This window comes from Magnolia sinica, chromosome 5, assembly GCF_029962835.1.
Source record: "Magnolia sinica isolate HGM2019 chromosome 5, MsV1, whole genome shotgun sequence".
NCBI classification, from domain to species: domain Eukaryota; kingdom Viridiplantae; phylum Streptophyta; class Magnoliopsida; order Magnoliales; family Magnoliaceae; genus Magnolia; species Magnolia sinica.
Window position 1 is genome coordinate 52,611,124 of NC_080577.1, and position 144,179 is coordinate 52,755,302.

At 39.5% G+C, this 144,179-nt stretch overlaps 1 protein-coding gene across 2 annotated transcripts; it reads left to right on the plus strand.

Annotated features, from left to right (window-relative positions):
* The first annotated feature begins 24,039 nt into the window (after window positions 1-24,039).
* On the plus strand, window positions 24,040-99,951 carry LOC131246043 (uncharacterized). 2 transcript variants are annotated; one of them, XM_058245912.1, is made up of 15 exons: window positions 24,040-24,205; window positions 25,311-25,979; window positions 26,080-26,392; window positions 27,263-27,409; window positions 27,974-28,062; window positions 28,148-28,240; window positions 28,426-28,552; window positions 29,212-29,276; window positions 29,365-29,539; window positions 32,664-32,858; window positions 32,959-33,006; window positions 33,656-33,802; window positions 53,669-53,751; window positions 99,331-99,446; window positions 99,552-99,951. In XM_058245912.1, exons 2-15 carry the CDS (start codon window positions 25,387-25,389, stop codon window positions 99,632-99,634), a joined length of 2,274 nt encoding a protein of 757 aa, XP_058101895.1. In that variant the 5' UTR covers window positions 24,040-24,205; window positions 25,311-25,386; the 3' UTR covers window positions 99,635-99,951. The 2 variants fall into 2 exon arrangements, with proteins under 2 accessions (XP_058101895.1, XP_058101897.1); XM_058245914.1 differs by having other exon boundaries at window positions 24,090-24,247.
* The last annotated feature ends 44,228 nt before the right edge of the window (window positions 99,952-144,179 follow it).

The window sequence follows — 144,179 nt, forward strand, 5'->3', positions numbered from 1 at the left end:
AGAGATTTTATTTGTGGCCTATGCAAATTAAAAAAGGTAGAAAAGATATGTGGCGCATGTCAGATTGGCAAACAAATTAGGATTAGTCACAAAAAATTGAACTCCTTAGCCACAGCTAAACCTCTTAAACTACTCCATATGGATTTCGTTGGACCAACGGATCGGAGAGTAGAGGTGGAAAAGTATTTTTTGATTATCGTTGATGATTTTACCAGATATACATAGATAGCTTTCTTAAGAAAGAAATCAGAGACTCTCGATGAAGTTAAAAGAATTCTAAAATGAATTCAGATTGAAAAAGAAGTACATGTGATCAAAATTAGAAGTGATCATAGTACTGAGTTTGAACATAGTAATTTTGAGAAGTTTTGTACAGACCATGGTATATCACATGAGTTCTCTGCTCCTAAAACACCTCAACAAAATGGGGTTATTAAAAAAAGAACAAAGTGCTATAGGAGATGGCCAATGTTATGCTAAATAGCATGAACTGACCAAAAAAACTTATGGGTTGAAGCTATTAATACTACATGCTACATTATAAATCGTGTGTATGTTAAAAAATTAAAAGATAAAACAACCTATGAGTTATGGTTCAATAAGAAGCCAATAGTTAAATACTTTCAAATTTTTGGAAGTAAATATTTCATTTTACGTGACCGAAAAAATTTGGAAAAGTTCGAAGCCAAGAGTGATGAGGGAATATTCTTAGGTTATGCTCTAAATAGTCGAGCATGTCGTGTTCTTAATAAAAGAACAGGAGTGATCCAGGAATCCATTAATGTTGTAATTGACGATCACCTAATCACACCCTGTAACGCCCCAAAGTTTTCAATACTTGAGTATTGAAAGTTCTCGAGTGTTACCATAGGATATAACCTATTATATACATGGATATAGTACCAATCTATCTAACCTAACCTTACATCGCATTCCAAACGCAAATTAGACCCTTAAGAATGATCTCCATCCATAAGACCAAACCATCTGACCGTTGAATTTAAGACAAGACCATATATCAAGTAATTTGATGTGTGCACGTTCCTCTAAATGATTTGGTGAATCTAACCCTTGAGAATGGTTGTCATCTATAAACCAAGTTATTCGACCGTTAATCACATGGATTAGTACATATACATTCCCTTGAACTAAATCAATGTATGATCTGTCGTCCATAAGGATTTGGACATAAGATCTTTAATAAGAATCACTTAGAAACATGGCCACAACCACGTAGGACCACTAGATTTCCCAGAACTCTTAGAACAACAAAATTTACAAAAATGCCATTAACCCAGGCCTTGAATTCTAGATCATTTGGTTCCCACGATCCTTTTGGCATGAAACTTTATATCAGGCCCATATATCATAAATGGACCATACATGACAAAGGAAGGCCATTGGATCAGCATAATCAGTGGCCAAAATAGACATTCATATAGTATGGCCCATCTGATCTTTAGATATACTTCAATTTTGGGCCCAACCCCCCTTACATCGGATGGGAAAGCGGATGGATAATCTAGACCGTACATTCGAAGCGGAACGGCCGCCGACCAAGACCCGACTGAATCCCGTCGAAAACTGACCAGGAAGCATCCCCAACCATCCACAGCGTCCAACTGACGATAAGAATGGGATTCGATGGCCCATGCCGAATCCGGATCGGTGACCTCTTCCCCTGGGTTTGATCTTCATAAGAAACCCAATGGAAGGCCCGGATTTAGCAAAGGCTCTAGATTGTAGGCCCCACTAAGGTTGTTGCAACCTGCATTACGTAGGGAGCGTGTGTCCGAGGAACCTAGACGATCCGGCACCATGTACAATCAAACCTGGGATCAAGAAGTTGATCCAGGCCGTTCAAACATAAGAGAGAGGGATTCCGCACATTTCCATGTAGTCGTATTGTTCAGACGGAACAACCTTTCACCCCGAATTCAAATCAACCGCAAGTTGTTTTCGCACTTTCGTAGCGCAGAGTTTGCACGAAATGGCTCTGCGAGAGAGCTTGCTGGAACGCTCTGGAAAGGACGCGGCACCCTATAAATAGGGTGTTGTCCAACGGTAGAAAGAAGAAAAGAGAAGAGAAAGGAAAGGGAAGAAAAAGAAAGAAAGAAAGAAAAGAGAGAGAGAAAGAGAGAGCGAGAGAGAGAAAGAGAGAAAGTTAGTGTGCCAAGTCAACTCGCCGAGTCAGCTTCTGAGTTGTTACTCGACGGGAGAGCAGGTTCTAGGATTTCTCAAGGCCTGTGACCTTATTGACATATATCAAATAACTGAAGGTGAGGGTTTTATCCTTTAAGCTTATATTAATTTAAGTTAATATATTTATCTTGCCCTTTTATGCCTTCATGCTATTTTATCATACATTTTACGTACTTTGTCTTAATTGAGTTGGTGCATTTTATCTTGCCTTTACACTTGTCCTTTACTTGCCTTTTATCTGTTCTTAGATTTTCATTACTTTCCCTCCGTTTTGATTTTAAATTGTTATCCTCAATTATTGGCCATTTTGTGGTTTTTTACATGATATCCATTGTAAGGAGCTTTCCTGGATTCATGGGAGGCTATGGATACAAGCCTTGCTCTTACCTTACCATGTTTATTGAGTTGGCCCTGCCACTCTCCTCATCAAAGAATCAGTCGTTACCGCTCTTCTATTTATTGAGTTGCTGTAACCACTCTCCTCATATTCGAGTTGACCTTCGTCACTCGCCTCTTATTCGAGCTAGTTATTACCACTCGCCCCCTTTTATCTTAAGGGCTCGGCAGGTGTCTTGATATTCTTAACCGTCCATGGATAAAGGAATTTTCTCTTGGTGCAAGTACTATATTGGGAATCCCTCCTCTAGCGATCGAATAAATATCGTGGACGTAATGGATTTTTGGTAGCGGCCCTGGGGTGACACGTAATTCCATGTTTCTCGGGTGAGGGTGCAACAGCTATGTGAGTAAATTATTCTATATACATGACATATCAGTTTGGGAAATTGGATGTCGCTTAGTCACTCCTTTTCCAGTCTTTTGGGGGTTACATGCCGCTTAGTCGCTCCAATCTGATTTTTCTTGGGGAACTGGATGTCACTTAGTCACTCCTTTCCAGTCTTTTGGGGGTTGGTTGTTGCTTTAGTCGTTACAATCTAGATTATGATATTCACCTAGGCATGTGTGGTGTTCGTTTTGGGATAACCGCTTAAAATCATGTTAAACGTGGGACACACTAGCGAATCTCCGTAGTATGGGATGCGGGGGGAGTCAAATAACTATAATCACATTCCCCATTGTAGCGATTGCTAAGAGTGATACACCGCATATATTCTACTAGGCATGTATCTCATATAAATTGCTTGTGCATTGATACCTCTTGTAGAGAGGAGTGCATGACGTATCAGAACATTTATCTTGTTTTATGAATCTCTTGAATTACTGTTAATCTTAAAGGATAACCATCACTATGAGTAGGGCGTTGACCCTCTCCCAACCGTACAGTTGATACAGGTGACGCACAGATTAAAGACTTTGTGAACATTCTCCCTAAGGAAGATTATGTTGAAAGTACGAGAAGACAACTTATGATTTAGTTTTATACTTTCGCTGCGAACTTGATAAATGTAATAAGCTTCCAATGAGAATGCATTTGATTATTCTTTTTACTCTGATGAAATATAATTAATACAGTTGATTTTATTCTTATGAATGTTACCTTCATAAATGTATCTAGATGTGATCCAGATGAAAAAATAAGGTGCGATATTCAAATGCATCCAAGTTTATACTTTATTAACACATGGTTTTCTCGGGCACGAGTATGAACTCTAACCGTGAAAATTCAAGATGTTATACACCCTCACTAAGTCAAAATGATGATGAAGTCAACATTGTCAATAAACCTGACTCTTCATCTAATTCACATAATGCTGAATTAAGATCTGTCAAAGACCATCCAAGGGATCAGATATTAGGCAACCCTCGTACTAGTGTTCAGATAAGAAAATATTTAAAGAATATCTGTAATTATGTTTGCTTCACTTCTCAAATTGAACCGTCTAATGTAAAAGAAACACTTGCCGATGAAAATTGGATTTTGGCCATGCAAGAAGAGTTAAATCAATTTATAAGAAATGATGTCTAGTATTTGGTTCTTAAACCATCTGATAAACATATAATTGGAACCAAATCAATTTTTAAGAACAAATCTGATGAAATAGGAAAAATCATTAGAAACAAGGCACGACCGGTTGTACAAGGCTACACTTAGATAGAAGGAATTGACTATGATGAAACCTTCACACCAGTTGTGCACCTTAAATCCATTAGATTATTTATTTCTATTGCTTGTTATAAAGAATCCAAAATATATCAAATGGATGTTAAAAGTTCATTTTTAAATGGTGATTTACATGAAGCAGTATATGTTGAACAACCTACGAGTTTTGAAAACCTTAAGTTTTCAGATCATGTATATCGTCTTAAAAAGACACTTTATGGTTTAAAACAAGCTCCCAAGGCATGGTATGAAAAATTGACTAAGTTCTTACTCAATCACAACTTTATCATGGAAAGCGTTAATAAAACATTATTTGTCAAAAAATATAATGAACATATATTGATTGTACAGATTTATGTTGATGATATTATTTATGAATCTACATGCACTAACTTGTCCATTGAGTTTGCAAATCTGATGAAATCCAAGTTTGAAATAAGTATGGTTGGAGAATTGAATTACTTTCTTAGATTACAAGTAAAACAACAGGAAGATGGTATTTTCATTTGTCAAACCAAATATACTTTAAATTTGGTAAAGAAATTTGGATTCAAAAATGGTAAAAAGTTTGATACTCATATGAGTATAACTCTCAAACTCTCTAAGGATGAAATAGGTAAAAGTATAGACTCATGTTTATATCGAAGCATGATTGATAGTCTTTTATATTTAACTGCTAGTAAACCAAATATTGCTTTTAGCGTTGGAACCTGTGTTAGATATCAGTCTGATCCGAAGGAATCACATCTAATGGGTGTTAAATGCATAATCAGATATGTCGCAAGTACTGTTAGTTTCGGTCTATGGTATTCACATGATATAACTATACAACTTATCGGATATACCGATGCAGACTGGGCAGGAAACATCGACAATAAAAAATCTACCAATGGTGGATGTTTCTATATAGAGAATTATTTAGTTTCCTGGCTTAGCAAGAAACAGAATTCTGTATCACTATCTACAGCTGAAGCTGAATACATCGCAACTAGTAATGCTAGTACCTAGCTGGTCTAGATGAAAAAAATGTTAGTTGATTATGGGATTGCGCAAGATACAATGATATTATACTATGATAATTCTAACACAATCAACATTTCAAAGAATCCTATTCAACATTGTCGTACGAAACATAATGACATTCGATATCATTATATTCAAGAATTAATTGAGGACAAAAGCATTTCATTAGAATATATCCAGACTGAAAAGTAACTTGATGACATTATGACCAAAACGCTTGATAGGAATAGATATTCCAAATTAAAACATGATATTGGTATGTGTACTGCTAATTAATTAAATCATGTTGTTTATGCATTTTTTATTGTTTGTATATCTATAATTTTTTAAAAGTGCAAAACATTTAAAATAATAAAAATCATATTTTTTTTAGCTGCTCAACGGGTCAAGCACATCCTCAACGAGTCGAGGACCATACTCAATCGGTCGAGGATTGCGGGTTTCCTCATTAAAAGAGGAAAAAACACCTTTTTCACCCCATTTCTCTCTTCTTCCTCAACTAGTTGTGCCTCTACTCGTCGAAACCATCTTAATTTCTTCCTTATAAGTGGTTTATTTCACATTTTTTTCTAGATTTGGGTTCATATTTGCTAGTTAATCTTTCATTTGTGATTTATTTTGAGTTTCACACCCTTTCTATAGTGGGTTTTGTGCAAAAAAAATTGATCCTTGCCAAACCCATCTTTTATTTGTAATAATCTCTAATGCAATCTCTAAATGGAGCATCGCACTAAGAGGAAAGCTACTCATGGCTCTTCCTCCAAGTCAACTCCAGTTAGGGTGAGAACCCTAAGATCTCCTAAAGAAGATTCAGAGCATGTTAAGGATCTTCGCAATCGGAAAATTATCATAGAAAGGATGGTGAATGTAGATCACATTACTCCATTCTAGCTCCTACCTATCCTCGCTACAGTTGGTTGGGAAAACATTCTTAATTGGGGCGAAACGGTATACCACTCCATAGCACAAGGGATGTATGCTTCAATCGGTGAACTGTCCTTAGATAATCTAACATTCTCGATTAATTTTAAAGAAGGGACATTCCCTACTAATAGGCATCTTATTTCAGGGCTGATGGACATTAGTGTTAATGATGAAGGAATACCCATGTCTACCCTTGCTGAAAGAATGTATAAATCTGAACGTCGAGAAATCATCCACAAACTATGTTGGTTTAATGCTGAATGGAGTTCAAAAAATGCCCTCCATGCCAACAAGATGTTGCCCAAATACAGAGTACTTCATCGGATTTTCACATCTAATGTCTATCCTAAGTTCGGGAATAAGTCTGAACTTACTCCCTTCATGTCTCGTGTTCTACATGCTATTGTGTTCGGCATTCCTATCTGTCTTCTCTCATTGATATACTACTTGATTATTCAATTTCGTATCCATCCTGACCATGGGTCTGTTCCTTTTGCTTATCTCGTGACTAGCCTTACTATTCATCGTAATGTTGTCATTCCTCCTATTGAGGTTCTTGAGGCAGTCCTTCCATTTGATAACACGAATATTCATAAGATGAACCTAGACTACCTTAAAAGGTCAAGCTATATGTCCTAGAGGGGGGGGGGGGGGTGAATAGGACAATGCCAAATTAAAAATTAATAGCGAAATTAAACAATAAGATAGCCAAATGAATTGTAAATAATTAAAGGAAGCAACAATCTCAAAATTCTAGTATTGAGAGGTTGATACAAATATTGTTATAAAGACAACCTTACACCATAAAAACTAAGGATTTATGGCAGGACAACCTTACTAGAACGATTTGTGCATCAAAAACTCAAACTGAAGAAGAATAAAAAAGAAAAAACAAGAAAGAAAATCTAAGTTATTACAACATTCCCCACAATGCTGAAATGTAAAGATTACAACATTCACATCCACAAATACATCCCACAATCTTAAACCAAAAAGAAAAAAGAAAAGAAACCACAATGCACAAAGAATTATATTGGTTCACCTGTGTGTACACCAACTGTTAAATAATAGCCACACGGCTACTCCACTCCTAATATCCTCACACAGTGGATATTAGCGTTCACTATAAAAATAGGTTTTTCTAGGTTCAACTAAAACCTTCACAATTGTGTCTTTCAAGTGGGCTTACATAATTCAAAAAACCCCACACTCTGAGTTTTTTGGATCACCTCAGATAACCAAAACTAAGAGATTTTTCTGGCTTAATATCAAAGAAACCAAAACAAAGGAAATTACAAAACTGTAAAATACCCAGATATTCTACTTTTGTTATAGCCCGGAAGAACCAAGTCGGAGTAAAAGTTCGAATATAAAAGTTCAATGTCCACACTCACTTATGAAATGGTTCTAAGTTCTAAATTGATTTTAAATTAAATCAAGTTAGGTTAGCTCTATTTGATTTTGATTCCAAGAAGTGGGAATACTTTAATCCCTCTTTCAGATCAGATTGAAATACAAAATACAAAATCAAATAGAACAAAGCTAATAAAAGAGAATATTAAATATGCACAATATAGCTTAAGAAGTTTACAAACTTATCTCTCAGAGTATCGTATTGATTTAGCTTGAATTGAATGAAAAACTCTGAAACTCATCGTCTATTTAGAAGTGAAGAAAACGCGTTCATGACTGATCCTGTGGATACTAAGACTGGTCGTAGGACCAACTGATTTTTGAAATTTTGAGTGCGATTGGATAAAGTCATTCTATGACTAGTCATAGGACCTCCACGACTGGTCGTGGGACATCCACGACTGGTCGTGTGGGACCAGAAATAGTTGTTGGACTTTGAGTCATAGCTACAGGACTGGTCGTGAACGAGTCGTGCACTGTTCACACGACCGGTCGAGCAGTCTCTACGACTGGTCGTGGCTTAACAAAAAATTTTAAAATTTTGCAACAAACTTAGGACTGGTCGTGGAATTTCTTAGACTGGTCGAGCCAATGCTAAGACTAGTCGAACAGAGTCTAAGACTATTCTAAAAACAGACCATTCACTTATAAAAAGATCTAATTGAATTATGTATTCAAAATGACCTACCCTAAGGTTCTAAGGTCATTCATACCTTGAACATGATGTATGAACATTGAACCTTCTTTTCTTCAGATGATAAACGTTCTTTGAAGTTCGCGAAGCTTGAGATCTTGTCAAAAGATAAAGCTTGAACTTGAGACTCTTGAAGCTTGAGAACGACTAACAATAAAGCTCGAGTATCTTGAACTTTCAAAGTCTAGGAACGTTGTCTTAACTTGTACGAAGCTTTGAAATTCTTGAATTCTTCTTGAAAGCTTTTACATTCACAATTGATGTTATACATGAATATGAACAAGTACACTTGCCCTTAAAGTTCTTGTACAAATAACCCTTGTTCTTGAGAGATGCACAGACTTCATTATGAGCTGGATAAGACATAGATTCCAAGAGAGATTTTGGCACTATAAACTGAGAGGTTTTGGCACTCCGAAATTTGACAATCATAGGAGCTAGAAAACCATAGCACTTACAATCTCCCCCTTTGTCAAATTTGTGACAAAACACACTCCACAGTAACATAACCAATATACGCACAAAGAATTATGCACTAGTTATTAAAAGAAACCAGTTACAGCCTGGTCACCAGTTATCAAAAGAAACCAATTACAGCCTGGTTAAAGAATCATGCACCAGTTATCATTAACTTGCATCAACAATACTCCCCCTTACTTAACTCCTCCCTCATTCACAAAGAAAAATATATCCACAATCCATATATAATCCACATGCCAATATATCAGTATATACCACAATCACCATATATTAAGCAAGCCAAAATTCTCCCCCTTTTTGTCACAATATGACAAATGAAGGAATTAAAAAGTAGAAATGGAAGTAGATAAAGAACGAAGAATAAGAAAAGTATTGAGGAATAAATGATACCACAAGATAGATAAAATATCAAATCCATAAGCAAGTCATGCGCAACCATAATTAACCAAAGTTAATCAAGTACAACTCAGGCAAAACAAGTCCAAGTACTATCTCAAAAAAATTAAAGGAAGCAATGGATATAAATAGTCTAATTGATTCAAGACGAGCTACTGGGGCAAAGGTTTCATCATAATCGATGCCTTCAATTTGAGTGTACCCTTATACAACCAATCTAGCCTTGTTTCGAATTATATTACCTAGTTCATCAGACATATTTTTGAAAATCCACTTAGTTCTGATAATATGTTTATCTTTTGGCCTAGGAACTAAGTACCAAACATCATTTCTTACAAATTGATTAAGCTCTTCTTGCATCGCAACTATCCAGTTTTCGTCAGTAAGTGCTTCTTTTACGTTAACCGGTTCTATCTAGGATGTAAAACACACGTAATTACACATATCTTCAAGTTGTCTATGAGTGCGTACACTAGTGAGATGGTTTTCAAGAATTTGATTAGTTAGATGGTCTTTAACAGTTCTCAGTTCAGAATTGTTTTGACTTGATGTAGAGTCTGATTTATCAATTAGAAGTACTTCATCATTATCTGAACTTGAGACAGATGTATTCAAGTGATCGTCAATAACCACATTAATAGACTCTTGAATCACACTGGTCCTCTTATTAAGAATCCGATATGCTCGACTATTCAGAGCATACCCTAGAAATATCCTTTCATCACTTTTGGTATCGAACTTACCCAAATTTTCTCGGTCACACAAAATATAGCACTTGCTGCCAAAAACTCGAAAGTATTTGGCAGTAGGCTTCTTATCAAACTACATTTCATAAGTCGTTTTACCGTTTTATTTTCTTATATAAATACGGTTAATTATATAGCGTGTAGTATTTATGGCTTCGGCCCAAAGATTTTTAAGGAGCTTCATACTTTTTAACATTACATTAGCCATTTATTGAAGCACTCTATTTTTTCTTTCTACTATACCATTTTGTTGTGATGTTTTAGGTTTAGAGAATTCATATGATATTCCCTGATCACTACAAAAATTCTCAAAACCGCTATTCTCAAATTATGATCTATGATCGCTACGGATCTTACAAACTTGAGTTTCTTTTTCAGTTTGGATACGTCTAAATACCCGTTTGATTTCATCGAGAGTTTCTGATTTGTCTCTTAAGAAGACTACCTAAGTATATCTGGTAAAGTTATCAACGATTACCAGAATATACTTTTTACCACCTCGACTCTCGATTCTAGTTGGTCCAATAAGATCCATATGGAGGAGTTCAAGTGGTTTAGATGTGGCATTGGAGTCCACTTTTTTGTGAGAGCTCCTAGTTTGCTTGCCAATCTAGCATTCGCCTCATATTTTATCTATTTTGTGTATTTTGGGTAAGCCTCTTACTAACTCTTTTTTGCTCAATCTATATAAGTTGCGGTAGTGTACATGTCCAAGGCGTTTATGCCATAATTCGGTCTCATTGGTATGGACTATGTAACATAATAAATTAGATGAGCTAGAGTCACTTACAATATAGCAGTTTTCAGAAGTTCTGCGACCAGTTAATATTACAAAACTGTTTTTATTTAAAATTTCACACCCTATGATAAAAAATTTTACGCTATGATTTTTATCGCATATTTGAGAAATGCTTAATAAGTTATGTTTTAAACCTTCTACATATAAAACATTCTCAAATAAAGGGAGGTTAGAAAGTTGAACCGTACCTTGGCCAATAATCTTGCAGTTACTACCATCACCAAATGTGAGTGATCCATCAGTCATGTCTTTAAGAGTGGTGAACAGACCTTTGTCACTAGTCATGTGCCTGGTGCATCCACTGTCTAGGTACCACTTTGAATGGCTTGATGCTTTAAAAGTCATGTGGGCAACCAAGCAAGTAACCTTAAGAACCCATTTCATAACTGTTTTGGGTCTAGGATTATAGTTGGTCTTTTCATGATTGTAGTTGTTATAAGACCGACCCATTGAGTTAGATTTTAAAAGCTCCTCAAGTAAATTAACTATTTTCTCAGCTAAAGGATTACGATTCTGATTTTTATAGTTGATATGGTTGCTTTTAGGTTTTAAAGATTGAAAAGTTTTAGCATTTTTAGAATAATTTTGATTTGAACTTTTCCCTTTTGAGTTTGAAGACTCTCCTTTCACAAACTTAGGAGGAGTATTCTTATGTTTAGGAGTACTTTTGTTGTAGCTCAAACCGGATCGATCGCCTCATTTTCTGGATCCGTATAATAGTTTTTCTAACTTAGGATCACCTTGGGCATACCTCCATGTATCATTTAAACTCAAAAGAGAAGAGACTTCAAGTTTTAGTTTTTCATTTTCAGATTTAAGATTTTCAATAAGGGAGGTTTTGAAATTAAATCGCACTTAGATTTTTCAAAAGAATCTGAAATGTGGGATTTTTCTAAAACAAGAGTATTAAAATTTTCTTTAAGTTTCAAAAACTTTTCTTTCCAAAGTTTTAGTTTTACCGCAATCTTACAACTTTCCTTGTATAGGGCATTGTAAGCATCTTCAAGATCTTCTTCATTTTCATGATCACTATTCAAATTTTCTTCACTAGTTGAATCATCATGATCTGAGAAAGTGAACTTGGCTAGAGTCATAAGGGCTTTGACTTCATTACTCGACTCAGTTTCAGAATCTTCTGATTCAGAAGAGGCTTCAGTGTCAGAAGATTCATCCCAAGTAGCCAACATACCTTTCTTTTTAGTTTATCCTTTTTAGGACACTTGTTTGTTAAATGCCTATATTCATGACAGTTGTAACATTGGCTATCTTTTAATGATTTTCAAGTTTTAGATTTAGATCTTTTCTTATCATTAGATTTTTGAAAATCAACCCTCTTTTTTACTTTTAAAAATTTTGTAAAACTTTTTAGCTAAAAGGGCCATATCATCTTCAGAATTACTACAATTTTCATGAGAAAAACATTTAGAGGATTTAATGGTAATGGATTTACCTTTAGGAGCTTTAAAGTTTAACTTATAGGTTTGTAAAGAACCAACTAATTCTTCTACCCTCATATTATCCGTATCACGAAGTTCCTGAATCGCGGTCACCTTTTAATTGAACCATTCAGGTAATGAACGTAGTATCTTTGCACCGACTTTACTTTCTAGGATTTTATCACCGAGACCCCACATAGAGTTAAGAATGTCATTTAATCTGGTATAAAAGTCCATGAATGTTTCACTTTCCTCCATACGTATTTCCTCAAATTTGGTTGTGAGGATTTGGACTTTAGATTTCTTGATAATTGTTGTTCCCTCGTGTGTCATTTCTAAAATATCCCAGGCTTGCTTTGCAGTATCACAGGATATAATTTTTTAAATTCATCCTATGATAGTGCGCAAGTTATGACGTTTAAAGCCTTTGCATTGGCACTACTTTCATTTTTCTGAAGAGTGGTCCAAGAAAAATAAGGTGTGACTTTCATTGACCATCGATACCATTTACTTCAGTAGTAGGAGGGGTCCATTCAGTCACTGTGGCTTGCCACACACTCTCATCCATAGATTTTAAGAAAATCCTCATTCTGGCTTTCCAATAGGCATAATTGGAGCCATCAAATGGTGGAGGCCTAGTGACTGAAAGACTATCAAAATTTGACATCTTAAATAGCTCAGATCGATTAGCTCAATAAATAAATCCAAATAGAATAATTAATTAGGATCTGATACCACTTAAAAAGGCCGAGCTATATGTCCTAGAGGGGGGTGAATAGGACAATACCAAATTAAAAATTAATAGCGGAATTAAACAATAAGATAGCTAAATGAATTACAAATAATCAAACGAAGCAACAACCTCAAAATTCTAGTATTGAGAGGTTGATACAAATGTTGTTCTAAGGACAACCTTACATTATAAAAATCAAGGGTTTATGGCAAGACAACCTTACAAGAATGATTTGTGCATCAAAAACTAAAACTGAAAAGGAATAAAAAGGAAATAGGAAGAAAGAAAATCTAAGATATTACAACTTCCCCACAATACTGAAATATAAAAATTACAACATTCACATCCACAAATACATCCCACAATTTTGAACTAAAAAGAAAAAAGAAAGGAAACCACAATACACAAAGAATTATAATGGTTCACCTGTGCGTACACCAACTGTTAAACAACAGCACACAGCTACTCCACTCCTAATATCCTCACACAGTAGATATTAGCGTTCACTATGAAAATAGGTTTTTCTAGGTTCACGTAAAACCTTCACAATTGTGTCTTTCAAGTGGACTTACACAATTCAAAAAACCCCACACTCTGAGTTTTTTGGATCACCTTAGATAACCAAAACTGAGAGATTTTTCTGGCTTAATCTCAAAGAAACCAAAATAAAGGAAATTACAAAACTGTAAAATACCTAGATATTCTACTTTTATTGCAGCCCGGAAGAACCAAGTTGGAATAGAAGTTCGAATATAAAAGTTCAATATCCACGCTCACTTATGAAATGGTTCTAGGTTCTAAATTGATTTTAAATTAAATCAAGTTGGGCTAGCTCTATTTGATTTTGATTCCAAGAAGTAGGAATACTTCAATCCCTCTTTCAGATCAGATTAGAATACAAAATATAAAATCAAATATAACAAAGTTAATAAAAGAGAATATTAAATATGCACAATATAGCTTAAGAAGTTTACAAACTTATCTCTCAGAGTGTCGTATTGATTTAGCTTGAATTGAATGAAAAACTCTAAAATTCGTCGTTTATTTATAAGTGAAGAAATCACGTTCATGACTGGTCCTATGGACACTACGACTGGTCATAGGACCAATTGATTTTTAAAATTTTGAGCGCGATCGGATAAAGTTGTTCCACGACTGGTCGTAAGACCTTCACGACTAGTCGTGAGACCTCCACGACTGGTCGTGTGGGACCAGAAACAGTTGCTGGACTTTGAGTCATAGCTGCAGGACTGGTCGTGAATGAGTCGTGCACTGTTCACATGACCGGTCGAGCAGTTTCCAGGACTGGTCGTAGCTTAACAAAAAATTCTAAAAATTTACAACAAACTTAGGACTAGTCGTGGAATTTCTTAGATTGGTCGAGCCAATGCTAGGACTAGTCGAACAGAATCTAGGACTAGTCTAGAAATATACCATTTACTTATAAAAAGATATAATTGAATTATGTATTCAAAATGACCTACCCTAAGGTCAATCTAAGGTCATTCATACCTTGAACATGATGTATGAACATTGAACCTTCTTTTCTTCAGATGATAGACGTTCTTTGAAGTTCGCGAAGCTTAAGATCTTGTCAAATGATAAAGCTTGAACTTGAGATTCTTGAAGCTTGAGAATGACTAACAATAAAGCTTGAGTATCTTGAACTTTCAAAGTCTAGGAACGTTGTCTTGACTTGTACGAAGCTTTAAAATTTTTGAATTCTTCTTGAAAGCTTTTAAATTCACAATTGATGTTGTACATGAATATGAACAAGTACACTTGCCCTTGAAGTTCTTGTACAAATGACCCTTGTTCTTAAGAGATGCACAAACTTCATTATGAGCTGGATAAGACAGATTCCAAGAGAGATTTTGGCACTACAAACTGAGAGGTTTTGGCACTCCAAAATTTGATAATCATAGGAGCTAGAAAACCATAGCACTTACACTACCTACCTGGCCAGAGAGATGAGGATGAAGAAGTAGAAGAAGAGGACGCACCTTTACTTGAAGACACGTCCATGGATGACATTTTTGCTGAACTTGAATCAGATGATGCAGCTGATCCATACTATTAGCCTTCTTAAGTTGATGATCGGCTTAACTCTTTAGAAGAGAAAGTTGTTGAGCTGAAGGTATCACAAGATACTCTAGCTAAAAGTCACGAAGCTTCCATGAAATACACGCGAAAATATTTTCATTGCATTACCAAAGGACTTCACCAGATTGATCCTTCAATACCTTCTCCATCTTCCTCTAGGTCCGATTAGTTTGGTTTCTATGCATTTTTTATTTGATTTGGGCTGTATAATTATGTGTGCTTAGGTTTTTAACTGTTGAACTATGCTCTCTTTATACTCCTTACAAACTTTGGTAACTCCTTTCCTGGACTTAATTATAATGTTTTGGTTCAGTTATGCATTTTCTAGTTCTTATTCTGATTGTTCAGTTATATTATGTTCACATGGTTACTCTTTCCTTTGTCAATTTGTGACAAAAAGGGGGAGAGAATACTAGAATGATTCTGATGATGAATGAATGATGCTATTATGCAATTGATTTGATTGATTAGAATAATGAATGGATGGAAAATGTCAATATCTATTAGAGTTGTGCATTGGAAGTATATGTTATAATACAGGTGTAGTACAAAGTAGAGAGAAGCTCACATTGAGGGGGAGTAGCAGTAAATTCAGCAACATGGATTTCAAGATATTTTTGTAATTGTTAAACTAAGTGTTTTGTCATGAATTTGACAAAGGAGGAGATTGTAAGTGTTATATTGTATAAAGCACACCTTTGTTTGTCAAATTTCATTTAGACAGAATAACTTGTGTTGTAGTCTGTCTAATGTAGATTAAGATGGAAAGTTCAAGTCATGAAGTCAGTCAAGCTCAAGCTTAAACCTTACTGAAGTATAAGTCATGAAGTTGGAAAATTCAAGCTTAAGTACAAATCATGAAGTTGGAAAGTTCAAGCTAAAATGAGTTCAAGTTATACTACACTTTAAATAAAAGATTAAGCTCCACTTTCAATACACTTCAAGTAGATGATCTACTATGTTCCGTTGAAGATTCAAAAAGAAGAACAAGCTTTAAACTTCAATATCCAGTCTTCTCAGGTATAACAGACCCTAGAAAGACCTTAGACCTAGGTGCTTTCAAAAGACAAACTTATATGAATTTTTATACTTTGGTTAGGCTTTAGTTCAACTAGTCTAGGCTTTAGTTCGACTAGTCTAAGTTATGGCTTGACTGGTCTAAGAAAATCTTTGACTAGTCCAAGTTTAAAATCCAAAAAATGAATATTTCTATTGCTTTCTCAACCAGTCGAAGTGGGACCTTCGACCAGTCGAGGGTTGCTCGACTCGAAGTCCAGCAACCAAAATCTGGCACCCTTGACCAGTTAAAGCCCATACTCGACCAGTCGAACAGGGCCCTCGACCAGTTGAGCAGGGCCTTCGACTAGTTGAAGAATGGTTTTATCCGATCGCGCCCAAAATTTGAATTTTGTTAGATCTTAGACGAGTCGAAGGTGACCTTAGACGAGTCGAAGTAACAACTTTTCAGCCTATAAATAAAGGCCTTCTCTCAATCTAAAATTACTCATCCAAGCTAGTAAAAGCCTTTTCCAAGAGAGAGAGAGAGAGATAGAGAGAGAGAGAGAGAAGTCTTCACTATCTTCAAGTTATTGCACGGTATTTTAATATTTTGTTTAAATAGCATTTTGTTTCATTCCTTGATTTCCTTTTCATGAATCATATTTTTTAAAGAGAGTAATCACTCTTCTTTGAGATCTTGAGGAATTCAAACAAGTAGCATTTGATTTGAATTAATTTAAAATCAATATAGAACTTAGAACCCTTTTTTGTGTTACTGGATATTGAACATTTTACTTCAAGAGAAGCGGTTCTACAGGCTACATCAAGAGATATGTCTTCAAAGGGAAGATAAGTACATTTCTATTCTTTGTTTTTAGTTTCTTTGAGATAGCCAAAAAATCTCATGCGTTGGTTTTGACTGAGATAGCGAGAAAATCTCACTGTGGGGTTTTTGTTTGTGATAAGCCCTTTAAAATCACAACTGCATTAGGTTTTAAGGTGATCCTGTGAAAACCTTGTCTATAGTGAAAGCAAATATCATGTGGGTTGTGATTATTAGGAGTGGAGTAGGTGTGGCTGTTTGAGAACAGTTGGTGTATACACCAAACCATTATAATTCTTGGTGTTTGTGGTGAATGTTTACTTTTTGCATATACGAAGAATGATTGTAATTTTATATATGCGAATGTGGTGAATGCTTTTGATAGATAGCTCTATTGGATCTTACTTTGGTTTGAGATCTTGATCCTTACGACTGTTTGTGAAATAAGGTTGTCCTGCCTAAACTTTATTTTGGGTGTAGGTTGTCATACGAACTAAGTTTGAATCAAAAATTTAATACTAGTGAGAGTTGATTTCCTAATTTATTTATTATTTCAGTAAGTTCATTTTTATTTGGCATAGTTCTATTCACCCCCCCTCTAGGACGGTTAAGCTCACCCTTTTCATAATTTAATTAAAAAATCGTACAAAGCAAGTCCATGTGAGTACGACATCGGTCTTACCGAGTTATTACTACATCGCAACCCTGCATATGGGGTGACAAGTGAACAAGTTTTTGGCATCGTTGGCGGGGACATCAGTTGCATTTTTCTGAAATTTATTAGTGTTGGAATTAGATAAGGATTAGATCTAACTTTTTTTAAAAAGTTTTTAGATTAGACTTTTTTCTAAATTCTTTCTTCAATACTAGCTTGTTTTTTTGTTTTTTATTTTTTTTTAATATATAAATCTAACATAACATCTTCAATTCAGTAATATGTTTCCATCTCTTATATTTTTTAAATTTTTCTGTAATTTTCTTTTTATGCTTTTATAGTTTCTAGTTTGAATTTATCGAATTAGAGTGTTTCATGCCCAAGTGAGTCCGTTATAAGACTCTATGCCTTTAAAGTGAAGGAGGATTAGTCAAAGGTTTGTCTATCCATTACCGTATTAGACACACCTTAAGATGAATTCAATAGAAGAAGAGGTCTCATACGAACCAAACCAAATCAAACCTATCTTACAATTACTTTATGCTCCTTGGTATTATCTATCATTTACATTTTTTAGTGTAATCCGCAATAGTAATCAAGTAATTGTTAACCTTAGAATTATCTATCATTTACATTCCTTACTGTAATATGTAGCAGTAACCAAGTAGCTGTTAACCTTAGTTGTAATCCGAGTCTACTCTTATACGTTGGTTTCAGTTCAAGTATTAAGGAAAGTTATCCAATTCAAGAAGGTGCTCTACAGTTGATCTCTGCGACCGACTGTAAGAATTTCTTATTTATTTATATATTTATTTATTTATATTGAAAAGGCCTTTTCACATGGAAGGAAGAGGTGTAACCCATTTTCAGAGGACGAACCCTACCCTATGATAATCGCCTGATCGTTTTAAACAACACCATGCAAGTGGCTGAATAGGCTGATCTTATTCGATCTCTGTCATATATGGTCGATCTCCGACATATCCGCCTATCTTGGTGCTTGGGGTCATAGTTATTCGGTTTGAATTGAGCTGCACATTAAATTCTGGCATGCCCGCACAAAACACGTGACCGAAAAGACAACAAGAGATGAATGGACCTATTTTTCTTTGTTGAATCTAGATCATCCATTTTTTACAATGTTGATGATTAGATGGTTGTGTTCATCCCAATTATTGCCAATTCTTGCGAAAGCCAATTAGAGCGGGTTGCATGTGATTTGGATGGATTTGCGTGGTTGTAACATCTCAAAAAAATTCGTACAAAGACCCGAGTACCACCTCAGGTAGAAGCCGCTAAGGATCAAATTATGTAGAAATTAGACGTAAATTAATTAAGTACTAAACTGAATTAATTAGTAGATTAGCTTGAACCACTTTCTATATGAACTGCAAGACCCAAATCTAGTAGAATCGCTAACTCTACATCAACTAAAAACCTAGGAGAAATCTCAAAACCCAGTTGCTCTCGAGAGCACACTGAAACTCCGTATCAGACCTGGACCGCGCATCGAAAGTCCGATTACCGCGAAACTATACGATTATGACCGCCTTGCTAGGCTCGACAACCATCTTGAGAATCAAGTCCAAATAGTATCTAGAAACGCACAACTTGAGCTTGGAGCGAAGTGTGTGAGAAACGTGAATATCTTTAGAAAATAGACTCAAACTTTAGTGAATTGGGCCGTTCGCTTCCAGGCCAAATCTAAGGTTTTAGACCGTCAGATTTTGACCCAACTACACCCCCGGATTAGGAAAATTTCTCTACACATGTCAGTGTACTTGTGGCCCTGATTGAGTGACGATAGCCGTTGAATTGAAACTGGTCCTCCAAGGTCGATCCACAAATCCGATCGGACCGAAATCTTAACCTGACATAGATCCATTGTCTGGGAACTTTCTCCAGACCGTATGCAAGGTATGGACCTCCAGATGAGCTCTGTTGGCCCGAAATAGACGACTTTTGGCTATAACCTAAGTATACCATGGCCCTGGGGCCATTGATATTAGTTCTGGGCCTATATGAGGGCCTTAACCCACTCATCTCTCATTCCATACGAATTTTCTAAACCCTAGGAGAGAGAAGAGAGAAAAGAAGAGAAAAGTGTGAGGAGAAGAGTGAAAGTCAGGGAGATCGAGGCGGTGTTTCTCTCGTGCGACTACCGCACTAGATCGCCTCTTTGCTACGCTACTCAATTCCTTTTGACTGTGATTTGGTTAAGGATTCCTAACCCTAATCTCGTTTTGGAAGTCCAAATAGAGGAATTGACGAAATAGCTAACCTATTTCGTGATTTAGGTAGCCGTTGTACCGTAGACAAAGATGTAGTGTTCGAACTGAATTCGATACGAGTTTACCGATGGAAGGTGTGGACTATAAACGTTTAGGTTATGGTTTTTAAGGCTTTTAATGTCAGTAATGATTTATGTCTGACTTGATTGCTGCCATATGATCTTAGTTATGATGTATTCGATAGATTATATATGTGTATGAACTATGTGTTTATATAATGCATTTCATGTGTTTGTTGAAATGTTTGAATGAATATGAAATTATGATTTGTGCTTGCTATGACTATTAACTGAAAATACATGTTTGTTGTAAGTATGACAACTCCCTTGTGAAAGGATTTGCCATAATATATGTTATAACTAACTTAGTCATGTATGTAGTAAAGTGTAGTCTAATTGTTTGACAAAATATTTGAATGAGAAATTGTTTGACAAATTGTATTTAATAAGGGTATTGAGATATGATTCTCAACTACCTTACGAATATCTATAGTTCCCTTCATGTAATCTATATTGTTATTACGTGATTTTTGTAGAAGATGCATATGTATATTAACATGTTCTATGTGTTTGATAAAATGCTCAAATGATTATTGTACTTGTATTTATTGTTAAATTGCTGTTATGATTTTCACATGTGAATATCAACTGCTTTTGAGTATGATTGAGACTACTACATAATCCAGGCAATCAATAACACTTTCCGATCTAGTGGCCGAATTAGTTTTGCCACAAAGGATACGTTCGATGAATCCGAGTCGTACGGTGATTATCGACAGTTGTTAGGTCATGAAGAGTGCGTATGCGCTCCATGTCGATTAATTTAACGTGCGCTTGTACCAATCGGACTTGTCAAGTAATCCGATTGGCTTAATGTGTGTTTACCATGTATGGACGCTACTGCTTGAATCTAAGGTACCACTTACCAATACAAAACCAGTTTAACTTTGGTACCAAAATCCGCTAAGACTCATGAGCTGGGCATGGTGGTGTATGGGATACCATGGACGAGCTGTCGGCCTACGTTGGGGTGACGAGCCTCCCCATAGTGACCAGTGAACAATATAAACTCGTGAGCCGAATATGGTGGTGTATGGGACACCGTATTCGAGCTGTCGGCCTACGCTAAGGTGACGAGCCTTTCTATAGTGACCTCGAGTATAAACTAAGGCCTACGCTGAGGTGACGAACCTCTTCGTAGTGACCTAAACTTGCCTATCCACTGCTTTCAAATCAGGGGTGATGTTGCCCTATAACTTGCTTATCGTATGTGATTAACTTGGATTGACGACCCTAGATGGATTATCGTTTGGGTAAATGATATAAAGAGAGGTACCTTAGCTTCCCGAATATGCTGTATGAATAAGTCTAATTAAGAACTCGGCTAACACATGCATGCACCACACTGCATGTGCTTTGGAGATGAAGACACAGTGGGAGTAGCATGTATAACTATGAGATGATGTCGCTGAAGGAGTGTAGGTGAGGGCATGCATCATTACCATATATCATCCTTGCATTAACCAGAGTAGTTAGGGAATGTTTGTTGTATTGCTTTATCATTACTGCTTGACTGAATTGATAACATGCTAACCTTTACTTTATAGTACCACTGAGTTAATCACTTACTCCCACTCTAGAACTGTTTTAAAACACCAACCAGACTCTGTTTTAGTTTCAGATTAGGGCGAAACTTACGAAGCGGAGCCTGACTTTTATGATGATGAGGAGGAGTTCTCCTACATGTAACTCTCTGGCGGGTCTAGATCTGGAGTTGTGTCAACAGGGTCACAGGGATACGGATTAGATGCCATTACATTGTATTATTTTGTAAGTTTTGAAACTATACATGTAATTATTTAACCTGGTGACATTTTCATACTCTTGGGACTTACAACCACTTATATGCTTTATATAGTTATCACAGTTTTCCGCTTGCGTAATCCAATTGTCTCAAGAGTATGATATGTTGTTTTAGTGTAATCCCATTCATGTTTAATGCACTAATACGGACAACATTTAATCATCATTATCTATGTTGCATAAGTGATGCATTGGAACTCGGGAGCTGAGTTTCTGCTCGACCCCCGATTTTTAGGGCGTTACAGTGGTGTATTTGGAGATTTTGGGGATATACAAAGAGGATTCTACAGTAATACAGTTGTAGTTCATCGAGCGATGCCACGTCATCCACTAAGCGGTCAAGTGAAGAGTGATCATGCATAAGCGATAATAGGATAGATGAAAGGTTTAAAAGCAAAGATGGTTAAGACATGTTAAATGGTTACATCAATCGTCAGAACGTATTAAGCATTTAAATGGTCAAATTGAGGATTTCAGAAAAGCAAATTGTCTCATACCAACCCAATCAAATCAAATCTATCTTTTAATTATCTGTCATTTATATTCCTTAGTGTAATCTCTTTACTTTTCTGCCAGTCAATTACATTCCATAATGTAATTCTTTACTTTAGCCTACTATTTACATTCCTTATGGTAATTCATAGCATTAATCAAGTATTTGTTAACTTTACCTGTAATTTGGATCTACTCTCATATGCTAGGTTCAGTTCGAGCATCAATCATAGTTTTCCATTCAGGAAGGTGTTTTGCGGTTATTATTCGTAACCGGCTGTAAGAATTCATTTCTTATTCCTTTATTTGTATTGAAAAGTCCCTTCATATAAAGCACATATATAACCTATCGTCAGAGGACGAACTCTACTCTTTGAGTATCGCCTAATCCTTTGAACAAACTGTGTGATTGACTGAACATGCGATCGTTCTTATTCAATCTCGGTCACATACTACGTGTTTGTCTATCTTGGCACTTGAGGTCATAGTTGTTCAAACCGAATTAGGCCGCACATTCAATTCCCCCTTCCCTGGGCGCACTTATCACGTGATAGAAATTGCAAATGGAACATCAATAGGTAAATGATAAAATGGATGCCGATTTCATGGAGTCTGGTATGCCTGCAACTGCAAGCTCCGTGGCCCACCGTGATGGTATGTGTTATATCTACTTTGTCTATCGGTTTGGCCAGCTCATTTTAGGACAAGCATGTGAGCCCAAGCATGAGCAGATCCACTAGCTCAAGTGGACCACACCATGAGAAACAATTGTGATTAACCACCACAATTAGAAACTTATTGGGACCGTAAAAGTTTTGGATTATTCACATTTTGTCTTCATCCAGCTTGGAGTCACGTTACGATAGGTAGCGTATAAACATCACAATAAGCTTTAAGATGGTTTCAACCGTGGGCATCTTTATTCCCATTATATTGTTTTGTGCGGTGTGGTACAATTCATGTTTAGGCTTATGTCCTAAAATTAGCCGACAAAATGGATGGCCCAAGAGATTATAATACGGTGGGCCCGACGGAGCTTGTGGCCGAGTCCGCTTTGGATATTCCCAAGCGGAAAAAGTTGTTACCTTCGGGGCACTGATTCAGTCTGTTGGGATCTGACCAGTTCGGTCTGGTCTTAACTGCGGAGCCTACCTTGATGTATGTATTTTATATCTATGCCGTTCATCTATTTTGCTAGATTTTTATATGTCATGGTAAAAAAAAACTGTAGCAAATCCAAATCTAAATTAGACCACACAAGAAGAAACAGTAGTGATTAACCATTAAAAACTTCTTGTAAACTATAAAGGTTTTGGATCAAGCTGATATTTGTATTTTCCCTTCGTCCTAATGTTTTTTACCTTCTGCAGAGGTTCGAAGGAAAATAAACATAGCGGTTGGCCTTGCTAAGTTTTTAATGGTAGGAGTTCATCACCACTGTTTTCCATGGTGTGGCCCACCTGAGATTTGTACCTCTGTGCCTTAAAATGAACAGGAAAAACGGAAGGACAGTTTGGACGTACAGCACGTACATCAAGGTGGGTCCCATGGGCATGACGTGACGGAACTCGGCCAGGTCTGGACCTGACTGAATCTGCGCCCGTGGTTTAACACCCTTGACGGGACGGTCTAGACCGGTTTGGACTGGAACCGTCCGCTTTCGGGCCTGATAATCTCGGTCAGCACTAAAGCTGGTCAACGTCCAGACCGGTTTTTGACTGATCTGCAAATAGACGGTTGAGAAAACAGCAATAGTGTGGAAAAAACCGATCTCCGAATATTCGAAATTGTGAGAGTAAACTCTCTCCCTACTAGGGGCCGGTCGGTTCAACGGTCTGGATCTGGACCCCATTTGGTACAAATGGCCGCATCTGTATGGTGCATTCACGTCCTGACGCACGAGGACCCTGCGATTCCTTGCATGAGAATATTCCCCCTTTCATCTTCTGCTCTTCGCGCCTCCCTCCCTCTCTCTCTCTCTCGAACCCTAAAGACAGACAAGAAACTCATCCATTCACCTTGACTCGATTGAGAATCGGAACCCTAACTCAGAAAAGCGTCAGAGAAACTCAGTAATCTCCATCTCTTTTCCTCCTACTCTGATCTTTGCTTGGGTATGATATGCTTTTAATCTGTTTGTAGATATGCGCAGATGAATTGAATAATCTCCGCTTCATCTGTTCTTATTTTCGTTTTATAACCTTTTCCGTCGAAATGGTTGCAGTTCTGTCATTTGCGAAAACTCTGGGAATATCAATCTCTAGAGAGAAAAAAAAATGCTCTAGGAATTATCACTTCTTTCTTTCAATTTCTTTTACTCTGCTGTGAAAGAAACGGAGTTGCTCTTGCTTCCCAGCTTGGATAATTATTCAAACCGTTGATCTGATGGGCACTGCCATGGATCAACTGTGCCCCAAATTTATCTCCAATCGAACAATTGTAACCCTTCGATCAGTGGCCTTTAATAGACGGCCTGAAATAGCCACTGTCGACAATATAATACTGAGAATTCATATAATTGATCTTGGCCTCATGTGAAATCCTTGTAGTTACTCCTTAAATTTGCCCTTTCTTTTTTCATGCTGAAACGCACCTTAGAAGATCCTAACAATTGTATGGATCGAGCTGACTTCATTGTTCTTCATATAAAAAAATTGCATACTTGGCTCAGTGGATGAGATCTGGACCATTCATTGGGATTTCTATATGTTGAGTGTGGGCCATCTCTTATTGTTTGCCTTTCTGCATTCATTTGTAGGCCATGATCAGATGACTAATATCACCCATTCTGAGCGATCTTTTTGAGCTATTGTTCCCAAAGTCAGCCCACTTGATCTCATCCCGGTGCACAACATGTATGGGTTTGGTTTAAGGACACAGTATTCCTTGTCCATGAACCAAAAAAATAATTTCCAAAAAAAATCACTGGTTAATCAGTTGAAATTTTCATTTTTCACCAAGAAATCACAAGAGTTCAGTTCTGGATATGATTGACGGAAGTCACAGAATATAATTTGTAAAGCTGACCCATAATAGCTGGGACAAGGCTATGATGATGATGCAAACCAGAACCATTGATTCTGTCATTCTGGCAAGCTGTGGAAAATGCGTGCGTATTTCCTCTTCTTTTTCATGCCACATTTCTGTTTTTCATGCAGTTGCTGTCGTTCTTAACAGATATCAGCTTAATTCAGTGAGTGCTTCAAAGATATGACCATAGTCTTCCTTTTTGGAAACGGAGAGGATTTTAATAATGGCTTCGAGAGCGATCATGAGAAGGAAGAAGTTCTTCTTGGAACACCTGAACATAACCACTCACTCCATTCAGAGTATTTCCAGTCTTGGGCACGGGCGGTCTACTCATGATCCAGACTCGTGGGTCCCAAATGGGGTTGCTGATCATCCTTCCCCAGATAACAATGGTGGTAGCCACAGGGATACAGTTTTGAGAGCTAACGATGGACTGTTGAGGCTGTCGGCAATTGGGTTTCTGAAGCATAGTTCTTGTGAAAGTTCTATTGTGGGGCGTCGATATGCAAAATCGGAGATTGTTTTCCCATTGGGAATTAGGTGGATATCACAGACTGTACATACCGCATCCACAGCCCCTGCAAATCAACCCGAAATGGGTGGGGATGAGACCAGTGTAGAAAATACTAAGCAGAAAAAAGAGGCTTCACCGGAGGAATGTGATGAGGCAGTTGAGGATCTGAGTACAGCGAAAGCAAAAGCAAAAGCGAAACAGATGCAAGAATCTCAGAAGGATATACCGTCTGTTGTAAAAAAGTTCTGGTCTATGCTTCTCGGGGTCAGACCAGCTTTGAGAGTTGTTGCTTCTATGAGCAGGTCATGGTTATTCTTTTTGACATGTTATTCGTTTGGAATTCAAATCCATCCAGGTTTTATGTGCAGTCCTTTACTTGGCATTTTCTCTTATTTATTTCAGGGAGGATTGGGCGATGAAGTTCCGTCACTGGAAGGATGAATTTATATCAGCTCTTCAACACTACTGGCTGGGTACAAAACTACTCTGGGCTGATGTTAGGATTTGCTTGAGATTGCTGTTGAAACTTGCTGGTGGAAAGAGTTTGTCAAGGAGGGAGCGGCAGCAATTGACGCGCACCACAGCTGATATTTTCAGGCTTGTTCCGGTCGCAGTTTTTATCATTGTTCCGTTCATGGAGTTCTTGCTGCCAGTGTTCCTGAAATTATTTCCCAACATGTTGCCATCCACATTCCAGGACAAGATGAAAGAACAGGTACTGATTACTGTTGTTTTTGTTGTGACCCGACTACTTATTCGACTTGAACTCCTTAAACAACAAAAATGCATTCCTGATCTAACATTTCTCTCTGGTTTATTGACAACGATTTATTGTCAATGGTTTCCTATTAAACTATGGCATGCTCCAGTGGTACCAGTACCACTGTAAGCCAGGTGATGCATGCACGTAATCCTACCCGTCCATAAGATGTGTCAGATCATGTTGCCCCCAGGTACTAGAAATCAGGCCGATCAGTGAATAAGGTGGGTCACACACGGGAAACAAGGTAGGAGGGAATGTACACCCTTGATTTGCATAGGGGCCCACCATTTTTCGTATATGCAATCCAGGGCATTCAGTCCCTTCATCTGGCCCCTGACAAAAGGTTAGGCAAAAAATCAGGCTATTTTGTTACTCAGGTAGGTGCAGATGCAAATCAACGGTGGGTGTTTCCTCCCATCTCTTCCTCCCATCTCGTTCCCTTTTCTGTGGCTCTCCTGAGTGTTGGATCGGTCTGTTTTTTCAGACCTTGAGTAACTTGAGCTGATGCATCTGATGGACGGGTTGGATTGCTTGGACACATCACGTGGGCTCCACATCTGCCTGGTACCACCTAAAGCTTAGGGTGCTTGCGTTACCAGTGGAGTGCACCTCAAGAAAGAATAGCTAAAATTATATCTATTGACTAAAACTGTGTTATTGCAAGAAGAATAAGGTGCGCCGTTTCACAGGCCCTCATTCCTATGCATGTCCACTTACATGTTTTTTATCATCTGCCCATCTGTCTTTTAGATATATCATAAGTGTGTATGTCCTCAATGAGGACGTTGGGTCTTACTTTAACTTTTGATGCTCAACCTGTAGGAAGCATTAAAAAGGCGGCTTAATGCAAGAATCGAGTATGCAAAGTTTTTACAGGACACTGTCAAAGAAATGGCAAAGGAAGTTCAAATATCACGCAGTGGAGAAATTAAAAAGACTGCAGAAGATCTCGATGAATTTTTAAACAAGGTATATATTGTTGATGTTATTGTTTTGTCATTTCTGTTACTTTATGGGATCTAGATACCAATTCAAAATTCATCTCATCATCATCTAGGCCTTATCCCAATTAATTGGAGTTGGCTACACTACATGAATCCTTTTCTGTTGTTCCACTCTATCAAGGATCAATTCAAAATCCATCTGAAGTGTAATAATTTAGGGCATGTTTGGGTGCATGGAGTTCATGCGGAAGTGGAAATTGTTCTCCACTGTCACGACAGTTGGGCTGTTTGGACACATGGATTCCACACAGTAATCATTACTGTTATCCATGGTTCGAATTCTCTGGCACAAAAAACAAGGTGATTGTTTTCTAATGAATTTGAGGATTCTACTTGCTATCCAAGCATGCACCCATTTTTGGAACCTTATTTTCGACATTGACCATGGAAATTATTATTGGGTATCATTACGTTATCCATGGAATCCAAATGGAATCCATGAATTGAAACACAGCTGTAGTCTCCTTGTTTTAGACTTTTAGCAACAGCAACACCATAGGACCTATGATGTTGGGATGCTTTTTTTCAGGTCAGGACTGGTGCCCGTGTTTCAAATGATGAAATTTTGGGCTTTGCAAAGTTGTTCAATGATGAGTTGACTCTGGACAACATCAGCAGGTCTCCACTTTCATTTTTCAATGATTATTTTCTTTGTTTTTCCTGATTCTACTGCATACATTCATTGTAATATCTGTTGTTACAGGCCTAGGTTAGTAAATATGTGCAAATATATGGGAATCAGCCCATATGGGACAGATGCATACTTACGATATATGCTTCGGAAAAGACTTGCACAGTAAGAATTTACGAGTATCCAGGAGAATGTGTTTTAATCTTTTAACTTCTATTAGTTCTGCCCTTTTATAAATGCTAATTTCTTCCTTATGCTTATTGTTGTTACTTATTTTTCATTTCCCATTCAGGTTAGGAATTGAATCCTAGTAATCATCCTGAAGTGAAAATTTGCATTTTTTTAATCAGGATAAAAAATGATGACAAAATGATCCAGGCTGAGGGTGTAGAGTCACTTTCAGAAACTGAACTTCGGCAAGCGTGTAGGGACCGAGGCAAATTGGGATTACTTTCGATTGAGGAAATGCGCCAGCAGGTTTATTTTGACTTTAACTTCGTTTCAAGTCAAGCTCAGCTTCGAATGATTGCTTCAATTAATATGCTTGATATTATAGCTACCTAGAAAAGATGCAGCGAGAAAGGTGTTTGTTTGGCCATGATCCTCACCTTTAATGTTTTATGATATGCAGCTGTGACACTTGCAAAATGTGGCTAATACCTGTACTTATTTTCTATATTTTACTTTGCTTGTTGCTCATGCTAATTTGAATTAGTATTGGTTTTACCATATCTGACTTCTGAAAAATTTGGACAAAAAGGAAAAAAAACTAAAAGGTGAAAAAGATAATAAAAGGAAAGGTAGGCATAAGCGTTTTATGTATTTAAATTTCTACAATTGGTAAAGGGGCACTATTGGGAGAAGACATGGCACCTGAGTGTTTTAAAATGAGAGGTGTTTCTATATGTGGAGGGAAGGATGACTGGAGATGGCTTGTGAGAACACTCTAAGACCTTTCTATGTAACAATTCACCCTCGTACTTCATTTATTTCATTCAGATATTGTCACAGATCAGGCCATAAGATCTTTCTATAGAATAAAAAAAAGGCTGCTCAAGGAATCTTTGACGTCTATCCTTGTTAGAAGTTTCAAAAGTCCGCATCTACTCAATTTAAATGGGAATTTCTGTTGGCAGCTTCGTGACTGGTTGGATTTATCTCTCAACCATTCTGTGCCATCTTCTCTTCTGATTCTTTCCAGGTAATGAAGTGTCATCAGTTATATATATGCTTCAAAATGTTGGCTTCTTTGCAGACTTCTTTGTGTTGATATGACGTGCTTTTGTCAGAGCCTTCACTGTTTCTGGAAAGACGAGGCCTGAAGAGGCTGTTCAAGCTACACTATCCTCTCTGCCAGATGAAGTTGTGGATACTGTTGGTGTAACTGCTTTGCCATCTGAAGATTCCGTTTCTGAGAGGAGGAGGAAATTGGAGTTCCTTGAAATGCAAGAGGAACTTATCAAGGTATGAGATAGAACCTGCCCTTGATGCCTCTTGCAAATTTATAGCCGTTTTACCTTTTTGTGGACCTTGGGATCCATATCCTTGAGTGCATTTTGCCTACGCGTAGAATCAACTATCTTATAAATGGTGTAATCTAACCTTTGTGCTGAGCACCAATTTAGACATCTGGTGTGCTGCATTCAGATTCAACAGGCAGCTCAAAGGTCCATGATCCAAACCATTCACGTAGTGGATCCTACTGGATTGACCGATGCAGAAAAATTCTCAGTGATCACCATCATAACTTTTTGATCTTTGGTATACAAATGGACAGTAGACAGGAATATTGACAACAATAAGCATTGAATTTGAAAAGGTCTATCAATCAGACGGGTAGAATCATCCAACACAATAACCATTGAATGCAGTCCACACTCAGTGATCTGAACATGGTGGGAGTGGGACCCACTTAGTGAACAGTCTAGATCATTGTCATGTTATCATGGTGGGATGCACTGTTATTAGGTTTGATATTCCCTTTATTAATAGATGTTTTGCCTCATCTGCTTCCTTGTATTTTTAGTATATTTGTTATAATCTAATCCAATGTCTTAAATTTTCTCTTTGGACAGGCTGTTTCAAGCATCACTTTCCTTGCACATATTTTTAGGATAGTGGATTATTATGACACACACTTTTGGTAGTCAATACGTTCGTTACACTCGATTTATTGCATTAACACAACTCACTCTCAATTGTCAATATGTTCATCACGCTCGTTTGTAATGAATTACCACAAAAACCAATTCGGAGAAGTGACATGATGAGAAATGGTATCTCATTATCTGATTATGTTAACGAATTCATGCATCTTTTTAATCTTTAAAAAAATCCACAGCCTCCGGTGGCCTTAAGCGCTCAGGTGTGGGTTGACCTGGCAACAAGGTCTTAAAAATAGTGTAATGACCTTGTGGCAGCCAATGGGCATTGCCATTATGCAATGGTCATGAAAATTATGAAAAGGAAAGAGAGGAAAATGGAATGTCAGGCTCGGGAGAAAATAACGGCTGATTTTACCTAGTCGGTGTTATATACCATAACGCAATGCTGTTATATTTTTAGAAAAATGGCCTGTGTTTATAACAGCCATTATTATGTTATTTAAAAGGCTATTATTGATAAAATAACAACTGTTGTTTCCAGAATAAGGATCCTTCGGTTGAGGAAACTATCCGTAAAGTGAAACTTTATGTTATGGATTTGGCTCCCTATTTAAAGACTGTTAATTCTCTCGATCTGTGCTCCTTTTTTCAGCTGTAGTCTTTTTGGGCCTGTATTCTTTTCTCACATGGTGAGCTTTTTAATAAATTATTGTTCTCTCTCTCTCTCTCTCTCTCTCTCTCTCTCTCTCAAAAACAAAAAAAAAAAAGAAAAAAAAAAGAAAAAAGAAAAAAAGAGAGGATAAAAAAGTTAGATAACAGCTTTTATCTAACAGCTGTTTTTGCTACATGACCCAATAAAGAAGACCCTTACCTTTTCATCCTTGTTTTGCTCAGTGTTCGAAATATCTGTATCACGTTATGTATCGGACCTTTGGGATACAGATACGTATCGGTTATCGCTAGGGATGTACATCGAGTTGAACCAAGTCGAGCTGGCCTCAGCTCGATTCGGCTCGAACAGTGGCTGACCTCAGCTTGAACTCGGCTTGGTTCGGTCCTCGAGCCTGACTGGCCAACTCGGCTCAGGTCGGTCAGCAGCTCGGGCCAGCTCGGGCCGAGTTCGAGCCAAGATCGAGCCGAGTTCGCCATTGAGGCATTTCCACAGACACCTTAACTGCAACTTCAAAATCCCACTGTTTTACAAACAGAGGCAATGGTTTTACAGGTATTTTCTCAAACAACTTCTAAATAACAAAAAAAAAAAAGAGGTATTTGTTTCATGTACATACCTTCCTTGCCACCAGCCACATTTCGTTGAGTCATTTTATCAAACAGTTGGTGAGCAACATCAATGGCAAAGTAACCGAGTCACTGAACTAGTTCGATTCGAGCTGGATTCGATCCGAGTCGAGTCGAGCTGGGGCTTGCTCGAACTCGGCTCAAACTCATTTTCAAGCTCAAAAAAATCAGCTCGACTTGGCTCGAACTCAACTTTGAACCGAGTCGAATCGAGCTTTTTTGAGTCGAGTCGAGCGAGCTAACCGAGCTAGTTCGGTTCGTGTACACCCCTAGTTATCGCATGGGATATATCGGTTGTATCGCATAATGTATTGTTGTTGTTGGAAACATGGGGAAACAATGGGAAATTGGTCGATTTTTTCAATGAAACTTCAGTTTTTGTTAAAAAAACACGTCAACACACACTTATACATCAAAACATTACAAAAAATATGTGCACATAATAGGTTTTCTTTGTATCGGGTCCTAATCCATGCGTTGTCTAACTGAATTGATGCAAGTATATTCAAAGTTTATGCATATAATTTATAAATATAAGAAAACGTGTGGAAACACAACCAATACATTCAAAAGCAAAAGAAGAATCACTAGATTAGGTTACATACATGTTTGATTTTATGTTTGGACATAAGGATTGCAACCGATTTGTGACCAAGTGGTAAATTTTGATTTTTTCAACTTTCAGCAACTCGGCCCATCTCCTCCAAATCTCAAAATTGAAGCTTCCAATCCATGTATTTGTAACAATTTGACGCTAATTTAACACGATTTACAGAAGAAAAAAAAAGGATAGAAAATCGAAAATGCTCACCGAATCGAACATGTGAGATATATCGCACTACTTGCGAGTTTCGTATCGCACGTGGGATACAAGATATATCGTGGGATATATCGGCCAATATTGTCGATATTTAAAATGCTGGTTCTGCTCTAATGCCTATTGAAAACTATGTGAAGAAAACCATTGTTTTTTTTTTTTTTCTTTCTCTCTTTCACTAGAACCATTTTTTATCAATTCTGAGAAGCTTCATTGTTTCTCATAGATAGTCTCCCATGCACTTCCATTTATGTCTGGTTCGATACATTGATTTTAGTTCAATAGATCAATTGTAGTTTTTGGATGTGTTGTTTGTTTTGGGGGCTTTGTTACATTAGAAATAGTTGTACTAACTTATCTTCTATAGGAAGAGGAAGAGAAAGAGGAAGAAGAGCTAGCTCGGATGAAGGAATCTGGGACTGACCAGGAGGATCTGGCTTTGAAGGAAATGACTATTCCAACTGCAAAAGAATCACAAGAGAAGGCAACAGCAAAAACATTGGAGAAACAAGAGGAGCTTAGTAAACTTAGCCATGCATTGGCTCTTCTAGCTTCAGCATCTGTAAGGATTGAAATGCTTCATTTTCCAGATCTTTTGAAGCCTCTATCATATGTGTTATTCTGAGCCCCTGAAACTTACATTTTGCAACCAACACTTGCAGTCAGTCAGTAGGGAGCGTGAAGAATTTTTGAGCATGGTCAACAAAGAGGTATATCTCACCTAGGGGAAGGCTGGTCATGTAACTTCTTTTGTATCTCTGGGATGTGGATTTTAATTCTGCAGGTCCGATGGGTTAAATGAACAGGAATTACTTTTCACAGAAAAAATAAGAAGAAGAAGAGGAATTACATGATTCTGGGTCCAAGTTTTTGTAGTTTCCTCGGGCCTTCATTTGTACAAGCAGGGGCAATGGTTCTGTGGCCAAATCCTTGATATGATATGCCCCTCCATGGATGGACCATTTGAAGAAGTCTCTTGGGTTGGATGATCCTAAATCCCAACTGTCAGTTGTTGCCCTGTAAATAGGCCCCTAAGAAAACAAATGCAGGAATGGTCCACATTCCCAAGGGATTTAGAAGTGGGAGGCTTTTCAATTTTGAGAAGAGAAGCAAATAAAAACAAAATTTTCTTTGCCACTCTTGTTCGAAGTTGGGTTGTGTTCCTATTTTCAATTCCTAAAATAAACGCTTGATCTCTGTGACTGTATATGTGCCATATATGCAGAATTACCAGTTTTTACAAATGACATTTTCTCCCACTGCCTTCCCTTTTTTCCCCTTACGAAGTCTTAATAGATTCCCTTTCTCCATTTTTGTATTTGGTTCTATATTTTAATTGTGCATTGTTATTCTTTGTAGATAGAACTGTACAACAGCATGGTAGAAAAAGAGGCTACAGATGGGGAAGAAGAAGCAAAGAAGGCATATAGAGCTGCCAGGGAGGAGAGTGACCGTGCAGCTGAAATGGCTATTGGCAACAAGGTTTCTTCAGCACTTGTAGATAGGGTAAGTATCTGTTAAATGCACCCTTCATTGCTTGCCGATTCCACTTCCTGTTCTGCTGGATTCGATGACTTTGACAACTGCTAATGGTTTCACATCTTTTTCATTCACAACTTTCGAGAATGTTGTAGAATGAAATTAGGTTTCATTATTTGATGTGCATATACCACAACTTTGCCATATGTAGGCACACCAATTTAACATCAAGCACATAGATGACCTTGTAATAATTCAGCCTCTTTCCAGGTACTTCAAACTTCTTTTGAAAGCAAACTCATAATCATGACTTCCATTGAGATTTGTCATGATAAATATATATGGTTCACATTATAATCATTGCCTGGATGATGCTTTGAATTTGTCGGTTTGAGGAATCAAGAGCTTTGGAGTTTATATTTTCTGGTTCCTTGGATGATGCTTTCGATGTCCTTCCTCTTCGGTCAGCTCCCTGTCATGATGATGTTCAGACCCCCCAGGGAAATTTGGCTTCCTTCTATCCTTGGGAGAGTTTGGAGGTGTTGGCTGCGTCCATGAAGGGAAAAAGATGGGTGAGGGAGGCCTTATGCCATGTGCCTAGATTGCTGTGGGTTGTGTTTGGGGATAAGGTGGAGGACTATGTAGCCCTCTTTCAGATGGTGGAAGAAAGAGGCATCAGGGTTTCTTCGGGTGGTATTCAGGGTCGCTCTGCTCAGTTTTCCAAGGGGTGTAGGGAACTAGTAAATTTAGGGGTTGTCCCAAGTGGTCAATTGGAAGGGATTCCTAGAAGCGATAGAAAGGGAAGAGGGGTTAGGATTGTTCCCCAATGAATATCTTTAGTTGGAATGTTAGTGGGTTAAGATGTCCCCAGAAATGCATCCAACTTAGGGTGCGTTTGGTAAAACTTAATTTCGTAACTTATTACAGAAAAATGCTATTTTCAATGATTTTGGTAATTCAGACAGTTTGGTAACCAAAAGACATTCAGTGCTTAATTGGAAAAATCACTTAAGATTTAGGGATTTTTTTTCAGCCACCGCAACTTGGCTTAAAACTTATCGTGGAATGCAATAAGTCATTTCCTTTTAAAATTTTGGTTGAATTTTGGCCAAAATATCCTTGTCAACATTTAAAAATGGTAAGATTACCCTTTCAGATATTCAAAATGTTGTACGATTCTCTCACCAAAAATCCCTAATTATCTGGAAGCCAAATCCTTCTCAAATCGCTCCTTTCTTCTGGTTAATCCTTGACTTGAAGGTGAAATTTCAATAATTTTCTTTTCTATTTTTAAGCCTTTTTAGGACCCACCATGATGTTTATTTTCCATCCGTACCGTTCATAAGGTCACACAGACCTGGATGAAGGGAAAACATAAATATCAGGTTGATCTACAACTTCTATAGCCCCCAAAATGTTCAAAAAGGTAGATGTCCAATTCCATTGCTCTGTGGTCCACTTAAATTTTAGATTTGCCTCATTTTTTTTTTTACTCATGCCCTAAAATAATCTCACCAAATTGATGGACGGTGTGGATAAAACACATACATTATGGTGGGGCTCATAGAGCACCGTCCATTAGGTGGATTGAGTGCAGATTGTCTATGTTGAAGGCACACAAAATTCCAGCACCGTGGCTTTTCATTGGTCCATGTCATTTCCGACAACTCAAGCTAACAAGATACGCCGGATTTCTCTCCCATATAGAATGCGTGCTACACAACATGTCTTTTAACGTGTGGAACTTTTCAGAACCCCACAATGATTTATGTTTTAGATCCACACCATCCGTCAATTTTTACAGATCATTCCAGAGCATGAGCCTAAAAATGAGGCACATTCAAACCTCAAGTGGACCACACCAAAGAAAGCAGTGGGGATTGAACAAACCACCGTTGAAGCTTTCCTATGGCCAACCATGAGTCTTATTTTCCATCTGACGTGTTCATAAGATCACACATACCTGGATGAAGTTAAAATACAAATATCAGCTCGATCAGATGACCTTCTATGGCTCCAAGAAGTTTTCAACGGTAGCATCAATCCCTATTGTTTTCACAGGTGTGGTCCACTTTAGCTTTGAATCTGCATTGCTTTTGGTCTAGTATCTTAGAATGATATGAAAAAAATGGATGGACGATGTGATCTAAGAAATACATCATTGTGTGGCCCACGTAAATTTCACATGTCAAGACATTTTGTTGCTTGCTGTGTGGTGCAGGGAATGGATTAGGTGAGATCTGGCCTCACCCAAGATTGTGTATCCCTTACCGTGGGGCCCAACTTGATGTGTATATTCTATATCTACTTTGTCCATCCATTTTTTCCAGATCATTTTAGAGCATGATCCCAAGAATCAAGAAGATCCAATTATCAGGCGGACTATACTCCAAAAACAGTGGTGATTGAACACCATACCATTAAAAATTTCTTAGGGCACACCTTAATGTTTTTGTATATTTTATTTGCCATCCAATCTGTTGATAGTCTGAATGATGGTTAAAAACAATTATTAGCTTGATCCAAAACTTTTGTGGCCCACTAATGGTCAATCACTAGTGTTTCCATGGTATGGTCCACCTGATAATTGGATCTGCTTCGTTTTTTTGGATAATGCCCTAAAATGATCTAGAAAAATGGATGATCAGGGTGGATACTGATTACACACGTCAAGGTGGGCACATTCCAGGTCAAGAGAAGAAAACTGAAAGTGTTGACATATGGAACTTCCATGGCCCCACCGTGATGTATATGTTTTATCCATGACGTCCTTCCATTTTGACAAATAATTTTAGGGCATGAGCCAAAAAATGAGGTAGATTGAAGGCTCAAGTGGTCCACACCATAGGAAGTAGTTGGGATCGAAAGCTTACCATTGAAAACTTCTCGGGGGGCTCAGAAGTTTTACATCAAGCTGATATTTATTTTTTCCCTTCATAAGGTTTATGTGGCCATAAGAACGGGTTGGATGACAAATAATCACCACGGTAGGCCTTAGGAAGTTTTCGACTGGAGGAATTTAATCTCCACTACTTCCTCTGTTGTGGTCCATTCGAGCCTTCAATCTACCTCCTTAGGCTCATGCCATTAAACAATTAGTGTGATCCAAAACTTTCGTGGCCTAGGAAAAGTTTTTAATAGTCAATGACCATTGTTTCCTATGGTGGCCTACACTTATTAAGAGGTGAAAAAAAGTGTTTGATTTTTTAAAGATGGTGGATAATTTTTGTTTATTTCATATATTTATTTAATTCAATGGTACCCAATGTTGTTAAATAGCATATGCGATAGTGTGCGATTGCATATGTTTATGCGCATATGTGATCGCACATTTTTTTTTTATAACATTTTTCAAATTTTTTTTAAAAAAAATCAGAAAATTAGGGATAAATTAAGAAAAAAATGAATAAATTATAATATGCCACTGGCCCTTGAAATACATTTAATTTAAATAAAATAAAACCAATTACATAATGAATTAAATATTAAGTCATCATTCATCAACAATTCTACATTCTACAATATAGTTAACATTTAACAAATATGAAATATCAACATTCAACATTCAACATTCAACACTACATATATCAACAATCAACATCAACATACTTAGTAAACAAAAAGAAGAAGTTATTTATTTATTATTCATCTAATTATATACTATATACATTGATCTAGTTGCCATTGTGGCATATCACTACCAGGTCCACCACCATCATCATCACCATCATCAGTCGAGTCATCTCTTTCTTCCACATACACTTCTTTTTCTGTTTCTTCATCATCTGTATGTACTAATACTTCATCAGCATCTAATGGTGATAATGATCTTCAGCTTGATCATTATCACCATCTCCTTCCATCTCCTCAATATCTTCAATGAGTTAACAACTATTACTCGCCCCCCAGCTCCCCCCATCCTTCGCCTTTGAGTGGTACTACCTTCACCGGGTGTCGATCCGTATGCGACATCTTCAACTTGTGCCCATGTCAGGTCTTTTGCAGCAAATACCGGGTCCTCCGTCTTTGCGAGCAACTCGTTATCTGCATCTAACTCATCTAAGCAGATAGGTTCAAAGAAACCAGGCTTTTCTTTCCTAGTTTGGAATCGTTCTCGCAATTTTTTTATTGTATTGAACGAAAACAAAGTCGTTAAGCTTTTTTTGCTCAAGGTGATTCCTTTTCTTGGTATGAATCTGCATGAAAGAAAACACATTTGGCATTAGCTATTTAGGTAATTAATTTAGCTTAGGCCTTACATTAAAAAAATTGAAGTTTACAATTACTCTACAGTCTAAACTTACCGCCTCGAACATGCTCCAATTGCGATCGCAACATTGGCAGAACATGTAAGTCTAAGAATCCTCATAGCCAGCTTCTTTAGAGCTGGATCCTTCCTGTTTGGGTCCACTCCATAGGCAGCCCACCAGTCAGTTAAGAAAAATAGTTTAAGTAGGTTAGAGACACTTTGTAGAAAAACTATTTGTAAGACACTAAGACTGACATTCATAGTAGTACTTAGTGGGTAATTTCATTGTACGATGCCTTATTATGATATCTCTTGAGAACATCCCCTCACTTTTTGTATAGAAGTCCAACAAATTTGAGATCTTGTCCTGTTCTTCTCTATCTGGAATCATTCTTTCCAAGACATCAATAAATCCAATCATATGTACAGTAAGTGCTTCTGCTGGATCAGCAGAAGCGAATAAATAAGCTAGGTTAAGGATGTAAGCAGCCGAATACAATGGAGATGACATTTGACTGCCCCATCTTCTATCTATAATATCTAAAATTGGCTTGTAATCACGGTCTCTATAGTTAAAATGGTCCATGATCTTATTTTTCGTCCTTTCCATTGCATCATATATGTAGCTCATTGCAGGCTTCTCATCCTCGTCCACCAATCGCAACATAGTGACTAAGGGCTCGGATACTTTTAGCACCTTTACCACTTGTGTCCAAAAACTTTGTGAAAGGATTGTTGAACTTGTTTCCCTTCAGCCTTCTTTGACCGAGGCTCACTTGTAAAATCTGCTGACACTACAAAGCTTCTAAGTTTTGATTTTTTATTTTCATGTAATCTTTGTAGTGTTAAAAAGGCTGTAGCGAAACGGGTGACTGCTGGATGTAGCAAGTTACCCCTAATATGTTTTCTCATTCGACTGATAAGAAGGGCGTGTTTGTATATAAAGACCGTGATTCTTCTAGCCCTTCCAGTCATACTTATAAATAACCTACTTATATCTTCTAACATAAGATTAATACAATGAGCTGCACAAGGGGTCCAAAATAAACGACGCCTTTTCTCCAGCTATTACATACGAGGCTGCGTTGTCTGTAATTACTTGTATAACATATTCCTCACCTATTTCCTCAACTACATTATCTATTAATCTAAACAAGTATTCTCCTGTGTGAATGACCCGATGCATCCACGGACTTCAAGAATATTGTCCTAGCTGTACAATTTACCAAAAAGTTAATGAGAGACCGACTGGATCTATCAGTCCATCCATCGGCCATTAGTGAATACCCATATATTTTTCTACGATTCCTTGTATTTAGTTATGAAGGATCGTGTATATTCAACTTCAGTTTTCAAGCATGTCTCCCTCATTTCATGATATAAAGGAGGTCTAAGCCCAGGTCCAAATTGACATATAGCCTCAACCATTACTTTGAAGCTTCTCGATTTAACGGTATTGAAAGCAATGTCGATTTGGTAAAACCACTTAGCAATATATTAAATAGTGGTTTTCCTATCTTTTTGTTTATACCAGTCCTCTAAAGTTGTTTGAGCCGGCCCTTTGCCTCTAACCCCTTTGGTCGATCACATCCTCGGGGTGTGGTCTACACCATCTATCCATGGGCCCATGCCCTCGGGTTCTTTTTGAGATCGTTGGTTGTACTTATGGTCTAGACCGGCCTGTCGAATTAGGGGGAGTGAGATTAGCTTCATCTACATTAATTACGTTTATATCTTCATTTGCATCTTGTTCTAAATATTCCTCCTGACGTAGGGCACTATCGCATCTCTTTCTTGACTGTTTTTCCATATACTTCATGATCTCTCTTCGGATTTCTGGAGTAATTTTGTCGCATGCTTTTGCATTTGACCCCGGTAAATGTGCAAGGTGTTGCTTGTGCCTCGCAATGTCACCGGAACTCATATACTCACATACTATGTGAGTCTTTTCCGTAACACTACGGTAGTGCCCATATTTCCAACCCAGGTCATTCGACTTGGGTTTCAAAGAGGAAGATTGGGAAGAAGACGTTATGTTGGTGGTGTGTGTATTGATTGCTAGCAGCCTAGTACTAAAAAGTAAACTAAAAAGTAAAAACTAAAGTAAGAGACTAAAGAGATGGGACTTGAGAGAGAGAGAGAGAGAGAGAGAGAGAGAGAGAGAGAGAGAGAGTTGAGTTACACTTGTAGACTTGTAGAAAAGAGAGAGGGGAAAGAGACAGATTTACACAAACAAAATTACAATTACAAATTTAAAAAGAGGTTTCAAATTCTTCAATATCCACTTCTTGTCTAAGTCGTCTTCACTTTTGCCTTGAGTCCTTGACCCTTGACTTGAGTCTTGATATTGATTCTAGAATTATGTAGAATGTAGACTTATAAAGTTGTGTTGTTGTAAGTTGTAAGTTGTAACACTAAGTCACTAACACAACACTAACTTGTAACTTGTAACTTGTAACAAAGTAACAAACAAACTAAAAAAAAATGTTAGAAGTTGTTAGAAAACTTAGAACTTGGATATTATGAAACTTTAAGAGAGAATGAGATAGAAAGAGAGATAGATAATACATTAGAAACTAGAAAGAGAGATAGAAAGAGAGAGTGGTGGGTGTGTTGTGTGAATATTTATAACTTGGAAAAATTAGAAACTAGAAAGAGAGTTCAATTCAATGGATGGAGAGCTTGGTTGTCTTGTAAATTGTAATGTCCATTGAATCTTGATTCTTGAATCCTTGTGGATGTATGTACTTGTCCCTTGATTAAAACTTCAATCTTGATTCTTGAAAGAAATATGGATGGAGGAGTGGAGCTTGAGGCTTGGAATTGTGTAAAGGAGGGTGTAAGAGAGCAAAATAGAGAGAGAGAGAGAGAGAGAGAGAGAGAGAGAGAGAGAGAGTTTGAGCTTTTAAGTGCATGTAGGAGTGCTCAGATTCCTTTTTATAGAGAAAAAAACTAGGATTAAATTTTTTTTTTTTCCAACAGTCAAAAAACGGTTAGATTTTTGACCGTTGGCAACTATGTGATCGCATATGTTGTATGCAATTGCATACATTGAATATGTGATCGCATATCATGGCACATGTGGCATATGCGATCGCATGTGCAGTGATCGCATATGCCACTGTCGCATATGCAATTAGTGCACATATGTGCGCATATGCGAATGTGCGATCGCACATGACAACATTGATGGTACCCATTGCTTAACATTATCAAATGGTAATAATTATTCTATCAAGAAGAGTATATCACATGGTCCATTAATTGAGGGGTCGTGTTTGAGAGATGTATGTGGATGGGGCATAGGTGTGCCAAATTTGGTGGCAAAGCAATAGCATGTTTCGTCTCATATTCTCCAAAAGATAGAAATTGAGACAATAGGGGCAAATATGACAAATTGCTAAATTTTAGACATTTGTGGGCGGTTTTTACTGAACAGGTTTTTTGTGAAAAAATACTTATTTTTATATATTAGGACTTTTTTTAGACAAATTACCAAACGGATTTTTCAGTACTTATAAGTACATAAATTCAGCAGTTTAAGCTTTCAGTAGCTAAAGTAATTTTTAGACCTTATTTTTCAATTTACCAAACGACACCTTAAAGATATATGTAAAAGGTCTAAAGCCAGTATCATTGTTCTCCATGAGTCCAAGCTTTAGTTGGTCGATAGGAGGCTAGTTGAGTCTGTTTATGTTTGTAAGGGAGTGGTCTAGGAGGCTTTAGACTCTGCTGGGATGGGTGGTATTCTTTTGATGTGGAAATCCCACTCTTTGGTGTGAGGAAGAATGTTGGATTGTTTTTTTTTTTTTGGAAGAATTGTCGTCAGTGGCCGATAGATAGTCTTTTCCTTGTTGCCTAGGGGGTGATTTTAACATTATCCACTTCATTCATGAGAAGCTTCATGGGGTTAGGAGTTCTAACAGTATGAGGGGTTTTGCAGATTGGGTCATTAAGCATGAGTTAGTCGAATGGACAACCTCTTGGCTATGTCTCTTTTAGATAGGTTTCTGGTGCCTCCTGGGTGGGTGCAGAAGTTTCCTTTATCCCTATAGATAGGTTTTCCTAAGCCTGTGTCTGACCATTGTCTAATTCTCCCGGATGTTGAGGAGATTAATTGGAGTCCTCAACCCTTTAGGTTTGAGCTAGCTTGGCTTGAAGTTGAAGGGTTTTGGGACCTCATTTATGATTGATGGGCCTCTTTCAAGGTTGTGGGTAGAGTGGGTTTATTTTGTTCAGAAAGCTGAGGCTGCCGAAGGCTAAGATGCGCGCTTGGAAGAGGAATGACTTTGATCGAAGGGAGTAGGGAATGGATGGTTTGCTTAGTGACATCCAAGGATTGGACATTAAGGAGGAAAATGGTTTGCTTTCAGACACAAATAAAATCCTTAAAGATAAGTTATCTTCTTATTATCATTTTAAGTTATTAGAGGAGGAGATAAATTGGTATTAGAGCTCATGGGTTTTTGGGTTGAAGGAGGGAGATAGAGATACCATATTTTTCCATGGGATGACCAACACCCATGCTTGAGCCAATTCTGTCTCCTCTCATGGTGAATGATGCTAAATTAGTGGATAAAACTTCTATATGTGATGCTACTATTAAGTTTTATGTCAATCTTTTTTCGAATGAGGGTTGGGAAATACCTGTTTTGGTTAATTTGGATTTTGATAATCTTTCCCAGAAGCAAGTTCTTAGTCTTGAGGCGCCCATTTCTCTTGAGGACATAAAGGAGGTGGTTTTGTATTTGGGGAGGGATAAAGCCCTAGACCTGATGGTTTCCCTCTGGCTTTCTTCTAGACCTTTTGGGATTTGATTAAATTGGATCTCCTTGCTTTTGCGGAGGTTTTTTTCCCCCCTCAACGCATCTCCTGAAAGAGTTGGGTTGCACACTTGCACTCTCCTGACCCTTATTCTCGAGCTAGATGGTGCGGATTGTCTCAGGAACTTTAGATCCATCGGTTTCCTTGGGAGCCCGTATAAAATTATCGTTGAAGTGTTGAGTAAGAGAATTAGGGTGGTTCTCCAAAAGGTTGTTTGGAGAACGCCTTCATCTCTGGTAGATAGATCATTGATAGTGCTTTGATTGCCAGTGAATGTGGGGACTCGTGCCATAGGTTGGGTAATCAAGGAGTGATGTCTAAACTTGATCTTGAGAAAGCTTATGGTCATGTTAATTGGTCTTTTTTGGATTACATGAAGGGGTGGATGGGCTTTGGGCAGAAGTGGAGACTTTGGCGTTGTTGTGTGCCTTTAGTTCCCTTCTCGGTGTTGATTAACGGGTCTCCGTTTTTTTTAAAAAAGCCTCTCGAGGCCTTAGGCCCCCCTTGCCCTTTCCTCTTTGTGATTGTTGCCGAAGCTCTTAGCAAGATACCAGCGAATGTATAGACTCATGCCGCAGGATGGGTAATCAAGCAGTAATTTGCAAACTTGATCTTGAGAAAGCTTATGATCATGCTAATTAGTCTTTTTTGGATTTCATGATGGGGCGGATGGGCTTTGGGGAGAAGTGGACTCATGTTGTTGTGTCTTACCTACCTTCTCGGTGTTGATTAACGGGTCTTTGTTTAGTTTTATAAAGGCTCTTGAGACCTTAGGTAGGGGGGACCCTCTTTTCCCTTTCCTCTTTGTGATTGTTGCCAAAGCTCATAGCAAGATGCTTTTCAAAGGGCAATTTGTGGGGTTTTTTTTTTTTTTATGAGTTTTGAAGTTCAGAAATTCTCTCAGCCAATTAGCCATCTTCAATTTGCAGATGATACCATTTTGTTTTGTGAGTAGGAGGAATCAATGGTGTCCAATTTGAGGATTTCGATCAAATGGTTTGAGGTGGTTTCGGGTATTAACATCAATCTTTCTAAAAGTGAAATTCTTGGCATTCATACCCCAGTGGAGGTGCTTGCTCAGCTTGCTGAGATTTTGACGTGCCGAATGGGATCCTTTCCCTCCTCTTCTCTTGACCTCCCTCTGTGTGATGTAGGACGGATGGACTTATCTAGAATGATGTGCTGAAGCTAAATAATAGATTAATTAAAGTAATCAAAACACAATAAAACTACTCTATCACAAAGTTAAAAAAATCAAGTAACAAAACATGTTCAAGTTCAAGCCGTAAACAATCTCCCAATGCAGATCTAACAAAATATGAATCGATTAGGACCTATGGAAGGTAGAACTTCCATCTAGCATGGGGATTATTCTTAATTTCAAGGGATTCACTTGGTTTAGGGTTTTGGCTAAACTAGGTTTAGGTTTAAGGTTTTAGATTTTGGGAATCTAGGGTTGTGAGAATTAGTGTTTTGGGAACTAGGGTCTTTGGGAATTAGGTTTTTTTTTTTTTTTTTTGGGAATTAGGGTTTTGGGGTTAATGGTCAAGAGGAAGTGAAAAATGATGGAGACGAAGCAAGAGGGGCCACAGAATAAGGGGGGCTCGTACGGACAGCTATACACGTGTGTCCGTATGGACAATCGTACCGTACAGATATGGACTTGGGGCTGATGATGGTTGGGTTAGGTTGGGTTGAGGTTTGGATGGGTTAGGGTTTGATTGGGTTGAGGTTTGGATGGATTAGGGTTTGATTGAGTTGATTTGAAATAAAAGGAAAAGAAGAGGAAGAATCAAAAGAGAATATGAGAAAGAAGAAAATGAAGAAACTACCTTGAAGAGAAGAATGAGAGAAGAATAAGTTGGAATCATTCCATGGCATCACACCAACTCCAATCATAGGAGGTTTTTGTTGCTCAAAAGCAAAAGAGAGAAATTTCATTCAATGCACAATAATGCGCTAGGGTTCACACGTCCACCCCTTTATAGACTAATTGAGGTGTTTTTAGAAAAAAACATCCTTATTATTCTAAAATATCCAAAATACCCCTTAAATAAACTAAAACATAAAATAACCCACAAAATAAATAACATAACTAAACTAATGTCTTAGGATGTCTAAACTAATGTCCCATGATGTCCATGGCCAAGATGACCCAAATGATCAAGATGGGTCAACGGTCTAAATGATCCAACATGCGAAATCCAACAATCCGATGAAAGCGTCTAGTCAATCCAACGGTCTATGATGCAGGACATGAAATTAAATGACATGCAAGATTTCAAGCTTTAGATCATACTAATTTTAAACACTCACAAAATTCCACGTCCCACATACGATCAAACATTCAACAAGGGGAATCTACGGGGGTTCAAGCCTACACATGTTTAGGGCTGGATCAAATAAAATTATAAACCAAACAATGCCTAAAGGAGTGTAAGATTCAGCCACTCTTGCAAAGGATTATTCTCCAATTCAAGAGATTCACCATGTTCCAATTCGGGGAAAGTCTAAGGTTTGCAAAAGTTGGAAAAACTTCGAATTTGAGATTATCTAGGGTTAGGGTTAGGAATTTAAGGCGAGAGGAGTGAAATAGGGGAGAGAATAACCTGAGACAGTCCACGCGTGTGGACAACAACCCAGCTCAGACGCACGTGCGTGGGTTCCTGTCCGCACGTATGTGGGGCCCACGAAATTGGAAACGGCAAGCTAGGGGTTGGTCGGCCAGATGAGGTCCACCCTCACGCCAAGTTTCACGTAGATCTGCGGTCCGGTGTGTGCGTGGTGCTCCGTCGAAGTTTCGGCCCCCTGGTGGGCTAGAATCTGAAAATCTGCTATAAAAGGAGAATATGGGTGCAAAGAAAAGATAAATCTGAAGATGGGAAGGCTGTGGGAGATGATGGATGTGGGGTGTAAGAGGTGGAGACGATTTGAGATGGTTGTGGCTTCGCACCACGGTAGTTAGCCCTTCGAGGAATGGAGAGTTTCGCACCCAATTAGCTTCTTCAACTCCGAGGAATAGAGAAGAAAAAAGCTCAGAATTTTATTCATAAACTTCAATGAAAAAAAACTTAAATGGGGTTGCCTATTTATAAGAAAACTCTAAACCCCAAAAGCCGCGCCATGTGCACACACTATTACTTAGAGATGAAGTTTACAAAAATAACAACTAATCAATGCAATCAAAACCGTTCATGATGTTTCTAATAACGATAATAACCGAAACTCAAAATCCTAGATCATCTAGGGTAGTAGGCCACAATCATGAGATCCAATGGTGGAATCCCTATGATGATTGGTTCCACTCCAATGCTCCATAGTACAACCCGTAACTATGAGGTCCTCCAAAGATGTCGTTGTCGATCCAAATCGAAAGTGGGGCCCTCCTTGAATATGTGCGTAGGGTGGGGGGCGTGCGCGTGCATGATGTCCCCATCAACTCTCCCCGGCCGCAAAGATTTCGCCATTGGTGAAACAAAACTCCTGAATCGCTCCAAGATGTTAGGATCAAGTCATTGAAGCTCCTCCTCAGTGAGTCACGCACTGTCTGAAGTTGGGCGTGACATCCACTTGACCAGGAACTTTTGAAATCCGTCGTCCGATGTCGATACTATCTGATGGTCTAGAATATCCTCCATCTCCTCTTCAGGTGTGGGAAGGGTAGATATGGGAGGTAGAGGCTGGGAAGATGGGTCGGATAGAGGCCATGAATCAAGGGAAAGGTCTAGGGAATCAGGATGGTTCGGTGCAAGGCTGGACAATGTATCAGTGGTCCCCTGAAATATAACTAGATCTTCCACATTAAATGTGGAACTAATTCCCATGGAAGGTGAAAGATCTACTACATATGCATTGAGGCCGTTTCTTTTATAATTTTGAATGGTCCAGCGTTACACGTGTGTAATTTACGAACGACTCCTTGAGGGTACCGCTTTGGCTTGATGCGGACCATCACAGAGCCCCCTACGTTAAATTCCTTGAATCGTTTATGTTGGTCTGCAGAAATTTTATAATGTTTATTACTAGTATTGATCTTTCGCCTGATTTCTTGATGCAATGAATGAACGTGATGTGCAAAGGACTCTGTAGACTCTGATGACCTATGGGACAGGGACATAGGGACAAGATCAATAGGCTTCCTAGGAACAACATCACACCAAAGTGTGACTTTATATGATCCAAACTGAATAGGAATAAGACAACGGTGCGAGACTGGACTGAAAGTTTTATCAACCCAAGACACTATAGGGTTGAGGATGGGCTTCAAGCTTCAAGCCCAAATGGCTCACAGTGCCAGTTGATGCCATGGTACAACTACCACTATCCACGATCATCTTGCAGCTCTTATCACCACATTTTGCGTGAGTATAGAGGGCCGTGTTGCGGCGCCAATCATCGGTATTCTTTGCTTGTGCAAAGGCACGACGCATAACTGCAAGGATCGTAAACTCTTGTGCTCCTCTTCCTCATCACCAGGGGTTTCTGCTGGCTCATATTCTTCCTCTTCACCGTCACTTTCTGGGTGTACTACTTCTACTTGCCCATTAATAAGGAATACCTTGGTGCCCTTTCTCGTGCCACACTGGTGGGCAAAGTGACCAAACCCCTGACATCTAAAACATCTAGTCACATCACTTTTGCACGAGCTAGACCCGACAACTCCTTTACCCTTATCATCCTTGGGCCCAGATTGAACACTACTAGAAGGCTTGTATTGATATCCAGTGCTAGGCTTAGCCCCAGAAGGGTTGGCCTTAGCGCCAAAATCGCGAGGCTCAAACCGCCTTTCCACAAGTGTTTTGAGGTATTGCTCGACCTCCAACACTACTTGATACATCTGTTCAAGAGTGTCTATGTTTTTGGCGAGCAATTCTCTCCTAATGTTAGAACGGAGGCCTGTCTTAAATCGAGCAAGAGAGTATGAGATCCTCATCAACTTCACACCGGGTCAAGTACTTTTCGAACTTCTCAATGTATTCAGTCACACTCATGAAACCTTGTCGAAGAGACTGCCATTCTTCAACCAACCTCAAGTGATAGAAGAAAGGGATGTACTTTTCCTTAAGAGTTTCTTTCATTTCTCCCCAATGGACTATTGGGGGCTCCTTTGACTTTTCTTTTTTTCGCTCCACAGTAGCCTAAAACTTCTTTGCTTGGCCCACAAGCTTCATCTTGACAAATCGGACTCGACGAGCATCCGACATGTCGTACCTCTCAAAATAGTGGTCCATATCCGCCAACCAATATAGAAAAGCTTTAGGGTCCAAGTGGCCATCAAACGTAGGGGCCTCTACTCTAACTCACTGGATGAGTCGCGCATTTAGGTCATAGTGATCATGATGCCCCTCGCGGGATGGGTGCACGGGTGCGCGCCTATGACCAATTCTTTGGCCACCTGTATTCCTTTGTCTATCATCCTGACCACCTGCCTGAGATTGGGCATCTTCCCCAATGGTGGGGTTTGCCCGGGTGGAGGTCTCTAGTTAGTTAACGCGCACATTAAGCTGTTCAAAGTGTTGGTCAATACATTGTTCCAAGCGCCTACCCAAAGACTCAAACTGTCGGGTTATATTGTTCATTGACTCTTGCAATTGCTCTATGTTTAGCGTAGGGTGCAAGCCAAAAACACGACCAGTACGTGTGGGCATACAACTACTCACTCAACTCAAAGACCCTCTAATACACTATATGCGTCTAAATGGGACTAAATGATCCTATAAGACTCTATATGAGGGAAACTACACAACGCTACTAAAATTCCAGCAACATAACTGCCCAAATAGTTCGTTAACAGAAAATTCGGCCATGAAAATTGGGGATTTTCTGACAACAGAAAATTCAGCAATCCATGTTGTGAATGATGGGTCTTAAGCAGCCCTATATGATGAGACTTAATGCAAAATAGACGTAAATAGACTAAACCCTAAACATGCAATGCATTCCCCTATGAAAACCCTAAGCTCTGACACCAAATTTGATGTAGGACATGAAATTAAATGACATGCAAGATTTCAAGCTTTAGATCATACCAATTTTAAACACTCACAAAATTCCACATCCCACATACGATCAAACATTTAACAAGGGGAATCTACAGGGGTCCAAGCCTACACACGTTTAGGGCTGGATCAAATAAAATTATAAACCAAACAATGCCTAAAAGAGTGTAAGATTCATCCACTCTTGCAAAAGATTATTCTCCAATTCAAGAGATTCACCATGTTCCAATTCGAGGAAAGTCTAAGGTTTGCAAAAGTTGGAAAAACGTTGAATTTAGGATTATCTAGGGTTAGGGTTAGAGATTTAAGGCGAGATGAGTGAAATAGGGGAGAGAGAATAACCTGAGACAGTCCACGCGTGTGGACAACAACCCAGCTCAGACGCACGTGCGTGGGTTCCTGTCCGCACGTATGTGGGGCCCACGAAATTGGAAACGGCAAGCTAGGGGTTGGTCGGCCAGGGGAGGTCCACCCTCACGCCAAGTTTCACGTAGATCCGTGGTCCGGTGTGTGCGTGGTGCTCCGTCGAAGTTTCGGCCCCCTGGTGGGCCAGAATCTGAAAATCTGCTATAAAAGGAGAATATGGGTGCAAAGAAAAGATAAATCTAAAGATGAGAAGGCTGTGGGAGATGATGGATGTGGGATGTAAGAGGTGGGGATGATTTGAGATGGTTATGGCTTCGCACCACGGTAGTTAGCCCTTCGAGGAAGGGAGAGTTTCACACCCAATTAGCTTCTTCAACTCCGAGGAATAGAGAAGAAAAAAACTCAGAATTTTATTCATAAACTTCAATGAAAAAAAACCTACATGGGGTTGCCTATTTATAAGAAAACCCTAAACCCTAAAAGTCGCGCCATTATCACACACTATTACTTAGAGACGAAGTAACAAAAATAACAACTAATCAACGCAATCAAAACCGTTCATGATGTTTCTAATAACGATAATAACCGAAACTTAAAATTCTAGATCATCTAGGGTAGTGGGCCACGATCATGAGATCCAATGGTGGAATCCCTATGATGATTGGGTCCACTCCAATGCTACATAGTATAACCCCTAACTGTGAGGTCTTCCAAAGATGTCGCCGTCGATCTAGATCAAAAGTGGGGCCCACCTCCTCCTTGAATATTTGCATAGGGTGGGGGGCGTGCGCATGCGCATGATGTCCCCATCAGTCTAGATGTGTCCAATAAGCTCCGATATGCAGCCCACCTGCATCTTTTCAGTGTGGGGTCTTCAAAGACGCATAAGCATGCATGTGGGGTCTTCCAACACTACTACGTAGTCTATTCGGGCCCCATATAGTGATGATCCAACCATAAAGATTTTGGAACTGGGGCCAAAGCTCTCCTCCTTTGGTACACTCTGAATGGTGCCTAGATGTCCTCATCACTCTATCTGGAAAAAAGCCTATTGCTCACCTGTGGGACGAGGTGGTGGAGAGAATGGAAAGGAAGCTTAGCCCCTCAAAGAGCAAATTGCTCTCCCTTGGGGGTAGGTGTTTACTTCAATCAAGTTATCCTTCTTGAATCTTCCTCCCTACTATATGTCCCTCGTCCGGTGACCCAAGGTGGTTCTCGAGTGTATTGATAAGCTGAGAGGATTTTCTCTAGCAAGAACTTGTCTCTAAGGGTAAGTTTCATCTGTTGAATTGGAAAGATGTGTGCCATCCGTATGAGGGGGAGTGCTGGGACCGGGTGTTTGGAATCTGTAGCTCTGCTAGGTAATGGGTCTGGCATTTTGGGGCGGATGTTTCTAATTTGTGGAGGAAAATTATAGCGGCTAAGTATGGCTCTACTTCCACATGTTCTGGATAAAAGACTCATCCCTTTATCGTGCTTCCTACCTTTGGAAGGCAGTTGTGCGGGTGGCCCCTAAGGTGTATTTTGGCTATAGTTTTTTTTGTGGGGGAGGGCTCTAGGGTGAGGTTCTAGGATGATATTGGCGTGGTGATTCCACTATTGGGTCGTCTTTTCCTACTTTGGCTAGCCTTTGCCTTGTGGGATTTCGACGTCTCTAGGAGTTGAAGATTCGTTTATCTAACGTTTTGGGAGTTCTGATAGATTCTCAGTTCGGTCCCTATGCTAGGGGTTTACTTGATCTGACCAAGGAGGATATTGTCATCGTACTTCGTTCGTTTGGTCGTATGGGGCTTCTCCTAAAATCTATGCCTTTGTTTGGCTAACGGGGAGAAAAAGGATCCTCATGACAGATTATCTTTAGAAGCGATTATATATTCTTTCAAATGTTTGTCTGATGGCATGACTGCTGAGGAATCCGTTGATCATCTTTTCATTCATTGCTCTCCGGAGTGGTGTGGTCCGATATCCTTCGATCTTCATTTGTCTACCATTTCTTTATGATTTTTTTTTTTTGGGTGTTTGGTTGCATTTTTATCCTTTCTATTTTGTGTTTTTTCTTGTTCGTTGTTCCCTTTTTTTTGTTTTTGTGTTTTGTTTGGCTGTTAGGCCCTAATAATTTTTTAATAGAGATAACAATCACTTTATTAAAAGAACTCGCCAGAAGCGAGCAAAGAATACAACACCCAAAAAATGAAAGGAAGCGAGGGGACCGGCCTCAAAGGCTTACACAAAAGGAACCCAACCCTCTAAGAAAGCTTGAACTTTGGCTCGGCCACCCTCACCGGAACATTTCTAAAACAACATCCATTTCTAGTCCCCCCAAATTGCCCAAAACATGACCATAATGAGTAATCTCTAGGACGGTTTTCCACATTTCCCTACACCGCGCCATGCCAGGCCTAAAGAAGATCTTCCACTGATGCCGGCATCACCCAATTCGTATGAAATAGAGACAAGAAAGAACTCCACACCTTTCCAACAAAAGGAACAATGAATAAAAAGGTGGTCGATTGACTCCCCACTATTCATGCATATGAAACTAGTATTAAGAAGAACCTGGCTCTTCTCTACAAATTATCGATGGTAAGCATCCTTATGCGAGAAACCAACCATACGAAGACCCCAACCCGACGAGGGGCACCATAGAATCAATGATGAAACGAAGGAGGAGGGGTCCCAAAATCAGACCATACAGAGACCTAGCGGAGAACCTTCCGGATGAATTTCCACCCCAAACTATAGCATCTTCCGCTTGGTCATCAACTTTTGCGTGTCTAAGGACCTAGACTCTTGGAGGAGGTCAGCGAGCTCACCGATCTCAAGTTCCAGTAAATCCCTGTGACATGACGGGAGGCCCTAATAACTTTGCTTCATCTTTCAAAAAAATTATAATAATCGAAAGTCCCTACTGTCATAACAGGTCATGATTGTCTCCTAGGAAGACCAAAAGTTCTGACCTCTCAACTACAATCTTGTGCCTTTAATTACCCAAGTAATATGTTAACTATGGAAATAATTTGCTCTATTGACAAAACAAGAAATAATTTCTTGATATTTTTTATTGTGTTGCATAGAAGTTTTTGTACCTGACCTTTGTGTTAGTCATGGACACAAAATGTGTTCCAACCTTCTTTTGGAATATATATGGATTCCAACTTCTAGTAAGTAAAAACCATACTAAGGATGAGATGTAGACCGATCATCGGGTGGACCATACCATCGAGAGCAACTCCAAGACCACACTTCTCAGATGTGCACCATTCCATGACCTGAAAATGGCACTAGAAGCCGAAAAAGACAAATGGAGTGGTCAGCATTCAACACCGTATATAGTGTCCAACTTCTAGAAAGTAAAAACCATACTGAGGATGAGATGTAGACCGATCATCGGGTGGACCATACCATGGAGAGCAACTCCAAGGCCACGCTTCTCAGATGCGCACCTATCTGTGACCTGAAAATGGCACTAGAAGCTGAAAAAGGCAAATAGGGTACACATTCACAGGCAAAGTCTTCTCTTTGGAGGGTAAGGATTGTCCGATCACCAGGGTTTTAAATAGCTACGCTATGTAGCGTGTAGCTTACACTACGTAACATAGCATGGCCTTAACACTTAGTAGCTCATGAAAATAGCTTAAGTCGCATGTAGCCTACACTACATCATAATTTGCACACTCTACACGTTATGTAGACTACGCTACACGCTATGTAGGTCACATGATGTTTCAATGATTTGTTACATTTTTCCATTTCCAATAAAAATTAGTTAACCTTTTTAATGCTGTCAGTAAAATAATCTAAATAACAATATTAAATCAGGTTCATTGCTCTTTCTTTACCTTTATACTTAATCATTTCCCTTTCCTATTACTTTAGGTTGCATTTTATTGCACCAAATATCATGAAATTTTGTTAAATTTCATTATTAATCAGTCTAATCCGGTATAGAATATCATGACATTGGTGCAACCAAGCACCTTGATTAAAAATCCAGAAGTTGTGTGTAGCTTATGCTACATGCTATGTAGCTTACGCCTCACGCTTCAAAGGGGTGAATGCTATGCTACTCGCTATTTGCTATTTAAAACACTGCCGATCACTTTGATTTTTGAGGAATGCACTATTTTGTCATACCACCAGATGAACGTTCTAGTCTGAATCTCATACATGTGCCCTATGTGCAAGGATTTTAGATGTCTGACACAGTTCTGTCCATGATGTACTTGATCTTTTTCCAAGTTCTACTTACATATGAATGTTGTGCTCTATTACATGACCTATCCTTGGACCTTGATATTTTTATGTTGCATATCTAGTATTGCTTTGTGCTTGTAAATTGTGAAATATGTTGTGCACACTTGTAGCCTAATATTTATTGTTATTTTTTTGAAAGGTGTGCTAATATTCATTCTGTGCTTTAAAAAAAAAAAAAAAAAAAAAAATTATAAACTTCAGGTTGATGCTATGCTTCAAAAGCTTGAGAAGGAAATTGATGATGTGGATGCCAAAATCGGCGACCGTTGGCAATTACTTGACAGGTGACAATTGCATATCATCAGCCTATGTATTTTGCCGATAGGATTTTGTTGTGATCTCTTGTGGATTCTCTGTTGAAGTATTGCCTTCGACGCTTTCATCAAGTTTTGCTAACTTGTTCAAAAAATGAAAAATAAAGAAAAGAAAACAATGGAAAGAAAGAAAGAAAATAAAAGAAAAAGAAACGAAAAGAGGAGCATCTAGGTAAAAGGCAGGGTGAAACAAAAGAGTCACTAGTGGTGGAGATTTGGAGAGAAGAAGTCTTATGAGAATTTTAATCCCCTTAGAAGGGGAGTGTGGGCCCAAAAAGAAGTCACAAGGCAGAGTGTGGTTTGGTGAACTGGAAAACGATCAAGAGAGTGAGATGATTTGAGAAGAGTGGGTGAGTTGTGCTCAGAAGCAAGTATTGAAAGGTGGATAAAGAAGGCTTCAGATGATATTTAGGTGGGGGAATTCTCCCCTGGCTAGTATATGTCTGCATTTACATAGCATCATTCCTAGGAATGTCATATCCATAAAAGATTGTTATGAGATTCTTGGAGATGAATTAGCATGGAACATTGTCCTGGGGAACCTTTGGGATCTTCGAAGAAATTATGAGTGTTTTGGAAGCGCCTTAATCCTTCGAGTAAAGTTGGGCCAACTCCAGGTGAGCCGAGTTTTCTTAGAAGTTCCTAAGGTCAGTTTTGCATAGCTTGGGGACTTCCCCTCATACCTGAAAGTTTGGTGCTCCTCGGCTTCTCCATATGTGAAGGCTTTTTGTTGGATAGCAATGGCCAACTCTTGATTCTTCATCATCATAGCCTTGTCACGGGTATTTGGGGTTGGCTTTTCTCATGATTGCTTGGCATAAGTCAAGGACCAGCTGCCTACTTGACATGAACCCTCTACCTCGCACCACGTAGATGGGTACTCTTGATTATCCCACAAATAAAAAATAATAAAAAGATGAACGTAGCTCTCTCCAACATTTGTTGATGTCTTGAGAGGATGAGGAAACAATAGATAGATCACTTCTTCATCGTAGTGTCTCGAGAGAAGATTGGCCTGTTTTCTTCAAGTACAATGTAGATTAGGTCTTTCTCAATTCTATTGCCAAGGTAATTAATGGATGACGTTCAAGGTGTTTCAAACATGAGGGGTCGTTCTTTGGGAACACACTTCCTTTTGCAGTTATGTGGGGCCTTTGGAAGGAACAAGACAGAAATCCATGAAGATAAAGATGGCTCCCGTTGATAAAATATCAGAATCCATCAAGGCGTCTCAATAGCTGATTTTCAAAGATATCAGAAATCGGTGATCCATTTGCGACTGCTAATTTATTCTATATAAAATGCGCACAGTGAGGGGTAAGGATTATCCATGCAATTAGTTCTTGAGAAGTGTAAACTTTGAATTATTTATGGATATGGTCGGGATTTTAGTATTTTACTCAAATATAAGGGCATTTATGTAATTTGCATTTATGTAATTTAGAGTGAATCAATTGTTTGCCTCACAAGGTGTGGTTGAGATTTTGCCCCATTCCCCAATAAACAAGACATGGTGTAGATTTCATCTGCTCAACTTGAACTCCAAACATCAATTACAAGACATTTTAGGAAATGAGTATAACGATCAAGCTTTGTGGGGCCTATTATGTCATTTGTTTTACATCCATTCCGTTCATCAGATGCAGCCCCTCATGTGATGGGTTGGATGTCAAATTATGACTGAAACCTCTAAGTTCATGAGGTGTGGCCTGTATGAGTTTTTGATCAGTCTGAATTTTGAAGAAAATCTTCATCCAGGTGATCTGCACCTGTGATGGGTTGGATGAAATAAAAAAATCAGTGGCCTGTGTTCCATTCCAGTTGTTTCACATCTGTGGCCTGCTTGAGTTTGTTTCGTTCAGATATTTCTCCACAAGGCCTAAACATAGAGGATCTCATGTGATGGACGAAATGGATGTCACATAAACATACAAAAAGCTGGGCCCACATAGCTTAGGTGTTGCACCCCATATAGATACTGCAGAGAGACCTTTACATGACCGCTTCTCCTTCCCCCTCCTGCATGTCTCTCGAAGTGCAAAACACTTTCTCCTTCTCTCCATGTGCATTGCACGTGCAAGTTTTCTAGTTCTTCATAATAGTCCGCTTCTCATGGTGTGTGAAAGTTGAACATCGGTAGGAGTTAGCTTGCTGATCTAGGGGAATCCAACATCGGGAGAGTCCTCAGAAAAATGGTATTGGCAACATTTTTCCCCCTCTTTGGCCTATTTGGGCGAGGAAATTAAGTGAGAATGAAAATCAAAATGTCCTCTTGTTGATTTGGCTAATTTAAGTATTTTTATTTTTATTTGTTGGCTTGATGACTGTGGAGGCAAACTTGAAAAATGCTATATTGTTGGCTTCTAGGACATCATTAGATTGGTGGAGATTCTTTTTCATGTTGAATGGAATTTGGTACTTGGTCACCTTGCTTAACGTATCTCATCACCAAAGAGGCAAAATTTCATAGTGGATGCTTTCACCTTGCTTAAGGTTTCTTGTCACTGAAGAGGCAAAATTTCATGGTGGACGCTCTAACAAATGATGGGTTGTCTTGTCAATCATCTTCTATTGATTCTTCTTATCTGTTGCCTTAGCAGGTTGTGTTCCTTGATTATTATATTTGTGGATGGATTGAGAAAGGAGGAAAAAGAAGAAGAAAAAGAGAAGAAAGGAGAGAGAATGTGAAAAAGAGAATTGGGATTAGGGTTCACCGGTCTCCACCTCTTTTAAGTCTATTAACATAGTTTTTAATATATAGAAGTATGTCATTAATAACAAAACTAAAGCTACCTATTTCATCCTATACGTAGATGGGCCATATAATAACCTACATTCATATTTAATAACTACCCCTCAAGCTGGAGCATATATATCATGAATGCCCAGCTTGATAAAGACATGTTCTAGTTAAGTGCGATGCAGAGCTTTCATAAATATATCTTCTAGTTGATCTTGGGACAAATGACATGCAAATTTCCTTCGCTACAACTTTCTCCTGGATGAAGTGGCAATTAACTTTGATGTGCTTGGTCCTCTCATGATAGACAAGGTTGTTGGTAATATGAGAGGCTGCTTGATCATTACAGCTTCATAGGAACTTCAACTATAAACCAAGTTCACTCATTAATGTTTTTAACCAAATAAGCTCATATATTACATGGGCCATTGCTCTGTATTCCACTCAACGGTTGAATAAACTATAACACTTTGCTTCTTACATTTTCATGTAATAAGATTACCACCTACAAAAGTATAGTAGCCCAATGTAGATTGCTTATTGGATGGAGAACCAGCCCAATCTGCATCAGAATATCCTTGCACTCGAAGATGACCATTCCACTTGTAGATGATACCACGATCAGGAGCTTCCTTTAAATACCTAAAGATGCTAAGCACGACCTCCATACGAAGAACCCGGGGAGCCTGCATAAGCTAACCACGCTGATACGATATGTAATATCAAGTTGGGTCATTATTAGATAAATAAATTTTCCTTATTAGTCGATGAAATCTCCTTGGATCATCAATTAATTCACCCCGATTCATACTAAGTTTTTGATTTGTATTTACAAGTGTTTTGGTAGGCTAGGTTCCTAGAAGACCCGTCTCATCTAGTAAATCTATCACATATTTTTGTTGTGACAAGTTAATGCCCACCTTAGACCTAGTCACCTCAATGTATAAGAAATATCGAAGATGACCCAAATCCTTCATATAGAAATGCTGCTGTAAGAATTTCTTCAACTTGTCAACACTTGTAGTGTCAATGCCCATGAGAATAATGTCGTCTACATATACAACCAACACAATAGTGCTTGTCTCACTTTATTGAACAAAAATAGAATGGTCGACGGCGACCTGGCTAGGTTCCATCTCAAACTTGAACACCACTTTACTAAACTTGTCAAACCAAGCTCTTGAAGATTATTTCAGCCTATAAATTGGTTTCCTGAGATGACATACCTTATCTGAATCTCCTAAGTAATAAAGCTAGGTGGTTGTTTCGTGTAATGTAAGCTTTTTAAACTAGATCTCCATGAAGAAAAGCATTCTTCACATTAAGCTGATATAATTGCCAATTCCAATTTTGTAGAAATGGAAATAACTACTCGTTCCAAGTGAAGCTTTACGATAGGTGAGGTTACGTAGTTGACTCCAAGGGTCTGAGAATAACCTTTGGTGACTAATCGAGCTTTTAAATGATCCACTGAGCCATTGGGGTTGTATTCATTGTATACACTCATCTACACTCAACTGCACACTTTTCAGGAGGTTTATTTAGTTAATGTCCAAGTTTGATTATGATAAAGTGCAACAAATTCTTCTGCATAGCTCGTTTCCACCCACCACGACTTAGAGCCTCCTGAAAAGAATGAGGATGGACAAACGACAGAGAGAAAGCAAATTGTCAAAATGATGGAGATAAGCCATTGCACAAAATGAAGTTGGAAATAAGATGCCACGTACATGAACGAATACCCTTACGAAGAGCAATAGTTACCTTCATTTGGTGGTGGTGTCGGAGCATGAAAATGGAACGATTGCAACATGGATGAGTTGCGCGGCCGCGCAATGAATATATCATGTTGCCAGATTACTAGCTTGGGGGGAGATTGTCCCATAATGGGTAGGAGACCTGTTGTGCGATCATGCAATAACATTCTATTGTGCGAATTCGGTAGTTGACACGTGTGGAGGCGGCCTTTAAATACCCCTTTCCCCTCTCATTTGAAAGAAAAGTCAAAAGAGAGACAAGCCTACAAGCATCCATTTAAAGTCTTCTATTATCAGAAGGATATAGCCTTTAAAGTCTCCTATTATCAGAAGGATATGGCCTTTAAAGTCTCCTTTAAAGTCTCATATTATTAGAAGGATATGACCTTTAAAGTCTCCTATTATCAGAAGGATATGACCTTTAAAGTCTCCTATTATCATAAAGATATGATCACCAATCGTGACCTTTAAAGTCTCCTATTATCAGAAGGATATGACCTTTAAAGTCTCCTATTATCAGAAGGATATGATCACCAATCGTGACCTTTAAAGTCTCCTATTATCAGAAGGATATGACCTTTAAAGTCTCCTATTATCAGAAGGATATGATCACCAATCGTGTGACTCTAAAAAGAGATAATCGCCGATCTTATGGGACGATAATTAGCAATAGTAATGCTGCGGAACGACAATTGTAGCCGAATTATTATTGCGGCCTTTGAAAGGCGTTCAAATAAAATTGTATACATGCCTTGAAAGGCTTCGTTGATTATTTCCTATTATTGGAAAGTGTCGCCGATTATCTTCAATTATTGCCGATTGTTTATTTTCGATTATCAGGGAATATTGTTGATTATCTCCGATTATCTTCGATTATCGCCGATTGGATATTTCCAATTATCAGGGAATATCGCCAATTATCTCTGATTATCACCGATTGGTTATTTCTAATTAGCAGGAATATCATTGATTATCTCCGATTATTGCAGACTAGTTATTTCAATTATCAGGGAATATCGCCGATTATATCCGATTATCACCGATTGGTTATTTCCGATTATAAGGGAATATTGCCGATTATCTCCGATTATCACCAATTGGTTATTTTCGATTATCAAGGAATATCTCTGCTTATCTCCTATTATTGGAAAGTATCGTCGATTATATCCAGTTATTATAGATTGTTTATTTCCAATTATTAGGAAATATCATCTATTGTCTCCGATTATCGGCGATTGGTTGTTTCCGATTATCAGGGAATATTGCCGATTATCTCTGATTGGTTATTTCCGGTTATCAAGGAGTATCACAAATCATCTTCGATTATTGTCGATTGGTTATTTCCGATTATCAGGGAATATCGCCTATTATCTTCGATTATCGCCGATTGACTATTTTTGATTGTCAAGGAATGTCGCCGATTATCTCCGTTTATCGCCGATTGACTATTTCCGATTATCAGGGAATATAGCCGATTATCTCTGATGATCGCAGATTGATTATTTCCGATTATCAGAAAATATCACAGATTATCTTTCGATTATTAGGGAATATCGTAAATTATTTTCGATTGTTAGAAAGTATCGCTGATGATCTCCCCGATTACACCAATTATTTCCAATTATGAATATGCTATTTCGCTGATTTGTCAAATATTATGCAGGGCAGTAGTGTACGCCAGCGGTTTCCAAGCCCGTGAAGGCTAACCAAGCATAAGACCTATGCTATATTGCAAATTCGCCAAATATTATGCAAGGCAACGGTGTGTGCCAACGGAAAGCCATGAAGGCCAACCACGCATAAGACCTATGCTGTATCACTGAATATTATGCGGGCGGTGGTAGTGCCAGCGGCTCAAAGCCCACAAAGGCCAACCACACGCATAAGAGCCATGTGGGTAGTGGAGAGCGCCAATGGCTTCAAAGCCCATGAAGGCCAATCACGCATGAGACCTATGTTGCCTGTATCACCCTTTGGTAGTGCCATGGGAATGGGTGAGAGAAAATGTCCCCTTATGAATGGACTCGGGTCATACATGCGAAGAAAAAGCGGGCCGCAATGTGAGCTTTGTGGTTCATCCATAAATAGGCTAATTGTGCATAAGACCCCCCAGGTTCTTGGCTTGATTTCAGTAGTAATTCATGGGGAATGGTCGACCTCTATATGAGCTCCCCCCTCATTAATGGAATGGCGGCCTTGGATCTGATATCCTTATAGGTCGCCTTGTTAAGCCCTGTGAACTCTAGAGAGTTACTGAGGCAAACCCTGCGGGTAAATCCTATCGAGTTCACCGCCCTAGTAGCTTCAATGGGCCCCTCTGATGGACTGCAGTGCATGGACTCCCCAGGCTGCAGTGGTTCAGCGAACTCATGAGAGTTACAGAGACCAGCTTGCATAAGCCCTACTTGCTCAAACTATTTACAAGCCTAAACTATGGTTGCTCCAACTATTTACGAGCCTAAACTATGGTTGCTCCAAATACTCATGAGCCTAAATTGTGTATGGTGCCTTAGGACTACTAATTGAACTTTAAGGTAGCTTCGCTTACTAAGGAGAATATTACGTAGAGCATGCTAACAAGCAAGGATTATGTTATTGCCATGCCATATCTCTAGTTATGAAAATATGTAATTGAAGCATGAATTAAAAAAAAATCATCATTCATGACTATATGATCATCATTCCATGTTTCAAGCTGTGAAAAAAAAAAAACAATTAAAGCATGAGTTGATAAAAACTATCATTTATGATTATTTGCTTAAAAAGTATTAATAACTCATGCCATCCATATTCAAAATTTCTTTGAGAGGTTGTTAAAATTCTCATGTGTGTGTGTGTGTGTGTGTGTGTGTGTGTGTGTGTGTGTGTGTGTAGCCAAATGCTCAGCTGCGCACCGGTTCGCATGGAACTCGTGCGAACTTTTTAAGAACTCATCATATGTGATGTGAGTCCCAAATCGGAATAGTCCATGTGATGCAACACCCCATGAAACCCCTAGAGGCCAACTTATACTTTGATCCAAAACTTGGTGGGCCATGGAAAAAGAAACAGTTTCCTCGATTTGCATCTCTCTTTGCTATGGCCCACCAGAGTTTTAGATCAATGTGAAAATTGGTCCCATGGGGTTTCATGGGATGCCGCATCACATGGACGTTAGGATTAGACGCCCATGACATGTGTGCAAAGGTGCACACGTGCGTGCGTGCATGTGTGTGTGTGTGTGTGTGTGTGTGTGTGTGTGTGTGTATAAAATGTTGATTCATAGCAATCGCCAAGATACTACAATTATTCCGAAATAATTGGCTTCGATGATAAGTTTGGCTTGATCAGGGGCACCAACGAGCTCCTGTTCCAAGGAAGCAGTAGCCGGCTTATCCTTCGATGGTTCTTACTTTTCAAGTTTAGTTATGTTGGTATTCTCGACAATGTTGGCTTTGATGTTGCTCAACTTCAACTCCTCAGCCTGCTTTTGGCTTCGAGACTGGCCATATGCTCATTAATAGCTGCTAAAGTCTACTAGGAGGTCTTCAACTGTTCTTAAAGAGAATCGCACTCCTTGTTGTATCCAAAAATGATAGCGAAATTCCTGGATATTTTATCTTTGAGGAGCAGCAATTCCTTCTGGCGACGAAGTATCTTTGAAGCAATGACTATATTGCGAGCTGATTCTAGTTGTTGCAGTGAAGTGCATAATTGAATAAGGGAATCATGAAGCGTTAAGACATTAATCTTGTCCAGAATTGCTAGAGCATCGCCACGGAAGGGCCATTGCTTAGGGTCTTGGAACATGCACGCCACAATAGAGAGGGCATTATTGACTAAGACAAGCTTATATAGAGGAATCTTCTCCAAGGAGAGAAGATCCAACACCGTTGCTGTCGAATTGGAGCCCGTAGAACAACTCGAGGACAAAACGACTGTGAGAAAAAACAGAAAAGATAACAGTATGAGAAAGGTGACATAAGAAAATGTTATATGGAAAGGAAAGCCGCCAACTATAAGAATTTAAAAGTTATACCTGTTGCGAGAGCTGATAATGAAGGAGTCGACGAAGCCGAGGCCCCAATGTTAGCAAGAATAGATGAAGGACCAGGCGCATCTACGACAACAGGTGCAATGTTGAAAGATGGTTTCCTGGCTGCAATGCTCGAGTCAAGTGTCGCAGGAGTCATCACGTCGGTAGGTTCCGACGGGAAATAGATCTTGCGAGCAACTGTGGTTGGGGCAGTAGAAGGTGCGATTGTGGCTTCATTTGTTTGAGCGTGCTTCGTACCAATGACCACATCCCCATTGGCCGGTGGAAAGATTGCCATGTCCTTATGCACCTCTACATTGTGCGATGACATTAACGCCTCTGCTACCACCTACACCGCTGATGCAAAAAGTTATGCTTCTCTTGATGATGAGACCTCCATGATCCGAGGGAGGATTTGGGGGTTAGACGATGGATTGTTGATAGGCAGAATGACTGGCATCTCACGAGGAAGAGGGGAGTAGTTAGCGCTGAAGGACGTGAAGACATTGGCCATTGGAGAGTAGCCGAATTCTACATAGTCGAGTGGTTCTTCTTCTGTGGGGGTGGCCGCTTGATCAGTCGGAGTAGACATGTTTTGCGGTGCTTCCTGACCAGTCATAATAGCTTCACCTATGGCATCGTCGTCCCCAGCGATGTCCACTTCTCCCTCTTCCTCCAAGTTGTCTCCCTCAGAAGAGACCCTCTCATTAGTCGAGCTGTTGCTGGAGGATGACTCTTCATTCTCGCTTTTCGCCGATAAAGTTTCCCCGGTCGGTTCCTCAATGAGTATTTATTTTCCTTTACGAGAGGGGCCAGCCTCGCTTGCTTGTACCCTCGCTTCCATGGGGGCCGGAGAGATGCCCTGTTGGCTCTGTGGTATTTGAGGGGAGCAAGATTGCGTTTAGGAGCAGGTCACCGGATATGAGAGAAGCTTTGCCGTGCCGATCTCAGCAGGGGCGAGGCAGCTAAGGAATCATGCTTGTTCTTAGCATACCTCACAATCTCCCTAGGAGTGTAGAGGGAGGTCGTTGGCGCTGGTAGGGTTGGCTCATTGCCCCTTTCCAGTGGGCTCGAGGTTGTGGCCGCAACATATTGCTCCCTTGACTTACTCAAAACGTCTAAAGGAGTCCCATAAGCAATCTGGCCTTCTAGAGTGTTGGCTGGCTTTACTTGTCGGATGGGCTCTTCCAAGAAGATCTTCAGGCACACTTGGCTAGGGGCAGGGGCCTGATCTCTCACCACTATATAGCCGATCCCCTATTCCGACCTGTAATTCTTCAATCTTAGAGGAGGCACCCAGACTGGATAATTTACTGAATGGCAATGGAGGACGAGAAAGAATTGATGTATCCAGCAATAGGATGGTAGGACAAAATGGGAGCTTGTGTGCACGATTAGAAGTTGCTTCCATATGAGCGCCTAGTTATAAGGGCCTACTCCGTAGCTCCTCATTATGTAGGTCACGACTTCACAATCTTCCGAGATCGTCTGGTCATAACCAAACTAGCGTGCGAACCTACTAGGGTATTACGGTTCACGCTAGAATTCATTGCCCTCCCTCAACGGAAGACTGCTTGACGTACATAAAAAATATGCGCTCGCTCGGAGACAATGAGTCATCCACAACATCCCTGTACTCGGTCACATTGGAGAGTGGGAATTGGAAGAAGTCGATAGATGCAGTCTTCTCAAATTTATCCATGACCCAGTCATATGTCTTATTTATCATTTCGCGCCCTTGATAATGCCACAATGGAAGACTATCTGGGTTCACATATGCTTTCTTCGGCTCCTCATAGGTCCATGGGAAATACACACCAAGCCATACCAAGCGTATAGGCTGAAGATGCTTTGATTGTTGGGCTTACAATGCGTAGTCACATTGCCAAAAGCGCGATATAAGGAGTAGAGGACTGGAGGAGCCAATGATTATTTTTTGCCCTCTATGATCACTCCCGCGACCACAAATAGGGTTGGTCGGATGGTGTCAACCTACTTGGAGTTGGGAAGCACTACCAGATTGAGCCGGTAGGCTAGGAAGGCGACCAGCTCGCCAGAGGCAATATACTCAGTAGGTCCCTTGATCTTATGCCGAAGGCCCTCGAGTTCTTGCGAATTGTTTCCTGCAAAGCTGTAAAGCTAAAAGAATAATATGATTATTAAGAAAAAAAGAGGGGGGTGGATAAAGAAACATGCGAAAAATCCAGGCATGATAAAAGGGAATATAACACATACCGCAAGTCCCTGTTGAAATGGGCAAGCCAAGTGGAGGTGCATAACTTTGCGAATGTCGGGGAACTTCGACATCTCCTTGAAGAGCTCAATGGCTGTCTCTGAGATCGTCGGTTGGTGGTTGTTGGGTGAGAAGTGCGCGAACTCCCCATTAGTGGGCACGTAATCATCAAAGAAACGGCCCGTTATGGGGAGGCTCGCCATCCTGTGCAGGTCCCACAAGGTGATGCTGACTTTGCCTAGTCATAGGTGGAAGGAATTGGTTGTTGGGCACCAATACTTGAGGAAGCCCTTGAAGACGGTCACGTCTTTGCAAAAATGATTAGAAGTGACCTCGATCACATTCAGAAGATCAATTTTGATGAGGATCTTTGAATGTTTCTTGATTATGGCCCTAGCCCATGCGCTATAATAGTTGCGTGAAGACAAGAAACCATGAGTCCTGAACTCCTCTGTTCCCCATAAGGAGTCTCTGGTGCGAAAGCGTTGTTGAACGGTCTCGAAGAAATGTGGGGTAGAGAGTATGAGGGCTATAGCATGGCAACATGTACCTCATGGGTGAGATTCTACTAGTTCTTTGCTTCGTACCCCTTTCCAGCAGAAAGCCCTTTAGAATTTGTGGCTCCCTCATGGCCCTATTAGTGGTATACAGTATCCTGTTGTGAGTTATCTGGTCCGTGGGCTCGCCGTGAAGGATCGACAGATGGCAGCGAAGGTTCATGGGTATGATAACCATCTCATCTATGAAAGGTCTGTTAAATTTGATTATTTCTTGGTGCACCTTTACGCAGTCCCATGTGTTTTGAAGGTGCTTCTTGGTAAACTCCTTAATTTTCTCCTGGAGTAAGTGACTTTTACTCTTCGATGGTTTCTTCTTTGAGAAAGGTGGGGTGGGTTCTCTATTGATTGGTCTCGAGTTGTCTGTTCATGCCAATTCTCCCAATCTACTTCTTGACTTTCTCATGGAGGTCTTTCGATGTCCCCCATTATTATGGCCTCTCGTATCGGACTAGCTAGACGGGATATTCTTTTAGAAAAATTTATTATAGGGAGGCTGTGATGACCTAACCCTAGATGCATGTATGATCAGGTTAAAAAATATTCAAATAAATACACCAATCAACTAACCGTTTCCAGTCAAAGGGATTAGGTAAATCTCAACACAAAGATGAAGTTATTTTGTCAGGATCATGCCCCTTAGCATAAGATCGCGTAAACAGTAAAAAAGGGAGGACCTATGGATATGAGGATATCCTAGATCTAGTATAAGTCAATCCACGGTCAAATTTGGATCTGATTCTGCTGACTAACCATCCCTCTTTTCTGTTCAAACTAGAAAGGGGGTATCTAGAGGAACAAAAGGGGTGAAGAACGAAGGGTTCGAGATGAAGAAAGTACAGGTCCTTTTGTCGTCAAAAGAAAAGAAGGAAGATGATTCTTACATTTTCCTGCACCTCAAAGATCTAGAAAGAAGGAAACCTGAAATCGGGGTGGAATCCTTAACACCCAAGGGCCAATCCTCAAAACCCCAATCTCTTGAATAAAGAGGAAGAAAAGACACGAATTTCTATTCATTCAATAATAATGAAAATAAGGTTTCTCACAACGTATATATAAGCTATGGGAAAAGTAAAAGTGCACTAAAGTCCCCGAAAATAAGAAAAATAACCAAAAAAGACGAAAAGTAAAGAAAGTGCAATAAAGCCCCCTGAAATAAGGAAAATAACAAAAAACGCCTAAAACTAAAACACCCGTTTGGTAGGGTGTGAAATCCGACCCATGGATCTATGGTTAGGGTGCGGTTATGCCGATCCTGCACTCGTGGTGCATTAGAAAATGGGTCCGATGGACGCAACGTCCATCTACATCAACTCCTCCACTCCGATACTCTGTCGGAGACGTCTCCTCCTCTGGTGCACTCTAAATGGTGCATCATTGATGTCCGTATCAATTCTCCCCGAGTAGGGAGAATTCACCATTGGCGAAAGTGAACTCCTCTATCTTTCGAACAAATCGGGGTCGATGCACTGCAGCTTTGCCTTTGTGATCTAAGAGCTATCTGTAATGGGCCTGTTCCTCCATTTAACTAGGAATTTCTGGAAACCCCCGAAGCGAGTGGAAACCGCCTCGGAGTCCAAAATTTCCTATCTCATCTCTTCTCGGTGCAGGTGGAAGAGAAGGTAAGATGGGTACAGGAAGATCAGGCTCTGGTCAAGGTCCATATATAGGGAGGGTCTAGGAAGAAACAGGGGTACAGTGGATAGAGGTAATGGCTCGTAAAAGGGAACTAGATCTTCTGCATTAAATGTGGAACTGATGCCCTTGATAGCAAGGATATCAACAACATAAGCATTAGACCCCAACCTTTTCACAATTTTATGTGGGCCTATGCTACGGGCATGAAGCTTCTTCACGGATCCAGGTGGAAACCGATTAGACCTAATACGAACCGCGAAATCATCTCTAGGTTGAAATTCCCTAAATCTTCTGTGAGTGTCAGCATAAAGTTTATAATGTTCATTACTTGAATTAATCTTCCTCTTCATCTCATTATGCAATGCATGTATATGTTGGGCGAAGGACTCTCCTAACTCTGAAGGACGCTGTGGGGTAGCCATGGGGATCAAAGCTATGGGGGCTCGGGGTCTAAGACCGAAACAATTTCAAACGGGCGCATTCCTGTGGACCTGTTCACTGAAGAATTATACGCGATCTCTTTTGTGGGAAGAATAGTGTCCCAGGTCCTGTGGTGGTCCCCAACCAGACATCTTAACAAATTCCCTAGGTTATAGTTCACTACATTTGTTTGACCATCTGACTGGGGATGATATGCCGAAGAAAACTAGAGCCTCGTATGCAAAAGATGTTAGAGTCTTCTAAAAATAACTAGTGAACTTAGTATCTCTATCAGACATGATGGATCTAGGTACTACATGGAGTTGCACAACCTCCTGAAAGAATAACTTAGCAACATGGGAGGCATCTGAGGTCTTATAATAGGGTAGGAAATGGGCCATCTTAGAAAATTGATCAACAACAACGAGTATGGAGTCGTGCTTACAAATAGTCTTGGGAAGCCCAAGCATGAAGTCTAAACTGACATCTTGCCACGGGGCATGTGGAACTGGCAAAAGAGTATATAAACTTGTATTTTGCTTTCTCTGCTTCACCAGTTGACATGTTCGACACTGCCCTACAATCTTAGCCACATCTCGCTGGAGATTAGGCCAATAGAAACGATCGAACACAAGGGCAACTGTTTTATCTCAAACAAAGTGACCTGCCATCCCTCCAGCATGCAACTCCCAAACTAGAAAATCACGGAGGGATGTTCGTGGGATACAAAGCTTGTCCCTTCTAAAAAGATATCCATCTGTAATGGTGAACTCCGCACTCCTCGAGGGCGGGTCACTAGACAATGACGCATAAATGATCTCAAAATTAGGACAGTTTGAGTACTCACCCTTGAGTTGCTCAAAGCCTGTAACTTCAATACTCATGGACCGCACATCATGATACGGCGGCCAAGTGCGTCAACATCCTTATTCTCTTTTCCGGCCTTGTGCTTAAGCACAACCGGTTACTCTTGAAGAAATTGTGTCCACTTGGCATGCCTAGGGCTCAACTTCTTTTGAGAGCTCAAATATTTGAAGGCCTCGTGATCAGAGAACAAGATGAATTCTTGCAGTAATAAATAATGTCGCCAATGGCGCAATGATTGCACAACCGCATAGAACTCCTTGTTATAAGTGGAGTAGCGTTGTATAGCCTCATTCAGCTTCTCACTGAAAGAGGCCACAGGATGTCCCTCTTATCTTAACACTCCGCCTATGGCAATTCCTGACGCGTCACACGCTACTTCAAAGGCTTTGGTAAAGTCAGGTAGACGCATGACTGACGCTTCTGTCATCTTCTTTTTAATTTTCGAGAAAGCTCGTGCTGCGGCTTTAGTCCATTGAAACTCCCCTTTCCGTATGCAATCTGTGATGGGAGTCATAATCGAGCTAAATCCACGGATGAACCGCCGATAGAACGTAGCTAGGCCGTGAAAGCTTCGCACGTCGTGTATGGTACGCGGCTCAGGCTAATTGACAATGGCCTTGACTTTCTTAGGGTTTGCAGACATACCCTCTGACGATACAACGAACCCCAGGAAGATAACACGGGAGGTCAAGGAGCACTTCTTGAGGTTCGCATAAAGTTGTTCTGCGCGCAAGGCGTTGCAGACTTGCCTCAAGTGCTCGATGTGCCGGCTGAGGGACGTACTATAGATGATGATATCATCAAAGTATACAACTAAAAATTTGCTCATAAAGGATCGCTGCACATGGGTCATCATCCTCATAAACATACTTGGGGCATTGGTTAACCCGAAGGGCATAACCAACCACTCGTATAGCCCGTCCTTCATCTTGAAGGCAATTTTCCATTCATATCCCGGGCGAACACGAATTTGGTGATAACCACTCTTGAGGTCAATTTTCGAAAAGATAGTAGAAGTGGCCATCATGTCAAGCATGTCATCAAGCCTCGGGATGGGAAACCGATACTTGACAGTGATCTTGTTTATGGCTCTTCTATCAACACACATGCGCCACGTGTCGTCTTTCTTGGGTGTAAGAAGCACGAGCATTGCGCACGGGCTCGGACTCTCACGAATGAATCCCTTTTTAAGCAATTCATCCACCTGCCTTTTCAACTCGACATGCTCGGCGGGGTTCATTCCGTAGTGAGGGAGGTTTGGTAGGGTCGCCTCTGGGACGAGATCTATCGCATGCTGAATGTCTCGCATTAGTGGAAGCTCGTCTGGAAGGTCTTCAGGGAAGACATCCCAAAACTCCTCTAGGACTGGACGAGCCTCCTGGGGTATCCCCATAACAACTTCAGGTGTACTCTCCCTAACCAGTAGGCCGTACACCATACTCCCCACCTTAGTCTCTCTCAAACTCCTTAGCCCTTTGACTCTTAGGATCGTTTAGGGGCGCAACATCTTTTGCTCCTGTTGACGATTTGGGAGGGAGCGGGCTCAAGACAAGCTTCTTTTCTTTAGGCTTTAATACACAATTATTCGTATGCCCGAATATTGTGACATCTGTCATAGAGCCATGACTTTCACAAGGTGATATGACCAATGTCCATCGTGACCACATCACGCCACAACTTGTCCTTGTATGGTCGAAACTCAATCAGAACAAGGCATCGCTGGGTCACAAGAAGGGATGTCGCATCCACCCAAGAAACTCTGTATGAGTTGGGGTGGGGACTGGCTCCAACCCCAGGTGACTCAAAGTAACTGGGGAAACTACATTCTCATAGCTCCTATTGTCTATAATCACTTTGCAGCTCTTTTCTCCACACTTGGCGTAAGTGTGGAAAATGGTAGTTCTGCGCCAATCTTCACTTTCCTTCATCTGGGTCAAGGCACACCTCACCACTGCAAGTGGGATAGTCTCCACAGTACCATCATCAGCATCACTAGTTGGGTCAAGGGAGGGGATAATGATCTCCTCATCACCTTGGTCACCATCAACTTTATCTGCCACTTCTTCTGTAGGGTGTTCGGAAACAAAGGCAATGCGTCCACTGTTATTTGAACACTCGACAGCGATGTGACCTATGCCACCACAGCGGTAGCACTGCTCTGGCATCGCGGGCCTAGTACTTGGTCCACCCATATTATTACTTCGATTTCTGTTGACTGGCTGGGTACCAGGTTGAGCTTTGGGTTGAATTCCAACTTGGGGTCTCGCTCCTTGTGAAGCTACTTCAGGCATAGTAGGTCGAAAATCAATCCCCCTCACATTGGATTGGCGCACACAGTACTCCAGTTCCTGCACCACCTGGTAAGCATGTTCCAGACTGGTGACCATGTGAAGTGTTAGCTCCCGCTGAAGCTCAGGCCTGAGGTCCATACGGAAACGGGAGAGAACCACAGCAGGGTCCTCATCCACATCGCACCTCATCATATATTCATCGAACTTGGCGATGTATTCCGTCACCGTCATGGATCCTTGGTGCAAAATGTACCATTGATCCAACAACCTCTGCATGTAAGAAAGGGGAACATACTTCTCTCGCAACAATTCTTTCATCTCAATCCAAAAGAGAACTGGCCCCTCTCCATATCGCTGACGACGACGCTCCACATTCCCCCAATATAGTTTTGCTTAGCCCAACAATTTCATCTTGGCGAACCCGACTCGTCGTGGGTCCGGTAGACCGTGCCACTCAAAGAAGTGGTCCATGTCTGTTAACCAGTTAGAAAAAACTTTGGGGTCCAATCTCTCATCAAAACTAAGAGCGTCAACTTTGATGCCCTTCATGACCCTAGAAATAGGGTCCTCGTGCTCATGATTTCTCTGGGGGTGCTGACGACGCACCCCATTATGGCCCTCCCATTGGGCGGGAAGAACAGGATCACGATTGTGTGTGGGTGGTAATGGATACACCCCATCGTGTCTGTTGCCAGGCCCACGGGCCTGGTTTGCACCCAAACCATCCCTAGGCAGATCAGGGCCCACAACTTGGGACTGATCGACAACCCTAGTGTTGGGGGTTGCCTGGGCTCCACCTACAGTGGCAGTTGGAATACTAGCCTCTAGACGCACAACTCTCTGCTCTAGACGCGTGAACCTACCATCCTGATGTGCAAACCGCTGCGCGATATTATCCCTTAAGGTTCGAAACTGTTGATCCATTCTCTTAGTTAGGCCCTCCATAGCCTTGGTAAATTGATTGGAGTCCATGTTATAATGGAGATCGAATCCATGACCAGTGTGCGTGGGCATACACCAGGAATGATGAGTGAATGGTCGTAGATCTATGTGCGAGAAAGGGTAAAAACAATGATACCAATGCAATACAACTACCCTATATGGCCTAGATTTATATGGGGACTCAACAAAACCTAGGAAAAAGGGCCGACTAAACTCAACAAAATTTGGATTAAAGAATATTCAAATAAATACACAAAGATGGATAAAAGGTTTCTGTAGAAATTTTTTACTACAGACGGATTGACAATAAACTGACCTACGCTAAAACTGAGCTCTGATACCAAATTTGATGCAGGGACATGTGATGACCTAACCCTAGATGCATGTATGATCAGGTTAAAGAATATTCAAATAAATACACTAATTAACTAACCGTTTCTAGTCAAAGGGATTAAGTAAATCTCAACAAAGATGAGGTTATTCTGTCAGGATCATGCCCCTTTGCATAAGATTGCGTAAATAGTAAAAAGGGAGAACTTAGGGATATGAGGATATCCCAGATCTAGCATAAGTTAGTCCACGGTTAAATTTGGATTTGATTCTACTAACTAACCATCCCTCTTTTCCGTTCAAACTAGAAAGAGGGTATCCAGAGAGGAACAAAAGGGGTGAAGAACGAAGAGTTCGAGATGAAGAAAGTACGGGTCCTTTTGTCGTCAAAAGAAAAGAAGGAAGATGATTCTTACCTTTTCCTGCACCTTGAAGATCTAGAAAGAAGGAAACCTGAAATCGGGGTTGAATCCTCAACACCCAAGGGCCAATCCTGAAACCCTAAGCTCTTAAATAAAGAGGAAGAAAGGAGATGAATTTCTATTCATTTAATAATAATGAAAATAGGGTTTCTCACAACGTATATATAAGCTATAAAAAAAGTAAAAGTGTACTAAAGTCCTTGAAAATAAGAAAAATAACAAAAAAGACAAAGTAAAGAAAGTGCAATAAAGCCCCTGAAATAAGGAAAAAAACAAAAACCGCCTATGTAGACATGCCACCCAGGCTAGCAGCTTGACAAGACATGGATGATCCTTAGGAATAGAACCATAACCGCACATCCTACCCCAGACCTCAACTTAGGTTACCCAAAAAGCCCAAAAAATCAAAAAGCCCAAGAGGCCCAAAAAGCCCAAACGGCCCAAAAAGCCATACCCAGATCCCAAAATAGAGCCCACCAACTGGAGTTCGGAGTCAACGACGGCCGGGCCGTAATCGGACTACCGTCGGTGGTAATCAAATTACCGCCCTGCCTTGACAAATGTGCCCTCTGAGCATATAGTTGTTCCTCCCTCCCAAAGTCAACTTTCCCATACTATTAACCCCAAAACCTACTGTATTTACCATCCTACCAAGCCCAAAGACCAATAAGAAAGCACCATGTGACATTACCCTCCCCTCAACCAATCTAAAGTCGCCACATCATCATTCACCCTCCAAAGCCCCAAGAATTACCAGAATGCCATCTCAAAAGGCTATAAATAGCCTTCACTTCTCAAAAAAAAAAAAAAAAAAAAAGAAAAAAAAAAGAAAAGAAAAGAAAAGAAAATAAAAGAAAAAGGCAAGAAGGAAGATAACCAAGATCACCAGAGAGAGAGAAAGAGAGAGTAAGCAAGTGAGAGTGAGGAGCGCTTGAACCTTCAAATCCTTATCCTTCTAACCTCTTCATCCATCCTTGGCTTCATACATCCGCTCGAGCTGAACCCGGTCATAGCATCTCAAAAATCCAAGTCTTTTCAAGCGCAAGCCAAAGATCATATATAATCATTACCAGCATTCATAGTCCATCAAATCGCACCATCACTTCCCTTCTCAACCCCCGTGCTCTTCTAGACTACCATTGAATGTATGCTTTATGACTTGCCAGAATCCTGGATCCTGTCACATTAGAAACTCATGGTAGCGTAGTCCATATTCCACCATCATTATTATCTGTTTAAAAATCCCTCTAGACACTCTTCATACATATTCTCTGTAGCTTGCCGAATTTTCGGACCTTGTCACATCAGAAATCCAAGTCTGCCTAGTCCTATCTATCTTATCATTCCATCCCTTAAGATTATTTTACCACGCGAAGCAGAGACCGTACATCCGTATGAGCAGAGAGGGTGCTTAACACCTTCCGTTTTTATAACCGAGGTCCCTTACTCAGAATCTCGAACTGCAGATCAGGAGTCAATTTAAAGTAAGAGAATCTTCGGATTATTCTCTAACTTTACGTATTCTGCAGGTTCTAGCCAACTGTGGGATTTCGAGTTAAGTGGCCAGTGGCGACTCCAAGTCTACCTTACGTCAACAATCCAAATCAGTTTTATAACCCCCATCATCAGACCAGAGAAATAACAAAATCAGCGTGGGCGCCGATCTCCCAGCGTTCACAGAAAGGCAACTCCACTGGGGAGGTGCTAGATCGCACTAGTCGAGACCCCGACTTGAAAACGTGTGGTAATCCAATCTTAAGGGATATTCTTCAAACATTCGCATCCATAAAACAAAAGAAAAAAAATCGATCTTTGCCTTGCACTTAAGCACCAACTCCGGCTATGACTACCTGATCTCGCGCAGCAATGACTAGCCAAGAAGAAGAACCAGCATCCTTACCAGCTCCCGAAATATTGGCACCGACACCAGCACTAGCACCTCCAGCGAATCCCACAGACTTGCCAGCTACTGCAACCATGAACGAGATGACTCAAAATCTCAAGGTAATGCAGGAACTACTACTTCGCCTGGTACTAGGAATCATACCAAGCATGCAGGCACCACAGCCTAGTGCTCAGAACAGTTCAATCTCACAACTTCTGCTTGCTTTCTCCCTTCCTCCAGCAGCAAATCTAATTTTATCTTTCCCTACTGAATCAGCACAAGATCATTAACATCCCCCCACAAATGGGAACAACCTTCCCGCACACTCCAACACATCTTCCAATACATTTTCAAACACATCTCCCCGGAAATGGGAATCCCAATCAGATCACAACACAAGCTCCCCCTAACGGGAGTCACAGACAAGAATTGGCAAATGCCCATGAAGGGAGCCAATTTCGAGTCCAACATATTCCCCCTAATGGGAGTCACAATCAAGATTTGGCAGATACCCCAGGTGGGAGCTACTTTCGAACATCACACCCTCCCCCAAAAGGGAGCGAAGTTCAATTCCGACTACCTCCCGCAATTGGGAGCCCATCCTCTTTTCAACAACCCCCCATCCATGGAAATCATAGGGTCGATGAAATGGACCCTTATGATGAAGAAGTAGCCCAAGCTATGCAGGAAGGGGCAAGGTACCCTCAAGCAAATCGATTAGAAATCGAGGAGCTACGTGAACAACTCCAATTGATGCAAAATCAGTTGCAAAGGCAGTAAGGAGTGGATCATCCATCCACTAAATTTAGGGATTTATGTCCCTTTCCAGATGCTAGGGTACCTCAAAACTTTGAGGTACCGAAGTTCAAAAGATACGATGGTAGTGGGTGCCCCACAACACATTTAAAAGCTTTTTGTGGGGCACTCAATGCGATTGCAGGAAATGGAGCGCGGATACGACTCTTTCAGAAATCCCTCAAGGGTGATGCTTTGGATTGGTATACGTCACTCGATAGCCATCAGATTCGAAATTGGGAACAACTTTCCCAAGCCTTTATCAACTGATTTTCTTACAATCTGAATATGGCTTCAAGAAGAGCAGACTTGGCTGCCTTGAGGCAAAAAACTGACGAATCATTGTCCGCATATGTGGGATGTTGGCAGGTCATGGCCACCAAGATGAGAAACCCCATCGATGATGAGGAACAAATTTCCATGATCGTCCATTTGACGAGTCCGAATATCTCCAGATACCTGATCTCGTACCTCTATATAAACTTCTCTCAGCTCATCCAGGCTGGAGAACAGTTAGAGGCCGGGATAAGAGCCGGAACCATCTCCCTATGGCCACATTAGACCACTTCAATTAAGAGAAACAAAATCGAGGGGAAACCCATCGGGTATGGGAATGGAAATGGCAATGCTCCCGTATAACGCACCACATAAGTGAACAACATCGTGGCAGCCACTCTAGACAATCAATATGCTCCTTAACAAGAGTAACATCAAAACCAACAATACCATCCACAGCAAACCCAATAGATATCAGTCATAGCCGCCCCAACAGCAGCAGCAACAGCCAAGGGGAAATACATAATACTCATACCAGAACATGCAAGCAATGTTGGCCAGGAAGTTCACTCCATTAACACAAACATGCAACCAGATTATGACAATGTTAGTGCAAAAACAACTTCTCACACCACTCCAACCTCGGCCTCTACCAAACCCTTTACCACCCAGCTACAATGAAAATGAGTACTATGCATATCACCAATCTCGAGGCCATCATACGGACCGCTGCTTCACTTTGAAACACGCAGTCTAAGATTTGATTGAAAGCCAGAAGATCAGGATCACCCCTCAGGTCAATGCCACGGATCAGGCCAACATTTTCCAAAATCCCTTGCCATCACATCAAGCAGGGCCTAGCTCATCAGGCACCTCTACCATCAACAACATCGAGGAAGGACGTCCTCCGTACTCCTTTCCCCATCAATCCATACATGCGATCATGTCCGACCAAGCAAATTGGTCATGGGGGTACCGACAGATGCCCCCACCTGAACCCCATATATTTCTGGAAGCAGCACCAGCGGTAGAGCCTCTCATTCTCCAAGGGGCACCCCCATCATCAAATTCCACATCTCAAAGCTCAAACAAGTCAAATTCTGAACCTCTCATCTTACAAGGACTCCCAAATCTTGCTCCATTGGTCTTACAAGGGTCACCTCTTGCCCAAGAGCAATCTCATAGTTTTCTCTTACCCCATCAATTGGCACATGCCAGAAGGACCCCTCCCTCACAAAACACGCCCCAAAGAGGGGAGGAGGGTCCTGTCATGGAACAACCTAAACCCTAAGAAAATTTGGTTGTGTTCCAAGGAAAGACACCTTGTCCACCATAAAACTTACCAAAATCAACGTATCTACTTGTCTCATAATCAAGTATTTCTGGAAGGAAGATCAGTTCCTCCCTACGACACGAAAGCAGTCCCATGGCATTACCCGAGTGCAAGGTGTCGCGTATCGATATCGGTTGGCGTAACGGTGGCCTCCAAAACCGATACGGATACAGGGGCGCAACGGCCCGTAACGGTGCAAATTTTTTTTTTTTTTGCCAAAAAAATATGAAAAAATATGGATTAAATCCGGAATATTCTAAGCATTCTAAATATGCATTCATTTATAAATTGGAACATGTTTATGGTGGTGTAACTGTCCACTCTTTGGTGAGAAGTTGTATCGGACTATCTGATGAATTTATGAACTAGATAACCTGAATTTGACTACAAAATTCATATATTTAATTTTCTAAATATCTAATTTATATACTTAACAATTTGATATCATTTCTCCCAATAGTTCTTTTAAAAAATGAAATTAAATTCACGTAGATCGCGTTGCCAATTTGGGGCTGACTTGGAAGACCAATCCATGCCCCAAATCAGCCTCAAATTCATGCAATTTATTTGCATTATCCCACTTTTGAATTGGTGGACATTTATTGGATAGTAAATCATGAAAAAATAAAAATGAAAAGGCCCTATTTTAAAAAATAAGCGTCCACAAATTAACAATTAAAACTGTTCAAACAATTTGATTTTGGCATTTTGAGTTAGCAATTATAGTCCATAATTTAATTGGTAAATTTTAAGTTAATACATGTCTCATTTACAATTTTTTAAGGGTTCGAATTAGGTAGACTCGGATTGTGAAGTGTAGCACACGAGTGTTAAAGTTTTTTGGACCCCACTCATGATGAATGTGTTATATCCACACCATCCATCCATTTTGCCAAATAATTTTAGGGCATGAGCCCAAAAATGAGGCAAATCCAAAGCTCAGGTGGACCACGCAATAAGAAACAACAATAATTAAACGATCACCATTAAAAATTTATTGGGGCTACAAAAGTTTTAGATCAAGCTGACATGTGTGTTTTCCCTTCATTCACGTCAGTGTGACCCTATTAATAGGTTAGATGGAAAATAAACATTTACGTGGACACTAAGAAAATTTTAATGGTGAGCATTCTATAACCACCGTTTCCTATGCTGTGGTCCACCTGAGATTTGGATCTTACTAATTTTTTGAATCATAACCTAAAATGACGTGGCAAAATGGATGGACGGCATGGATAAAATACATACATCATGGTGGTGCCCACGTGGCACGTGTGCATTTTATAAACTTTTGGGATGTGCTGTGTAACTCGTACGCAGTCCATTTATTTGACGTCAGCAAGTCCTGTGGGTTTGATCATGAGGTATGTGTTATATCTAAACCGTTCATTCATTTGATGAGCCCGTCTTAAGGCTTGACATGAAAAATAATACAGATCTAATTTTTAAGTGGACCACACTGCAAAAAGTAGTGGGGGATTGAACGTCTACCATTGAAACCTTTTTTGGGATCACAGAAGTTTTGGATCAACATGAAATTTGTTTTTCCTCTTCATTCAGGTCTTTTTGACCTTATTAACAGATCGGATGGAAAATAAACGTTATGGTGGGGCTACGAATTGTTTAACGGTGAAAATCATTATCTCCGCTGCTATTTTTGGTGTGGTCCAGACGATCTTAGGATATGATTCATTTTTTGGATAATGCTCTAAAATGATATCTAAAAATAGATTAACGGTGTAGATATAATAAATACATCACTGTGGAGCCCATGTAACTTTGATCTCCTTTGAGCTGTTCGTACAACTCGGAGCTCGACGAGTGTCAGCGCTCGTCTTAGCGTGACACGTACCTACAGTAGCTATATAGCTGGTGGGGGTGGGGGACCCGTTTCGACCCCGTATCGCGTAACGGTGTCGGCCGATACCGTAACGGATACGGGACACCTTGCCCGAGTGCGCCGAGGTCGGCAACATGAATCCCAACGGGAGGTGCTTTCAGAGAGAATCAGAATCGGAATGAAGCCCGAGGAACTTTGTCAGGAACGACCAATAAGACTGAAGTTGCCTACGATGTAGCGGCTCAGCTTAAAACCATTTTTGCACAAATCTCCATTTGGGAATTGTTGTGTATGCCAAGTTTACACCGAGAAATATTTGCAAAGACCTTGAACGATGCACACATCTCTCCAAACATACCACCCGAAATGATTGCGCACATGATAGGGCAGCTCCTCGCACCATAGGTGATCACATTTACTAACGACGAGCTGCCACCAGAAGGCCGCAAACATGGGTGCTCGCTCAACATAGTTGTCCGTTACAGGGATCTCAAGGTCCCCTTGGTCCTTATTGATAATGGATCAAGCTTGAATGTCTGCCCCACGAGGACTGTTGACCGTCTTGGGATCGAACCATCCTCCAGGCCCAGTAACATGAGTGTCAGAGCCTTTGACAATTCCCGAAGGCAAGTAGAGGCAGAAATAGACATAGAGATACAAATCAGACCAGATGTATCCATTGTCACTTTCCAAGTTCTTAATATCTCTGCCTCATTTAAGCTCTTGTTGGGACGACCCTGGCTCCATGTCGTCGGGGTCACCCCATCAACTCTCCACCAAAGGGTTAAATTTCCTCCTGGGAATAGAATCATCTCTGTACTGGCTGAACCTGAGATCATCCTGCCAGCAGTAATCGCTGCCCCAGAACCTGATATCCCGGTAATCGATATTCAACACACAGAGGGTGACATACCATATCATAGTTTCGAGTTTGAAACTGTGAATTCCATCACTAACCCCTACCCACTCGCTCCAGAATATGTCATCCCTCCTGCTGAATGTCAAATCCTTAACTACCGTACCGAATTCCATGGAAAAGGTACGATAGTAAGGCAAGCCGTGGCAAATGAACGAAGACAAGGACTGGGGTATCAACTCTCGCTGGAGGAGCAAGCCGCAAGGCCCAAGAAGAGACAACCATTCAAAAGCACATCCATTCGGTTTGTCAAATCCGGGATGATTTGTGGGGACAAGATGTCTATCCTTGAAGAACAATTCCAAGGGCTGAATCTATCCGAAAATCACAGCCATGAATCCATCTGGTCGCCAATACGATGGGATAAGATCGTTAGGACCACAGAAGGGCATCCAAAACAAGGGGCAAAACCACCCAACCCATCAGATAAAACTAGGGGCATGAGTGCGGGATCACCTGCGAAAGACCACAACCAAGAGCTAGAGGTGCCCTCTGCAAGACCAACAGACAGACAGGGAGTCACCTTTCCCCATCATCAGCCAGGGAGAGAACCTCTCGTCAGCCACTCGGAGCAGCAAGGGGCAAAAGCAACCCATCCATTGGACCGAAAAGGGGAAGTGGCCTTCCCTTGATTGGACAAATATCAAGATCCCACAGGAATGTGGATCGGAAGAGTCAGAAGAACTCCAACTTTTGAGCGAAGAAGTTGGGTCAGACACGGATTCTGAACCCAGTCCAGCAGATATTATGGTCATTGGATCAGATGACCCGTCCATATAGCTGGGTCAAGCCAGAAAGATCAAAGGGGGAAGGAACAAAATTGGTCAGCCATTCCCCTGACAGTCGAATCGATCGGTAAGCCATCCAAGGGTATCAGTCTATATATATATAAAAGGCCAATGTGATAGCAATTGGCATCCCGAACTAGGTCGGGATCGGTCATGGTTTGTAACACCGTCCTGTTCGAGATCCCTTGGAGCAAAAAAATAAAAAAATCTCCAAAATTAAAAAACAATTGATATTTCAGAAAAACCAAAACAATCAGATATTTGTCAAAACCAAAAAAAAAAAAAAAAAAAACAGAAATTCTTCAAAAACCAAAAACAACAGAAAATTTCACAAACAACAATGTGCCAAATACACTAGTCATTGCACCAGAATACAAGGTCGACTCATATGATTTCGATCTAGAGTTAGACTTTGAACTCATGGGTTTAGATGAAGCCCAGGATGTGGAAAATGATGACCCGACTCTCGAACTAGAGGACTCCCTCAAAAAGTTTGAAACAAAAGCCAATGTCGTTGCGGACGATTTCAAAATTGTATAACTTGGGATCACCGAAACTCCCTAGGGAAGTGCGCATCAGTAGATCCTTGCCTCAGGAATACAAGCAGAGGATGATGGAATTCTTGAAGCCGAGATTATCTAACTTTGCTTTCTCCTACCAAGACATGCTTGGACTTGACGAAGAACTGGTAGTACATCACTTACCAACAAAGCCTGAAATGAAGGCGGTAAAACAAAAGCTTCGAAGAATGAAGCCAGAATGGGCCTTGAAAGTCCGTGATGAAGTCATCAAGCAATACAATGCGGGATTCTTGGTAGTCTCCAACTACCCGGAATGGCTCGTAAATATCGTACCAGTTCCAAAGAAAGACAGCAAAGTCAGGATGTGCATTGACTTTGGTGATCTAAACAAAGCCAGTCCCAAAGACAATTTTCCGCTTCCTCACATCGACACACTGATAGATAATACAGCAGGACTCAAAATTTTCTCATTCACGGACGGTTTCTCCGGCTACAATCAAATCAAGATGGCTACTGAAGACCGCAAGAAGACATCATCACACCATGAGAAACCTTTTGCTACCGGGTTATGCCATTCGGGTTGAAGAACGCGGGGGCTACATACCAGCGAGCCATGATTTCCCTATTCCACAACATGATAAATAAGGAGATGGAAGTCTATGTAGACGACATGATCGTCAAATCTCGCACAATCGGAGGACACTATGAAGACCTCAAGAAACTCTTCGATAGACTGGAAAAGTTCAAGCTCCTCCTCAATCCACAAAAATGCGTCTTCAGCGCAACCGGGGGCAAACTGCTAGGCTTCATCGTCAGCGAAGATGGAATCAGGGTTGATGAAACCAAGATAAGAGCAATCATCGAAATGCCGTCTCTAAGGACTGAGAAAGAAATTCGGGGTTTTCTCAGGCGAATACAGTACCTCAGCCGATTTATCGCTCAGCTCACACCCATTTGCGAGCCCATATTCAAGCTCCTAAGGAAGAACTCGCCAAAAGAATTGAACGACGATTGTCAAGCGGCCTTCAACAAGATCAAGAAGTATTTGCTGAAACTTCCAGCGCTGATGCCACCTACACCAAGAAGACCATTATTGCTCTATATCTCTGTCGTAGCAGAAGCGATTGGGTGCGTCCTCGGCCAACACGACACTTCAGGAAGGAAGGAGCAAGCGATCTATTATTTAAGCCGGAGATTCACTGCTTACGAATCCAAGTATTCCAGCTTAGAGAAAACCTGCCTCGCTCTGGTCGGGGCAACACAACGGCTTCGTTAATACATGATCGCCTATCCAATCCTTCTACTCACTCGCATGGATCCATTAAAATACCTATTCCAAAAGCCAACATTAGCAGGCATGATTGCGAAATGACAACTGCTACTCTCTAAGTTCGACATCACCTATGTCACTCAAAAAGCAATCAAGGGGCAAGCATTGGCCGACCACCTAGCAGCACACTCTCTGCCTGATTATCAATCACTGAAGACCTTCTTCCCTGATGAGCACATCCTCCTTATTGAGGGAAAAGAAGAGAGGAAGGCAGGAGAATGGACACTCTTCTTCGGCAAAGCCGCCAATTCAAAAGGAAGTGGAGTAGGAGCAATACTCTATTCCCCCAATGACGTCTCGATCCCTATCTCTAGGCGGTTGGCATTTAATTGCACCAACAATGTGGCTGAATATGAAGCATGTATTGCCGGTCTGAGAGAAGCCATCATCCTCAATGTGAAAAGATTGCGAGTCTTCGGAGACTCACAACTCATCATTAACCAGACGAACGGTGAATGGAAAACCAAAGATGAAAAGCTGATCCCCTATCACGTCTATCTGGAGAATCTAAGCGAGGAATTCGATGAAGTCACATTCTCATACATGCCCCGAGCCAAAACTTAGTTCGCAGACGCCCTTGCCACCCTTGCTTCAATGCTAGAGATTCTTAAAAGGAATTTCTGAGTGGGAACTTACCGTGGAGCTTCAAGAAGAGCCCGCCTTCTGTCTGCAAATCGATGAAGCCGAGGTCTCCCCAAGCAGCCATCCATGGTACGCAGACATCAGAGAATATCTTGAGCACCAAAAATACCCTGAAGGAGCTACATCAACAGATCGCCGTACCGTCCAATGGCTGGCAGCTCAATTTACAATCAGCGGAGGTATCCTCTATAAGCGATCCTTCAATCAAGTCCTCCTTCGTTGCGTGGATGAAATAGAAGCAGCCGAAATCATGTCAGAAATCCATGAAGGGATATGCGGCCCACACATGAATGGTCACATGATGGCGAAAAGGATTTTATGGCACGACTATTATTGGACTGCTGCAAACATGTCAGGAAATGCTTCAAATGTTGAAATGCTTCAAATGTCAGGAACACGCAAATCAAATCCACATGCCTGCTTCCGAACTGTACAATTTGATGACACCATGACCATTCTCTATATGGGGCCTTGACATCATCGAGAAGGTCAAGCTAAAAGCTTCAAACGGGCACGAATACATCCTGGTGGCGGTAGACTATTTCATGAAGTGGATAGAGGCAGCATCTTACACCACCATCGCAGCATCTCATGTGGTAAAATATATGAAGAACAACATCATTAGCCAATACATTATCCCTCATGCCATAATTACAGACAACGGGTCACCTTTCGTCAATAAAAGGATGGGCGAGTTCCTCGAAAAATTCAAAATCCAGCGCCATCGATCGAGTCCCTACCGCCATCAGATGAATGGTGGGGTCGAAGCCGCAAACAAAACTATCATTCAAATATTGGAGAAAATGGTCAAAACATATCGTGACTGGTCGGAAATGCTCCTATACGCACTTTGGGCTTATCAGACGTTTGTAAGGTTTGCTACAGGCGCAACTCTTTTCAAACTCGCATACGGAATGGAGGTGGGGCTACTAGTTGAAGTCGAAATCCCATCTTTCCGGGTATTACTGGAAAGCGAGATCGAGGAAGGCGAGTGGCAACAAGCAAGATACGATCAACTGCACCTGACAGACAAAAAGCGCATGCGCGCACTAAGCCGCTCACAATGCTACCAAAGGAGGATCGCACAGGCCTAAAACAAAAGAGTCCGAAAGAGGAGCTTCAAGGTCAGCGATATGGTTATGAAGTGCATTTTACCATCACACTTACCAGACCCTAGAGGCAAGTTCAAACCTTCGTGGGATGGACCGTTAATCATCCGAGAAGTAATTCTAGGAGGCGCCCTTCGGCTCACCAACCTGAGAGGAGAAGATTTAGAGCCTATTAACACCGACAACGTGAAAATCTATCACGGGTAACCATACCTAACTTCGTCAATCATTACAATCATAAAGCTGAGGTATAAAAAATAAAAAATAAAAAGAAAAACCACCCTTAAATATGCCCCCCATTTCTTCCCCATACAAGAAGTCTTTAAAAAAGGATAAAAAAATGGAAAAGTATGCAGTTCAAAAAGAAAAAAAAATGGAAACAGTTTAAAAACAAAAAAAGAGAAAACAAAAATAAAAAAACAAAAAAAATCTTACAAATCCATCCCACTTCCCCTAACAGGATAGTTTGACTCAAATAAACAGCTTATGATTGTAATTAGAGACAAAGGCAGGAAGGTAGCCAATTGGTCGGTAATGAAGGAAGTCTAGCCTCTCACCTCGCTACAAAAAAAAAAAAAAAAAAAAAAAAAAAAAATGTGCCTAAGTGAGAAGGGCGAGTTGAAAACCTAAATGGGTGGCTTGAGTAAAAACAACAGGCATGTAGCGGACTTGGTGAAAACTTGAAAGGGCGCTAAGGGTTAAAAAAAAAAGAAGCATAGTTGCCAAGGGGCAGGCAAAAGCAAAAATCCGGGACGTAGTGAAAATCCGAAAGGACGCTAAGGGCAAAAATGACGGAAGGCCGGTCATAGTGAAAACCTGAAAGGGCGCTACGAGCAAAAATGGCCAGAAAAAACAAAGAAAAAAAACGAAAGTGCTAGTATAGGAGAGGTCAAGGTAACGGTCGAAGTGAAGAAATACAAGGAAAAGAGAAATCATGGATCAGAATTCTATCAAACTCTACCCAAATCCAAGGGGCATGATCCTAGTACGCGCTACCTTCAAGGAACTAGGATCCCAAGTAAAAAACTCAGAAAATCGGATTCGACGTGGGCTGAGTCCAATGTTCTGATCCCATCATCTAAAGCACAAATCCAAACATAAACATGCACTGGCCAAAAATGGCACAAACAAAAATATTTCTTTCCTTTCAAAGCATTGGTATACATCTGCAAAAATTCACTATTTTTCTACAAAGCTGCTCAAAACAAAAATATACAACCCTTTTTGAATAAAAGACAAACTGAAAATTAGAGTCAAAGACTGCCAGGTAAGTCTCCCTCTCCTCCCTCATACATCAACAGCCGCTGCCTGAGTCTATCAACCTCCATGTGCAAGTAAAAGACCTCATCTCTCTCAAATCGGCGGGACGCTATCATGCTCTCATCATATCACTGCCCTACTGCCAGATGACGGGCCATATCCTCGCAGGCATGCCGAAGCACAGAAAGCTCAGACAAAAGGTGGCTGTGTAGCTAACAAAAAGGAAGGGTCAATGAAGGGCCTCTCTTTGAATGCTTCAAAGGAGTCGTCAACCCCTGAAGAGGACGAAGTAGAGTCCCCGACGATGTCCCTATCATCCTCACCATCTACCAAGTGCCAACCAGGAACCTGATGGTAAAGTGACTGCTCCGCCACCCACTACTGATATGGCACTGTCGCCAAAGGAGGAGCCCAGGACTCGAACTCCAATACAATCACATCCAGGCAATCTTGCCACGAAGTCTGAATCCGCTGGCGAAGAGTCGACATGTGTAGTAGAGGAAGAGGGGCATGCCCAAATCCCGAGAAAGAAAAAGCAGGGATGTCCTGCCAGAAGTCGAATTGTCGAAGGAAGCAAATCGGGTGATAAGAGCAATAACCTCAGAAGCCCAGCAGGAGCAGAGTATGAGCGGCACTGCAAATCAAAGGCACCCAACAGAGCCACGAAGCCTCCCAACTCCCATCCTCGGAGCTCAGAGAACATACGACGATAAAGGGACTCGGTAGCCTCAACACTAAGAGGGAGCCCGTCCAAAAGCAAAGACAGGACATCGGTACGATAGGGATCAGGCCAAGAGAGGCTGTGTCATGAATAAGTGTTCCCATAACCACACTTAAAAGGAAGAAAAAAAATCATACATAAAAATAGGAAAGCAGAAAAGGAAAAGGGAAAAAGAGGTGGAATGTGAGGTACCTGGAGGAAAGAGCAGCACCCTCTGAGGATGCGAGTCTGCCCAAGTGAACACTCGAACAAGCCTAGGAAGAGCTCCGCCAGCACCATTGGAACAATACTCTGACGAGAGAGGATGCGGCGAAAGGCGTAAAAAAGAACTGTCAAAGACGATTGCTGCCATCCTGAGAAAAGCAACTCTGCCAAAACACAAAATATCAGTGCATTCAAGCACCGAAGCAGATGAGTAGATCCATCGCCTCCTCGAGCAGACGAACATCGCTTGTATAAGAGCTCAAGGGAAAACTCGCTAGTGCCACCATCAACTGTGGGGAGAGCTGCTGAAAATCCAAACTAGGGCTCGAAGTCTGAAGACCACACCTGACGGGATGGAGGAAGATATAACTCCTGGGAAAAGGGGAGGCCAGTCAAACGAGACAACTCCTCCAGAGAAGGTCCTAACTCCAAGTCATTAAAGGAGAACAAGTTCAGCGCCGGAACCTAGTCATAGGACGCAGCACTTAAAAATCGCCAATCTAGGCAAACTCGATAAAGATGCAGGACCTCTTTAAACCCTAGAAGATGCAGCTCGTGACTCTCAGAAGCAGTTAAACTCCCTATCCAAATGCGCAGTCTCTCTGAACAGGAGCCACATGGCTGCAGGCGACAGGTACAGACGGGCACGCCCTCAACGATCTGAAGGCCTGGATCAGCTGGTGAATCATCAAAGATGGGCATCACTTCGTCCAAAAAGTCGATATCATGGTGATGAAAGAAACTTGACGCTCCCATAGCCTCGCGCAAAGTGTCCTGGAAAGCAGCGACAAGTAGACTCGAGTCGCCCACAACCATCACATCAGGAGCTGTCAGAAAAGTACCCACCCCAGGTGTAACAATACCAGGACCACTCCAGTACAAAGAACCATTAGGCCCGCCACCCAAATCACTACCACCCATCACAGTCACCTCACCATCACCACCTAGACCAATAGCTGCACCCAATCCACCATCACCACCCATCACAACTCCGTAATCCAAACCAAAGATCATATTCAAGCCATCAAGATGGGACACACCACCCATTAAACCCCCATGATCTATCCCATCCATCCCACCCACCATAGCCAAATCACCAAGATGGGACACACCATCCATCAAACCCCCATGATCCATCCCATCCATCAACACCAACCCATCTTCCATCACATCCCCACCCATGCCATCAATCACGGCCAAATCCGGACCATCCACCATCATCATGGTCCCATCTACACCATCCAATGGCTTGTCCACACCCAAGCTCCCAAAAATCAACCCACTAAATTCTCCATCCCGCCCAATGGCCCACCAAGTGTAGGCCCATCCAAACCATCAAGCAACCATCCATCTCCCAAACCTCCTCCTACCACCTCACCAAAATCCATCTCACCATTAATGGTGGTTGGAGTCACACCATAAATGACATTCACCTCTTCAAGTGGCCCTACCAAACCACCATTAACACCCACCAACCCATCATTAAGAGATCGATCCATAAATGAGCTCTCACCCACCATCATCTCATTATAAAAAGAGAAAAGAGGTGCATCATTTACTTCAATGAGTGGACCCATGCTCCCACCATTGTTGGACCCACCAAGGCTCCCTCCATTTCCAGTCATTTAAAAGATAAGGAGAAGAAGACAAGATAGAGAAGAGGACAAAAGAAGGGACAAAAGGAAGGAAAAAGGGATAAAAGGCAAGATTCGGAGTGGAGAAATAGAAGGAATATTAGGAAACAGTAACCTCGGACGAGCAGAGGAGGAGCTGCTGCTACTGGAAGAAAAGCCGGACAGGGGTGGTAATCGGATTACTGCCCGTGGTAATCTGATTACCAGTTGCCCTCGACAAATGTGCCCGCTGTTGCATCGCTGCAATTCTCGGCAGAATGGCAGAAGTCAACGGGCGGCAGTCGGATTATCGCCCGCTGTAGTCCGACTACCGCCCAGACGTGGATTTCACATTGATCATGCGTAGGGTCCGCCATGGATGCCAGGGGAAGCCAAAAACTCAACATGTTGTGCAATTAAATCAATAGGAGGGCTTGAAAAGCAATGTGAAAGGCGACACTGGATAAGCAAATTCTGATATATACGGAAGAATGTACACAGAAGATGCATGAATGGGAAAGATAAAAAGACACTATTCATTAGGTACATAATCACCCGTATCCTTCGAAGGAACTTCGGGTCCCAAAAGGCCCCTTCCAGCAAAGCGCGCACCACCTCCAGGAGCATAAGCGTTCCTTAGAATGGGACCAATGCCATACTGCCCGCACCAGGAGCTATACTCTCTCGCCGGATCAACGAAAGCACTGGCAGCATAGCCCTCAAGAGCAGCTACCAACTCACGCTCGGGGAACGCCCTCCAGTTCGCCGGTTTGGAAGGTGGGCTGAATGGTACAAGGGGGAACCGGTCAACTGCCAAAAGAGTCTTTACCCCAAGTACCACTTCGTCACCCGAGGATCCTCCAAGATGCGACGACGACACAAGGCTTGGAAAGCTTCCTGGGCCTCAGGAGTAGGAGCGGCGGCCAATCGAAAGTAAGGCTTGGTGTGGAACTGATAAAAACAATCCGGGGTTAGGTTAAGAGTGCATACAAAAAGAACAAGGCATGAAAAAGCATTTGTTCACATCATCAGGGACCAGGGCATCCACATTAGATCTCCATAAGAGATCTAAAATTGGCGGGTACGGCTGCGGTTATCCTTGTACCGCAACATCATATGAGGGAAATGAGGGGTGTGATTTATCAGGGTGGGCCCCAAATGTGGAAAGTGGTCGAAAAAGCAAACCTGCATAAAGATCGATCATCAAAATGCGCATTCATGAGGAAAAAGGAGAGGCAAAAGGGTTCAATACGCGCCTCGATAACTGGATAAAAGCCAGTCATCGACCTGTTGGCCTTGTCCAGCCCTTTGTACAAGTGAGCTAGGAGTGCAGCCTTCCAGTTATATGGCGTAGGAAAAATGATATCTGCCACGAGCGTCAACAGACAGGAGCTCACCAACTCATTTCCATGATAAAAGATCATGGCTCCCAAAGTGTACAAAATCAAGGTGCGAGCTTTCACAATAGCTTCGGCCTCAGTCTGTGGAATCCGTCGGGAGAAATTCGCCGATAGCCAGAGCAACTTGAACCGGGGTCTTGAGAAGTTTGAAGAATGATGAACCATCCCTAGAAGACTCATCTAGTCATCCTCAGTGGGAACAGGGAGGTCCTCCTCAAAGGGAATGGATCCCCCCTCGTATCGAAGGCCAAGCTGAATGAAAATATCATAGGGGATGATCCCCCATTCTTCAAAGGGGAGATGAAACGTGTGGGTCTTGGCATGCCATCGCTCGGTCAACACTGATAAAAGCGCCATATTAGTCTTGCTCAGGTGAACTCTGAACAAGCCGTAGAGTGGAGTACACTCCAACACCTGAAAGAACAATGGTTGATGATCCATGAACCAATCTGGTCAATGGCTGCGGACCCCACGACCCCTTAAGATTGGAGCCCCTCCTTGAGCCGCATCAGAAAGGTGTCGACCTTCTCGAGGTATGTAACAAGGATCGATAGACTGGCTGGAAGGCCCAGCCTCACTCCGACCACGATGAGGCATGCTGCATGGCCAACATTTACAGGTAAGCATCTACCCCTACCTTCACAAATGGCTCAAACATTTCAAAAGAGGAAGACACATCATGAATGGGCTCCTGAATGCTCATTGTTCAAAGGCCCATTGTTCCATGACTCATTGCCCCGACCCACCTACAAAGCTCATGATCCAAGGCTCATTACGAAACCCATGGTTCAAGTCCACATTCCAAGACCCATGGTCCAGGCCCACATTACTAGGCCTATTGCTTAAGGCCCATGATCCAAGACCCTTTCCGAAAACCCATTCTCAGGCCCTTTGTCCAAAGCCCATGGTTCAAAGTCCACATTCTAAGACCCATGGTCTAGGCCCTCATTCCTAGGCCTATTGCTCGAGGTCCATGATCCAAGACCCTTTCCCAAAACCCATTCTCAGGCCCTTTATCCAAACTCCATGGTTCAAGTCCACATTCCAAGACCCATGGTCCAGGCCCACATTCCTAGGCCTATTGCTCAAGGCCCATGATCCAAGACCTTTTCCCAAAGCCCATTCTCAAGCCCTTTGTCCAAAACCCATGGTCCAAGTCCACATTCCAAGACCCATGGTCCAGGCCCACATTTCAAGACCTATTGCTCAAGGCCCATGATCCAAAACCCTTTTCAAGGCCCGTTCCTAGGCCCATTGTCCAAAACCTATGATCCTAAACCTTTTTAGGCCCATGATCCAAACCCACATAGAAAATCCAAATCCACTCATGATGGGGACATCACGCGCACGCTGCCCCCTAAGCACATATGGAAGGAGATGGAGGGCCCCACCGTCGATCTGGCTCGATGACGATGCCCAGGGAGGGCCTCCTAGTTAGAAGACGGAGTTTTGGTTCATTAAAGTGGGCCTGATAATGAAGTAAAGCCCATCATGGGGTCTCATGATCGGGGCCCACTAGTCGGATTGATTTCATGTTTTAGGTTTTGATTATTTATATTATTTAGAATATCATGAACGCTTTAGATTTCTTTTATTTGTTTTTATTTTAGTTTACTTAATCGCCAAGTAATAGGTTGTGCACATGGCGCAAGTTTTGGGGTATAAGGTTTTCCTATAAATAAGCAACCTTTGTAGTTCTTTTGATTCATTGAAGTTGAATAAAAATTCCTGCATGTTTTTTCTGCTCCCTGAGTTTCTAAGCTATGAAAAAATTCAAGTGGGTGCGAAGTCGTCCCTTTTCGAAGGGCTAAATTCAAGTCGGTGCGAAGCCTTCCCTTTTCGAAGGGCTAACTATCGTGGTGCGAAGCCACGTTTATCCCAATCCGCCCCTCCATCTTATTTCATCCATTCTACGGTCATCTTCGCTTCAAATCCACTTGTTTTGCAGCTGTTCGTTTCTTTACAGCCAGCTCCAGAATCTGGCCCTGCAGGAGGGCTGAAACTTCGACGGAGCACCGCGCCCTGACCGCACATCGGATTGCAACGAGATTTGGAGGGTTTGAAGTCCCCCCCTGGCCAACCAAGGTCAAGGAATCAATTTGGGGATTTGGGTCCCCACCGCACGTGCAGCCAACCTCGAGTGCATGTGCGCCAGGCCCTGGCCCGCTGTCCGCACGTAGGAGCTGTCCTAGCTTTAGGTTTTCTTCCTATTTTCCTCTTTTTATACTTAATTTCATAAACCCTAACCCTAGATTGCATTATCCCTAATTGATTTGCCCCTTTTCTCACCCTAGGGTTCCTTGAATCGAAATTGAGGAATTCCTTAGATTAGGGAGTGATTGCTATGCATGTGTGGTTGATTTTCGTTTCCCTTTGAGCATTGTTTGGTCCATAATTTTATTGATCCAGTCCTAGCCTGTGTAGGCCTGGACCTCTACAGATTCCCCTTTACTTGAATATTTAAACTTTTGTGTGGGATGTGGAATTATTATGTGATCGTTTTGCATTAGTCTGATCTAAGCCTGAATTCTTGTATATCATATTTAAATTTCATGTCCTGCATCAACTCATGAGACCAAAATCATGCCAAAAGTGGGACCCACTCCAAAATAATGGCCCACCATCAAAATCCACAAAATTGGAAGATCCAATTGGGCCACAAATCATCAATTTGACCCATCAAAGGATTACATTCTAATGGCCCACCATTTCATGATGCATAAGGCTTGGATCTTCTTCTTCTTCAAAAAAAAAAAAAAAAAAAGAAAAAAGAAAAAAAAGAAGAGAAAAACACAAAAATCCATGCACAAACAAGAATGGGGCACTTTTCTTATCACAACCCGCTTCATTAAAAAACAAAAATACATCATTTCTTGGCAAAAAAGAAAATTTTCCAGCAACGTCAAGGTGCTAGAATTCATCCAAAAAACCCACATTTCCTTCATTTTCTTTGATGAAAAATAAGAGCACCATGGTTACGAGAAGAACCAAGCCCCAGAAACCCATGGACATGGATACCAAGATCAACCACATAGTCCAAACAAGCTGCACAAAGAGAAGCAAGATTACCTGAGGAAAGAAAATTCAAAAGAAGAAAGGAAGCAAAATAAAGAGACAAAGATTAGCACAAAGGAGAAACCAAGGAAGAAGAGGCAGCAATGGCGCCTCTGGAAGCAAAATCGGGAAGAGGAAATAGGGGGAGGCGAGAGCCAGTCCCTGACCAGCACCTCACTTCAAACCAATGGACAAACGGGTGCCGGGTGGTAATTCGATTACCGCCCGTGATAGTCGGACTACCACCCACTGCCCAATGCATGGCCCTGCGCGCTGGCTCCTTTTAATGGGATGTGAGAGCTTCGAAAATGCCTTGGTCCAACGGACAAAGAGAAGGAATGAAGGAAAATGGAAAGATTCTCATAAGATAAAAGGGAAAATGAATATCTCGCGAGAAATTTCAAAATCTCACGAGAAATTGGGAATCTTAAGATGAAAAAATGGAGAAAATTTCAGGAAAAATACAGAAAAATACAAAACCAAAATAAAAGCCAGATTTGTTGATTAGCCCCATAAAATTTACTGGTGGAGGCAATATAACTATCTGGACTTATTCCAAAAAATACAATAAAAACCAGATGATGACGCCCACCCGCGAGATCAGACGGATCTTTTCAAATTTTTCAAAAAAAAAAAAAAAACATTTGCAATAAAATCCCCAAGGAGTATAGCTTCTCAGAGGATAGTTTTAAAAAACATAGCATTTGGCATGCAAAATACTAAGAAATCTCCTATATTTCCCAGTAGCAGCCGGTGCAATTAGTAAAATGAGATTCGACCTCTTCTGGCTTCCCCAGGAGATAATCAAATCCATATGCGATACAAATATAATGTGCCTGATTCTCAATATCAGGACGGTCGTACAAGAAATAGAATGCGAATGATGATTTGATCCATCTCTGGTCAGAAGTAACCAATTTAAAGTGGAGAAAATCCATTGTAACCAAAATTTCAGAATTAGAAGGCTGCATGGAAAAAGGGTCACCTGCACATACCTAGTCCAGGACATTTAGAAAGACTGATCGAATCCAAGTCGGTGTAGTGAGTTTCCCGTAAGGCCGCAGAACGCGCAGGGCAGCTAATCACTTTGACAATCAAATAGAATAAGTACTCCCAAGGTGATTACATAGCAAAGGAACAAAAAGATCCAAACAGTACGAGAATCCTTGTAAAGCTGCAAAACGCGTTGGGGCCCTACTTTTTAGACTTATCCTTCGATGCTGCACACAGCTGTTCCTCGCTCCCAAAGTTAACTTTCCCATACTATTAACCCCAAAACCTACCTTATTTACCATCCTACCAAGTCTAAAGACCAATAAGAAAGCACCATGTGGCATTATCCTCCCCTCAACCAATCTAAGGTCGTCACATCATCATTCACCCTCCAAAGCCCTTAGAATTACCAAAATGCCATCTCAAAAGGCTATAAATAGCCTTCACTTCTCCTAAAAAAAAAAAGAGGGCAAGAAGGAAGATAACCAAGATCACCAGAGAGAGAGAGAGAAAGAAAGAGTAAGCAAGTGAGAGTGAGGAGCGCTTGAACCTTCAAATCCCTATCCTTCTAGCCTCTTCACCCATCCTTAGCTTCATACATCCGCTCGAGCTAAACCCGGTCATAGCATCGCAAAAATCCAAGTCTTTTCACGTACAAGCCAAAGATCATATAATCATTACCAGCATTCATAGTCCATCAAATCGCATCATCACTTCCTTTCTCAACCCCTTTGCTCTTCTAGATTACCATTAAATGTATGCTCTGCGACTTGCCAGAATCCTGGATCCTGTCACATCAGAAACTCATGGCGGCCTAGTCCATATTCCATCATCATCATTATTTGTTTAAAAATCCCTCTAGACACTCTACGTACGTATGCTTTGTGGCTTGCTGAATTTCCGGACCTTGCCACATCAGAAATCCGAGTTTGCCTAGTCCTATCTATCTTATCATTCCATCCCTTAAGATTATTTTACCACACGAAGTAGAGACCGTACATCCGTACCGGCAGAGAGGGTGCTTAACACCTTCCCTCTTTGTAACCGAGGTCCCTTGCTCAGAATCTCGAACCCCAGATCAGGAGTCAATTTAAAGTAAGAGAATCTTCGGATTCTCTAACTTTACATATTCTACAGGTTCTAGCCAACTGTGGGATTTTGAGTTAAATGGCCAGTGGCAACTCAAGTCTATTTTGTGTTAACAATCCAAATCAGTTTGATAACCCCCACCATCAGACCAGAGAAATAACAAAATCAGCGTGGGCGCCAATCTCCCAGCGTTCACAACCTAAAACTAAAACACCTATGTGGTAGGGTGTGAAATTCGACCCATGTATCTATGGTCAGGGTGCGGTCATGCCGCTCCTGCACTCGTAGCGCGTCAGAAAATGGGTTCGATGGACCCAACGTCCATCCACATCAACTCCTCCACTTCGGTACTCTGTGGGCGACGCCTCCTCCTCTTGTACACTCTAAATGGTGCACCACTGATGTCCGCGTCAAGCTGGGCTCCTTAAACAAATAAGGGTGCTTGGCCGTGTTCTTGACCCTTTTTCTAGGGTGATCCACGTCTTGAGAAGATTCATGGCTTGAGGCTTCTACCCTTTGAGGTTGATGAGTGGGGGTCATGTGTTCTTGGGAAATGTTGGGTGGTCTCTTGCTTCTTGCCATAGAGTCTGGGTGGAAGGAAGAATGAGTTGAAAATTTGGGCAGAATCTTAGTACTTAGATATTCTCCACCAAGGTTAGAGGAGTGTTGCACGGTCGTGCAATATGGATCAGTTGTGCGGTCGTGCAATGAAGAGACATAATCGAAGAGGAGTCAGAATCAAAGTAATTTGAATGAAGGGAAGTCCAGTTTAAATAGTCATCGGGACCTGACAGCTGTTGCGCTGGACCCGATCGCGCAACATGGATTGTGTGATCGTGCAATGAATCAAAAGTGAACTTTTCGGACAAGACTAAGGATTGATCCCCATTTGATTCTATAACAAATCAAAGGAGGATCAAGGGGGCATCTGTTGGAGCATGAAAATGGAATGATTGCAAAATAAACCTGTTGTGCTACCGCGCAAGGGATGAGTTGTGCGGCCGCACGAATATCATGTTGCCAGATTACTGGCTTGGGGGCACATTGTCCCAAAATGGACAGGAGACCTGTAGCGGGACCGCACAACAGGATCATGGTGTGTGACCGCGCAACAACATTCTGTTGTGCGAATTTGGCAGTTCATACGTGTGGAGGCTTATAAATATCCCCTTCCCCTCTCATTTGATTCATTCGAGCTCTAGAGAAATCAGAGGAATTTTCGAGAGTCTTCGAGAGTTCAGAGCTGCAACATTCTGGTATCCCGCAGTGCTCACCGAAGAAGAGAAAAGGAGGAAGAAGATGCACGGAGCATAGCAGAAGCCTATTGTACAGCCGCACAATAGGAGTCCCCGATACATATATGTTTGACGATTATGTCTCTCCGCAGAATTCGGATTGTTCCGCGATTCGATCTCCTATGCGCATATTCCGTGTATATTGGTGTGAAGCAATTCTTCTGTCATTGCGATGGACGCTATACAAGCCGAGATGTTGTCGAAATTATGATTAAACTATTTTCCATTATGTTGATTAAAATGTACTTTGTTTTAGAATCAAGGGCAATGAGAGGGATGTAATAAGAATTCAGATTAATGAAATAAAGTGATGACATTTGTTCTTCGACTTTCCTTTGTTATTATTGAATGTGGATATTCCAATCTCCGATACTTGTTTCTGGTCGAAATATGAGGCAAAGACTCAAAAGAATGATGATCTTCGGATGGATCTATAAGATTGGTAGAAGTCATGATTATATGTACTTCATCTCCACATTTGTAACATTTGGAGCAGACTTGCAAAGGCCGATTTGCACATTGCATAGACATCTCCCCAACTCCAGTGGTAATATCTAGTACGAAGTGTAGTGATGAAGCTTTCTTCAAACTTTAAAGACTTTCCTTGGAGAAATATGGACTGAGTTTAAAGAATGTGACATCAGTTGACACATAACATCTTCGGGGACAGGATGATGACATTTGTATCCTTGTTGGGTACAAGAGTACCCAAGAAAGATACACTTGATAGCCCATGGTTCAAACTTGTCTTGAATATGTTCAAGATTATTCACAAAGCATACACAACCAGACACCTTGGGAGGAATACAGTAGGGGTGGGAATATGAAGTCACAAGACAGAGATGCGTGACTTTTCATTTAGGATAGATGAAGGCATTCGATTTATCAAGGAGCATGCAATTAAGATTGTACCACTCCAAAATATTTTCGGAACCTACATATTCAACAATAAGGCTCTAGCAAACTTAGGTAAATGATGATTCTTACCTTCCGCGACCCCATTTTGTTGTCGTGTGTCTGTACATGAAGTTTGGTAAATTATGCCATGAGATGAAAGGTCTGAATTCAATTCATGAGATAAATATTCTCTAGCATAATTTGAATGCAAAACATGAACCCTAGAATTGAATTAAGTTTGTGCTTCCATATGAAATTCTTTAAAGCAAGAAAACACTTCTTATTGATCTCAACGAGAATAATCATCTACAAAAATAACAAAGTATTTAAATAGATAAACTAGTAAGATGAATTGGACCCCTGATATCTGAATTTATTAAATAAAAAGGTTTATCACTTCTTTTATCTAGACAAGGAAGAAAAGATACTCTATGATGTTTAGTCAATTCACATGTTTCACATTCTAACCTAGATACATGCAATAAGATGAGATTAGACTTTTCAAACTACTTAAAGGAGGGATGACCAAGTGTGGAATGTATGATGTATCTCTGTAATGCAGTTCTAATTATTCTACGATCGAGGTAATAAAGTTCATTTGCTTTGTACCCTCGTTTTTTGTTTTTTTTTTTTTTTTTTATTTAAAAAAAAAAAAAGAAAAAAAAATAAAGGCATGTGGAAAGAAACAAAGAAGAAAAAGAAAAAGAAAATCCCAAGAGAAAACATTAGGGGCCCACTCCCTAGTAAGCATGATAACCCTACTGCTCATGACCACAACATGTTTGTTAAGGTTCCTAAAGGTGCGATCGAAGGTCCCACCAATCATCCTCCCCATCTTTAGATTGTAGAATTGACATTAAGAATGATAAAATGTGACAAAACAAAGTACTTGGTTAGGTTACTCGCCGATAACAAACTCAAAGGAAATTTAGGAGTGTAAAGCACTGACGATAATGAAAGCAATGGGGCAGGATAGGCTATACCCTATTCAGACGCATGGATTGAAGTACCACTTATTGATGTGACAGAAGACCTAGATGATGATTGTACTAATTGAGACCATCTACTAATGTGACAGAACAGCTGGATGACGACTGTACTAACTGAGATAACACACTATGCTTACCGGTCATATGATTGAAAGCTCCTTAATCAATGACCTAGGGTACACTATCACACGATGTAAGATGAATGGTACCTGAGAGTAGTTGTGGATGATGATGCGTGTGTAAAGTGATCCTTCAGAAGTCTGGCATATCCTTCTTTGGACTGTGTAATTGTATCACCTGAAGTATTGGGTTTAGAAGCAGAGGAGATAGGCTCGGAGGCATAAACCTTGGTGCCATCATCAGAGGAACAAATCTGATTCGCCCAGGCGGGCTTACAAACAAGATCCCAATATTTGTCTGCTGTGTGGTTACTGAGAATACAATGAGTGCATTGTTGATTACCATGACCACTACCACTGAAATATGTTCCATGGCCTCCCAAATTATTTCAGTCTCCAAAGAGACTTCCCCTCCATATCTCTACTACCAAAACGACCACCACAACTTCCCTAATCTCCTTGACCAGATGCAGACAAATACAGAATAATCTGACGAAGATGAATTATGTATACCGACCACATGCTGAACACGAGCAAAAGCCTCAGCAGTAAATGGGATCTCGCTACCTTTAAGAATTGAGCTGCGACAAGCTTGAACTTAGGATGAAGACCAGAGAAGAATTTTGCAATATGGAATTCCTTTCTTTGCCCTCGCAGTCTCATAATATGTAGATATGGGTTGATATACGATTAGTTCTTCCCACATGCTTCACAAGGAAAAATAATACTCTTCGATGCTCTCATCTTCTCGTTGAAGAGCGAAAATATTTTGAAGTAACTCATAGATCCGAGTTAAGTTCTTTTTCCCCAAAATACTTCTCCTTTAGGCTATCCCAGACTGTGCTGTCTCGAAAAATATAACATTTTCACTAATCTAATGTTCCATACTATTCCATAGCAAAGTCCTAATTTGATCCTCCTCTGCCACCCAATCTTTGTACTGTATTGAATTGTCAGGTTTGGGGAAGTCAAATATTTTAATTTTGTATTACCCATAAAGTACGGGCTTAGCATCGACCCTTGATGAAGAGCCACTGGTACATGGAACTCGATTGTCTTATCACAAGTCATTCTTAGGGCCCTAATCCACCAAGTGTGTGATTTGTGTTCTCTTAGGTCCTTGCAGGTCAAGCTGACACTGCTTGACAGAACTTTTTTACCAAATAATGACCCGTTACACCATCAAATGCATAGCCAAAATAGACACACACACACACACACACACTCACACACGCCGCTATGCCCCCCTTATTGTATCGGCCAGCCAGGCCTATACCGATACTCAAAAACCTTGGTAATATGTCAATATCTCAATTTTTTAAGAAGTTACAGATATTGGTGTTGAGATTTAGATTTTGGATCTAGATGAACCCGTGAGAGAAGCTAGACTAAAGAGATGTTTGATCCAGGCGTTCGAAAGGATTATATCCCTGTTGTTACATCTCTTTAAGGACGGGCAATCTAACTCGTTGAATTTCAAAATGTTTTCAAGAACTCTTGTTCTAGCAAATGGCAGAAGTTTTACTTTCTGAAGAGGCATTATTTTCTGGAAATTGAAAGAAAGGTTTTAATCCTGACTGGAAGAAGAAAAACTTGCTAACAATATTTCTAATGAAAGACAAATTTTGGAAAACAACATGAAGAAATAGAGAAGCCTCAAAAGCTGAATAGTTTCTAATTCTTCAATTACATAAAGCATTGGGGCATATGAAGAAGGATTGTAGGTCCAAGTTAATCAAAGGCAACTCCATCAGGATTGAGAGTGAATTAAAGACGGATGCCTCAAGATTGAGAAGTTTGTCTTGTTTGCACGACAGTCAAGACTCAAGACAAAGGATCAAGTTGTCTCTATTATTGAAAAATGGTTAAAGTAGTTTCTGTGGTTGATTGAAATTGATATGTAACTACACTAGTGCTTTTATTGTCATGGGAAAGAAAGGCGCAGTTGTTGTCTTAGTGATTGTGAAAGTTTGAGGCTCCTGTTGTGATAATTTGAGATAAACCATCGTAGAAAAAGTACATCCATATTGTAACACACACACTCTCTCTCTCTCTCTCTCTCTCTCTCTCTCTCTCTCTCTCTCTCTCTATATATATATATATATATCAAATAAACAAATAAATAAAATACATCGATAAAAAAAGATAACTATTTTTATTGAATCTACCAAGTTGGATATTTTCTTAACTTCCTCTTCATTTATGGAGCTCAAGACCTCCACTTTCATATGTAAAAATCAGCTGAACACTTTTACCATCTATGTGCAGGGATCATGACGGCAAGGTGACCCCAGAGGAGGTAGCAGCTGCAGCCACATACCTCAAGGACACAATAGGAAAGGAGGGCATCCAAGAACTAATCCGCAACCTTTCCAAAGATAGAGGTGAGATCACATGTTTCCTTGCCGAATTTTGGAATTAATCAATAACGTTGCAGATAGTGACCACTTTTTTTTTTTTTTTTTTCTTCCCATTTTCCTCATAAACAGATGGCAAGATTCTTGTTGAAGATATTGTAAAATTGGGCACTCGATCAGATGACGATGCCAGTACCACTGAAGCAAGGGGGTAAATTTGCATAATCTTGTTGTTCTTTCTTTTTCTGCTAGATATTTTGATGTTATCTTTTCTAGCGAGGCAATTCGAGGGATCCAATTGGTTGGCTTTGAGCGTTCCATATGTTTATCTGGATGCTTCAAATGGGCTCTGCACCCATGGCCAGTGCCTCATTATTGAGTGTAGATACTGTAGATTCTGTGTACCCGGTTCCCACCCAGTATTATACATCCGTTGCATGAGAAAACTTTTGATTCTTTGGAGCACTTGAGATAAAGGTACACATTTTTTTGCTGCTGTAAAAATAAAAAAGAAGATAAAAATCTTTATGCTTGTCTGGCTCTACAATCATCTCTCATTTCTACCTGCAGTGGGGATGAATACTTCTGGATATGAATAAGTTTCTCCTCTGCTAATGTTGTAATCTTTTTTAAATCTGCAGCTATGAATGCCACTCCTCTATATTGGCTCAATAGGTGGTAAGGTGGTAAGTGGCCACCCACCTTGGGCATGTGTGATGCCATTGGAAAGGTTGGCCCCATCTTGGTCACCCGACTCAAAAATCAGGTTGGCTTACACATCAGGTGGTCCACACATGTATTTTGGATCAGACCACTACCTAGTTTGTTTTGGTAGTGAGTGGATCGACCTGATTTTGAGCTGATAAATCTTAATGGTGGGATCTGCCCTTGAAGGTTCTGTGCATTGTTGTGTTTGCAAGCATTCATTCAATATTACAATAGGAAAAGGTACTTTTCATGGTTTTGAATAAAGAGAGACTTGGATATTCTGTGTGATGGATGGTACAGCAGCACTTAGAAATCACTTACAAATTGCATGCATAGCAATCCAGCATTCAAAGTAGACTATCCAAATTATGGGTCCCATTTAAAATGTACCATGGGGAAGTCATTTGCCAAAAATAGGTCTGGTCATTTGATCAGTGGATCTACAGGTTACAAAGAAAATGAATGTTTAGAGAAGTCTCTCTGAGGGCCTGTTTATGTTACTTTTTTGAACAATTGCGGCAATTCCGATTCCGAAGATTACTACTTACACATGCATGAAAGGTTAGAAACGACTTGGGGACCACAAATGAGTGGATGGCATTTGAGGGAGGGAAACGTGTGTTAGAGATTCATGCCATTCATTAGGTAGCGTGTTGCACTTTGAACATGCCATATTATATGAAAAATTCAGTTTAGCATCAACGTTCGAAAAGAAAAGAAGAGAGAAGAAAAAGTTTGATGGTCCATCTTGTTGTTTGCAGAGGATTCCTCCAATTCCGCTGCAAAATGGGGTGTTGGGAATTATTTCACACTTTTGTGGCATGCTGCATCTACAAATTTTCAAAATTTAAGTCATTATCACTTCCTTTTTTGTCTGCATCATTTATTTAAATGCCACCTATCGCACCCCTGTTGGAATATCAGTTCGTTTTGTCTTGCATCAATTATTTAAATGCCATACGCTGTTAATTAATGCCCACTATCAAACCAAGTGGTAAAGATGAGGACATGGTTTGCCTGCAACACCCAACGCTAGGTGGGGCCCACCGTGATGTCCATTTTGCCAGCTCATGTTAGGTAGGACATGAGACGAAAACTGAGGCAGATCCAAAAACTCAAGTGGGCCATGCGATAGGAAGCAGTGGGGATTTGAACACCCACCCACTTTGAAGCATTCTCGGGGCCACAGAATTTGTATCAGGCTAATATTTTTGTGTTTTCAGTTCATCCCAGTGGGAATGACCTTATGATTGGTTTGGCTCCTAAACATAAGGGTGGACCCCAGGAAAGATTCAATGGTAGGCATTTCCCTCTGCACTTTTTTCCTGTCGTGAGGCCCCCTTGAGTTTTGGAACCACTCATTTTTGGGCTCATGTCCTTCCTGAGATGAAAAAATGGATGGCGGGGTGGATATCTCACAAACAGCACGCTTGCGGTTGATGGATGGGGGTGAATGTAAAGCGCACGGCTCGGTGGGCCCCACAAAGCCCGAGTGTTGTGCTTTCTAGTCAGTTGATAGGATTCTATGTAGTAGAAAAGGTCTGATCGTTAGCATGGAACACTCACTGTGTTGTCCTTTAGTAGAAAAAGGGTAGATCATTAATATGAACCATCCATCCTGTGGACCCCGCTTTTTTCTGAAATCACTAGGATAGAATGATCCGAACTATCTTGCAAGAAATTGCTTTCTTTGATCGATTTTGCATAAGCAATTCCTACTAATGTTTGAAAGAAATGTTTGCCAATGACACATTAATTAGTTGATCATACTTTCCAAGTGTTTGAAAGAACATATCCACTTGTGCATGATGGATGGATATGTTCAAACACGTGCCATGTCTAAAATTACATTGATCAACTAATAATAATACAGCATCAAATTGATGGAGCATATATGTCTAAAATGGCATTGATCAAGAAATACTACCTATCATCAATCTATAAAATGACATTGATCAAGCACACCAATGAATTTGAACCAACGAATGGTTAAAAGTAAAATAGTAAATGGTTCTTAATCTTACTAGATTACGTGGTGGAACTAAATACTGTTGAAACCTTTCTAGGCCCCAGCCTTGCTGGATGAAGGGAGAACAAAAATATCAGCCTCATTGCCTTGAGAAGGTTTCAACAGCCAGTTGTTCCTTCCTCAACTGTTAAATGTGGTGTGATCCACTTGAGTTTTGGATCTTTATTCTATTTTTGCCTATGTACTGAACGGATAGACAATGGCCCCACAGTGGTTGGGGTTGCAGGTAATTGACATCCATGTCCTTGGCTAATACTGGATTGGCATGTGAATGCATGCACGTGATTGCACGTGATGACTGAGACATGCATGACGACTGCCTTCTTCAATCCAAAACTTCACGCTAGGACCGTCTCACGTGGCTCTGCTGCAAAAACGCCCCACAGCTTACAGATCGCACGCAAAATACCCAAGCTCTTTGGGCCCACCCATGTTGCATATATGATATCCACTCCATCCACCAGGTGATATACCATATCTTTACCATTAAAAAAAAATAATTATACTAAAAATCAGCCTATAAAATACTCAGATGGGCCACGAAAATGGGAACAATGTAAAGCCTAAAACCACTAAGTTCAAGTGTTGTGGCCCACCTGATCTTTAGATCAGGCTGATAATTGTATCTTCCCTTCATCATGCTGAATCAGACCTGATGAACATGTTCCATGAAAGATACACTCCATGGTGGACCCACACAAACCATAGTTGACGTCCCATCCCTACTTTGGCCTTTGGTGTGGCTCATCAGAGTTGTGGATATGGCTTAGTTTTGGTCCAAGGGCCTAGCATCAAGGAAAACATCTGATGGACCGAGTGGATTTCACATGTTGTACATGGTGGGCCGCAAAAGAGCCTGCGTGTTTTACGCGTAAACCACGTGTTGAAAAGGATTCCGGTCCGGCGTACAAGACATCAATGTCAAGATCCACGCATGTTGGCAGATTAGATAGAAATGCGACAAAAAAGGTTGGGGAATCAATTGCTAATAATCCAAACTGCAAATTTGGACAGCTGATCATTGGGTCCATTGGTTGCAGTGACTTCCATGAGCGACCTACGGATGGATGCCAAAGGGGCGTATGGATCCTAAGTTACTTTGGATAAAAGCTACTTGTGCCATAATTAGCTTATTTTGGTTTCTACTTATTTATCGTGTAAGTATGTTTGATAACCAACATACTTATCAGCTTATTCTCACTTTTGGCTCTCTTATGTCTTTCTTCAGAGACTCATGACGGATAAAAAAGTAAAAAAATAAAATTAACTGAAGTAATTAAATACTTTTAGGAAAAAAAGTTACTTATAACTAATAATAAACGGTATTTACTTATCTGAAATAAGTAACTTATCTGTAAGTAGAAAAAGTACTTGTTTAAAAGACCCATGGCGTCCACATTCGGCAGGCAAAGTCCCCTGTTGCATGGTTATGTTAATCCAAGAGGTGTGATTGTCATTAGCTATGCAACTTCAACAGCAGGGGCCCACCTGATGAAACAATTAATACATGAAAAATGCGACAATGATGGAGGAACATGACAAGTTATCAGTCGTTTTGTATTACACTATTTACATGTATATGATTAATCCTTTTTTCTAAGGTTTCATTGGCAAGAGCCCCACGTCTCATTTCCAATCTCAGGTTTTTATTTATTTATTTATAACACATGTGCCTTTATGGGATTTATATATTTAATTTTTTTTTTTTGCAAAATTTATTTCCGGCTTAGGGGAAAGTGAGGTAATGGGGAAATGGTGCATGTATATATAGGTACGAGCAACATGTAGACCATAAAATATAAAGATCTCAATGGTGGGTGTTGTTATCAATTCGGCCCGTTAAGGCCACTTGTTTGACTGGGAACCTGTATTGAAAGTATGTGTGTGTGTATGATTGCGTGGGTGTACCGGAGTTTGCTTGACTCAAGAATATTGACTGAATTGGTCAGTATCACAGCACCAAGATGGATAGATTGGAGACTAGATCTAGATTAATATTCCTCTCGACCACCGACTGATTGATTTAATGCATATCGTACTTAGGCGATTTAAGCAAGGAAATGGGTTAGCCCTCAAGAATGAGTTATTTTTGCCTCGTATTAATGATTACGAAATCGACCAGTTTAAAGACTTTCTATTTCACTAGTGCTTTCATGTGGTATTCCTCAATTAGAATAAAAGATTTGCACATAACAAAATAAATATTATCATAAACATGATCGATCTTTATTAATGTATTGGCCCTATTACAACTGTCGTGCTTTACACTCTTATCAAAGTGAGAAGTAAGATAAATACTTGATACGCCTATTGGAACAGATGATCGAGGTAGATGGTCAACAGGATATGACCGGTGTATGATGAACTAAAACAAAACTCAGATGGACATGAGGATTTAACAACTTAAGGTTGCAGATATTTAATTTACTCTTAAGATAAACGTACTAGAGTGGGAGCCATTGGGTAGTAGTAAACTAGGATAGGAAAAGTAAAATAGGTATGAATGTAAAGTAGACATGTAGATAGATGTGTTTGGCATGGGGCCTTGAGCTCTTCTTTGGGTTTCCTTTTATAGCTTTCTCGAGGCGGTGAAAGCCCCTCGCTAGGATTTTAAGTCATTTGGGATTCTTCGTGCGGGCTTTCCGGATGTGCAAACTTTTCCCCCCTAGATCTGAAAGCTCTTAACCAAGAAGATTTCTAAAATGTTAATAGTGACTAGATCCCAAATTTTCACCCCTACATGTAGATGCTCCCCTATAGGACCCTTTCGGTTTGATCAAGGGAGTATCTTTTTCTTAATCATAGCCGTTTACTATGGTGATCTGATGTAGATAACCCAGTTCCCGACAAAAGTGTGATTTAACACCAGATACCAATTGAAGATGGGCTTAGTCACATCGAACTCTCCTATTCTCTTGATTCCGAACGGGTTATGGTTGCGGACCCAACCTACATGGTGTGGTTGTTCCTCCCGATCGTGGCCCAATCCAAGGCTGGGTTCATTTGGAGATTGGTTCAATATGCAGATCTTTAGAATCTTCTGGATCATTGTTGGTTCCCCGAACGTCTCTAGAAAAAAAATTCATTTTGGAATGACAGTAAGAGATGGCCTTGCGGATGAGATCATATCTAATTATGAGATAAGATATGCTCGCTTGACAGGTCTTTTATAGCTGTGCTAGGCACTATTGGCCTCTCAATTCTTAGAAATCATTCATATGTGATGTGTGCGGGCATGTTGAACCGACTGTGCGGCTCGATTCCAACCGAACAACTTTGACCCCAAGCTCCAAGATAGGCAGATACGTTAGAATTGATCGTATATGATCGAGATCTAAAAAGAATGATCACTTATTCAGCCACTTGCAAGATGTTGTTTAAATGATTAGATGATTATTGGAGGGTAGGGTCCGTCCTCCGAGAATAGGTTGCACCTTTATGTTAAGTGTGAAATATTGTATATTTCTCTCTTATTATGTATTATTTTACATGCATAGATGCGCTTAATTGACCTAATTATATATATTTTTCTATGCGAGGTGATTTGGAGAGTTAAGGTGAAAAGAACGATTAAAAAGTAGATTTCATGCTCAAAGAATAACCAAGTGAAGATTTGAAGATTTGGAGGTGAGTAATAATGATTTCAAGTACCAAAGATCCAAGGAAACTAAGTATAAAGGAGAGAGAAAAGACTGACAAAAGCACAAAATACACCAATAGAAATAACAGACTGCTCGGTCCCACCTAATGTTAGTACGGTCCGACCAAATGTGCATAGAAAAGTTCAATAAGAAACTGTGATTTTTGGAGATAATTCGGATTGATATTTGGTGCGTACGAAGCCATGTTCAGTGCCACTGAAAGAAGGTTCGGTGTGACCAAATGAAGACAGAGACTTCAGATGCAAATTGAAGAAATTTGGTTGCAACTGAGTGACTAATTGGTGCAACCGAAATGATATTTGATATGACCAAAGCCTACAGTTGGTGTGACCAAAGTACAATAAAAGTGCATAAATTTGAAGTCAGTTTGAAGTCAGTGCAGATTTTTCCTATTTAAAGGGATATTTTAGGCATTCCTATATATAAATTAGGGTAGAAGGGATAAATCAAGGAGTTGTGGGGCTTCTTCGAAGTCTTCCTCATTTTCCAATCCTTTGGTTCTTCTTCTATTTTTATATTTTTCTTTTGAGTTTTAATTTAATAATGTCTTTGATCGGTTAATATCTTAGTTAGGACTAAGAGGTGAAGCATATAATTACTCTTAATGCTTAGTTTACTTTGATTTAGGTAATTTGTTTGATTGTTAAACAATTCATTGATATTTGGTTTGAATGAAGATTTATTTTTATTTTATTTTGATTCATTGTCTACTCTGGGCACATTGGATGCTTAGGAAAACTAAGAGTAATTTCTTATCTATTTTATAAGAGTTTGATCTAAAAATTCATTGATTTAACATAGGCTCCAGGCATGATAAATGCTTCAAATTTCTTGCGATCAATACTTTGATGCCTTATATGAGAACCAATTCAAGTGAAGTTCAAATATGTTCTAATATATGAATAATAATTTAACCGCTCTATTATCCAGCTGGATAGGATAAGAGTTCTTCCAGTTGAATTATATGATTGAATTAAGTAATTTAAACATTAATGATGGCTATAAATGGATTCTTGGGGCTCTAGTGTTTTATCTCTATTAAATTCCTTCTCAATCACATCACTACTTCTTGAATCTAATTTCATAAGTTAGTTTTAATTCTAGTTATAATTATAAAGTGTTCCAGAAATCGCATAAATATAAGTCTCTATGGGTACGACCTCTGTCTCACTGAGTTATTACTATATCACAACCATGCACTCGAGGTTTGTTCGATCACCTTACCTTCCGTATGAAAGAACTTTTAGATACAAAAGAAAAATAAAAAGGAAACACTTATGGTTGATCGTATAGAGTAACTACAAAGCACCTTTCTGAGAGAATTGCTTGTATTTCAGTAGAAATCATCTAGTGTATGAGCATAGACTTAGATTACAACTAAGGATTACAACTACTGGATTATTGCTACTTCTAAGGTAAGATTAGGCTACTGGTTATGCTAAAGAATGTAAAAGATAGATTATACTTAGAAACATAAAGGATAATTGGTAGGTTGATTTATTTGATTGGGTTGGTATGAGACACTTTGCTTCGTTGAATCTCTTTACTATTTATAGATCTCCTTGAGATAACCATCTAGATGCTTTTTCCCACATTCCATCAGTTATAACAATTGCTTCAACACCACTTTGGCCCTTCAGACTCTTCCTAGACACCTGTCCTAGTAACTGCTTTAACACCACTTTTCTCTAAACCACGTTCTGTCTTTCACTGCTCGACCATGTTGACATGTATTATCCAACTAGTGCCAGCTGTTATCTCTGCAACACGCACTCGAAATATCTTTGTAGATCTTATGCATGCTATATACTTCTCATGCAACAACACGTGTTCTTTTGCTAATTGGTTTTCCCAAGAATGGTAAAAATAGGATACAACATTGCCCTTCAAGTCACTTCATCTTTGGGCAAAAATGTGAAGCAACAGTGGTCCATTATTCTATATAATAAATGCGATCGATTTTTCCTTCCATGTGTCAACTCCTTATTGAATTTTTTGGGGTTAAGACGAAAACTAATGATGGTGATGCTTTTTTCCATGGCCGCCATTGTGACACATAACAAGAAATTGAATCATACGAGAATTCATGATTATCCTCTCATTAATGCGCACGTTCCTAACCGATATATGATCAAGCTTAAATATTGCATATTTGTCCTCTCAATTGCATTAGTTTTCATGCATTCAAGTGCTAAATTAACTTACTAACATATGTTTTATACATGCGAGGTAATTCGAAAGACAAATATAAAATCATGCTTAAGAAGGAAGCATTAAATCTCAAAAAAAGATTAAGCTCAAAGGCAATGAAGAATTGGAGATTTGGAAGACAATATTAAAGAATTCAAGTACCAATGATCTAAGAAAACCAAGCACTAAAGATGGAGAAAAATCTGAAAAATCATACAATGAGATAACAAAAATAACAGACTGTTCAGTCCCACCTAAGTTTGGTTTGGTTTGACCAAAGGTGCTAAAAATAATCCAACAAGAAAAAATGGATTTAAGACTTAATTTGGCTTGAAGATTTGGTGTGACCGAAGTGATGTCCAATCCCACCAAAGGAGGGTTTGGTGTGACTTGAGAGAGATAGAGAGTTCAGAGGTATTATGAAAAAATTCAACTACAACCGAAAGACCCCTTCAGTGTGACCGAAGGTTATCGTCGATGCAACTGAAGTAGATCAAAAGTGCAAAAATTCAAGATAGTGCGAAGCTGGTGTGGAATTTTCCTATTTAAATAGGTATTTTAGGCCATTTAAAGTATGAATTAGGGCTTAGGAGAAAGGCCAATGGTTGACGGAGCTTCCATGGATTCATCCTTCTTTTGCAATCCTTCAATTATATTTTATTTTTCATGTTTTCTTTTATTCTATACTGTTAGCCATGTTAGGCTAATATCTTAGCTAAGGTTAAGGGATGAAGCCTGTAGTTAATTATAGAATTTATTCTATTTGATTTAATAATAATGGTTTGAATGATGTTAGTAGATTGAATTGGTTTGGATTGTATTTTAAAGCATTTGAGTTATTTATTTCTGAATTTGTTATGAATTATGGTTATAATGAATGCTTTGATTTAGTAATTGCTTAGCTTGATTAGAAAAGGAATCAAATTGTATAATTGATTAATCTATTGTAGACCTTACTTACAACAGGTACTCTTGATTCCTTGCAATTGACCTCCGAGTGCTTTATAAGAGGATCATTCAATTGAATTCATGTTTTATTGGTGTTGATGATTGATTTAATAGAATTATTTTCTGATTGGATAGGATAGGACTTCAATTTCAATTGAGTTATAAAAATTCAATCAGTGAATTATATATTGTGATTGCTATAAGTGGATTCCTAGATTTTTAGTCATTTTTATTATTTATTTTAAACCCGTTCTACTTCACTGTATTAAAAATCCAAACAAAGCATTTACCTTTAGACTAGTTCTAGATGTGTTTCCCATTTTATGTGGATTGACCTCGGTCTCACTGAGTTATTATTTGTTGGAGCACAGAATACAATAATTTACATAAGATAGCCTTGTTGCGCAATCGCACAATATAAGTCTATTTAGTGGTCGCGCAACACTAGAGAGACTACAAGGAAGTTGTATCAGGAGGGCAGGTTGAAAAGGACCTATTGCGCAGTTGCGCAACAAGAGTATGTTGTGCATCATGCAATTGACCCATGTTGTGGGGATTTCCAGTTCACACGTGTGAAGGCCTATAAATACCCCATTCTCCTCTCATTTTATTCATTCACAAGTGAGGAGTCCCAGAGAAGTCAGAGAAAGTCCAAAGATTCTTCGAGAGCTTCTTTAGGTATCCCACAGTGTGGCATGGGAGAAGCATAGAATGAGAAGAAGAAGTCTACAGAGTAGGGCAGCAGGGCTAAGTCCTGTTGCGCGACCGCCTAACATGTACATTTATATGAATAATTAAGTATTTGGTGGTATTCCCTCGCGAGATTCGAAATCTCCTGCGAGTTGGTCTTTTGTACTGATATTTCAAGTGTATCGGTGTGGAATAGGTGGTCTCAAATCCACAGAACTCCTTTGTCATTGCGACAAACACTTTGTAAGCCGGAATGCTGCTGGAATAGCCATTGAATTACTCTCTTGCCTTTCATTATATTAATATTAATTTAAATATACTTTGTTTAGAATCAAGGGAAACATGAGGAATGTAATACAAATTCAAAATTAATAAAGCTAAAGATGATGTTTGTTCTTCTATTAGCCTTTGTTAATGTTGAACATAAATATTCCCATTCATGATACTTCGTTTCTTGTTAAAACAAAATGGCGACTCCACTGGAGATCTTTATGTTCAACAATAACAACTAGATAATTAAAAGAACACATGTCATCAATAGGTGCTGTAATGGCGCCAAAATGGTGACTCTCAATTGAAAAGGCCTAACAATATGTCATAGCGGGGGGGGGGGGGGGGGCGAGGTTGGGGGTGGTGAATAGGACTATGCCAAATTTAAAATAATAACAGTGGAATAAAACAATAAGATAGCCAAGAATAGGAAAGATAATAATTCGCAATACAGAAGGTAAAGCAATCACAAAATCTAATTGTTTTAAGGACAACCTTTCACCATGAAAACCAAGGGTTTATGGTAGGACAACCTTACTAGAACAATTAGAGAATTAAAAGCTAAAACTGTAAATGAACAGAAAGGAAATAACAAGAATTGAAATCTAAACTATTATAACATTCCCCACAGTGCTTGAAATGTAAATATTACAACATTCACATCCACACATACATCCCATAATTTTGAATGATAAATGATATAGAAATTAAGCAAACATTCAAATCACAATACACAAAGAATTATAGTGGTTTACCTGTGTGTTCACCAACTGTTAAACAACAGCCACACAGATTGCTACTCCACTCTTAATATCCTCACACAGGGGATATCAGCGTTCACTAGGAAAATAGGTTTCACATGTTCACATAAAATCTTCACAATTGTGTCTTTCAATGGGCTTACACAATTCAAAAACCCCACTTCTGAGTTTTCCTGGCTCTCCTCAGATAACCAATAGATTGAGATTTTTTCTAGCTTAATCTCAAACAAAAACCAAAATGAAGGAAATTTACAATATAGTAAAATACCTAGACTCCTTTTGTAGCAGCCCGGAAGAACCAATCGGAGTAAAAGTTTGAATGTGGAAGTTCAATGTCCAATACTCACTTTGAAATGGTTCTAAGTTCTAATTGATTTTAAATTAAATCCAATTAGGGCTAGCTCTATTTGATTTTGATTTCAAGAAGTGGAATATCCCAATTCCTCTTTCAAATTAGATTGGAATGCAGAAGCAAAATCAAATAAGAAAAAGCTAACAAAAGAGAATATTAAACATGCACAATTAGCTTAAGAATGAACACAGACTTAACTCAGAGTGATGCCTTGATTTTACTTGAATTGCGTTGTAAAACTCTGAAATTCGTGTTCTATTTATAGTTGCAGAAATTGCATTTACTACTAGTCCTGAGGACACTACGACTGGTCATAGACCGACAAGATTTTTAAACTTTTAAGCGCGATCGGATAAAACCGTTTCACGACTAGTCGTAGGGTGTCCACGACCAATCGTGAGCCCTCCACGACTGGTCGTGAGCATCTTACGACTGGTTGTGAGGCACCTGATTTGATCGCCGTAGTTTAAGTCAAAGGTGCACGACTGGTCCTAGAACGAGTCGACACTATTCCTATGACCGGTCGAAAAGTTTCCAGGACTGGTCATAGCTTAACCAAAAAATTTTAAAAAATTGCAACAACTTAGGACTGGTCTAGGAATATCTTGGACTGGTCGAGCTAGAGCTAGGACTAGTCGAACAGAGTTCAGAATTAGTCTTAGAACAGACCAAACATCTATAAAATAATTCAATTTGAATTATGTATACAAAATGACCTATCCTAAGGTCAATCTAAGGTCAATCATACCTTGAAAGTGAGGTATGAACATTGAGACTTCATTTCTTCAGATGATAGTTGGCCTTTGAAGATTGTGAAGCTTGAGATCTTTCTATTTAATGTAACCTTGAGCTTGAGATCTTCTAGAGCTTGAATTACATTTCATCTTGCGTTGTACACTAACTTGAGTCTTTGAACATGATCACTTCTTTTGTTGTATCTTGTACATGCATTTCTTGAAATGGTTTGAAGAATTTCTTCATTCTTGACTTAAAGTAAAGTGTTTAGAGAGGTGATGTAATGTCTTAAACATATATACCTATGAGCTACACAAGACATAAATTGAGGTTTTGGCACCACAAAATTTGACAACCAAAGGAGCATAAAACCATAGCACTTACAATCTCCCCCTTTGTCAAATTTGTGATAAAACATACTCCAATCAAAATAAGAGAAGCACGAATCATGCACCAGCATATATAAGAGAACCAGTTACAGCCTAGTTAAAGAATCATGCACCAGTTGTCATTAACTAGCACAAATTCTTCCTTACTTATTTACTCCCCCTGAGTAGCACACACATATATATCGTAAAAATTAATGCTACTTCCCCAACATCACAATCCATATATCCATTCCAATCAATCCAAATTGCTTGAAATCTTCTCCCCCTTTTTGTCACAATATGACAAAGGAAGAAAAAATAAATTTGGAAAAGAAGGATTGCCAATAATAAAGGAAATAACTAGGCAAGACTGGTTGTGGGTCGTCCTCGATCGGTCGTGCCACGACTGGTCGAGCACGTCCACGACTGGTCGTGTACTATAAAAAAACATACATTTTTCATAAAAATTTGAAATTTAAATCAATAAATTATCAAATATATATACACTATGATATAAATATGCACGAATAATCAATTTAAAATACACATACTAAGATCAAATTTTAATTTATTAAACCTGCTTTTGTCGAGCGATTTAGTGAAAATGTTAGTAAGTTGAGTCTTGGTAGTAATGTACTCCAAAGAGATTAGCTTTTCTTCCACTAATTCATGAATATAATGATACCTAATATCAATGTACTTAGTACGTGAATGCTGAATTGGATTTTTTGAAATGTTTATAGCATTGAAATTATCACAATATAATATCATTGATTCCTGTGTAATTCCATGATTGCTTAACATACGTTTCATCCAAAGAAGCTGAGTACATGCATTTCTAGCTGCGATGTATTCAGCCTCAGTAGTAGAGAGTGATATAGAACTTTACTTCTTACTAAACAAAGAAACCAAACAATTTCCAATATACAAACAACCACCATTAGTTGATTTCCTGTCATCAATATTACCAGCCTAATTAGCATCTGAGTACTCAGCCAGTTGAACACTAGTATCATATGGATACTAGAGACCCAATATAGCAGTACTTGCGACATATCGCATAATCCTCTTAACAGCTGTTAAATGTGATTCTTTAGGATCAGACTGATATCTAGCGCAAATACCAACACTTAAAGCAATATCAGGTCTACTAGTAGTTAAATAAAGTAAACTGCCAATCATACTATGGAATAATTTAGGATCTATATTTTTACCTATAGAGTCCTTTGAGAGTCTTAAAGTTGTACTCATAGGAGTATCAAAATTCTTACCGTTCTCAAATCCAAACTTTTTGATTAAGTTCAAAGCATATTTGGTTTGAGAAATAAAAATGCCATCAGATTCTTGTTTCACTTGCAATCCTAGGAAATAATTCAATTCCCCAACCATGCTCATTTCAAACTTAGATTTCATTAAATCTGTAAACTCAACAGTCATGTTAGAATAGGTAGATCCATAAATAATATCATTAACGTAGATTTTCCCTATTAAGATGTGATCATTAAGTTTCTTAACAAAGAGAGCCTTATCTACATTTCCCATTTGAAAATCATGACTTAGTAAAAACTTAGTCAATTTCTCGTACTATACCCTGGGAGCTTGTTTTAAACCGTAGAGAGCCTTTTTAAGGGCAATAGACATGATCAGTGTTCTTAGGGTCTTCAAAACCATTTGGTTGTTCAGCATATACTTCTTCATGCAGATCACCATTTACGAAGGCACTCTTTACATCCATTTGATAAATTTTGAATTTTTTAAAGCAAGCAATGAACATAAATAGTCTGATTGACTCAAGACGAGCTACTGAGGCAAAGGTTTCATCATAATCAATACCCTCTATTTGAGTGTACCCTTGTACAACCAGTCTAGCCATGATTCGAATTATATTACCAAGTTCGTCAGACTTGTTTTTGAAAATCCACTTAGTTCCTATAATATGTTTATCTTTAGGTTTAGGAACAAGATACCAAATATCATTTCTCACAAATTGGTTAAGCTCTTCTTGCATCGCAACAATCCAGTTTTCATCAGTAAGAGCTTCTTTTACGTTTGCTGGTTCAATCTGGGATGTAAAACATACATAATTACATATGTCTTTTAGTTGTCTACGAGTGCGTACACCAGTGAGAGGGTTTCTAAGAATCTGAGTGGTTGGATGTTCTTTAACAGTCCTCAGTTCAGAGTCAGTTTGATTTGATGAAGTATTTGGTTTGTCAATTAAAAGAACTTCATCATTATCTGAACTTGGGGCAGATGTATTCAAGTGATTGTCTATGACCACATTAATAGATTCTTGAATAACACCGGTCCTTTTGTTTAGTACACAATATGCGCGACTGTTTAAAGAATATCCTAAAAAGATCCCTTCATCACTTTTAGTGTCAAACTTTCCTAGATTTTCACGGTCACGTAAAATATAGCACTTGTTGTCAAAAACTTGAAAGTATTTGATAGTAGGCTTCTTATCAAACCACAGTTCATAAGCAGATTTATTATTTGACTTACTTGTATAAACTCGATTGATAGTATAACATGCAGTATTTACGGCTTCAGCCCAAAGATTTTTAGGGAGCTTCATACTATTTAACATTACATTAGCCATTTCTTGAAGCACTCTATTTTTTTCTTTCAATAATTCCATTTTGTTGTAGAGTTTTAGGTGCAGAGAATTCATATAATATCCCTTGATCGCTAAAGAATTTCTCAAAACTACTATTCTCGAACTCAGATCCATGATCACTATAGATTTTACTGACTTGAGAACCTTTTTTAGTTTGGATCCATTTGATAATCCTTTTTACTTCATCAAGGGTTTCTGATTTATCCCTTAGGAAGGCTACCTAAGTGAATCTAGTAAAATCATCCACGATTACCAATATGTATTTTTTGCCACCTCGACTCTCCATCCTGGTTGGTCCTATAAGATCCATGTGGAGAAGTTCGAGAGGTTTAGATGTGGCATTAGAGTCCACCTTTTTGTGAGCACTCCTAGTTTGTTTGCCAATCTGGCATTTGCCACATATTTTGTCTACTTTTTATAATTTAGGTAGACCTCTTATTAGTTCTCTTTTGCTCAATCTATAGAAATTGCGGTAGTGTACATGTCCAACGCATTTACGCCATAACTCGATCTCATCGGTATGGACCATGTAACACAATTGATTAGATGAGCTAGAATCACTTACGATGTAGCAGTTTTCAGACATTCTACAACCAGTTAATATTACTGAACCATTTTTGTTTAAAATTTCACACCCTAGGTTAGAAAATTTAATACTATGATTTTTATCACATATTTAAGAAATGCTTAACAAGTTATGTTTTAACCCTTCAACGTACAAAACATTCTCAAATAAGGGGAGGTTAGAAAGTTGAATCGTACTTTGGCCAATAATCTTGCAATTGTTGCCATCACCGAATGTGACTGAACCATCAGGCATGTTTTTGAGATCGGTAAATAGACCTTTATTACCAGTCATATGCCTTGAACATCCACTGTCTAAGTTCCACTTTGAATGGCTTGAAGCTTTGAAAGCCGTGTGAGCAACCAAGCAAGTAACCTTAGGAACCCATTTCATAACTGTTTTGGGTTTAGGAGTATAGTTGGTCTTTTTATATTTATAATTGTTGTTGAAATGACCCACTGAGTTAGATTTTAAGAGCTCCTTAAGCAAATTAACTATCTTTTCAGGCAAAGGGTTTTGATTTTGATTTTTATAGTTGATATAATTACTTTTAGGTTTGAAAGATTGAAAATTTTTAACATTTTTAGAAAACTTTTGATTTGAACTATTTCCTTTTGAGTTTGAAGATTCTCCTTCTACAAACTTAGGAAAAGTATTCTTCTGTTTAGGAAGAACACTTTTATCTTAGCCCAAACCAAATCGGTTGCCACATTTTCTTGATCCAGACAAAAGTTTTTCTAACTTTGGATCACCTTAGGCATATCTCCATGTATCCTTTAAACTTAAAAGAGGAGACTTCAAGTTTAAGTTTTTCATTTTCAGATTTTAGGTTTTCAATCAGGGTAGTTTTAAACTCTAAATCACATTTTGATTTTTCAAAACAATCTGAAATGTGAGATTTTTCTAAAACAAGTGATTCAAAATTTACTTTAAGTTTTAAAAACTTTTCTTTTTGAAGTTTTAATTTTACGGCAATTTTATAACTTTTCTTGTATAGGGCATTGTAAGCATCTTGAAGAAGTTCTAGTTTTACAGCAATTTTACAACTTTTCTTGTATAGGGCATTGTAAGCATCTTGAAAATCTTCTTCATTTTCACAATCACTGTTCAGATTTTCTTCACTTGTTGAATCATCGTTATCTGAAAAAGTGAATTTGGCTAGAGTCATAAGAGCTTTAACTTCACTGCCTGACTCGGTTTCAGAATCTTCTGATTCAGAAGAGGCTTTAGAATCAGAGGATTCATCCCAAGTAGCCAACATACTCTTCTTTTTGAGTTTGTCCTTTTTATGACACTTGTTTACTAAATGCCCATATTCTTGGCAATTATAACATTGACTATCTTTTAAAGATTTCTAAGTTCTGGTTTTAGATCTTTTCTTATCATTTGATTTTTAAAAGTCAACTCTCTTTTTTACTTTTGAAAATCTTGTAAAACTTTTTCGCTAAAAGAGCCATATCATCTTCAGAAATTTCTAAATCAGAATTTTCTTGAGAAATACATTTAGAAGATTTAAGAGCGATAGATTTACCTTTAAGAGCTTTAAAGTTTAACTCATAGGTTTGTAAAGAACTAACTAGTTCTTCTACCCTCATATTGTCCGTATCACGAAGTTCCTGGATCGCGGTTACCTTAGAATTGAACTGTTCAGGAAGTAAGCGTAGTATTTTTGCACATACTTTACTTTCTGGGATTTTATCGTCAAGACCCCACGTAGAGTTTACAATGTCATTTAATCTTGTATAAAAGTCCATAAACATTTCATTTTCTTCCATATGAATTTTCTCAAATTTGGTTGTGAGGAGTTGGACTTTAGATTTCTTGACAATTGAAGTACCCTCGTGTGTCATTTCTAAAATATCTTAAGCTTGCTTTGCAGTATCACAGGATATAATTCTTTTGAAATCATCCGGTGATAGTGCACAAGTGATTGTATTTAGTGCTTTTGCATTGACACTACTCTCACTTTTCTGAACTGTGGTCCAAGTGAAATATGGGGAAACTTTTATTGATTTTGAACCATTGATACCAGTTACTTCAGTGGTAGGGGGTTTCATTCAGTCACTATAGCTTGCCACATGCTCTCATCCATGGATTTAAGGAAAATCCTCATCCTGACTTTCTAATAGGCATAATTGGAGCCATCAAATGGTGGAGGCCTAGTGACTGAAAGGCTATCAAAATTTGATATCTTATAAATAGCTTAGATCAATTAGCTCAGGAAATAAATCCCAATATAAAGAATTAGAACGAGCTATTAGGCTCTGATACCACTTGAAAAGGCCTAACTATGTCCTGGGGGGGGGGGGGGGTGAATAGGACTATGCCAAATTTAAAATAATAATAGCGGAATAAAACAATAAGATAGCCAAGAACATGAAAGATAGTAATTCACAATACAGAATGTAAAGCAATCACAAAATCTAGTTGTTCCAAGGATAACTTTCACCATAAAAACTAAGGGTTTAATGCAGGTCAACTTTACTAGAACAATTAAAGAATTAAAAGCTAAAACTGTAAAGGAACAGAAAGGAAATAGCAAGAATTGAAATCTAAACTATTACAACATTCCCCACAGTGCTTGAAAAGTAAATATTTCAACATTCACATCCACACATACATCCCACAATTTTGAATGATAAATGATATAGAAATTAAGTAAACATTCAAACCACAATAAACAAAGAATTATAGTGGTTTGCCTGTGTGTTCACCAACTGTTAAACAACAACCACATAGATTACTACTCCACTCCTAATATCCTCACACAGGGGATATCAGCGTTCACTATGAAAATAGGTTTCATAGGTTCACCTAAAACCTTCACAATTGTGTCTTTCAATGGGCTTACACAATTTAAAAATCACACTTCTGAGTTTTCTTGGCTCTCCTCATATAACCAATAGATTAAGATTTTTCTAGCTTAATCTCAAACAAAAACCAAAATGAAGGAAATTTACAATACAGTAAAATACCTAGATTTCTCCTTTTGTAGCAGCCCGGAAGAACCAATCGGAGTAGAAGTTCGAATATGGAAGTTCAATGTCCAATACTCACTTTAAATTGGTTCTAAGTTCTAATTGATTTTAAATTAAATCCAATTAGGGCTAGCTCTATTTGATTTTGATTCCAAGAAGTGGAATATCCCAATTCCTCTTTCAAATTAGATTAGAATGTAGAAACAAAATCAAATAAGAAAAAGCTAACAAAAGAGAATATTAAATATGCACAATTAGCTTAAGAATGAACCCAGACTTATCTCAAAGTGATGCCTTGATTTTACTTGAATTGCGTTTTAAAACTCTGAAATTCGTGTTCTATTTATAGTTGCAGAAATCGCATCTACGACTAGTCCTGAGGACACTACGATTGGTCGTAGACTGAACAGATTTTTGAAATTTTAAGCGCGATCGGATAAAACTGTTTCATGACTGGTCTTAGGGTGTCCACGACCGGTCGTGAGCCCTCCATGACTGGTCGTGAGACACCTGATTTGATCGCTGTAGTTTGAGTCGAAGGTGCACGACTGGTCCTAGAACGAGTCCACACTGTTCCTACGACCGGTCGAGAAGTCTCCAGGACTGGTCGTAGCTCAACCAAAAAATTCTAAAAAATTGCAACAACTTAGGACTGGTCTAGGAATTTCTTGGACTGGTCGAGCCAGAGCTAGGACTAATCGAACAGAGTTCAGGACTAGTCTTAGAACAGACTAAACATCTATAAAATGATTCGATTTGAATTATGTATACAAAATGACCTACCCTAAGGTCAATCATACCTTGAAAGTGAGGTATGAACATTGAGACTTCATTTCTTCAGATGATAGTTGACATTTAAAGATTGTGAAGCTTGAGATCTTTCTACTTGATGTAACCTTGAGCTTGAGATCTTTTAGAGCTTGAATTACACTTCATCTTGCGTTGTACACTAACTTGAGTCTTTGAACAAGATCACTTCTTTCGTTGTATCTTGTACTTGCATTTCTTGAAATGGTTTGAAGAATTTCTTCGTTCTTGACTTAAAGCAAAATGTTTAGAGAGGTGATGTAATGTCTTGAACATATATACCTACGAGCTACACAAGACATAGATTTGCACCACAAAATTTGACAACCAAAGGAGCATAAAACCATAGTACTTACATCAATAGGAACATTCCCCCTTCATCTTCCAAACAAAATATATTCAGGTTTAACTCATATCACTAATATACTATTGCTTCTTCAGGAACTTTTTATAATCACAATGAATTCCCTTCCGATTAACACAGTCTTTTACTTTATGCCTAATGGGTTTATCGTTGACTACATTGATAATGCGCAAGCACTGCTCGAAAACTCAGCAAAGAAGGTTTAGTTGGTTCCGACTAGAGGCGACAAGCCATGGGTAATGGCCAGAGTGGTTTCTGTGTCACCAATTACACAGGATAATGACTAAGAATGGACAGTAGTAACGTCCAGGAGAACATAGGTCCGATCTCCTCCAACTAGAAGTCTAATTCCATTGCAAAACGTCAGAGGGCCCTTTACGCGCAACGCGGTAAGACAAAACCATGCATTGGCTCCACCTCTGCTTTATCCAAGAAAGACTAAGACGACTTCTTTTGCTTCGCAAGACTTTCCTGCCCTCCCAGTCACAACCCCGTGATGAACTCAGAAAGAAAAAGTGAAGTCTCCCTTGATAAACAAATAGTCATCCCTAGGATTTACCATGACTACGCCGTTTGCTACACCGACATCAGATACGCCCATACTAGGATCATTAAGATCACAAAAGAGTATTAACAGGTTTAATGAAGGTTCCTTCTCTCCAAACTCCCCTGCAACAACATATCCTCCCTCTTTGCTAACGAACGGATGATCAGGAAGTGGAGAGGTGGCCGTTTACATGACAATGACGAGTCAAACCCTATTGATATCTACAAACGAAAGATTAGCCGAGATGGCTCGCACACAGATCGTTCTGATGGAGGAGTGTAGGAACCTCAGAGAAGCATTGGCCACATTATCACACAATGTGGCCCAGGTCACTGCCTCTCCCATGATGGCCACGGTAAATGGGCATGAACATAAAGTAGAGGTTTCACAACCGCCAAGAGCAGGATCACATGAGTCAGCACCCGCGGCTTGCATGATAACTCAGGATGAAATACGGTAAGTGGTAACTGAAGTTGTCCTAACAGAAAGAGAGCAGGAACATCCTTGAAGGTTTCATTTCCGAATACCATACCCCCGTGAAGTCGAAGATGTGCTGTTTACAACAAACTTTAAGTATCCAGAATTCCAAAAGTTTAATGAAGATGGATCGCCAGAAGAATACCTAATACATTCATTACAAATATGGGCAACTTCTCTATAGTCATGCAATACTGTTTACGACTGTTTGTATCATCACTGACACGAAAAGCCTTCAGGTGGCATTCTAGTCTAGCACCAGAATCTATATGCACCTGGGATTAAATGCAGAATGCCTTTATAGAAAATTTCTTCTCATATGATATGGACGTTAGCCTTACCGAGTTGGCCTCCATAAGGCAATGGGAAGGTGAACCGATAGAGAAATTTATCTATCGATGGAAGGCCTTGGGGGCATCGTGTTAACAACTGCCTGGGGAAAAGGAACATGTGAAAATGTGTTTGAATTCGATGGAGACGGGAGTCACATTTGGGATGATAAGCACCAATATACGAACTTTTCGAGACCTCGCCACAAAAGCTCATGCGCTCGGGGCCATGACCAAAAAAATGCCTGCGTTCCAAACTAAACTAACATGTCAAGGTCTAAATCGGTAGCAAAAAATGTCATTAGCCAAGAAAGAAGAAGAAAAGACCCTCATAACTGACAAAAGATTGACAGGAGAGTAGACAAAGATTGTTACATAGGTCGAATGATCGACAAATGACCTTGGAAATATAATAATCATGAAGGATATATGTTCAAAAAATAGAACATGCTCCCTATGATGAACCAATTATTAGCTTCCAGGAAGATCGAACTGCCTCAACCAAAATGCCCAGAAGAAGTAAAGAGGACGAAAGAAAATAGCCACTGCCACCACTATCGCATCCTCAGAAACCCAACTGAAAACTTCTTCATGGTAAAGAACAAACTTCAGAAAGTGATGAACCGAGGCGAGATTGTGATAGAAAAGGATAAAGAACGGGGTAGGAAGGCGACCAAAATATGGTGTCTACATGGAATATGAATTATGCACACATCATTTGTGAAAAAGCCAAGTGTGAGGGGGTTAAACAAAAGCTGACGAGTTATGCGTGCGTGATAATCAGAAGAGCTAAAGCTGTAATGTAGTTATTGTCAAGTCATTGACGGAATCGGTTGGATCCCCATCAGAAAACGTGCATGAAGCAGCGGTGGTCACATTACACTCTAGGAAAAAGATAGCTACCCCCTTACAAAGTCAAGACCTCACAATATCACAAGGGAACACTCCAGGAACATTCCAAGGAAGTGATACCTCGCATGGCGAAGAGAATCATAGGAATTAAATGTCATCCCACGATGATCCATTAGCTGACAAAGTGACGTATGACATCATGTCACACCCCGGCTATGAAAACCTGAGTTCGTTTGACTCAGTCAAGGGTGTGACTCAATGAGAAAGGGATAATATAATACACATAAATATAATAATCATCACAAATAGTAAATTTAATTAATAATCATGCATCCAGTCAAAAGTATCAATTATCTACTAGCTGATATCTAGTACAAGTTCATACATCATTATTTAAAAGAAATAAATATAAAATAAAAAATTCATTATTATTGCAGCAAATTTCTAAGAGCACGCCTTTCAAAGTCATCACTCCACACATAGAGACTCCAGTTCATTTTCCTGTCCTGGATGGTTTTCTAATCAAGAGAATGAGCTAACAGGCCAGCAAGTAGTCGTACACATGATTCATAACATAGGCATGATACAAGTGCATATACAAGAATCTTACTATGCCACATTACTACATAAACAATTTTTTTAGTGAACAACCAGGGCCATAGTTTCGCACATCGTCCAGCCTGCCAACACCCATCCGACTAAGATCCATACAAGCCCAACACGTGTAGGAGTTTACTCATATCCTGCGTATACACTAGCTTGGGGTATCTCACATACCGTGTGTAACTGCATAGTCTGACAATGAGTGACCCATTCTAGAGATGGCCAAACTCCTTCCCTAGCCTCGATCGTAGTCCAAGGAAAAGGTCCTATTAAAACCAACTCAGGTTCCATTGGAAACTCTGCCCGAGAATTTAAGGGATAACTTGATCCTCGAGTTGTCTGGTGTTCTCAGAATGACATATCAAATACAAGGCAGTTGCATAGTGTTCTCAGAATGACATATCAAATACAAGGCAGTTGCATACTTAAATAGATATCAACAGATTATAAAAGTTAAGCAAAAGTAAGCATGTAATGTTATGCAATGCATGAGGGAAAATCTATATGTGATAGTGACTACTTACCCAAAATGTTCATTCCTTATTCGACCATTTTGACTGTTTAATCATTTCTTTATGGATCTGATGACTGCACTTGGGTTTACGATCCATAAAAAGTTCATGGGTAAAATACAAGCATCAAGCTAATTTCTTCCTTACTTAATGTCCACTTTTTTAAAACACTTGTAAAAATGAGTAAGATTCTAAGATTATTACATTAATCCATTAAATCGGTTAATTAAGTCCATAATTTCTTAGATTTGAACAGTAGATAGTCAATTTACCATGTTTCTAACCATCAATCAAAGGTATTAATCTTTATTAAGTTTGACTTAGGATCAAGATCTACTGTAAATACAATTGGATGTTTAAATCCATCCAATTTGGATGTTTTTCACAATTTTGGTGTAATGATCCTGATTGATCTTTGATCAGATGATCCGATCTAACATTAGATTAAGTAGATTTTTAATTTTCTTAAATCTGATCCCTTAATTGGTTTATTAAACCTTTGATCAATGGTTGGGTTGGACCTGATAGTTGATTTAACGGTCCAGATCATTATTATGATCTTTCTCCTAATTTTAACAATCTCAATTATAGATTTATAAGGTCCTCAATCTATATTTATACTGAACGAATAAGATCTCTAAAGTTAAAGTTAATTTTTTGTGGGGCCCACCTTTGCACTAAACCCCTATGATGGATTTTGTAATACCCTATTTTTTTCAACGGTGAGCTCCATTGTTCCCTGTGGTGTGGCCCACTTGAGCTTTGGATCAGCCTCATTTTTTGGCCAATGCCCTAACTTGATCTAAAAAGATTAATGGACGGAGTGGATCTGCTAAAGCATCCTTATGGGCCCACTGTGTAAAAAGAGAGAAAGAGTAATGCACGTCACCACGAGAACACCCCCACCCCAATATTTCTCCTTCTTCTTCTCCTTTCTTTTCGCAACCATACCGCCCACACCCACTATGACTCTCGCCATCCATCTAAATGGAACCCATCCTCATGATCGGGACCGTCCATTACGTCGGGAATCTTATAGAACTATAACCATTGAAATATTTTCCTTAAATACATCATATGCGGCCCACCATAATTCCTGATCTACTCCATTCTCGAGCTCGTAACCATTCTTGAATTGCTAAAACTGATGAATGGTATGGATCCCTTCGAAACACACACTGGATCCCACCTAGTATCCACAACATACCGCACCCTGCATCTGTTATAGAGTCTGCCCGAAGCGGAACTTCTCTTTCGCACTTGTGGCCATGCCTCTCCACAATTGGCACGAAACCCGTCCTCATGATCTTAACCATTAAATCTCTCCATCAAATGGCCTACTCTTCTCTAGCATGAATTCTACCCAATAATCAATCAAAAGCAAGGCATGGAATAGAAAATGGAAGACAAAGAAAGAAAAACGATATGGACCGAGAGAGGAAGCTGCACTTGGGTGTGACAAGTTGAACACACCAAGTCATGCCAGATCTAGCAATTGAGCTGACTTCTGCCTTAGCGTTTGTGTTAATTTCTAGAGCCTTGACAACTCTTATAGAGATAGTTAAATATTTCGTGATTGGTTGAGTCGAAGTCATATAATTTAGACCGTTCAAATCAACCACATGAGAGTTTAGATCTTCGTCAGTATCTACAATCATAATAGGTAGGTGATCTTCCCGGTTGAAAAGCCTACATTAGTATGTACTTTGATTTCCATTGATTATTTATTTCATATTATTGATTTAAGTTATTTGATTTTGGTTACATGTAAAATAAAATGCATTTATTTGTTTATTAATATGTGAAATTAATTTAATTGATTATTGCTATCTGCTTTTAAATATGATTAAGTTATGGGTGCTCTGCCCCAGAAAGGATCAAGTTGTTATGTGTGCTCTGCCCAAGCCATTCCCAAAAAGGATATTTATTTTGTGCCGCATTTTAAATTTTAGCAATGGTGGACACTTGACCCCTTGCCCTTATTCCAAGATGTGTCGTATCTAAATATTTGATCCCTGGCTCGTGTTTTAGGATGAAAGTCATATTTTTATTTATTTAAGATTAAGTGAATGTACACATGAGTGCTTTGCCCGGACTCCCTAAAATGTTGGATGCACGATGCCCTGCCCTAGGAGGTCTAAAATGGTCACAATGCTTTACCTTGGGTTAATCCCTAAAATGGGTGCACGGGTGCTTTGCCTAGGTAAAGTCCAAAAATGGATCAAAAGCTATTTTGTTTGATTTGAATTCATTTTTAGAATATCATTTATTATTAGTGGAATATTAATGTCTTCTTATATTCAAGTTGTGGATGCGTAAATACAGTTTTGGTGCACATATTCGTGAGCCACAATCCTCAATAGGTATGAGACTATTCGGGATCAGGAGTCTATCATCTTAGAATCACTTTTCACGTTAGGTATGAGACTAATGTGAGTTATGGCCGTTGGTGCGAGGCCCCTACCGGCATGCGATACTACGCACTATGACTCGAACTTTTATTATCTATTCTTCGTTACATGCCAATGTAGAAATTTCAATTTTGGGAATGACGTGACCCAATGAGCTACCGCGCTCACACCCTTATAGATTATTTTGTAGGGTTTGTGTATGAAGAGCCAATTGGGGAAGATTAAAGACTTTTCCTTTTGTTTATTTGAATATTAATTAAAATTCAATGCATTTTGTTATTATTTATTTTTGAATGTTAATTTAAGTAAAATTTCAAGGATTCATTAGTGGACATTATTTAATGACAATGATTTTTATTCTTTTAGTTACTCTAATTGTCTTGAAAATACATGATTATAATGAGGGTTATGTTGTATATTTTGTTTAAGTACAACTCACAGTCATAGAATTCAGGTTCGGGTCTGGCCAACTCAGGTATCGAATTTCGGGGCGTGATAGATTTACCACTTACAGGATTATAACATAATACAAGATATGAAAAACACAATTGATTTAATTTAATAGATATGTTCTTGTGATGGGGCCAACTCTGTGAGTATGATTTCTATGTGGGGCCCACCAAAGATTATGATCATGGAGAATCATCATATATACTATAAAGTTAAACATTCTAAAACATTTATTCCATCAATCATGATTGTATGGTGGAGACCACTTTAAAGGATATTCTTGGGATGTGCGGCCCACCACATGATCATATGATGATCTTATATATTTAATAAGAAATGTCTAAAGTTAGATTCTAAAATACATATATTCACTTTTCGGGCCAACCATGTCATACATCAAGATTGATGGTGGAGTCCACTTGATGTATGTAAGATCAGGTCCATTAAAAAAATGTTAAGGGACATACTTTAGTGCTTGAAGCAGATGGACAATGAGGATCATCGATCACACCTTCCTCTCTATATATATATATATCTCTCTCTCTCTCTGTGAGTGCTTACAAGAAGTGGTTTGACATGCCTTATATAGAGGGGCCAAAGCCCTCTTACATTAATACACATGCACATGTAATGTGTGATAAACACATGTTAAGTGTATGTAACTCTCATAGTAAGGGTGAGAGGTTTTATGGTAGATGAGGGTACAAACAATATGTGAGTATGTGCTATGAAGATGTGGGTCCCATAAGTACAAACTTCTTAATCTAAGAGCATGATTAGATTGTTTATACCTTATGCCATCTCGTAAAAATGATTTCTTGATCAAAATTACCATGGTTAATTGTAGGAAAATGATAAGTGTTCGTAGAAGTGACAATGCACCAAAATTATGAAAGTGCCCCGGTTTGTTAATTAGCGTGAGTGTTGAGTCAGCACGTCAAGTGAGCCCCACAGGAAGATCATTCAAGCGTCTGCCTCAACTGGATGTGTGCTACGAACTCGTCAAAGGTAAATTAAGCCTCACATCCCATGTCCCAAGAACACCCAGGTATATAAAAACCTTAAAATGAGTAGAACGACATAGGTGTTTGAGTGTGAAAACTTATCTTACAAAATAGAAAAATGTCTAAGTTTTTAACCTTTCTCGATATATTGATATCACATCGATGTGATCGATGTCCTCAGAAAGTACTCGATATCATTGAATTGAGGACATCTTGTGTCCAGCAACCAACTTGATCCTGAACAACATTCTCGATGAATCGATGAACTCTTCGATATCATCGAAATTCAAATACCGATAACATCGAGACATCTCGATATAATCGAATTCTGGCTAGCTTGTGTCCAACGTGCTGATAAGGCAAAACTCATATTTATCGATAACTCGAAGCGAGCCTCGATTCCATCGGAAATCAAATTTTGATGATATTGAGGGACCTCGGATGTTATCATATTCGGACCAAACTATTCCAGCGAGCTCAATAGGAAAATCCTCTAGAAATGACTGAGGAATCGATGATATCTTGATATGATCATATTTTAAATATCGATGAAATCGATATATGCTCGATATCATCGAAATGGATCAAAGATTGTCTAGTAAGTTCTTTTAAAAATCATGTGGAAATGATTGATGTATCGAACAAATTGTCGATGAAATCAGAATTCAAACTCTGATGACATCGACGCATGATCGATGACATCGATCCTCAGGCAAAAAGTTTCAGGTATATATTTCAGTAGAGTTTGTATCATCAAACCTTTCTTCGGTAGCATCGAAAGTATACATTTGATGATATCGAAGCAGGCTCGATGATATCGAACTTAATCAGAATCTGACATCTTTATTACAGTTGGAACTTTTTTCCTATTTAAGGAGAGCTTGTTCTTGGTTGCTGTTATCTAACCTATCATCTAACCTAAGCCCTTTTTCTCATAGGAGTTCATTCCTCAATCCACCCTCTTCATTGACATTCAATAGAGTGGATTGGTGAATGAACTTCCACATTCAAGGATCTTCTAGCTATCACCTTAATGGAAAATCATTGAGCTGGGATCCCTTGAATGCCTAAGATCTTGGAATTACTCTATCTCTTCAATGATTATCATTTAATAGAGTAATTACCACATAACCTTGACCTAACCCATTGCCATACATCGGAGCATCATCAATGTTGTGGTTCAAGGGAGCTGACGATTCTTCATCATTAAAGGAGGAGATCTTCATCAACGTGCTTAATGGGGCTCATCTACTTATCTGCAAGTCATTAGAGTTTAGAGACTTTACTGATCATTCCTTTGTGTAAGATTGGGTCACAGGTGATTCTCACCCCTTTCAAGTCCTCATAGGAGGCCTCCGACGGAAGAGTACATGTGGGTGCTGTGTGTTGACCCTTGCTCGTGTAGGGCATAAACTTAGGTCCTTAGTGTAGGTCCTTGGCCTGTGTGGCTTAAAAGTTAGGTTCCTTGTGTGGATCCTTTGCTCTTGTGTAGGGCATAAAACTTAGGTGCTGTGTGTTGACCTTTGCTCTTGTGTAGGGCATAAACTCTAGCGGTCCTTGTGTGGATCCTTGGCCTGTGTGGCTTAAAACCCTAGGTTCCTTGTGTGGATCTTTTGTTCGTGTGTAAATCATAAAACCCGGGTGCTGTGTGTTGACCCTTGCTCTTGTGTGGGGCATAAACTTGTGTCTCATGGAGACATGTCTAGGTTCCTTATGTAGGTCCTAGAGTCGACCTTGTGAATGTTGTGAAGGTTAGAGGTGAACCTGATTTAAAACCTCTGTTAGTGAGATCGGTACACTCAAGGGTTGAGTGCGTCCACCGGAAGTGGAGTAGGCACGTAGCCGAACCACTATAAACGACTGTGTTTGGGATTGATATTTTCACCTTACTATTTGTGTTTACTTTCAATGTTCTCATAAAGCATGCTAACGTGATGGTTAAGAATCATATCCCACATGTACACACAGTCACTTCGTTCATTCATTATAGACTAAGATTGCATACTATTTAAATACTGAATAGTCTTATGACTGGATCCTCTATTTAGCTTGGAAGCCATTAGAGTTAAATTGGGGCCATCTTGACAATTATTTGTTAAATTAGGATTATGATAATGGGATTTTAAATCATCATAAAAATTTATAAAGTCCTATTCACCCCCCTCTAGGACACTTTGACCTATTCCTACTTCTAGTAGTGCGGTCATTACCGCAATTTCAAGTTGTACACATGCGTTAATGTGAAGTAGGGTGTATAAATCGAGTGTGTACATGTCATAATCGTGTGAGCCATACCAAAATTTTCTGTGTCCAATCATTATATTAAAATGAAGCTTTTATTATAAAGATCATGGGAAAACTAATTTTAAGGTTAAAAAAAGTGTATAATACTATGGGGCATACTTAAATGTACGGTTATAATACATGTGGATAATTTTTATGATTTTACCTATGTTAAAATAATTTAAAATCATGGTATTGAAGATCTACTAGAGTAATGAAATAAGAAGATAATACTCTACTAGGGTCCATAAAATATATTAAAATTAATGATTCAAGAATTCTTGGCCTTAGATTTTAGCTTTTTTATCCTTGTTCAAGTCAAGATTTTTATATGACATTGCTGATATTGTGTCTAGGAACATATTAGACGGTTGTGTATAAAAAGATCAAGTGGTCCAATGGGCAATTCTCAAGATCTTGATGATACATCTATTAGATGATAATTTTAAAAGTAGATTTGAAAATTAATCAGTTACTATTCACTTTGGATGCTTAGAATCGATGATTCATGGTTTAGATTGGTGATCCAACAGATGGATTATCATAGATCTTGGTTTAGATGGTTAAAATGACCCACTTAATGATTGGTTATGATTAAATAATCAGAAAGAAAAAATACCCCCCCCCCCCTAAATTGCTAATATATTACACATCGTGAGCCATCTGAAGATGATCCCTGCACGGTTAAGTATATACGACGGCTGCGTCTGTCTAAGGAATTTCACCGAACACTGATTCAAGCACTATTAGATAACAGCGTGAGGATGACACTACTCGTCGAAATGGAAAATATGGGGGCGGAAAAGGAAGACCATATGATACAAGATAATATACCCGAAGGGATGAAGATAAGCAACTGTATGTTCATTATTACCTTCTTTGATAGCGATTTGACATTAGGTGAAAAGGAACACAATAGGTTGTTAATGATCATTGGATACATCCGCGAGAATCAAGTCAAGCGCATAATGCTGGATAATGGCTCCATAGTGAACTTATTCCCTTTAAGCCTGCTCAGCAAGCTGGGATATTGTCGTTCACACCTGCACACTAGTGAAATGACGATTCAAGGATTTTAATCAAGATAGCTAGAGAGCACTGGGGAAGATCACACTCGTACTAGAAATTGATGACTTGGTCACAAGCGTTGTGTGCCATGTGATCGATGTGGTAATAATATATAATCTCCTTTTGGGGCGCTCGTGCATGCACCAGTGTGGCATCATAACATCCACGTTGCACCAATGCTTTAAGTACTGCAGAAACGACCTCCAATATAAAGTGATGGCTGACACAAAACCATATACAGTGGTGAATTCCTTCTTTGTAGATGCAAGCTACTACAACGTATTTGTGATAGAGAAAAATGAAACTGTAAGTAAATAAGATTTGTCGATAAAGGGTGATGAAGCCCAAGTAATAGAAAAGAGAGTTGCATAGGTGAAGTTGTTCGATGAAAAAGGTAGCGTACAATAAAAAAATCAAGAGCTTAGCACGATAGCTAGAAAGAAAAAGAAATTTTACTTCGTTTCGAAACATCTGAGGCAACCAGGACAGTCCCTTATGACATTGTTATCGCTAGAACAGTTAGAGATCCTGCAGTCAAATTACACATTGCTAGCACTGTGAATGGAAAGAAATAAACGATTCTCTGTTATGCTAAACAAATTCTGTGTATAGCTTAGTTCTGGTCATCTAAAGTCGATTGTGTTTTACGTGCCCTTAGAAGAAGTAATGGAAGAAGAAATATATGAATTAGCAATCCGCGATAAGCTCTTGCTAGAAGATCTGAAAAGATATAGTCCAATTAGCAGAAAGATTATACAAAGTATGGGATTCGACTGTGATGAATTGGCAGGGTTGAATAATGGAAAGGGCATCCAAGTCCCGATCAGTATGCACGAAAGAAAATGAGAGAAATTTCATGGACTGGGGGCATCACTTACACTTGCGCAAGTGAACATGATTCACGTATGCCAAGCCATCAATTGGGGAATGAATACCGAAGCTGCAAGAAGTAATAATGAAGAAGTATGAAAGATTGCGTAAGACAAACTCGTAGGAAATCGAAGATATCGTAGAAGAATATCGACAAGCTTTCGAAATACACATGAAATTGTCGGTTGTGCGACCGTGCAATGGTTGCCTCTTGGATGTTGCGCGACCATGCAACAAGTCTTGTTCTGGAACTTGAAGTTTTCTTCTTCTGTTCTCCTCTTGTATTGTGCCCCGAAATACCTACGAAAGGCTTTAAAGAAATTTCAGAATCTCTTTGGCTTCTCCGGAGCTTCGTACTTGTGAATGAATGAAATGAGAGGGGAAGAGGGTTATTTATAAGCACCCACATGTGCGATGAACTAAATCCATGCAACCTAATTCTATTACACGGACGCATAATACAATCATGTTGTGTTGTCGCTCAACATACCTCTACATGATGTAATCAATTTTCCAAAACCAACTTTTCAAGCCATCTCTACTCATTGCGTGACTGCGCAATCCTTCTCCGTTGCGCACGTGTAATAAAAGTCTGCCCCCTCGATCCTCCTTTGATTTGCCATAGAATCAACGAGGATCGATGCTAGTTTTCTTGAAAAGTCCTCTTTCTGCTCGTTGCATGACCACGCAATCCATGTTAAGCGATCAGGTCTGCGCAATACTCAATCAGGTCTCACTTTCTTATAAAAGCAAGACTTCCCATTCGACCAAAACATTTTGCATTCTCTCTTTCTCCATAACCTTGCTTCTCTATTGCGTAATCATGCAACTGACTCCTTTTGTGAGACCACATAACATTATCTTATGCGTGCACGCAATACCCTTTACCTCGACAAAAACCTCCCTTTGCATTGTCACTCTGTCGAATTTCCACCATAATCTCAAATGGCTAGAACTAAGAGAAACCTGAACTCTTCTTAAGAGCAAGCGACTCCCTCTCAACATTCCGAGCCTACAAAACCCCAATCCTTTCCTACTGAGAATCGGCCTAGAAAAAGGGTGAAGATTATAACAAAACGCCTTGCCTTCTTTAAGGAACCCATCCTTCCGACCACTGATTTTTCAAATCACATAAATCTCTTAACCACTCCAATCCATAATGCAATCATAATAAGAGATATTGAAAGACTTGCCAAAGAAGGTCGTTAAACTGATTAGAAGACTTTGCTGAAAGTGATGGCCAACATCCAGATTGATAGCTACTGGCCACTAGGCAGGGGATCTAAACCTCCTCTTACTTTTACTAAAAGAAGCAGTCGAAGAGTAAGGATCATCAGCTTCAAGAAAAGATCAGGGAGTTCAGCAAGAAGATGCTCCAAAGCACCTGGGATAACGTGAAGGTGCACTAAGAAATGATTAAATTCACCTGTCCTTTAAAGGACAAAATGGTCATCTGTTCACAACCCTAAGTGTAGGATCGTGAAGTAGTAATAGCTCGATGAGAATGAGGTCATATCCATAGGGAATGGGGAGCACGGTCTAAAACTAATCTAAGTCTAATGAATTGTCTTGGTTTTTATTCTACCGAGAGAAAAATGGTTTAAAACAAATAAATAAAAGACTAAAGATCTAGGAATCCACTCATAGCAATCTCGATATTCAATTTACTTGATTTAATGGATAACTCGATTGGAATTGTAGTTTTATCCTATCCAATTGGATAATGGAGCAGTTAAAACATAATGGAATTATGAACTTTCATTGGATTGGTTCTCTCATGAAGCACCAATGTGATGATCACAGGGAATTCAACCATTTACCATGCTTAGGAGACAATGGTAAATCACAAATTTTACAGATCTCACAATTACAAAATAGGTAAGAAGATAACAAAAGCTTCTCGAACATCTACTGTAATTGCAGTCACAATAAATCATAGAAAACTGAAAATATTTATTTATTCAAACTAGAAATCAATGAAAGTTCAACCATAAACTTGAATCAAAGTAAAATAAATATCTAAATAAACTATAAGCTTCATTCCTTAGCCTTAGTTAAGAGATTAGCCTACCAAGACTAACATCTTAGATGAAAACTAAAAAGATCAACTAGAACTTGTGAAGAAATTGAAGTAGAAGAACGTTGTCGGTGCTCGACCTTGGCCTTGTCTCCCTTTTCAAGCCTTAAAAGATGCTTTTGAACATCCTAAGGACTCCTATTTATAGTTGTGGAACTCTAAATTTTGCACTGATTTGGAGATTTCACAATTTGACCTTGGATTTACGCAGTTCTGTTACGCTTCAGTTGCATCGAAGTTGCCTTCGCTCGCACCGAAGTCGCATTTAAAAAATCTATGCAGAATCTGTCAAATTTAGGTTGGACCGAAGTTGGCTTAGGTCGGACCGAAGTTTGGTCAGACTGAACCTGGCTTCAATTGGACCGAATTGAGCTTGAAAATCACGATTTCTTGCTAGACTGTTTTGTGCGAGTTTGATCGGACCAATCGACTTTAAGTCGGATCGAACAGTCTGTTTTTTCTGCTGCTTGACTTGTGATTTTGCCAGTATTTTCTCATCCTTTGCCCTTAGTTCTCTTAAATATTTAGCATGTAAATTCTTCATTAATGACTTTCAAATATTCAATTATTCATTAGCTTATTTTAAGCTCTAAATCCATCCATTTAAGTGCATATTCATCTTTAGGTCCAAAACCACCTCGCATGATAAAAACATATATAATTAAATTAAATTAACACTTATACACTAGGAAAACTAATGTGATTGAAGGGTTAAATATGTAATATTTGAGTCTCAGCACACCCCCAACCAGCATATTGCTAGTCCCGAGCAAAACATGCGGAAGATATTTTAAAACTAAATGAACAAATTTCCATAAACTTAAGAAATTCTCAAAACAATCCAGATTTTAAAAATCCAAGGCATGTCAATGTAAAGAATAATTTATAACTAAACTATAGCACTTGGTAAATATCCTAATCAAATTCAAAGCATTAATCTATAATTAGACAATTTCTAAACATTGAGTTTCATGTTTATAGTGAAATCTAAACTTAACACAACTAAAGGTTCAGTCTTCTATTTTCATGATAACATTGATAATCAAAATAACATTTAAGATAACCAAAACCTAAACTAAAACTTATCTTATAGTTCAACTTTCTATTCATCCAGCTTTTAATTTTTCCATCGACGACTTTCACACTATTTTCACTCCTTTTTTTTTTCTTTACATTCCTTTCAAGGAACTTTGATAAATAGCCCTTTTTGATGATAACTACTTTTTTAGCTGGGTGTTACTTTCTTTTTCTCTTTTTCTCTCTTCAATTCTTCTCATTGAATATGATGGACAAATTCCCTAGGTTTCATTCGTATCATTCTTAATAATCATCAAGTTAACAATTCAATATTAACTAAAGCTTTTAGAGATGTAAGCTAGATGTGATATGTGAAATCATGACTCAATCAATGTTTTTTAAAAAAATTCTAATTAAAATATTAATAACTCAAACTTAACTTTAGAAATCTATCAAATAACTAAAATTCAAGTTTAAAAAATCCTCAACAATAAGTATCTATAAGTGCTTATACTTAAAGCACAGTTAAGATTGTCAAATTTTGTAGTCTTGAATGGATCACAAGTACTCGTGAATATGTTCTTCGATGACTCATGAAGACTACGTAAACACTACATCAACATCTCAAGGAAGACTCATCATCACAAGCTTTATATTGACTTGGTTCGAAGTTTAAAGCATCTGTATATGTCAACTATCAGGTGGTATAACCTTAGATTGACCTTAGGTTAGGTGTATTTCACATGGTATCATAATGAACATAATTCTAAGTACAACACACTGAAGTTAGGCCAGCCTAACTACCTTTGGCTAACCTAACACATTTTGGGCAAGTATACAACAAGATAATGATTATTCATGTTAAGTTCAACAAGCCCAACCTTAGGTTCGGCCAACCCGAAGTGATCGATCAAGTTTCCAGCAACCTTAAATCTTCGTATCTCAAGGAGATTCGACCAGCCGAGCCCTATATTTGGCCAGCTGTGAAAGTGCCCTTGTTTGTCAATTAACGTGATAATTGAGTCATAGAGTTCAGTGAGCTCCACGTGAAAGACTACAAGCTGAGGACTTAACAGAGTGGAAGTGTTCAAAGATCTTCAATGGTAAACAAAACCTCACATCCAATGACCAAAACACCTCAGGTAATAATCCCCTTTAAAATGTTCTAATTTGTCCTAAAATCAACTAGGAAACATCTCCGGAAGATAAGAAAATAAAATAACAAGTTGCAAGGTTTTATGCAATTCATCGTAGTCTTCGATGACATCGAGAATGGACTCATTTTTTTCCACCAACCAAACCCAAAAATCTGGAACAAATCTCGATTACATCAAACAGGGTTTAATGACATCAAACTTACATGTTCTATGACATCGAATTTATCGTGATGACATCGAAAAATAACACTTATATGTCCAGCAAGCTTAGGTTGAAAATCACTTAAAAGATCGATGACTCAAACTATGTTCGATGACATCGAAATTCAAATTTCGATGATATCGAATATATGCACGATGACATCAAACTTATACCTAACTTGTCCAGAGAGTTCTATTTGAAAATCATGAACTATTCGATGGCGTCGAAATTCAAATTTCGATGACATCGAAGGTATGTTCAATTACATCAATCATGGACCAGATTTGTCCTGAGTGTTTTACAGAAAAAGAACTGAACTCCTCAATTTCATCGAAATACCTTCGATGACATTGAACAATTAAATGAGATTATCTAGCAAGCTCCAAGTAGTTTTAGTGAAAATTCCAATGCTATCAAACTGTTACTCGATGACATTGAAGGTGACCTTCGATGAAATCGAACGCAGACAGAATCTGCCCATTTTTTTTACCGTTGGGATTTTTACCCTTATATTCAGAGGCTTGGTTTCTTGGTTTGTATTGAGAAAAACAGTGAGATTTACGAAAGTTATTGCTATAGGAAAACACCCACCATCTTAAATCTCTTTTCTCATGGGAGTTCATCCTTCAACTCTATCTTAAATGCAATCATTGAAATATCAATAGATTAGATTGAAGAATGAACTCCACCATTTAAGGATCTTCCAACAGCTCATTTATTGGAAAATCATTGAGCTAAAATCCTGTGAATGTTTGACATTTGGGAATCTCATCCACACTTAAAGACCTACATTTAATAGAGGAGATTAACCAAAATACCTTGACTCAGCAACCAATAACTTGCATAGGGAGCATCTATAGCTGTTGCAGATCAATGGAGCTGAAGACACTTCATCAACAAGGGAGATCATTTTCAAATGTGCTAAATGGGGCTCACTTACTTACAAGTAAGTTATTAGAGTCCATAGGATCTGAAAACCTTTCATTGTGTAGGATTGGAATTCAGAGTTTGATACCCAAACTCGCTAAGACCTTTCGTAGGCCTCCGACAGGAGAATACGCATAGAGTCCTTATGTAGGATCTATTTGTTGAGTGGGTATGTGTGATTGCCTTGTGTAGGCATTGCATTATGTAGGCAATACCTTGTGTAAGTTGTGAAGGTTTATGGTTAACAAGATTTAAAACCATTAGATAGTGAAATTTGATACACTTTAGGGTGGAGTGTGTCAGCCGGGAGTGGAGTATGCACATAGCCGAACCACTATATATCGCTGTGTTTATGATGATTATTTATGTTCATATGTATTGACTATTTAAATGCTTACATTATGCATAATATATGTTTAATATAATGCAATACTTATATTTTCACTATCTTAGAAGTTGAATATAAATGACTTATTGATAATCACACTTAACTCATGATAAAATTGGTAGAATTTCCAGTTAAGAAGGATTAAAGTTTTTAAAAGTCCTATTCACCCCCCTCTAGGACACTTGGACATATATCCATACTTCAGTAACAGCGGTTCTACTACAATTTTAAGCCGAACCAGAGGTTCGGCCAACCGAATTTTTGCTTAGGCTAGCTGAATTTTTCAAAAATCTTATCCCGTGAAATCTGAATGCTATTAGATTGATATCGTTGGAATTCAACTAGCCGAATCGAAAATATGGTTAGCCAAATTTTCAAGACCTTTAGCTATAAATAGAGGCCTTCTCTCATTCATTTTTACAACAAAAAATTGTGAGCAATATACTCAAGGAGAGAAAGTCAGGGGCCGTCTTAAGCCATTCGTGTGATAAATCTTATTTTAATTTAGCTTATTCTATTCTCTTTTCTCAAGTTAGTTTTAATCATTTTCAATAGAGTAATCTATACTCTACTTGAGAATCAGAGAGTTGAATTTGCAGCATTAGGGTTTTTTTTATATTGAAAATACATTAGATCCCTATGCTCTTTTTTTAGTTGAACACATATATGTCTTCATCAATATCATAAGAAAGAAGATCGCTGCAATCAAGATACAGTTACGTCTTTGACTCGACATCAGAAAATAAGTATTGTAATCTCTGTTATTGTCTTTTGGGTTTTTCTGAGATAGTCCAGAAATCTCAGCAGGTTGTTTTCTGATGATCCCGTGAAAATCACAATGTGGGTTTTGTTGTGATAGCCTGTGAAAATCACAAGAACTGTATCAGGTTATTAAGGTGACCCCGTGAAAACCATGAAATAGTGAAAGCCAAAATTACGAGGGTAGTGGGTTAAGCACTGAACCATTATGACTCCTTGAACAGTGGTGGTAAATGTTTATTTATTTATTGCTTTCCTTGTATTGATTCTCTTGCTAAGTATGGTATTGTGATCTCAAAGACATCGTGAAATAAGGTTGTCTTGCCTAAATCTTTTAGGTGAAGGTTGTCCTACGAACTTTTGGAATCAAGATTTAAATACTTTAAGCTATTGAGAATATTTGTGTTATTGTTCTGCATTATATTGGATTATTTTATATTGTACTATTCACCCCCTTCTAGGACATCTATAGCTCTTCCTTTCAAGTGGTATCCGAGAGAGGTTGCTCTTTTTGAGATTAACCTCCTAGAGAAAGATCTAAAGCTATTAGAATATCAAATTTCGATAGTCTGTCCATTACCAGGCCACCTCCTTTTGATAGCTCAAATTATTCCTATTAGAAAGCTAGAATGAAGATTTTTCTAAAATGCATTGATGAAAGTGTGTGGCAAGCCACTTTAACTAAATGGACCCCTCCAATGGTGGAAGTATTAGCTAAGGATGGAACCATGTCCATGAAGGAAATCGCTGATACTTTTTGGACTACTGTTCAGAAAAGTGAAAGCAACGCTAATGCAAAAGCCTTAAATGTAATTACATGTGCTCTATCACTAGATGAATTTAAAAGAATCATTTCTTGCGATACATCAAAATAAGCATGGGATATTCTTGAAATGACACATGAAGGAACTAACATTGTCAAAAAGTCTAAGAATGAAATCCTTACAACTAAATTTGAGAAAATTCTTGTTTCGAACAAGAAACAAAAGTATTTTGTTTGAGGAGATTTATTCACTTTATAATTAACAGAAGAAGGTAAGAAAGATAATCACTTTATTCATTTATTTATTCCAAGTTCTTTTACATCTCATTCTCCCTTGATTCCAAAATAGAATATTCACAGATTATAATAGAAAGTAGATATTTGATTATATCAAATATCAGGCTGAAAGTCATTGAAAAGTCCATTGTGCGCTAGCGCCTTTGCGCGTTGGAGCCTTTGTGCGCTGGATCCTTTGTGCGCTGGATCCTTTGTGTGCTAGGGCCTTTGTGTGCTGGTGACCTTTGTGCACTGATGACCTTTGTGCGTAGAGACCTTTGTGCGCCGCACAAAGGTTGTTCCGCACAACGGACATCAAGCTCTACCTTCTTCTCTCCTCGATCCACTTCTCTCCAATCAATTGCTAATGACCCCTTCAGAGGGGTTGAGGGGTATTTATAGCCCTCTCACACGTGTGACCATGCCACGTAAGCACTGTACACTCCCCTTTGGTGCGGACCTTGCTGTGCGCTCCTCCTCTGTGCGGACTTTGCTGTGTGCTTCCCTTTGTGCGGACTTTGCTGTGCGCTCCCCTTTGTGCGGACTTTGCTATGCGGAAACCTACTTCTTAATAATGAATTTTTGCACAACGGTTGAATTCCACACAACAGCTGATTTTCGCACAAAGGTTGAATTTCACACAACAACTGGTTTCATACAAAGGCTCCTGCTTTCCTTTTCCTCTCACTCGTTGTTATGCCTCAACAATTCTTATGGAAGAAAGTGAGTCATTCATGGACTTTTATACAAAACTAAACAACATTGTTAATTTGATATGGGGACTTGGAGAAAAAAGTCTCTGAAAGCAAGGTTTGTGCTAAGATATTGTGATCACTTCTTGACAAGTTCAATTCCAAAGTCCCTACTATACAAGAATTGAGAGATACTGATGTTATGAAGGTTGAAAAATTAGCTAGATCTTTACAAACCTACGAGTTGAATTTCAAAGCTCCTAAAAACAAGTCCATAGCTCTTAAATCCTATAAATATAAACCCAAAGATACAAATGTAAATTCTAATAATAAGGAGAATGAGGATGTTATGGTAATGTTGCTTAAAAAGTTTTATAGAATTTTCAAAAATAAAAACAGATTGGATTTTTAAAAGCCTTTTGACAAAAGAAAAAGAAATCTTAATTTTTGGAAATCTAAATCTAAAGACACCTAATGCTTCAACTATTCTGAATTTGGGCATCTACATTGGAAATGTCCTAAGAAGGATAAGTCTAAAAGAAGAGGCATGATTACCACTTGGGATGAATCATCAGAATTTGAATCTAATTCAGAAACTAACGAATCAGACCAAGAAACTGTGAAAGATCAAAAGGCTTTTATGACTATAGCCAGAATCACTTCATCAGATGAATGTGAAACTTTTGATTATGAAATTCCTGAAAGTGATTAAAAAAATGAAGATGATCTTCAAGTAACATATGATGCCTTGTGTAAAGAAATTTATAAGATTGTGGCTAAACTAAAAATTTAAAATGAAAAATTTGCCAAGCTTCAATTGGAACTTAATTAAAAAAGTTGTTTTGGAAAAATCTCATTTTGCTGATTACTTTGAGAAAAAAATTAGATTTGAACTTAAAAATTTTTAAAATACAAAATCTCAAATCTAAAAATGAGAATCTAAAAAAAAGAAGTTTCTTCCCTTAAGACTTCAAAAGATACTAAAAGATACTTGGATATATACCCAAGGAAACCAGAAACTTGAAAAATTATTAACTGCATCTCACCGATGTGGTGACAAATCTAGCTTGGGTTATATCAAAAGTTGCACTGGAAAAGCTAAAAACTATGTTCCTGTATTTGCAAAAGGAGAATCTTCAGAGTCTAAAGGAGAAGCTCAAAAAGAAGTAAACAAGAATGTAAAAACTGTTCAAAAAACTTCTAATATAAAAACTAATGCAAACTACCACAAATATCAAAGGAGAAATAATTATCCTCCTCTAACAGAGAAGATAGTGGACTTGCTTAAAAAGCTCTTAAAATTCAACTCTAGAAATAACAGAGTAAGTAGAAACAACAAAACTCCTACTCCCAAACACAACAAGTAGTAAGAGATCCTCTTAAACCTATAACCATAATGAAATGCGTTTCAAAGGTTAAGTGTCATGTCATCCACACAACTTTCAAAGCAAGTAGCTATTCAAGATGGTAACTAGAGCATCGATCAAATCAATGGCGGCTCAGTTACTTTTAAAGATGGTAACAACTGCAAAATCTTTGGAAGAGGTAATGTAAAACTTCCCAATCTACCTATTTTTGAAAATGTGCTATATGTTGAAGGATTAAAATATAATTTGCTAAGTATTTCTCAAATATGTGATAAGCATCTGAAAAGGCCGAGCTAAACCTTCTTGGGGGGGGGGGGGGGGGGGTGAATAGGAAAATGCCAAATTAAAAATAAATGCGGAATATAAAGACAGATAGCATAATAAAAAAGGAAAGAAGCACAAGTAAATAGCAACCTCAAATGTACTAGTCTTGAGAGGTTGATACAAACTTAGTTCTAAGGACAACCTAACACCAAAAACCAAAGGCTTATGGCAGGACAACCTTAGTAGAACATTTGTAAGTATCAAAAACCCAAACCAATAAAGAGGCAAAGAAAACAAACTAAGTTTTTACAATATTCCCACAAGAGCATAAAATAAATTACACCATTTACCACAAATACTTAAAGTAAATTACAACATTCACTCACATAAGCACATTCAATCAACCACCACAACTCCAGGAATTATAGTGATTCTTTTGTGTGTACACCAACTATTAGAAAACAACCACACAACTACTCCACTCCTAATATCCACTCCCTCAGGATATTAGCATTCATTATGAAAAAGGTTTTCCAAGGTTCACCTTAAAAGCTTCACAATTGTGTCTTTAATTGGGCTTACATATTTATAAAAACCCCACACTCTAAGATTTTCTGGATTACCTCAGATAAAACCAAAAATGAGATTTTCCTGGCATAACCTTTGTCATGCCCCAAACTTGGAAACTGGGCTCACAAAATTCCCGATCTCTGAATCCGGTGCCGACAGCCTTCAAAGTACCCCATTTTGTCCATACGCCAGATTTCGATCCTAGGATCCTATGAGGATTTTTTAATGTACATTTAACTCGTAATAAGCATAACCATAAGTATACCCAAATAATAAAGACACCATCATCATCACATATCGACTAATATAAACATTTAAATACAATCCCAAAAGGGAAATACATATATCAAAATCATAGCCCCAGAAGTCAGCTACATGCTCCAAGCTCCACGCTGCTGTAGCTTAATACCACCTGCACACATCTATCATGCATAAGCTTATAAAAAGCTTAGAGGGTGGTGTAAGTGTGTGCACAAGGTAAATGCCAAGTATTCAATACAATGATATAATTATACAATATCGAAAATATTGGAAAGAACATGAATCATACGATATCAGAGTAAGCGGAAATACTGACAAGTCCATGAGTCAATCAATGTTAGAATATGCAATACAGATCAGCTATGCAAATGAGGAGTCATAAAGAGCCAAATATCAGATGCTGATGATGCAATGCAATATATAATTCCTGATGAGTTCATGAATAGCGTTAGTCGTACCTAGACCATATAAATGCAGAAACACGGTAACCCAAAATGCCATATGCCACGGATGTAATGCAATATGCGGTGCGAATGGAATGACCATGCTAGAGTGTGAAGTTGGGATGATAGTAAGTAGTATCGTAGGCTATGGGGTCCATCACAAGGGACATCTATCCAAACTAGTCCCATACCTAATTTGGATAATCAAACTCAATGCAGTAAACTCCTAATCTCAGGTTAGTCGTGCGCCCTAATCGAAATCCTGGCCATTGCGAAGGTACATGTAGCAAATAGTTATGCACCCCCGGCCCGAGTGGATAGTGAATGAATGACTAAATGAGTATGCAACTTCTACTCAATAAGTCCACATATCAGTACTGTTCATCTCTAGGATCATCACCGGGGTCTAGCACACTTTACACCAACTTGCCGCCCCATCAAGCACACAACTGGGTAAGTAGAAGAGACCTCACTATCCACCTACCAATATCGGCCTAGCTCATTGATAGTGGACCCATTTATGAGCTGGTAAGACTCAACTTAGCATTGCTTACTACCTCAGGCGGGTAAGGCTACACCCCCTCCCAACCGACCACGACATAGTGGGAGACGTGGCTTACTGGTATATGACCATCATGTGCTCATATATATCTACTCGATTTATATGTTGGGGCATCCTTTGGTACCAAGAGGGTTTAAGAACTTTCACACAGGGCCATCTATGATAGCCCGATACTGATATCATATTTTTGGTGTCCCATCTGGCTACCTACGATATGCCTGTGGAGGTTACGACCCTGATGTCGCTAGGGCGTACAGTAATCACAACATACAATGCAAGATGCATGAGTCATATAATCCAGTCATACATCAATCCTGCGTATACCGTGCTCTCATGTGAGATAACCTCCGCCTATCAGGGAGTCTCATAACAACCTGTCCAATGACATAGACAATGTCAACCACATCTCATAACAAACATGCAGATGATGCGTATGGGCATGTATCATGATGCTATACTGTCACATACTCATAATCAATATTAATAACCGGCATCGACAATCGACCTCGACAACATGGACATTTAACCAACATTACTCTCAAGGAATGACCCACATAGAGCCTAACATATAGTGGACCCATGGCCTCACACAAGGGCCAAATATATAACACCATGGGCCTCACTTAAGAGCTTAATACACATCACAATGGGCCTTTCACATGGGCCTAACATACATCACAATGGGCTCCATCGCCTGGTCCTTAAATGCATCACAATGAGCCTCATCACATAGGCCTCAAATACATCACATTGGACCTTAAACACGGGCTGAATACACATCACAATGGGCCTCAAATACGAGCCGCATATACATCACATTAGGCCTCAAACACGAGCCGAATGTACATCACAATGGGCCTCAAATACGAGCCGCATATACATCACATTGGGCCTCGACAATCGGCCTCGATATCTGGCCTTGACAATTGACCTATATAATCGGCCTCAACAATCAGAATCAACCTCGACAATCGGAATCGGCCTCGACAATCAGAATTAGAATTATCCTCAACAATCAGAATCGGCCTCGACAATCAGAATCGGCCTCGACAACCGGAATCGGCCTCAACAATCGGAATCGGTATTGATAATTAGAATTGGCTCTGATAATCAGCCTCGATAATCAGAATTGGAATCAACCTCAACAATCGGCCTCGATAATCAAAATTGGAATCGTCCTTAACAATCCGAATCGGTATCGACAATCGAAATCGGCCTCGATGATCGGCCAAACAAGGCCTAAGAGAAGGTCATAATGTGGACATTAAACCATCATTGCCCATCAATGTGGCCATTTAACAAACATTGCTCATAAGGAGTGGCCCACATAGAGCCAAACGTATAGTGGGTCCAAGGCCTCACACAAGGGCTAGTATACACTGTAATGTGCCTCACTCAAGGGCTACATATACACCACATCAGGCCTTGCCGTATGGGCCTTACATACATCACATTGGGCTTACCAAATGGGCTAAAAATACATCATAATGGGCCTTACCAAATGGGTTAAAAATACATCAAGCGGGCCGCCTCGCATGGGCCTCGAATACATCATAATGGGCTACATCACATGGGCCGGAAA

Bases quoted from the DNA above. Each gene is read 5' to 3' on its own strand.
- LOC131246043 (XM_058245912.1), top strand. From the start codon at position 25,387: ATGGCTTCGAGAGCGATCATGAGAAGGAAGAAGTTCTTCTTGGAACAC. The intron at 28,241-28,425 runs GTAAGAATTTAC...TTTTTTAATCAG, and splicing joins CTTCGGAAAAGACTTGCACA to GATAAAAAATGATGACAAAA. The intron at 33,007-33,655 runs GTATATCTCACC...TATTCTTTGTAG, and splicing joins TGAGCATGGTCAACAAAGAG to ATAGAACTGTACAACAGCAT.